The sequence below is a fragment of the Calypte anna genome, chromosome 2, assembly GCF_003957555.1.
Source record: "Calypte anna isolate BGI_N300 chromosome 2, bCalAnn1_v1.p, whole genome shotgun sequence".
Classification (NCBI taxonomy): domain Eukaryota; kingdom Metazoa; phylum Chordata; class Aves; order Apodiformes; family Trochilidae; genus Calypte; species Calypte anna.
The window spans coordinates 49,988,991-50,133,169 of NC_044245.1; the positions used below are offsets into that span (position 1 = coordinate 49,988,991).

A 144,179-nucleotide genomic window follows, 5' to 3' on the forward strand; every position below is an offset into this window, starting at 1 on the left:
AGCTGTTCGTGATTAAACAAGTGGCTTTAAAAAAAGTGTGAAACTGCCATGTACAGTACAGAACTTTTATCATCTCTACTGAAGAATCACTTTCATATATATGAAATATATATTAATCATATATTCTGTATTTTTAATTGGTAATGTAAAGCACTAATTTTCTAAGTCTCATAACAGAGAAAACTCCTTGTTTTCAGTTCCACTTGGTAAAATACTGCAATGATTTCAACATCAATGCTGTACTATTTTTAGTTATGTTGAAAACAACAAGAAAAAAAGCCTGTCTCTTTCATGTCAGGCTTATTTCTTCTGAACTATACCATTTCGGTTGCCACTTTCAAGGTGGAACAGTCTGCTTACAAAATACAAGCTTACTTGCACTTTGTATTTGGGAAAGAGCCTTCCTGGAAAAACAAGAATTTACAGCATGCATCTGGATTAAACTTTAATTTTCTGTAAATTAGAAACTTAATACTTTGGAATGACCAAGGGAGTAGAAGAAAAGTCTCCGAAACCTGGTTTCCTGGTCCTGGGATAGATTAATCAGGACAGATAAAACTTATAGCAAAAGAAGCAAAACACGACAAAAAACTCAACAACTTAATACCAGCATCCAACATGGCAATGAACTGCTGTTTTGCTTGCCCCATTCACAATACAACTTTCTACATGGTCAAACTCAGATCCTTCTTTTCAGTGCCTTTTATACGTGACTTTCCTATCGTCCTTACTCAAGAACCATCTCAAACATGGCACAAGTACAAATTATTTAATATGCATACTCTACAGAGAAGGAAATGCTAGATTAAAATGTCCCCTCAAAGCTATTACATAGCCTTCAGTAATACATTTCAGCTCCCTTTAAAACCAAAAAAGGTTACACATACAGAGTACTGTTAATCATATTAAGCCAGAGACCTAAATGGGGCAAGATGAGGTAGTAAACCCCATACTCCTCCCTACGTAACTTAATACCTGACTGTGCACTCCAGGATTATCACCTGTAATTCCCAGCCTGAAAGCCATCATGGAATTCTGAAATGCAGGGGGGTTTCGATGCAGAAGAGGTGGTAAGTGTGAAAACACAGTATTTCAAACATATGCCAAAGTAAACAGAAAAGGCATTCCAACTCATCATCTGCCAAAGGATGTGAGCTACCACACATCCTGCTTCAAGGAACAGCACACATACTGCTAGCCCAAACACTGGACAGCCATGGAAATGACTTTAAAAATAGAAATATATCTATAATAATTAGAGTGGTAGTACTTAATTTTCAGAAGCAAGCAAATAGCATTAGATGAAATTATTCTAGAACCTAAAGTTTAGAGTCAGGTCGGAGACAGTTTTGAGATCGTAATTCGCAAGGTATACACTTAAAACCACCACTTCATTTGCTAGTGGGGGTTTCTTCCACCATTTTCCAAGCAAGGCTTCCTCTGCAATACTTACTCCAAATTAGCACTACACACTACCAAAACCACCAAACATAAGCTAATGCACCAACAACTTTTAGAAACACAGAACCTCTGAGCTATCCTGTTTCAACTACACAACACCCATTACTTTGTTCATTCAGCCTCCCTTCCACGTGAAAAAAAAATCCAACCAATCACATCTGGTTAGAACTGTGGGTGAAGTATATGCTAGATGGCAGGTACTACAGGAAATGAGAAAGAGCACTTTAAAATTAATGTTTATGGGTGGGTGTAAGTATGCAGGGGTTATGCAATGAACACAGTATCTGCAAGACTGAGGTTGATTTTCCAAGTTTTCTTTTCTTAAACAAACATTTAATTTAGGAACACTGTAGCTGCAGCACTCTAGCTCAGAACCACTGATCCAGTCAGGGCAAAAAAATATTGGTATGTGTTAACTCTAGTATAGATAACTATACAGTAATAATAACTAAGCCAATTTAAACCTGCCTGTACTTGGAATTTGTACATATTTAGCTAAGTAGTTTAAAAATTAAAAAAAAAAAAAAAAAAATCACAACATTGTCTCAAGGCCCAACTTCTTGTTAGAGAAAACTTCTAATTATCTGAAGATACACTCTTAAAAAATCATAAAGGAAATGACAGCATTTACAGTTACCATCAGTTTACCAACTGATTTTTAGATGCAAATAGGAGAATGAGGTTTAAGTCACGTGTGAAAAGAAAGATTATATATATAGCAGAAATAGCAACTGATCTCTCTTTTACACCCTTAACTTTAAGATACCTGTATAAAGAATCTGCGTTCTGAAGTACGCTTGTACTCTTAAAATAGCATTTTAATAGAAGTTATTTTCAGCACCTATCATACTCAGGGGCCATAGAAATTTGATCGACAAGCTTTTGACACTGATCTAGTTTAAAAAAAAAACAACAAAAAAACAAAACAAAGAGCCAAGAAAAGTAACTCCTAAAACCACAAAGACTTAAACAAACAATGAATGTCAAAAACGTATCAAGCAAAAAAATACACTCTTAGTTTTATTATATACAGGAGACATTCTATTAAACACCTTTCTCCCTTCCCATGTTATTACTTTGACAGATTCTATCAAATAAAAATACTGAGTTAAGTTACTATTTAATTGTGAGTACAGAAAATCCAAATTCAATCAGAATTACTGATAATTTTTACTAAAGAAACTCCCCACTGTTTAACCCAGAACAATTTTTGGGATTCTGAGACAGTCATTCAATAATGAGAGGCATGTTGAGGAATCAATTTTCAACAGAAGAAAGATCTTCCAGGGAACTGAAATTGAGTGTTATACGACTGGTTAAAACCTCCTGCGCAACACAAAAACCTCTTATTCATTAAGGATTCTTTCTATAAGCCTAATTTAGCAAGATCACAGAATGAGTCAGAAAAGTAGTGTCTAAACACAAATACATCACAGTAGATTCTAGCGAGGGGAAGAATCAGCAATCAACAGAAGTTTTAGATTTGTTTCTTTCACAGCAGTTAAGCTCTCAGCAGAGAATTACTCAAAACAATAACTAAATCCACATTCAAACACCGCTTGACAGATCTCAATGTACCAGTGACGAAGATTAAGTTGTTGACTGCTTTCCTTCTTTCTCTAAAAGGCAAAGAAACCCCTAGACACAAAGCTACCTTAATTTCCCCCTCGCAAAAAAAAAAAAAAAAAAAAAATCTCCACATCGGTAATTCTTTTCTTGAACTAAGTGAATACTAATAATATACCATACAAATGCAACCTCTGCTGCTGCAGGCTGCTGCAGTATGGAAGCAGTCACTCCCTTCGAACAGTTTTCTGGAACGAATTTTCAAATACACTGTTTTGTGTGACTGCCCTTTGTATTATTATCCGTATGTTTTTATAGTCTCTTTTTAATCGCCAAAAAGAAGTCAGGATTAAGCCTATTTTCCTCAGTGAATCAAAAAATATAAGCTTCTTATTAAGTTTCAAAACAACAGTTACAACTGTCATAAAAGTTTGCAGAACATCCGAGAGCAGAGGTCCCAGCACAGCCTCAAAAAATTATTTTGAAAGAGGAAAAAAAAGGAAATAGTAATTGCAGAGGTTGTTTAATTGCATATTTCAAATGGTATTATGAATAAACGTGTATCTGCTCCCAAACTCAGTGATTTCATTAGATCATAACACTAGCTATAACACTTAATTACTTTAGACAGAACCCCTGTCTTTATAGAAATTAATCTTGTGCTGAGTTTATTGAGACGGCAAAATTCCAGTTCCTAAAAATAAGTTAAACAGACCATTAAATAGTGTCTTCAGTGATACCACCTTTCACGAATTTACGCTTTGCTCTTGACCTTCTTAAACCATACCCGAGTAGCTATTCCCAACTTCCCTGAAAGCAATGATCCAGCCACTGTGAGCAGGGCTCTTGTTTATGTTGCAGAGTGCCTCAGGAAAGTCTCCACCAACTGTCCAGAAGTTACTGCAACGCCAGTCTTACCGACAAGATGAAGAAAAAGGCCTGACCAAGAACTCACCGGCTTACTGGGGTAGACTTTGGAAAGATGAGATTTTAGCTTGCCCACAGTCCAGTCCAGAAAGCAGTTAATCGTCTGGTCGGTGTATTTCTGGTTGGGGGCCTTGATGATGAGGGTCACCGGGTGATCCACGACGCTCTGATCCATGCTGCTGACAGGGGCAGCCGGCTCTGTCCCCTCGCTTCTCCCCGGCGAGACGAAGCTGCTCGAAGCTCTGGACGCTGCCGGGCGGGCGGGGGTGGGAGGGGGGATGGTTCAGCGGCCCGGGGCGAACTTCCTGAGGGAGCTGGGGGAGCCCATCCCCGTGCTGCCACTCACACCGTGAGCAGGGCGGCGGCGGCACCGGCTGAGGTCTGCCCGCCAAGAGGGAGCGGGGTGGGGGAGACGGGGGGAAACAAGCAGAGAGAGGGGCGGCTTAGCACGTCACACACCCGCACCCCCCTCCAGTTACCACAGCGACGGGGGCTCTGGCGGGGCCAACGGACCCACCCTCACCCCTCACCTTTTCCCCACCCTCATCCCAACCCCCACCCCTCCCGATGCACGCAAGAAGAGAGTAGGAAAGAGACGGGGCAAGTCGGTACCCGGAACGCGGCCGCCCGGGCTGGGGCCCTCCGCCCGCGGCACCGCCTCGACCTCCGGTCCCGCTGTCGTTTGCGTAAAATGGAGACCGGAAGCGCTGCGGCGTCCCGCCCCCCTCCGCGCCTGTACCCCCTGCGCCGCTAGGGGGCGCCCGCCCGCGGGACGGGCGGGCGGAAGGCGGAGCGGGGGGAGGGCGTGAGGGGAGGGCGAGAGGGAATGGCGGCGGCGATGCCGGCGGGGGATGTGCGAGGCCGGAGGGGTGCGTGGGTCCCTCAGGGGTGTGGGGGCTGTATCGGCCTTCTGCCGAGGGCGTGGTGAAGAAAGGGAGGGGAAATGTGTCTTGGCGTGGGGCTTTTCATCTTGGAGAAGGCGCGGAGGAGATCTTAAAGCCGCCGTCCTGTAGCTGAAGGGGGCCTAGAGGAAAGCTGAGGAGGGACGAGGTGTAATGGCTTTAAACTGGAGGAGGGTTCATTTAGATTAGATTTTACGGAGGAAATTCTTCACTATGAGGGTGCTGAGGCACTGAGCAGGCTGCCCTAGGAAGTTGTGGCTGCCCCCTCCCTGGAAGTGTTCAAGGCAAGGTTGGATGGGGCTGTGAGCAACCTGGTCTGGTGGGAGGTGTCCCTGCCCATGCAGGGGGGTTGGGACTAGAGGATCTTCGAGATCTCTTCCAATGCGAACTGTTTTATAATTCTGTGATACTTTGCAGCAGGGTAGAGTGTGGGGGAAACCAAGAAGCGGGCTGGTGGCAGTGGAAGTCGTTTGTCTCACCCATGCTCCAGGTCTCTGAGTGTAGACAGAGGCCGGTGTTAACAGGATGTGAGGTGTCCACTGACTTCTGTAGTCAAGAAAAAGTCTCAAGACTGGAAAGGTTAAATGCTTCTTAGGAAGGGAATTGAAACTTCATTACTTGTATGTCTCACCTCCGTTACCATCGTGTGTAAACATGTCAGTGTATTTATCATCAACATCCTTGTGAGGTCAGGAAATCCTACTTTATAACCAGAATAGGAAGAGATTTGCTGTATGTCACACAAGAGACCTGTCAAATCATAAAATAAGTTTCTAAATGTGGCAGGTTAGCATTGTAAACTTCTGATCATCTTACATGGTTCTCAGCTGCTGAGAAGAAAATTCTTTAAAAAGAAAAACTTTGACAGGTAAATGACAATAAGGGGAAAATTCAGTTTGTCATACTTCTGCTAAAGATCTCTGCAGTAAAAGTTGGCCTCAGCAACTCAATAAGAACAATAAGCTGCTTATGAAAAATATTTTAAATTGACTCTTTAGCCATGAAACAGTGTTTTCCATCTTGCTTCCTCCCATCTTCAAATGCATATAACTACAGATGGCACAGGAGTGTCGGACAGGTTTGATTTTTCAAGTAGAAACCATCCCTTCAATGCCAGAAACCGTAAGTTTCATTAAGCTCTGCAGTGTGAACAAGGAGTGAGGCATGGAGAAGTTTGCAAATAAAAGGAGGGCCCTAAGGAACTTCAGCTTCTGATGAGAAACATAAAAGGAAGAGTCTGAAGGGATATCATTAAGCACCTAGAACCTGTTTCATTTAAATAAAACCTGCATGCAGAGAACAGCTGATGTTAGAATTTGCAAAAGTAGAGAAAATAACTGCAGTTTTTGTGTTTATTGAATTCTAATTTTCCTCTACAATCCATTCCTTCATAAACCTCGTGATCAAGCTGGAGCATGGGACCTCTGTGTTTCTACAGCACCAGTTGTTCTTGAGATAGCTTATCAAATTGTTAATGTGGACAACTGGTACTTGACAACACCTTCAAATGTAGTATCTGACCTGCTCGTTATCAGTTTCCCAGTTTCCTCCCTTGTTACATATTATTTACACTTGAAATTCCAAGCATGCTGTCACTACCTGGGCTTGTAACATGGAATTGTCAGGAATTTCCAAGAATAGAAAAGAATTGCCAGGCACTAGGCAATTACTTGTACAGAGGGTGATGCTTCAAAGTGGCTCAGCTAGATGAGTGCTTGCAAGGATTAATGCACAAAAATCAAGGCAAATGTTAATTTTTAGGCTTTGCATTTAGGATGGTTGTGGTTTTATTGTTTGACAGTTTGACAGTCTACATACACATAGTATTTCTGTAAGACACTCATTAGCTGATTTGAAAAGCTCCAGATTTGGGATAACCAAGAAAACTCTGGAGTCACAACCTGAGAACACTAAGATCTCCTCTGCAGTCTCATTTTAGAAGCTGGATGTTGTGCCAGCTCTGTGAGCAGATCCTTGTGCTCTGCACAGGCCCTAAGGGGTCAGAATTACACTTCCAGCGAGCTCGTTTTAGGACTAAATTTGAAACCTGGTGAAAATATTTTTACATTAGTGTATGTTCCAGAAAACATTTTGTGAATATACATTGTGAAATACTGTAAAAGATCGCACCAAGATACTTCAACATGCAAGAAACTATGTCATTTAATTATGCTTGTCTGACTAGACATACCTTGACAAAGCCACATTAATCTTTTTGCATGCTCTTATTGTCTGTGACATCTCTGTAGTTCAGAGGAAAAATTATGGAAAATTATCTTTAAGAATGACAAAAGATTATTTTTTTAAATGAAGTAACTTATGCATTAAAATCTTATTCAAGAATGAGGGAACATCTTCTGACTCTTGAGGTATCTAAAACAGTTACCTGATTTGAGAGTTGAGGCTTCTTATACAGCCATGAGATTATCCAAAGGACAATCCAGAGCATATAAGATCCTACTTACATCTGTTCTTAATTATGTTAGGCACAGGAGATGTGTTGTATGATTAATCTATGACAATTTAAATTGGAATAGACCAAGGCCTTAGTTTATTGCCAGCCAAGTATCTTCTCCATATCTCCATTTCTAATGGTTTTGTTTGCTTTTTTGTTTTTTAGGATAGTGAGTATGTAGTCTAAAAACTCTGAACAACCTTTTTCTTTCATTTCTCTGCTCAAACCAGCAGGGCTCAGCCTAGGACTTGCAGTGCCAAGTAAAATCATAGCAGTTGCAAGCTGGGTTGAAACTAACAAATTCAGCTTTTCCTGCTATTTATACTAATGGTTGGGGTCATGTGAAATTACTGACCTGTATGTGGGATGACAACCAGAAAGAACTTGAGACTCTGTTTGCTCAGAAACATCAGTTTTTCTCCAAGACTTTTGTAAAACTCTGCCTTACCATGAAATGGTGACAAGGATTCCCACATTCCTTCTTCAGAAAAAACAGCTTTTAGAAAATCAGTACTTAACCCCTGCTGGGACTTTCTGTTCCATAGCAAAGAATTTACTTTCCATTTAATTATCTGGAAAACTTAATGTACAAGGAGGAAAGAGTGGGTTTGTGCTGTTTATGCTCCTTTTAGTTGTATACATGAAGCCAGAGAGGTTTATTCTTGAAGAAAACTAAGGGAAAGGTCATGTTCACATGGGTTTTTCTTGCTCTGGAAGTGTGTATCATCTCTTCTGTACCAGGAATTCAGCTGAATCCCAGCAGTACTATATGAATTTCCTTAATGGATTTCCATGAGCAGAAATTGTTCTGGAAGTCTTTTTGTTGACATATTAGCAACACTGGCAAACGGGTTTGACAACCTGTCTGTCATCAAGAGGTGTACAATTTGTCAGTCCTGCTTTTTCTGTAAGCAAATAAGCTGAAATGCATATAAATTTAAATATAATAATGGGCTTCTCAGTTGATTGTCAGGACTTAAATGCTGAAGATTTCAGTATTTCCAGTTGATTGTACCCCAGTGTTTGCACCCAGTGCCTCATTTCCATCAAACTTCACAAGGTGGAGCAGTCTGGGATATTACAGTATTGAAGGTTCAAGAACTGAGGGGCTTTTAACAGAGAGAGGAAGACCTTACAAAATTATCTACTGATAAGAACACTAATAAGCTTCTCCCTTCTAGCCACCAGAGAATTCAAATGGAGCAGGCTGAGTAGAAAATACAAAACTGGTCACTTTCACTTGCAAATCACCTGAATGGGAGGTGACAGTTTAAGGCCCCACTAGGCTGCAACAGGTAGCTGGCAGATGGAGTGCAACCTGGAGCTGGACTTCTCTTTCAAGACCAAATTGCCAGTTTCTAATGAGGCTGTGAGGACGCCTTTATTGGCAAAACCCGAAAACGCATTACTTGGCACAATGTTCCTAGCAGTGGTAGTCCAGTTGGTGACAGATGTGTAAGGAATAACTTCTTCAAGTGGTTCAATGAAAACTTAATTCCTCTGCAAGTAATTTTGCTCTGGTGACAGCTTCAAGACTGAAGGGGGGTAGCAGTTATCTGTGTTTCCTCTTGACACATGAGATGCTTCAAAAGAAACATCCAGGTAAGAGAATGTCTTATTATTTTGTTGTTTCAAGGAAAATCAAACAGTAAATATGCTGGTGAAACTGCTGAGGAGATAGAAAAGTTTTAGGTCATCAGTAGCTTTCTGGGGCAAAATTTAAATGGACCCTTCTTTATTTCGTAAAACCACAGTATAAGAAGAGTTATTCTGCTGTGTTACAGTCTTAGATCAGATCTCTGATTTGATCCCAGACATGGACTGTGGTTAGACAGAATGGCTTTTTGCTTGTAGATGTAGCATGGAGTTTTACTTGGCACGTGCATGTGTGTGCTATTAATTCTTCCCAAGCTGGAATTTGAACCTAATTTGAACCCTTTACTAATGTATTTGAACCCTGCCTGGATTCAAATTAGACCTATTTTTTCAATATTTTGTCATCTATTTTAAACATTATGAAAATTATCAAAACCATTGTGAAAATGTCAAAAAAATTGTTTTGATGTGGAATAGTAAAGAAACACAATTTCAAATATTTAATTTAAAACAAATTGCTTAAATGGCCATGAGGAATCTAGAAAAACAGGTACCATAATGATTTTTCATTTGAAGCTTAGGTTTTTGTAAAAGATACTATTTCCATTTAGCAAATTCCTTGTCTTTTAAAATTTCAAATAATTCTAAGATGCTGCCAAGAAAAATTAGAGACACATCAACAGTGCTACAAAAGAAGATCATTTCTGCAGGGCAGTGAATTGAAGAAAATCTACTCATATATTTGAGTTTTCACTTTCAAAAAGCCTTTGACCTTATTGCCCACAAGAGGGTAGTGGGGAGATGAGTGCTGTGATCCAGCTTCTGCTTTCATCCTCAGCATTCTTTATTCATGTGACGCCACATTAAGGGACCTAGCAGTCTGCCCACATGAGAGGAATTGCAGTCCTTACACAGACACTGATAGGGCAAAATATAATTAAGTGACAATGGGACCTGAAATACTATTCCTCACTCTAAACCTTTCCTTGTTTTCTGTTACTTGCTTGACATTCTTTTGAGGCTCTAAGCCCTTTGGGGCAGAGACCATTCTCTACAGTGCCTTGCTGAAGGCTGAGCAGCTACCTCGGAGCTGTATGCAATGAGGTAGGTGCATACCTGCATACCTGTCTGCAGAATTGGGGCTTATTTGTGCATTACATCCTGGCACAGTTTGTGGTGCCCAAAGTTGTGGGTCCCCTAAGAGTAAGTCCTAGAGGATCTCTCACTATTTGAGAACAAAGCAATATTTAATTAAACGAAGAGGCAACTTAGTTAAAAAACAATACAACCCTTTTTTGATTAGTTCTTTTTACAATAGCATTCGATTAGTCTGTTGAACTTAGTACCTCATGGTACTGTCAAGCCTCTGTGTGGGGGTAGTGTCAAAGTATATAGCTTATAGGGCAAACAGAGTAACCTTCTCCCCTCTAAGAACCATGGAAGTGCTGTATGGAAAGATGCCTGTTTCATTTTCTATAACATACAGGCTAAATTGAGCCTGTGTCATCCCACTCACCTCCAGGAAGCAGTGACATTGGAATCAGTGGCAATGTTAATTTTACTGTCATTGGAAAGATCACTCCTTCCTGTAGTCTTTTTTTTCTCTGTGTTCAGGATCAAAAACTTAGGAAAGCATACAAGCAACTTGATGGTAGCCAGAATTTTTCATGCTTAAGGGAGAAGTTCTTCTATAACCTGGTAGGTTGCTGATTTACATTACAAGGGCTCTGTCAGATATTTTAAAAGTGCTTTATCTTATCTTGAGTAAAGTTTGTGCCAGCATCTCTGATTTCAGCTCAGGACAACACAAGCAGAAATGTGGGTGCAGGCATCTCCTGGCACATACTCAGATAACTAGCACCTGTGCAGTAAGCATGACGTGCTCCAGATACCTCAGATTTATATTCGCTTGAAGTGAAGTTGATCTGTATATGTGTGCTGGCCATTTATCAGGACAGTCATCATTTGATCTGCACTATAGCAGATCCAGTCAAGTTCCTAGCTCTGCAGAAATCCCAGCCATGAGGCCAAAATCCCGTTCTTCTGTTTGAACAAATTTTGGGGGGACAAGAAAGGATATGCATGGAAAGAGTTAGGATATGTAAGTGAATACTGAGCTTTTTATTACACAAGGGATTGCTCTTCACTTGCCACTACAGTGCTGTTTGTCTCTGAGTGCCTCAGCTCCTGGGACACAGCCTGAGGAAATGGCAAGGGCAGAGCAAAGCAGCACTGCTTGTTCCAAGCCTTCTTCACCACTATCTGGGTATGGGCATAGCACTGCACCACTGCCTTCTTCCAGTGGCATCTGAGGCATGGGTGATAGAGTTAGGGGTTATGGGGCTATGGCAGAAGTGTTGGGGTGGGAATAGGGTAGGTGGAGCACAGTGATGAATATGCATGGAATTAGCAAATTCCTCCCTGCTTGCACCTCCAGCATAGCTATGGCCTCCTGGCAGTATCTGCCCCAGGGCTGCCCTCAGCATTTTGCTCTCCCCAGCTACCACACACTCTGTGTGTCTGTGCTGCACAGGTTGAAAACAGCCACATAGCCACATAATTCACAAATAGTTGGCAGAACATGCAAGTCCAAGAATGTGCCTTTCTGAAGAGGAAGAGGAAAAACTTTAAAAATGGACAGTCCTGTGATTATGAAATGTCTCATCTTTTCTCACCCTCTGCTTTATGGCTTTACATGTAAGGCTTATTATAAATTATAAAAGAAACTACTGAATTCTTGCTAAGTACTATCCATTCCATAGAAAAGAAACCATCACTCCTCAGACAAATTCATTTTTGGAGTTCCAATCCTACAGGTTTGCAAATGTCACTGCACATGACTGGAGGCTTACTGACTCTTAACTAAAAACTTAACACATGAACAGTCCCAGGAAACTCAGAGTGTCTGCTCATGCATAAATATTTACAGAAACAAAATGTAATTGTTCTGTAAATCCATCTATTTTGTGTATTTATATTTTGTTCTGTCTGAGCCATTGTCTTACATCTTTTGTGCTGACACTCATGAAGGTTGGAGTGAAAACAAGCTGGTTTATGTTTTGCTTTTAAATGATTTAAAATATGTTGTTTCCAAATGGTTCTAGATGGTTCTGTGTCTTTTAGATGTCATCCTGTCATCTGTAGTCTGGAAAATATAACCTCAGCCTGAAATGCTGTTCTTGTAACTATAAGATTTTGTAATAGCATGCTATTTATCTCTGTCACACTCTAATTTAAATAAAATTTTTACAAGTTCTTGAAGATCATAAGGAGAGTTCCACATCTCAGTTTAAACTCTCAAATGCTTGTTGCTCATACGCATGGAGCTTTACACTTTGTTCTGAGAATCTGTAGTAACATTTCATTTACAATAGCAAGATAAAATGAAATAATCTGGGAGTGGTATTTTCCCTGTAGTTCTTGAAGCCCTGGCTTTTGGTTGGTCTGAAAATTGCAAAGGGCGATTTCAGTCTATGGGTTATGTAACCCATAGGGTCTAAATATAGTTAAAATTTAATTCAGGCTATGCTGAATTGGGTGCAGGAGGAAGAAAGGCCCAATTTCCTCCTAGTGACACTTCAAAGAGAAGTCTTAGTTGTGTAAATCTGGATGCTCCAGTTCCAGCAAGGGTAGGAACCATACCTGTGTATGTAGGTCAGCCAGCTCCAGCAAGCAGCCTCCTGCCTGCAGAGTGTTCTGTGCTTTCATGACTGCCCTGCAGGTCACACAGCTCCTCCTAAATAAACCTGAGGAGGATCGTGGGGCCTCATCACCATCTGTGGAAACCATGTTGTGTCATGTGGCTCGTGCAGAGTCGGTTCTTCTGATCAGTCTGGATCCCCATGCTCATTTCTTTACAGTGTAGGACTGATTGTCTATTTGCACGTGGTCTGCTGCCTCACAGGCTTGGCTTTCCTAAGTGCCTTTTAGACTGCCCAGCCAGCTTCTTGTTCACCTGTTATACCAGGTATTTTTTTCACTTCGCTGACAAACACAGTTCCTGCTAAGTCCTACTTCATTTTCCTTCAAGAGTTACAAAAGCCTGTTAGTAAAAGAAAATTCTTGACATCCGCTCAGGATCTAGGTGTTACTAGAATGCAGATTGTCTTTAAAAGCAGTGTTTTATCCACTTTAAATTCATTTCCATTGTTGCATCTTTCATTCTAGTTCTATGAACTTCAAATGTTCTTCATTAGTTTTAATGAGAGTGTCTGGCATGACATAGACTTCCTGCAAGATTCCATGGTCTTAGAACACACAAGCCCTCAAGTTAATGTAACACACGGGGCTACATACATCAGGCTACATTTTCAAATGCCTGCATCATCACACAACCTAGTAACAGCTTCAAAACACAATTAAATATCCTGAAAAATTCCTGAGTAAAAGACTCCCGTCCCCTTATTTTGGTAGATTTCTTTGTCAACGTGTTGGGTGTCCAGGGTGTTTCTCTGACTTCTACAAAGTGATCAGTGTTCAGCAAACACCAAGGTGAAGAATGAAAAAGGGAACAGGATAGCCACAGACATCAGGGAACCTTGTCTAATTCTTCTGTGGAAGTGCATTCTCATCATGATTTCCTTTAAGTCCTACAGAGCAGTGGAGAAAATATATACACTTGAGAAAATATATGACTCAGGCCTAGGAGTGCTTATACACACAGCTACCTAACCAGTTGTCAAAGGTATGAGTAATAAAAAGAGTCAGCAAGTTAGTAATCGGCTATTAATTGTGTGCTTCAGTAATGAGCTTCTGCTGAAAACCAGTTTTCCACAGGCCACAATTTTAGGATAGAAATAGAGCGTGAGTTCGACAAGCACATAATCGTGCTGTGGTTAACCTTGTCAGTCAGTAGGTGGCTGTCTTGCTTCTAACCATCTTGAGGGAAGGAAATTGCATTTTCCTGGCCCCAGAAAGAGAGGCTTTCCCCAGGGATGCAAGAAGCCGCTGGCAGTGCATGCAGACCTTTGCACTTGGCTGTTCTGAAACAGTTCAATTTGCGCACAATATTGTGACTCTATTTATTTTTATGTAATTGTTAGCTTGTTTCACTGAATCTTTTTTATGCTTTTCTTAAGCAGTCTATCTGTTGCTGTTTTATACAACTTAGCAGAAGTAATTATCACCTGCTTTTGACACCATTTTAATTTCTCAGCAACACGTTGTGAAGTCACAAATAAGCCACTATGGAAGAACTGGGGTATTTCAGCTGTTTAGAAGTAGGCTGTGAGTTTCTTCAGCTGTGTTGTGGACTTAAATCTTGTCCATATTCATAGCCAATGTCCTTGTTCCTTCTCGTTCTCACCTGGTGGCCTGGCAATTGTATATGTGAGTAGTTTCCTGTCAGTTTAAAACTTGCCAACATTCACATCACCAAAAAAAATAACAGTTGCTTCATGGATTAGCCCCAGCAATGAGAATGAATAAGCACAGAGGTCGAGCTACCCTTCCAAAAAAACAGTCACACCAAATTGGAATTGCAGGACATTGCCAGGGCATCAGGGGGAAGCTCACAGTGTAAGGCTTCTTCTATTTTGCAGATTAGAAACAACATTTCAGTTACCCAGAAAATCTATTAAAGAGTTTTCTCATGCATTAAATGGCCACACAAAACCTTCTTCCCCTCTGCCATAAAAACACAAGGCAGCATGATGCCAGAAGAGCTCAGTGGTGGAGGAATTTGCAGAGGCACAAGGAAACTGTATTGGCTGCAATGGAAAGAAATGAAAAAAGTGACAAATTTATTCTTTGGCAGTTGGGGGCAAGTACATGAAAAGAAGCAGCAGATTTTAAAAGCTCAGGAAAAAAATAGTGAACACTTTCAGACACTGGTAGATTTATATTCAAAAGTTGTTGGTATTATCTTGAGTTCTTGGAGCGCTGTCACGGCACAAGGAAAGCACTCTGGAGAGAGAGAGGATACACAGCTCTCTGAAAGGACTGGGGATGCTTTTATGGTTTTCAATAGCTCACAGAGCAGTGGAGCTGCCAAATGTCATGGATTTCACTCAGGCTAGCGAGGACCTTCTCACGCCGGCCTGGCTTTCAGCTGGGTTCTCCTAAGGCTAGTGGGGGGACGATGTGGCAGGCTTTGGGCTTGCAGTTCTGTCTTGCGGCTGCTGGGGGCCCCCGCGGCTCTTCCCGGGGCACGGAATCGTGCTTTGCCTCTAGCTGGATTGTGCCCCGAAGCAGCAGACCGGATTCCAGGCCAAGGGAACCAGGATGAAGGTTCCCAAGCTGACATGTCTGTAGGCACTTGTGGCAGGAACCTCTCCAACATTTTGCTCCACTGGTAAAGCAGCTTCTACCTGTGAAAAACCCAAGAGGCAGAGCATCCACCCATCAATGTCTTACCCATCCAGCATCCTTCTGCCACTGAAATAATTTGGATCTGATGTCTCCTTGTTTCCCTTACTCATAGTACTGTCAGCCTTGGCAACCATCTCTCCCCACCAATCAATCCCCTTTCTGCTTCCCAGCAGCATCCATCCAATAGTTCTCTCCAGCACTGCACCACCCCACACCCCTTCTCTGCTGTGGCACACAGTAATGTGTGTTGCTCCCTACTCTGAAAATTGTTTGCAAGGGTGTGAAACTGCACCCAGGGAGAGGGGCTTCTTTGGGAAGTGCTGTTTCACTCCCAGTCTGGACTAATATAATGAGGAGAGTAATAATAACAAAAGCAAACAGGAGTAACTGAGGCACATGAAGAGTTTGAGCTCAGGAAAAGTGCCTACAGCCAAGAAATCATTGCATAGCATGTGAAAATAAATGACTAAGGTCTGGAACAACATAGGATTTATATTGCTATAGGTTTCATACTAGATGGCAAAAACCTGCAAACCAATTGAAATATCAGGGGAATTCACCTAGAAAATGCTGCCTCACAAGACTATGAGAACATGGAACGTTAAAAATTCACACTTGATGAGAGGTCAAGAGAGATATTTAACCTTTCTTGGACTGTACACATGTGAACAACTTGTTCTAGATGGTTACAAGCTTTAAAGAAATCTGAACCATTTCACTGTTTAAAATACTCTGTGACTTCCATGTGGATTTATATGATGCCACTTATATAATGACCTAGATTCTAAAAACAGTTGGGAAGCAGACGTCTGGAAACCTGCTGTGAATATTAACATTTTCCATAAAAAGATTGAGTATAAACTTGCAGTTTAATTTCATTGAGGAAAGACGAAAATGCTTTTAGGAGTTCCCAGTTACACAATTAGGATAGTCTTGTTTGGGAGATGACCATGAAGTGACAACACAGCCATCCTTTCCCAGACAGATTCCTGTCTTGAAAAGGGTGCTCAGGTAAGCACAGGTCTCAAGTCATTACAATCTAATAACCATAGAGTTGTCTGTATGCCATATCTCAATATGCTTATTAATAAATGGGTGTAAAAGTGTCACAAAATTCTGCCACTACTGCCTGAGTTATCACAGTGACTGACAAATGAAGCAGCAAAGAGAATGGATTACTTTGCCAAGATGAAGCACTCAAAATAAAATAATAGACATGTGATGATCAGAATGAAGCCGTTTAGAGGAAGGCTTCCTCTCTCCTCAGGTTAACAGGCTTCAGGCTGCAGGTTTGTCTTCCTGGCTATATTCTCTGGAATTCACTCAACCATCTAAAGCATGGACTATGTGAAGTGGCATTTCTAGAGTTCAGCAGGCAGGCTGCCAAAAGAATCTCCTCTACTCTTATTCTAACATTAATTTCTATGAGTTGGAGAAACAAAACTAGACAGTCATATAAAAGAAAATCACTAGCAGAATATATATGGAAAAAGAAACGAAACAAACAAACAAACAAACCCCCAAAACCCAAACAACAAAAAAACCAAACAAAAAATAACAAAAAAACAAACACAAAAGGAAACTGAAATGTCTCCTTTTATATTTTAAATAGGAAAAATATCCCAGAGCCTCATAGGCTCAGGGATCCAAAGGTCTAAAATCTAAAGTTTACTACTTGTAAGCATTAAAAAAATAAATAATTGGGGTGGGGGGTGGTTGGTAGAAATTGGCAAAAATATGCAAAATCAAGTTAAAAGGTAATTAGGGAGATAAAACTGAATTCCAAAAAAATATTCTGGCTGACAACAAAGGGACAAATATTTTTTGTGGAAACTGACCAAAAATAACTACAAATTGGTTCATGGAAGCATAATTGGCTTGATTGTCACAGTTATTTAAAGGAGAGTTTTGAGATTATGAAATTAGTTGTGTGATAACATTGAAAAGCCTCATTAAATAAAACAGGCATTTCTGCAGGCTCCTAATGAGAATTTTCCTAGGAAAAAAATTGATTAGAGTTAAGTATGGAAAACCTCTTTTCACAGATTTTGGAGACATGGAACCAGAGGAAAGTAGGATTAACTGCCTCCACTCTTCTCCCACCATTTCATTGAAACCTTAGAGAATCAGGGTGTCTTTATAAAATCAATGCTCATTCTAATCCCCTGCAAGTGTCTCTATCCCTGCTACACAAACTAAGATGACTCCAGCCACAACAGTGATGCCTTGATAAATATCAATCTAGATCATCTTTCACCTGGACAAATAAAGACCAGAAAAGGTAACATACTATAAAAGCATGTTATCCATTTTAGGAGATGTCAAGGAATAATCTGTGTTACAGTAGTAATACTGAATGAAGTCAAGGCTAATCTTAAAGTGATTATTGTGCAGAATTATACCCTAGAAGACATGCGTGCTTTGAATCAGAACGTGCCAGATGCTTGTTCAAATGAAGCTTTGCAAAAATGTCTAGTGCAAGAAACTTTACAGCTTTAGCATCTCAGGTGAATATGTTTTGAACTACCACCCTTAAATTATTTGGTGGCTGCTCTTGCCACTCTTCACATTTCCTGGCTGCAGTCCTTTTAACACAGGATGATGTTCCTTGAGTCTGTTTTAAATATCAGCATCAGAGGGGATTTCTTCCTGGTTTATACTAGCCCCATGGCAGAATACACTGGTTTTGGATGAGGCAATCAAACATCAAGAGCATTTGAGTGGCAACTGGAAGGACCAGGTAGAAACCTCTGGCAAAGGAAGGTTTGCAGATGGGGACACAGAGAGCCTGAACAGAAGGCAAGCAAAGGCTAGGGATGGACAGAAGACCAATGCTGCCAGACCTGATACTGTACCATGACCTGAGTAATATCCAGTCATTTTCACTTAATTAATTAATTAATTAAGATCACTTAATTAATTATTTAATTTCATGTCTCACAATGGCAACACAGATTTTTTTGACAAAGCCTCACATTCTTAACTGCGCTTTTGCAGTGAAGAATTTAAAACTCACAGAAGCCAAGATGGTACTTTTGGAAGTAGAATGGGTTTTGTACTTTATTTTTTTTAGCTGAAGATGGAACTTAACTTTTGTTAGTGTATATTCTCGTTTCCAAAATCGACTAGTTCTTGCCTATCATACATTCCAGCTTTATTTAAAAACAACTCAAGTGGTAAAAACATATAGCCACTTAACCATCTCATAGCTTGCAACGTTGTCCTCCCAACAATTTATAGTTCATGCCCTCCACATACATTACAAGAGTCAATCCCCAGAAGTTAAACGAACCACATCCTCTGTGAACGCACCAGCCCCCAGCCATCTGCAGAAGGCCTGAGAAAACAGCCAGCAGTATAACCCAGGAGGTCAAAAAACTGATTCTTTCAGACCTGCACTATTTTGGGGTTGGAGATAAAAGCCAGGATGTGAGCTTTCTGAGGCTGTTGTTTCACTATCTATGGCTGCACATTCATAAACTTTCTAAAGACAACCCAGGGCTATGTAAAAGTCTTCAGCTTTTCACACTTATTTGATATTTCCTAATTACAATTCCCCTCAGTGACAGACCAATTGAAACTCCTATGATCCCTGTTGTAGTTGTTTTGCAGGCTTCCTTTATCTGCAAAAACATTTCCTGTTCTGCTTTCTCATCCTCCCCCAGTGTCCTATAATGGCTTCCTATCATCTTTTTTTTACCATTTCTTTCACTTGTGTCCAAATGTTTTTTCATTGGTGACAGCTCTGTCTGTGATATTTCTTGCTTTAGAAATACGTCACAGCTTCTCCCCAGCTGAAGGGGTATTCTGTGTGCTACAAAACCCTTTGTATAAGATGCATACTGCAATTTTTAAAGATTCCTGACTGCATCTTGATTTGACCTGAGCTCAGGCACATCTAGTTCATTGCATTGTTTTGTGATGGCACCACTCTCTTCTGCATACTCATGACATGAAGAGGGTTATTTTTGCAAAATAAATCCTCTCAAAAGTAAAATTAAATTCTTGTTATCACTAGTTGTTTTTAAAAAAAAAAAAAAAAAAAAAAACCAAAATAAACCAAAACTACTATGCTAGTATTCTATCTCTGTTGCAGGAGCCCTTCCACATGTACAAATTCTACATCCTATCCTTTTGTAATCTATTCATGCAATTGATTTTTGTGGCTGGGTAGGTATGTTTCATAGAACACCCTAGCTGTGCTTCAGATACTCTTTATACTTTACCACTGTAATGGCTTACTATGAAGCTTGCAATCTGACTGACAAAGTTGGAGACCACACAGCAAAAACCAAGGGAATGACTGAGGCTGTATAACTCCAGGATGGAGGGTTAATTCATTAAAGTCAAGTCACAGTCAAGCCAAAAAAGACAAATATTAAAGAGGATCTTAAATCTTTGTTAAGAGGAATAAGAGGCAGGGCATACTGAGGGAAATCTGGGAAACAGGGATGAGTGTCTTTTGTCTATCTTCACCCTTGCTGTTGTGCTCACACTCAAAAAACTTGCCCCCAGTGACTGCTTCATCCATTCACCTCTGCTCTCCTTCCCTACTGGATTTAAATCATATTAGTCACTTTTACAGCCTTTGCTTCTTATTGTCTTCCTTTCTAGCCAGAAAGTTTATGAATATTCCCCAGCCCTCTGGCCCTGTCCTCCTCACCAGCTCCTCCAGCCTCTTGTGTTTTTCATGCCTTCCACTTCACAACGATGTGCAGTGAGCACATGTAGCTGACAGTCATCTAAACCTCACCTACACAGTGGCCCAAGGGATTATCCCTCTAACACGTAAGGGGGCTGTGGGCTCTCCATGCTTTTCATTGCAAAAATGGACAAGCCTGGGCTTTTTCCCTTCCCTGGAGGCCTTTGATGAAATACTCTTTTGCAGCATGTAACTGCTTTCTTCTCTGCAATGGTGAGGGACTCCATCCCATTTACCTGCAGGCACTTCTATTGGTGGGTCTCAGTTCCCAAGTAAGAGTGCTCATCATTAACTCTTATGCATTCCCATCATAATTGGCATTATTTTGTATGGTCAGCAAATAAAAGACACCATTTTCTGCATAGCTTTCCTGAAACAAGGGCCAGTTTTACCTCAGATGGAAGAGAAGATAGGACATGGCTCCTTTTTAGTATGCTGCATCTCACTTAAGAGGAAGAGGATGTAAACATGGCTTTACCCAGCTCTGAGGATTTTGATGTGTTGCATCATCCTCAGCTGGAATGTCTCTCCTGTAGCTCTTGTCTTGGGAGGAATTATTGGTTACAATATAGTTAAAGTAGCAGACAACATCCCATTGCTTCTGTTGAATGAAGGCTTAGAATAGAACTATTTCAGTTGGAAAGAACCTACAGTGATCATCTGTTCCAACTACCTGAACAATTCAGGGCTGACCAATACCCATTAAAAGCATCATCCAAATGCCTCTTAAACATTGACAAGCATGGGGCATTGACCATCTCTCCAGAAAACCCACTGCTGAGCTTCTTCCCCAGCTTTTGTGCCTTCCTCAGGATTCATTTAAGTACTTTAATATACTTTTAAAGCCATGGGCCCCAGAATCACACACAATACTCAAGGGGGAGGGCTGCACCAAGGATAAATACAGCAGGATAATCACCTCTTTGAACCAGCTGGTTTGATGCCCCCCAGGATGTGTTTTGCCCTTTTGGCTGCCAGGTCACACTGCTGACTCCTGGTGAGCCTCTTGTCACCCAGCACACCAAGAGCCCTTTCCTTAGGGCTGCTCTCCAGCCATTTCTCTCCCAGTTTATACTTATGTCCAGAATTACTCTATCTTAGGTGAAGAATAAAGTATTTCATCTTGTTCAATTTCATGCCATAAATCAAATCACAATGCTCTGATCTGTGTGGATCCTTCTGCAAGGACTTAAGAGAGTCAACAGCACCTCCTGGTTTGCTACCATCAGTGGACTTACTAATGGTGCATTCAACTGCATCCAGATCATAGATAAATATATTAATAAAACTGACTCTAGAACTTAACCCTGAGGAACACCACAGGTGTTACACCTGTAATCAAACAGATATAGCCCCATTCACTGCAACCCTTTGAGCACTGCCATTCAGCCAGTTAAAACCTGAGTGAACAAAATGTTGCTTGCAATCTATTGTTTTTAAAAAAGCAAGCAATGGCCTTCTGCATTTTTCTTTGCCAGATGAATTTCTGTAGCAGATGTGTGTTCTTCACACTCAGTTTCCTCAACTGATCTAAATTTCATTTGAACCCTGACGATTACATCATCCCCTCTCTAAAGTGTCCTTGGAGTGGTAGGGAGGGAAATACAGTCATTAATGGGGTTGAACCCTATCCTGTGGAAAGCTGAAAAGAGAAAGATCATTGTTCTGGTTTAAAGCAGCTACTGAATGTGGAGTCACATGTTCTTACATGTTCCCATTTGCCTTTCCAGCCCAAGGGATGCATAACTCCATGGTGGACTGGTTGACACTTCTGAACAGTTTTCCAGTCAGTTTAAAAGACAAAGCATTACCTTCTTTCCTCTGAGGAGCAAAGAGTCACAGGGATGAATACCACAGCCCCAAGAAGCTGTTGGATTAAGAGTGAGGAGTCTGAGATGGCTTCATGCATGCTCTGACACTGATCAGAATTAAGTATTACCTGAATGCTGATATTCTTCATACTCTGTCATTTATAAACTCTCCTTAGCAACTGATGGGAAGAGGGGAAAGTCGTGATTTCCTTAAAGTGCTGTACCATCTGTCAGCTCTACTCATCTTTTCTTTAAACTTATTTTGAGTAAGCTTCTTTTTGCCTTCTGGCATTCATTATTCCCAGGCTTGGCTATAGTTGGATGGTTGTAATGTTCAGTACAGGTTATAAAATACATGTTAAAAATTTAACTGTTCCTTTTCAAAAATCTGAGGTATCTCATCAGTTGACATCCCATTGACACAAATATTGACAACTGGCTTTCCAGGAGGAGATGTGAAGCATGGAAAGTAACAAATATGGCCCTTGAAGATATTTCTGCAGGGAGTGCAGATAGTTTTTTCTTTAGAATGACGCCACTGATCCCAGATAGCTTCTGTGGAAAAGCAGCCAGATCTTAAGTTTATTTGTGTCATAAGCTGCTGATAAATTTCACAGACTTTTACCAGAGATAAGAGGGTCATATTGCACAATGGCCATAAACCATGCTAAGAAAGGCTTGGATTCCTGTGAAAGGTGTGCATTACTCAACCCAGATTTCTCAGATTTTTCCTGAACTCATAAATACCACGATTATATAATGTGATAAATATTATTATTTTCTATTTAAATGTAATTCTTTTACTGAGTAATACCTGGGTTATGTCTGTGGAAAGAAATTAGGCAGCTTTTTACATCCTGTGCCCGTTCTATTAATTTTACTTTTGCACATACTTTTTTTTTTTTTGCTTTTTAATTTTCTTTTTGCTGTCAGTAGGACTTTATTTTAGGGGGCTAATTTTTGGACTTCCCCTCTGCAGTCTCTCTCTTCAACAGAGCACTAACACCCAAGAGGTTAAAATGACAAAAAACACACATCCTCATACAATCAGGATGCTAAACCCAGCTGAGCAAAGCAAAGCAGAGTGCAGATGCAAGACAGAAATAAAGCACGCAGCAAACTCAGAAGGGAAAGAATAAAGAAGTCAGTATGGCAAGCAGTGAGAAACTAAACAAACACATTCAAAACACAGCCCACGAGGGAAGCAGACACGCACCAAATACAATGAGAAAGGAAAAGGCAGGCTCAGGCCATCCCCACTCATTGGCAACACATCAAGAGAGTCAGCAAAAAGAAATTGCACGAGTTTCTCTAATAAGAAAGGCTTGATTTTTCAGAAGCACTTTTGAGGTGGTGGAATTTTCTTCCCATGAAGCAGCAGATTGCTTTGTAAAAGCCAATCTCTCAAAAAAGTCCAGGTGAATACCGGAATGTGATTTAGTGTTTTGTCTTCTGGGGAAATGTGTACCCCCACTAACTGAGGGTAATTGGAAAGAAGGTGTTATAAGCTATCCATGGAACTTCAAACTTTATCTTTTTCATTGTGTCGTGTGCTGGCTGTAAAGAAGCAAGAACTTAACATTGGGGCAGGAAAGCTCTAGCAGGAGACATCAAGAACAGCTGATACATAACTCCCAGTAACATCCCAGGATGGTTTACACGCTAATGGAATGAAACCTGTATTTACACACATATGTATGTATGCCATGCAGACAGAGGTAAGAGGCAGAAAGACTGGAGAAACTTCCCACTTAAACACTCTGTGCTTATGTTCACATGTGTTAGACCTCTGTCCCAAGCCCACCCACACCGAGTCCTTTTTGTCCATATTTTACTCTTGAAAAATCTGACAAAGAGCTCTGGCATGTGGGGAAAAGCTAGTGGTTTGCTAAAGCTTTTAGGGCTTTTGTCTGCTTTTTTAATCCTTTGTTAAATGTGCTCACTTCCCAGAATACATACTTTTTTATGTTTCACAAATTGAAATAAAAATAAATAGCTAAAAGAGCTTGCTGACATTTAAATTACTTATGTGTTGTATTAATTCTGCTAGGAAACATAGATTTTTTATTTTTTTTTTTCAGAGAGCAGCTGAGGCTCAGGGCTTAAAAGAAAAAAAAAAAAAGCAGAAATAAGAGATCAGGGAGCTGCATTCCCTGACAGCAGCCCAGCACCTATTACTAGAGCTTATCACACAGACTCATCAGTGACATATTCTGAGCTCAGGAGGCTCTCTCATATATCACATAGATGGAACTAACAAAATATAAAAAGATGTGACGTTTTAAAGGATAATGAATACGTAGATATGTGCTGTGCTTTGTCCCATATTCCAGAAATTAACAGTTTACCCAGAATCGGGAACTGAAAAAACTTTACACAACTTTCATTCTTCTTCCATATTTTTCATAGCCAGAATAACTTCCTGACCAAACAACACAGGTCACCAGTATAGCCAAAAGCTGAATTTCAGATGGTTGGGAAAAAAAATTCAGTGGTTGTAATATTATCAAGAGAATCAGAGACTTGCACTTCCTTGAAGCAAATGCTGTCTAGAGCCAGCTCTCACAGCACTTGAACCAGGGGCACTGATGATGTAAATGAGGCAAAGCTAAATGAAGTTCAAGTGCAGACCTATTTGCTGAGGGGTGGAAAGGTTTAAGCACAACAAATGCCTCAGCTTGGCAACATAAGTTTTGAAAAGACTCAAACAGAAAGGGGCAATTACTGCCTTATGTTCCAGTTCTAATCTTAAATTATAGGATAGTTTCCTAATGAGGGGGAACATTTCTGGAGGCAGCTGTGGTGGATGGAAGGGAACACTGCTGTAATTACAGATCGTTGCACATCAGTGACAGACATTCCCAAACTCCAAGGGGAAACACCTTCATAATGTTTGTTTTTGCAGAACGAAATAATATTCTCAATTTGCAATGGAATGGAAACATTCAAGTATGTGAGCCTTTAAACTGGATTGCAGCCCTACTTAGTGCATGTTAAGAGCTAGACTAAATTGGCAGAGGCAAGCTAGTGTCCTGGGATCCTACCTCAGACCTAGGGCACACAGTAATGATGGTCAGCTAACGAAATGCAAGATACAGAAGAGGAGACTGGGGGAGAGAAATCAAATAAAGAAAGCAAGGACAAAAGTTTTAGGCAGAACATCTGATACAGCAACGTCAAAACAAACTTTTTTCCTTCTTTCGAGATTCCTGTTAGCATCAAGGGTGTTGAATATTTCATACATTTTCTTATTATACAGAGCATTTTACTGGAAAAACTGAGAAAATTATTCTTGATTTAACAGGGGGGTTTGACTTTGTGAGCTATACACTCAGAGACAGTGGTTTACAGCATATGGTCTATAGACTCCTGGGGTTCTATGGACAACTTCCAAGGGTTTCAAAAGAGGTAACTAATAGAAAAACTGTTGTCTTGTCCCTATCCAAGGGTCTGCATCTCTTGCACAAGCTTTATAGGGATCTACAAGTGAAGAAAACTCAAAACCACTGCTTTAAACTATTACTATTACATGAAAAGAAATGAATGGTGTTTTTCCAGTAAGAACTTTCTTGGATGACTCAGGTCCTAGTAGTGTGATATGTAATCATATTTTCAGAGTAGCTCTGTTTCATCCAGTAGACAGAAAAAGAGATGATCATGTAATGTGTTCAGTGATGTGTTCTTCTGGTTGTTTAATGGGGCTTCATTTTTTGTGCTGTATGCTTTTATTTTGCTCTGAATGATTGTTTGTTCCACAAGGTACATATTGACATTTAATGTTATAAAATCTGAGTATTTCACAAATATTAATGTTTTTTTTAGATGAAACTCTGAGGCTGAGTGGATAAAGAATGGGGAAAAGATAAATTAACGCTGGCATCCAATTTGAGATACTAAAACTCGATCCTTCTAAGTACTTGAGGTGTTTGGGGTTTTCTTATAGACACAAAATATGACCCCCATTAACATTAGTTATAGCTCTGAACTCAGCACCATATGCAAAGTTTGGTATGCAAGGAGTTCTGCAGCAAGTGGGAAAGAGTCCAAGGCAGCATTTAACCCCCAGAGGCCATTTATCCACACCACATCTTGCCCTCAGCTTTAAGTGCCATACTTCTGATTGAGACAGTCCTCATCTCCACTCCTGAAACTTCCCACCCAGTCCTAATCTTCTTGCTCAGTAAATCTGGGCCCTAGTAAATCCAAGATAAGTGGACTGCAGACAACAGCCCCATGCACAGCTCATTGCCCAGACTACTCCTGGTGCCCTCTCCTTGGCTCTACATCCCTGTCCCTGCTGCTTTTCCCCTTTTCTCCCATGCCACCTCATGTGGGTTCATATCTAGGCTCTGCTCATGGGTGCTTCCCAGGTCACCCAGATGTGATGCTCCCTTCCCAGCTTCTTCCTTGCAGTTCAGTTCATCGCCAGCATTCTCCTCAGTCTCTGCTGCTGGTTTAAACCTCTTTGCCCTTCCTCCCCCAGGACTGCTTTTCACTGCTCTGAGGCTGGAAACCAGACTGTTTCCCCTGCTCATTAAGCCTGACCTGCCACAGAGGCTCCTAACAACTGTCAGGGGAGAAAAAATAATCTGGATTGGAATGGGGTGTGCTCAAGGCAGCAGAATCATTGTGGAGGTTAGCTCCTAAAATCCTAAAGGTTTCAGCTGCATGAGCTGCAGGCTTTCCTAGGCCACTCTCTGCCTGGAGATAACCATGTCCCAATTTGCTGAAGGAGTGGGATAGAGCCCTTTCAGAAAGATCCCTTTGAACCTCCTCCCCTGTCACCTCCTGGCCGCGAAGGCCAAGTCCCCACTCTGAACCCCTTTGACCTGACCAAGAAGCTCACCTCACTTTTCTCCTGTCTCTGGAAAGTACCACCCTGCGTACATACCTCTACCTCATGCAGCCAGACGTCTCTGAATGGCTCCATTCTAGGAGCTGAAGCCAAAGTTATAACCAGCTGGGAACAGAGCTTTGTAATGAGATGTGCAGACAGCTCTAATAGTAGCTCCAGCCTCACCTACAACAACTGATTTCATTTTGAGAGATCTATACCAAAACTGTTTTGGTCAAGCCTACAGTAAACAGGCCTTTGTTTTATCCTTCTCCTCCCCATGTTAATTGAGACAGATAAAGCTTGTAATCTGGGAACCAGATAGTTAGGAGAGGAATTGCAGCCACACCAACACCTGGCTTTCATCTGACTTCTCTTTGCTCTTTGATCTCTTTAGCTGGCTAATTAAGAAGCTTGAATCAGCACACTGCTGAAATAGGTTGTGCCTTTTTCTGTACCTGTGACCCTCCAAAAGAGCATCCAGTGTGCCTACATTCAGTAAGGAACGTATCACTTGTGACTCTTTCAGCTCTGTACATTTAGGTGACCGTATAAATGTGTGCTGTGTTCTGCTCTGGACCCTCCTCTTTCTGCATTTCCTGTTTTAAGATGGATTGAAGGGGAAAAAATATAAGCCTTGACATCACATTTTGCAAAGGAAGTAAATGCACTCCTCCCTGGAGCCTAAATGAATGGCCTTTTAAGGTGACTGCTCAATTAAATTCCTGAATGATGAAATCAACAGGCATGAGAAGGTTCTTACTTCCGAAAAAGAAAAAAGCTGCAGAAAAAAATAATCAAACCACCACCAAAAAAACCACCAGTAGTGTGACTGCAGGGCTGGGAGATGAATAGGAGCTGTTTACACTCACTCAATAAAGATACTTTACTCAGCTTTGGTAGTAATGCAGCTTCACAGGCTAAAGGGAAACAAGGATATACATATTCTGAGCCTGCTAAGCTTCTCTAATGTAAGACATGTGCATTTAGTTGAAGTCTTGAAATACCTCACTAAGAAGAAAGATGGTTGAAACCCCATGAACATCTTTCTGTTTATCATACTTTACATATTTCTGACATAGTTTAAGCAGTACTGTATGCAGCTGACATTGGTCTTTATATAGATACAATATGTCTGTAAGAGATGCAGCTAAAACCCAGTTTCTGTGAGGACCTGAAATACCCTTAAGACGGAGTAAAAATAATCTCATTAGGGGAATGGGGCACGTCTGGACATTCTCAGGATAGAAGCTCTACCTGAGCACAGCCTGTTGCTCTGCCCTTGCAAGGGGAAATCACAGTGAATCAAACCTCCACGAAACACAGAAATGAAAACAAATGAAACAATCTCCCTCTAAAAAAAGAGCCAGAGACCTCCATGTAAGACATAAATTCCCTAGAGCTCAGGGTGTCCCTAGTGGTTGATTAACACTACCTAAGCACTTTTCTATCTTTTTTTCACAGGGATAATACAGAAAAGATGTGAACACAGTGGACGTGAAATCTAGTTCCAGGTGTTTTCCTCCCCTTATACTGCTGCCCCAGTGTAACTCCAAAACCTGGCTTTCTACCTGATTTTCCTCCATGACATCATCTGTTGCTGGGACTTCCCTTGTGTCTGGGTTGTCAATAGCAATATGAGCTGTAGGGCAGGAGATGTAGATAGGCATTGTTTTGTTTTTTTCTTTATTACTACATCAACCAGACTTGCTTTAAGGTTAGGTCACATAGTGATAAAACACTGATGTTTTATCTTAACTGTTCTCAGGGCTGCTACAGGCAATGGTGTTACACCAGAGACAACTGAATGTTAGGGGACAGTGGCTACTTCAGGCAAGCCTACAGCTGCAGGAAGGAAAGGAATGTGACACCTCTGTAGGACTACAGTTTTAAGATAAATGAAGCAGAAAGCTGTGATTTTCCTTTTTGGAACGTGACTCTTACTATCACAGATTTACAGGTGGTAAATTAATAACTTGGGACAGTTCAAATGGGGAATGAAGAGGGAGCTGACTGATGGCTTGAAGACCCTCCATAGGTTTGTCACTTCAGTGGACTGGAAGGATGTTAGGGCCAGATGATCACAACAGGCAGGGGAACACTGCAGTTAAAGCTACTGTGTCATAATCTGGAGCTAACCCTAAACTGGATTTTTCAGCAGAGGATGTGACAGCACTACACTCTTTTCTCTTATTCTGTCTTTTTTTGCTGTCTACCTACTAACAGTCTGAGTTCTGGACCCTTCGTATTTTATCCATAGCAACCATAACACTTCCCTCAGATTTGCTAAAAAGAAAGTCTTTAATTTAGAAAAAGGAAGATGGATCTCCGATATTCTACTTCTGAGCTTGACTGAAATTTAGAAGTAAGCATTTTTGTTAGCATCAGGGCTTCCTGATGGCCCTTCCCATCTTAGAGTCTCCAAATTCTGGCTTAGCAACCCATGACCTTTGCTAGCAATCACTGGGAAAGCGCTGAAGAAAAATTGTTGAGTGATGACTCACTCTAGCACAGTTTGATTCCTTTATCATTTTCTAATGCTGCTGATGGGAAGATATTTTCTATTGTGAAAGGGTTGTTTTCCTGTCCCATAGGAACAAAGATCCATAAGGATTTCCTGAGGAGTGACTTCTCACAATGTGTGAGATTTCTCTTAGCTCCCGGCAGGCTACTTTAATTACCCATCACCCAGTTACTTACCACCTTCCTCTTGCCTTTTCAACACCTACTTTGATGCAGAGGGCTTCTCATAGGACACAGGCACTGGGAAACAGGGTGTGACTAATGAAAAGCCTTCATAAATCAGAAGTGGAGGAGGAAACCCATAGGACAAGGCTGCAGGAATCAGGGGCCATGTGTGGATGGTGGTGTAGGGGACTCCACGTGAAAAGGAGCAACACTGGGTTCAGTCTCAGCTCTGCTGGCCTTCAGTGTGAACTCCAGCTTGAAACAACCACAGCCAATGACAAGTGTCACAGCAAAGGACTTCTTCCTTCTGCCATCAGAAGCCACACTCAGTGTTTCTTAAGCAAGCAAAGGCACAACAGCAGTCAAGGTTTATCTGCTTGGGCAGAAGGCCCAAAGCCACTACATTCTTCTCCTTTTATTTACAGCCTTTGGCGAGGCCTCCTCTCTGATGCTCACAGATTGTAATGTTTCACTGTGAGCACAGCTGGCTGGTTTGGGCTGCTTACAGGCAGGGCTGCACCTGTTAGACTAGATGCTAAGGGAAAAATACGTCCTGACAGACACAGGGATATTGTCTAATCAGTGATGGATTGCAGGGCCAAAAGAGTTTTTTAAGACTATCCTCAGTGACCTCCTGTATTGACCATCCATTGAGTCCTGGTTGGGTGACAGAAAGTCTTTTAAGATGATACAAAACCTCTAGAAATTATTCTGATGTGATGGTGAGTATAGATAAATATGTGTGTGTGCCTTTAGGTTGGAGGGGTGAAAGAGATGCCAGTCACACTACATAACTTGCTATTGTCCCTTTTTCTGCTCCCAGGAGGCTGGGAGAAGCAGCTGTATTGCAGGGATGCCAACCAGCAGCAAAATACAGCAATTGTTTTATGAGTTTAATGCTCTTTATCTCCTAATTTATTTACCACAGGCATGTGTAATGCCCAATGAAAGCCAGTTTGATGAGGAGAAAAACATCCTTCCATCGCTAATGTGTTATTTCTGATTAAATAAATGTGTTATGTTTTAGAAAGTTAAAGCTTTTTAAAGAAAAAAACACAACAAAACCAAACAAAAAACCCAAACAAAACAACTGAACATCTGAGAATGAAGAGCGAACTGCCTCCTTAACTCATGCTGAGAGAAGACAGCAGCAGGTAATGGAAAGCAGGTCAGCCAAGACTCATCTTCTTTCTCTAATTACCTGCCCCAGCAAGGATGGGGACCTGATTGCTCTGAGACCATATGGTCCCTGCCCCAAAGACCCACAGGATGAAGTGTGAGTGGTCACCTTGTGTAACCGTGTCTGAAGGAGCTCAATCTGATCTCCATGCAAATGCAAGAAAGCTGCTGGCTTGGTATTTGCTAGCTCAGGTCATGCTATCTCCTTTGTGTATACACGCAGATATCTGTAATGCCTGGGACCCCCCAGTGAACCCTGCCAGCCTCTGGAATTAATTGCAGGATACAGGCCTGCTATGGAGCAGATAAGAGGGATCTAGAAAAGTGATGGAGGCCAGACAACATTAGATAAATAGTGGTGAGAAAGCCTGCACTAATGGCACTAATGTAGCTGTGTTTCCTGAAAAGAGAGCAAGGAATCCCTGCTGTAGACATACTTCTTGCTGGTCAAATAGCATTCTGAATTCCTCAACAATCAGGCAGGAAGTGGTAAAAATCCATCAGACAAAATGACTAATATGTGGGTTTGTTCCCAATATCAAAAATACATTATCAATCATAACTATTATAGACAACATTTTGCGGTCAATCAGATTTATTTTTTACAGCCATACTGAATTGGTCAGTGATGTAGAGTGAATGGAATTTCTGTACACAAAAATGTATTTTAAGAACTTTGTTTCAGTCCAGATCAGTACTTTACCTCATAGGTGCATTATTCATAAGCAGTCACTGCTCTTTCAAAAATTTGCACAAGTAGATATTATGTTTTAGTGTTTTCCCAGTCAAGTAATCAGAAAGAAAAGAAGAATTATAATAACCATGGGTTTTGTGCTGCCTGTAAACAGATAGAGTTTTTATCACAACCTGACAGAAAACAAACACGGTAATTTCTGATTTAAGCTTGTCACCTTGTGTGATTAAGTTTCCTGCATGGCTGAAGTCAAAGTGTTGACTCTATATTTTAACAGGTCTTGTACCTCTCTTGCTTTGGTTGGCTTTTCTGAGAACATCCTACCAAGGTTTCCTGTCATAGCCATTTTAGACAAGCTCTGTCTTTTCTCTGATGAGTGGAAGTTGTTAAGACCCAGCTGATGATGCTGCCTAAATTCAGTCATCAGAATACCACTGCCATTCCTTCCAGCTCCTTTGCTTGTAGATAAAGAGGAAGGAGGATGCTAGCTTAATAACTTCTCCCCATTGTGCCCCAGAGGTTAGGAACCTTGCCATATACAGATGTTATCAAAAATTGAATCATTTTATAAATAAACTGTGAATTAACAACAGTCTGGATAAATGTATGCTTTGGTTCAAGACTGATGTAGTCCATTCTTTGAGAACATTCTCTAAATAAACTGAATGTTTTCATTTTGTACTTTGTTATGATTTATCACATTGTGGTTTATTTAAGTCTTTCAATGCTCTCTCTTCCATGTGCTGAACTTTAGCTATGGAATTAAAATGCCCTTGACTGCACAGTCTTCTCTCTATGTTCAAAGGAGAAGCCATGTAGCCATCGCAATGGATTAAGAAGTCCTACATTAAAAACCTGTGTCACTTTTGCAACTGTGTGCATTTATGCAATGAGACATCAGTAGCTAATGGGTCCATCTACGACATTAAGTTGAATGGACACTTTTTCATAAGTGTAGTCATTAGGAATATTCTGAAAAAGGCTTCTTTGCTAATTCTAGCCCAAGAAAATCGAATACTGTTCTCTCACAAAAATTGTTCTGCAAGTATTCAGCCATCTAATTTCATTGCATGCCATAACAAAAAATAGGGACTTGTTTATTCATTGGAAGTTACATGCACACACACACTAGATCTTTTTATTGAAGACTGGTAAATGCTGCTTTAGCCTGCCTTCTGTCCAAGGCATAGGCTCAAGCTAAGAACCTTTCCACAGGATTACTTCTCCATTTATCCGCAATGTACAGCCTAATAGATCTATAGGCATAAAAATTTAATTATCTCAAACTATTTAATAGAGAACTCCAACAGCCACCTTTGCTCTCTGGAATCAGACACAACAGAGTCTGATCCACCCATCTGCAGGGATAGGGTTTCTTTTGAAGAACATCTACCAGAACACCAGGATCAAACCCTCAAATGCATAGAAACCTAATTTTTTGAGAACCACGGTTTTCCAGAAAAGAACATTGATGGTGTTGAGGTAATAAACACCTTCTGCTGTTATCAAACATTCCAATTTCCATTCAAGTATTTAGTTATGACTTAAACCATTTATTTGTATTTAGTTATGATTCATATAACTCTATTCTGCTGCCAAGCGAATTCCATTACCATGGGGATATTTGCAGACATTTTAAACAGTTGAGACAAATATAATAAACTTGAAAAACATCAAGAAATAAATATATTTAAAATGGGAGATTGCTGGCTTACTAATTGGAATGAAAAAACTGAATTTTTGAACCAACGAGTCAACACAACAGTAACTGCTTGAGCCCTGTAATAATATGCTAGGGGGTAGAACAATACTATGATTCTTTTTGCAATAAAAGCAGTCAAAACAGTTTTTAAAGAAGGATAATCTAGACAAATGTTTGCTTCCTACACAACTGAACCCTCTTTCAGTAACTTTCAATTCTTCAGCTAAATATTTCCAAAAAATAGTAACACACATCAACAAGTCTATAACTGAGTGTCATGTCTAATAGACTGTTTCTGTCACAGTGTCTTTGGTGAAGATGAATAATATCTAAAAACAGGCATGGGCATTGCAAATACTCATGGATTCATGAGACATGAAGTCCTCCAACTAGGCATTCCATGTATTAAAAACGTTTTTATTTATTGTATTATATAACAGAGGTGTTCCTCTGTAGAGCACAAAGTTAACTGTCAGATAGTGCTGTCAATGTATAACCAAAGAGTACATGCTTCACAGCTTCACATATATTCAACCACTGGTTTTAACCACAGTTTTTACAGAACATTGAGCATTACATTAGATGAGGAAGAAAAAAAAAAAAAAAAAAGGATGTTGTCCCAGACTGCTAGTTAGTCCAAGAAGGACACTTAATGACCTCGTGATCCAGAAGTGGGGGAAAAAATGTTGTTTCATAAAACATGTCTATGGTATTACGCAAATAATCTTCACCCTAATTTTTCTACACCAACACAGATTATGTATTTTGCTTTAAAATGTATACACTGAAAGAAGTCACCCTGAAGCCTGGCTCTGTAACAAGCACGTAATTCCTTCCAAAACTCTCTAATGCTCTAGCTTTCTGTTATTATAACAATACAAGAACTTTCCTTATCTGGAAGACCAAGGATATGTCTTGGGTTATGCTAATGGATCTACTTTGAAACAAGCTCTTGAAATATTTTTGGCTTATATAGTGGATTCATCATCAAAAAGACCATTATCTTCCATTATGAATCCCAAATGTCTACATAACAGATTCTTTCAGAACTGTGCTTTATTTCTAGTATTGTGCAGTCATCATAGCAAAATCATTAAGTACTCTTCTCCTCATGTAAAGAGAAGTTCAGCATGATGCAATACAGAATACAAATATGAAAGAGTTGCAGCACTTTCCTCGATCTATGCTTCAGTTTTTAATTTTTTTCTATGCTATGCACTTATAATTTAACTAACGCTTTTTGGGTGTTTCTGTATCATTATATTACCATTTTAGGTCTTTGTGGTTTTCTTAGAAAACACAGTTTTGAGAAGTCTTTGATAACAGACAGATTTTACTGTAGAAGATTTTATAACCTTTAAAACCAATTGCAAAATCCCCTCTGTCATCAGTGGCAGTAGGCTTCAGTCAGATCATGAGACAAATACAGACACCAAACTTACACATAGCTTAAGAAAAAAATCAGTTTGCTTTTTACTCCTTGATAAGTGTTTAACATCACCTTTTGTTGCAAGGGATGAGTAGCTCCATTTGGATTAACTGGAGCTACATACATAGGTGTGTTCAGTTTAATGCCTGCCACTAGATAAACTATCACCAAAGCCCCAGATAAACCATCCTCCAGGAAAAGCAGGAGATGAGCCAAGCAGTGAATGATACAGATTGTATTCATTGATTCTAGCCCAAAGGGTCAATCAACTTCAACATCAAAAGCACATTGCATACCCATAATTGAGAAGTGCAATTGAATATCTGAAAAGTGACTTTCATGAAGCACAGGGTGGATGTTCTGGTGCCCAGGCACCAATTATTATTTATACGAAGCTGCTGATCAGGAAACCAGGAAGGATGGGCAAGTTACATGTGCATGTATGATAGATTAGATAGGTGTGGAGGTTCAAGTCCTTCTCGCTGTTAAGTGCTGCACTCCTGATGGTCATGATAAGCAATTAATTTTGCTTAATCAATTCATTTAAGTGCCAGGTGCAGCTTCAAAGGGTGGATCTGAAACCCAGTCACATGCAGATCAGAAGAGCAAGTGTGGACTCAGAACCTGCCTACTCAGAGGGAACAGGGTCCAGGCTGGTCTGCCTTGAGGTATGAGGGGAGAGACTTGACTCTTTGGGATGAATCTGGAGAGGACTCCAGTTTATGCAGAGTCCAGTAACTGTATCAGAAACTCATTTTAAAAGGTAAAGGAAACAGAACAAAGTGACAAAGTGATTAAAATGCCAGTAAGTAGCATAATCTGCAACACTTCGCTTCAGTGGTTCAGCATTTATACCCAAGCTCTTCGGGAGGCAGAGTGTAACCTCAGGTCTGATGCCAAATACCAGGTGTACTGTCACTTTACTGCCTGCAAGGACAAAGCTGATGCAGTGTTCCTTGGGTGATGTGCATGTCCTTTAATTAAAAGTGGACAGCTAGAAAATACAAAGCTGGGCTGCTGGGACCACAGTGGCACAGGGTTACAGTACTTCCTTCCTATCAGAACCCATCATTTACTTTGCTTTTGTAGAAACTATGTTCTGATATGAGTAAAGAGAATAAAGAACTGACTACTGTATTTACAGAATTCACCTGTTTTCATTCTGTTATATTTTAGCATTATGTCTTCTATAATAATTTCTGGAATTAAAAAAAAAATCCTGTATTGCATTGAAATTTAAAGTTCATCAACTAATTTTAATAAAAAAATATTTTTCTTTTAGAGGTCATAACTACGTTCTTAAATAAAATATATATATTTAAAAAAAGTAATAAGATGCCACATTGCATTACATGTCTGAGTGGGGTTTTTCCTAATGTGATATGTGAAGTTTGACAGCAGTACCTTATGCTATGCTAGGAAGGACTTGCTAATGTAAATAAGCAGTAAGCCCAACTCTCCAAAGGCCTTGCTCTCACAGTGGTGGCAGTATGAGGAGACCCTTTTATGCCCACCAGGCTCAGCTCAGACACAATAGCTCATCAGTACATGTTTGGCTGCAGCACTGGGTATTAATGATTACACATCTGGCTATATAGAAAGCCTCTTAAGGCCTTACCAAGACCTGCCCTACCCCAGTGGGGTTTACTTATTAACAAATAAACAAACGGAGAGCTGGAACTCCAGGCCACAGGCTGCACAGAGTCAGCTTCCTCCTGGTCACCTGAGCAGCCGCTGCTGGTGCCTGCAAGCAGAGGGGCAGAAGGGTGAGAGGAGCCTTTCCTTAAGGCTCCAAGTGTCTGCCGTAGGAAATACATCTTGCTACCTGTCAGCTCACCAGCTCCCATCTGTGAATGTTGCACAAATGATGTATTATCAGATGGTGCTTTTTTTTTTCAAATTGCTTAACATTGCTGGAAACCTGCTCCGTTTCCCAAGCCACAAGTCCTTCACAAGGATCAAAGTGGTGGCAAGTACTGGATAAACTTCCATGAAGGTTGTATCTCACCTCACTTAAGGAAGTATTTGGTATTGGTACATGACTAAGGGTCAGGCTGCCTTCCTCCTTCTACTGATCTATGTTCCCTGCTACACAACTGTAACTGCACAAAGCAACCATTTTCTACCTTAAACAATAAGTGCATGTGTGTGCCTCTCACAAGGATCACATCATTGGGTCGTAATCTATCAAAGCCTCTTTCTTTAGATAATTGAAGTAATGGATGTATACCAGGATGATACAGTAAACACACTACAAAACAAGAGATGCTGTATTTTCCCCATAGCAATTGTTCAATAGAAGCCTGCCTTCACAACTTTTACAGCATTTTACAAACCTTTTGCTGAAGAATAAAGCTCTTAATATTGCAGAGCATTTTCTTAATTAGCAAAAGAAGAGACTTTAAAGGGGGCTCAGAGGTGTACATTTTATGTTGTTTCATTTGCATATTCATAGGATAACGTTGTAGGTGGCAGCCAAAGACAACAGTTGTGATGGCAGTGATGATAGTTAGGGCAGTTGGTTACTGTGCTGCTTGTGAGTTTGCAAGGGTTTTCTCTTTCCTGACAGCCCTCCCCTGAATACAGAAAAGTGCCACAAAACCAGGACTGATTCTGGCAACCTGTATTCAGCGAGGTGGTCCTACTGACTCACTATGTCTCAAAACAGAAATGGGTTGATGGACAAGACATCAGGGCCCAAATAAATGGGACACCAGATGCCTCTGCTATTGTTAGCATTTGTATTGCCATTGTGTTGGGCTGCTTCTTGTGCTAGCAAACAAAGCAAAATGGCAGCATTGACAAAAAGACCATCCAACGTAAAGGGCAGATGTCAAAGAGGCAACAAAGTCCAAGGACGGGAAACATTTCTGAGCAGCATGACAAGCAGTGGTCAAAGAGAGGTCAAGGTTCTGGTAGGCATTGCTGCAAAGCTGAGCTGTACAGCTGGGTTGGAAGGAGGGTGACACGCTTGTTGTGCACCTTGGAGCATGGGTTTTGCAAGAGCTAGATTGTTCACAGGAGTGGGAGTTTAGGATTTCATCCAGTTGGTTGCTTTGGCAAGGGACTGCGAGGTATGCAAAGATCTGTTACACTGGCACTGCAGCTCAAAAGGATGCTGCATACACCCGACTGGATCAGCAAGCACAATTTGCTCTGGAGATGCACCACGTGCCCTACAAACCCAGGAGGGATTGGAGTTGCCATGCAAGAGCAAGTCAACAAAGTACAAGCACAGTGACTCCACCACATCCCATGCTGGAGCTAATGCTTTGTGCAAATTCATCTAGTGAGTCATGTCTGCTTGCATTAAAAAAATAATAATTAAAAAAAAATAAAATAGTCTTCGTATGTCTCACCAGCAAGAAGACATTGAAACTGGCTAGGCTGGTTGGGAACCAACCTGGCAGCAACCCTAGTTAGCAGATTTTGTAAATAAGATGAGTGGGTTTTGTTTCTGTATTTGAAAAAAAAGAACACAGATGGGTTCTGAGTTATGACAGGTAGCACTCTACGTTTGAGTTTGCAAAGCTTTTTATTAACTTCACAAAAAGCAGTCAGAAGATTGTATCAAAAGAATCAAATAAAACAGAATCTTAAGTCTTGAAATTTACTTGCTGAATTCAGTTTTTTGAAGTTTAGTGACAGATTTAGTAGTCTTTTCCTTTTGAAGGAAGAACAGCAGATTGCTACAGGAATGGAAAAGTTTGAATTTATTATATTGTACCCAGAACACACTATTCTTCAAACCTCAGGGACCCATTTGCATTTGCTTTATTTCTTCTCAAAATGAACACGATTTTGCAGAATCTTCCTAACCCTGTAAATTACTGTATGAAAAGAGAAAATCCCCCCTGCTATTCACAATACAGAAAAATGGGACATTAACCTCACATAAAACCCACTGGCTTGTATCTTGCTTCCTCATTACTCCTTTGCCAGTTTTGCAGTACATTTCAAAGGTGAAAGCTCTCTTTGTTTTTCCAGTGATCAATCCACAAAGTAAAGTCTGACTTAAAAGAACGTAAAAAGCATCATTTCCTTTTTGAAGATACCCCCATCAGTTACATACTGTTTTCTAAACACTGCAGATTTGAAGACCAAGATTAATGTTTTTGAGCAATCTGAAGCCCTTACTACATGAGACAAACCAAGTATAATTCTTATTGTTTGATTTCCCACAATGTATTTTTATGGGAGATCTGCAGGGACCATATTTTGTTTTGTTAATAACTACTGTGGTGTAAAATGTCTCTTTTTGGTATTCAGATGACCACGAAAGCAATGCAGCTGTATCTCATTGCCATGGACATTACCACCTAAACCAACCAGAATGAAAAAAAAAAAAAAGGGTTATTTCTTACCTCATCCATTGTGAAAGACACAGATTTATGAGATAACATTTGGCATTTCTGTGACCAATGATAATAAAAAGCTCTTTCCCTTGGGCATCCAAGAGCCACAGTATATTGTAACACTTCCAGTATTTAAACAGTGCTGAAGCACATTGTGCAAGGCTGAATACCTTCCTGGAAAGATGATGGGTTTTCCTTGTTGTACAAAGTATTTGTTTATCAAATGCACCCAAAAAAGAAAAGTTGGACATTAGACAAGAAGGAATTGGATAGAAACTGGTAAGATCCAAGGACAAGCTTAGAGTCTTCATTGTTGATCCTGTCTGCCTTGCTACAGCAACCTACAGAATACTGCATTATTGAAAATTTCCCTTTTGCTGGTGAAATGTAAAAATGCTATTTTCATCCTTCTAGAACCAGGCCATGCTTTTAAAACATAATCTTAATAACGGCAGAAGCAAATTACATCACAGGCACAATAAATGTATATATTTTTCCCTCTTGCCAGGTACCTTTCCCTTCTTGAGTAGTCTACTGTGCCTTGTGTGGAAGGCAAGGAATGAACCATACTTAGAAATCATTAACACAAAATAAAGAATATTGAGTTTCAAATCACACATCATAAATACAGGTCTCCAGTATTTCAGCTTGGGCATAAAGTATTCTGGAGTTTAAAAGGCTCCAAAGATACCTATCCCAAACATAAGAAGGAAATACAACACTAAGAGCTGTACTTGAGTGGAAAAAGTAATTTTTCTGCCTCTCTCGGAGCCCATCCTTTTCCAGCATCACTTCTTTACTGCCATGGGCATTTAACCCGACTCACAGCAGCTTTTCAGAGGAGCCAGAAGAGCTTCTTGGGGCCCAGCCCAAGCAGGATGGATTGTCAAGTGTCATTCCCAGGGTGTACCAGCACCCCTTTGGTCTCCTCAGATTGTACCCGGTGCCTGCCAACACTCGTGTTCAAACTGTGTTTATTTTGTTTGTTTGTTTGTCTTTTTAAAAAAAAAAAAGTCCCGTTTCCTTTGAGGCACTTGGGAACCACGTTACAGCTTGCCAGGCTTCAGGCCCATCGGCTGCTATGATGGCCGGGACACAACCGCCTCGGCACTGCCTTCTCCCCTCCATCGCAGCGCCAGCCTGCTCGGTAGAGCCCCCCCCGGCCTCCGAAAGCCCCCGACGTCCTGCGGGGAGAAGGGCCCCGTCACCGCGCCCGGCAGGGGCGCTCCGGCCGGCGCCTTGTCCGCTGGGGCCCGCAGCAGCGGCGGGAAGCGGCTCCGCGGCTGCCTGGGCGGTGTCTCCCGGGGTGAGGCGGTGGTTATGAATGGGACCCAAACGCCTCAGTCGTGGGCGGGCACTCCGGGGAGAGAGCCCGGCGCCAACCCACTGCGGCGAGATCCCCCTCAGCCGGGCGGAGGGGCTGCGGGAAGGCGTAGCGGGGAAGCAGAGAGGGAAGGGCGGCTGACCGCCAGCCGCAGGGCGCTCCCCGGGGATAACGGCGGCTGGCGGGCACTCGCCCCAGCATCTCGCCGCTGTCCCGGAGAGACGGCCCCGGGACTGCCGCTTGGCCCCCGCTCCCGGGTCTCCCCCTTTTCTGCCGGCGCCAACTGCGTGAGCGGACGCCCGTAGGCAGCGTAAGGCGCCGTAGCGCTCATTGGGCTCCGCAAGGCGCGTACGCACTAGCGACGCTCCGAGAATAGCCTCGGAGAAAGGAGGGGGCGCCTTAGCTGCCTCGCCCAACCCGTCAAAGTCAGCGGCCATCTTTGTTCCGGGCAACATCCCGCGGCCGCCGTGGAGGCTTGGCGCTTCGGAGAGTGCCCGCTTCCAAAATGGCCGCCGAGCGGTCCCTTTTTTCTCTGACACGGAGCGGGAGGAAATAACAGTCAGCTCCTGGGCCGGGAGGGCGGGGGTAGAGACGTGGGGACCGCGGCGAGTCCCACGCCGAGCTGAGGGGCCGAGCCGGAAGCCGCCGCTGCGTGCTCGGGGAGGCGGGCAAGGAGAGAACGTGTGAGGAGCGGGGCGGAGGTAGCGAGGGAGAAGAAGGAGGAGGAGGAGCAGGAGCAGGCGCAGGCGGCTGCGGCGGGAGGGAGCGAGGCGAAGAGGAGCTGTGCCTGAGCCGCTAAGTCCGTCCGTGCGACCGGCAGCCGAACAGAGCGCGCGTAGGCGCTGTGCGGAAGGGCCGCGGCCCCTCGGCGGAATCGGCGTAAGGGGCGTTGGAGAATCGCCGCCGGGTTGGCTGGCGGGAGACGCGCGGGAGGAGGGGGCGGCCCGCTCGGAGCCGCCGCGGCTGAGGGAGCCCAGCCCGCCGGAGTCCTGCGTCTGTAGCGAGCGGCAGCGACGGCACCGCCGCCGGCCAGCGCCATGGGTGAGTCTCCAACCCGGGGCGGAGGGGTGCTGTGACAGTCCGAGGCGGGAGCCCGCGGCCGCGGGGTCTCCATGATGGGTGGGCTGGGACGGCAGCCCGGGAGGAGCGGGAGGGGGGGGAGGGCAGCGGGCGCCGCCGAGGCTCCCATCCCAGCGGCGGGGACTGGCTGCCGGGTGGCCGCAGCAGCGGCCCCGCCGCGGGGCCCCCAGTCCCTCTGGCCATCCCCCCGCCTTCCTCGTCTTCAGATGCGGCTCCAGGCCCCCTCACCCCCGCCTCCCCCCCCCCTTCCCTCCGACCCCCTCCCCGCAGTGACTTCCTGCCTCGCCGAAATTGTATAATGCCTGCGCGGAGCTGGGGAGCCAGGCGGCGAAAAATGCCGGAGATATTTCTTCTCCCTCGCTTTCTCCCCTTCCCCCCACCCTTTCCCTCCCCATCTTCATCCCTCCTCCCCTTTTCTCCTTTTGCGCCCAAATTTGGGAGGGAGGAATTTGCTGCAGGAATTAAAGCAGCCTTCAAATATGCGGGAGAGGAGAGCGGGTGGGACTGAAATCACGGCGCCGAGGGGAGGAGGAGGAAGGGGGCCTGTGCGCGGGTGGGTGCCTGTGTGGCAGCGGGAAAGGGCCGAGGGCACCAACCACGCCGTGCCCGTCCCCCCGCCTCTGTAGCTTCTTAGGTGTTGTGGGTTTTTTGGGTGTTTGGGGTTTTTTTTTCGTGGGTGTTTTTTTTTTTTTTTAGGTTGTCCTTAGGGCTTTATGCAGCTGGAGGTTGGTGGCCGCCTCCGTGGGGCGCCCGGTCCGCACCCGCCCGAGCTGTCCCGGCCGCCTCCTGCCCCTGCATCAGCGGCTGCGGGCCCGGGGCCTGTCGTTTTTAAAAGAAAACGAAAAAAAATATTGGGAAGAAATAAAAAAAAAAAATTACGATTTACGAGCAGCTCCTCCCCCGAAATCTGTAGGGGATCTGTGTGATCCCCTCGCTTAGCCGACCGGTCCTGCAGATGAAATGAAAGGATGGGTTAAGGCGTTCAGGAGGGTGGCTGTGAAGAGGCGCGATTACATACGAAAATTTGAATGAGCAGCTTAAGAAAAAGCAACTAAACTTACGAATTGTTGACTTCACGCTTAGCCAGTTATGTACCAGTGCAATTCTGTGAAAGACAACGTTCAAGAATCTTCTGCATGCAGTTTGTCTGCCGCCTCCTGCAGATGAGAAATCGGTGAACAGGAGACTGTCGGAAGTACCCACTGACTGGATATTTTTTCTTGGCCATAAAAATTCAGTTCTGACTGAAAGAGGCTTTGTGGGTATATTCCGTGAAAAAAAATGCTTCCATATATAGGAATACATAAGATCTATATTAATATTTGGACCAAAAATGTCAGCTTGTATGAAGATGTAGGCTCAGATCCCTTGAAAGTTAGATGGGTCACTGCTGTGTATCTCAGCTGAAAGGTAGACCATATCTTCTTATGGAAGATTTATTTGTAGTAGTAGCTTTTTCAGTGCTAAGTGATATCTTAATTTCTGACTAGAACCTTCACTGAGGTAGCGAAGTAATTATTGTAGAGTATTTATTGTTGATAATCCTGTCTACCTATGTTTTAAAGTTCTTGCTTGTTGAAGCATTAGGAAGCTGGGGAAGATGTATTTTTGTGTAGTGTTTAATATCTTTCACTGGATACCTGTTTAGTTTCTAATGTTTGCATCTTGTTTGCTCTGTAAAATTACTAGAATCTTTGGCTGGTGGCTTATGGATGTAAGATCATTGATTCACCTTGGCCTTAGATAACTTTTTTGTTGTTGGTGGTGGGTTTTTTTAGCTGACACATGAATAACAAAACACAATAAATATAAATTTTACTTGGGAGAGCAGGTTTCCAGAAGTCACTGCTTTAAAGGTCAATTACTGTCTTGTCTGTGTTGCAACCTGAATTGCAATGTGAAAACATCACCTGTTTTGTCTTTGCTACTATGGAAGAAGGGTTGGTACTTGCTCATTCTGAAATTGAAGCAAATGCAACCAGAACTCTTATGTATCAATTGCATATCAGTCTGTGTGCTGATAAAAGCTCACAACATTTCCTTCAGTTTACCCACAAGGACAAGTGAAAATGGTGTTTCATATGTATATGCAGTGGGACAAACAAATGTGTGTTTGTATATATAGGGATAAAAACTTGATTGTTTATCTCATGCAGAAATAAATGATCAGATTTGTCTTCTTTGTAAGCTAAAATACAATAGATTTTACTTTATTTCGACATGGAAATGTCTAAACATGCACAGTGGAACTGCACTTTCTTTAACTGTCTGGCAACTTAGTGGTATTTTTCATTATTCTCTTCCATGGGTCAGGCTCATAATTCTTGTATTTTAATTTCTTCAGTTCTAGTAGCAGCCAGTGCTTCTGTGGTGGTGTTTTTAATACCATCTTAAAATGCCGATTAAGACAATAAATAGTTATAAAATACAATGGCTACGGATTCAAAACCTCACTTTGTGTTTCAAGTCAGTGAAGGAGAATTTGCCTCGAAGAAGGTGTAGAAGAGAGGTTTCTACTCAGAACTGTAGGATGACAGATTTTTAGCTTTAATTTACTGCCAGACTATTCACTTAACCTGTCTAGACCAGAGATATGTATGTATGAATGATGTTCTGTTTTCTGTAAGTTGGTGCTCTAGCTCCTGAAATAAGCTAGTTAATTGCAAATGTGTTCTCTGTAATTAGGGTGGCATTTAGTCACCATTTAAGTAGTTTAGTTAAGTCTCGTTTAAATTTGCAATTCAAATGTGGGGTAGCATTAAGCTGTAGGCAGTCACAAACTATTCCCTAGGAGGGTTTGAATGACTTGGAACTGATGTTTATAGAAAAGATGTCTTGCAGAGGTGGGGATGATGGCATAGGTGAGGTCAGAACATTTCTCAATTGCGAAGACCAGAAACTGGGTGCACAGAAACCAATGACTTCCTCTTCACCTTGCCCGAGAGTAAGTTTCATGTATCTCAGGCGTGAGTCGAATTGGACTTTTTTCCATCCTTGGTTTAATGATAGCATTGTGATAACACCTGTAATGTCATTAGGTGGCACTTTCCTGTTTGTGTTGCTTTGGTTTAGGTGTTTAGTTTTGGTTTTTTTCCCCTGCCAGAAAGGAACCAAATCAATATCTACTTACATAACTTGTAGTTGTGCCTTCTGCATTAGCTTAATGCAGCTGCCCTGCAAAACCAGGTATTTGCTGCATTGCACAGGTGTGGCTGTGAAGCCACTGTAAGTTATGACATCCTTTGTGTTACATCAAAAATGAAAAAGTAACCAATAGGCTCAGGGGCACTTCAGAAGACAGTATGTATCCACTTTCTGACAAAGTTTGAGCTGGAGGTATGTAAAGCACATGCCTGATTAAACCTTGCTCTGATGTACAACCTGGACTTCTTCCCACAAACCCCACTTAATCTTACTCCTGCCTTTTGCACATCACTGCTGCTCCGTGCCTCTGAATGTGCCCTACAGAAACCCCCCCAGTCACACTCTGACCTCGCTGTGCTGCCCAGTAACCCTGCTTAGCGCCACTGGTGGCCAGGCTGCTCTTCAGCAGCTCTAGCTCTCTTTCTTGTTCTCAGTTGTCCCCTTGGGTGGCCTTTTCTTACGCCAGATTTCTATAATTTAATGCAATGATAGTCTAGGATGCATTTGCAAATAATTTTGGAAGCAGCATTACAGAACAATAACGCTATGGGTGTTACATTCAGAAGAAGTTAAGCAACTAAAATAGAGCTGAATTACTTCTTAGTAGCACAGAAGATGTAGATTTTTCTTTTGTCAACATTGAAAATCACATCTCGGGATGTGAGGTTTCTGTTGGGTATTTTATTTTACTGTCCTCTTTCACACTTAACAGTTGTGCTATTTTTGTTTGGTTGAGGTTTTTAACCTGAACAGTGAAGATTTTAGGGCTTATAAGGAGCAGGAGGACTGATTAAAACATAAGGGGGATTTCTGCCTCCTTTGACCCACTGTATCTTTAGGGAGGTCAGAATTATGATACATCATCAAGTTTTGGTGTTAGCATTTTTAAAATGGAGCTTTTTAAATGGAAAACTTGCATCACACTCAAAAAAGATGCAAGACCTAAAGAAAGAAAGAAACAAACAAACACAGTAATTCTCTTTAGACTTGTCTTTCATTTTACCACATAAAAGACCAAAGTAGTGGTCTTAGAAGCGTGCTCTCTCAAAGGAGTGAGTATTGCATATTAAGCTTTTTCAAGTTCTTTGGAGTAAAGCTTGCCAGGAACAATGACCAGAAAAAGAAAAATTGAAACTAAGTAGTTAACACATGCTCTTTAATGTTGTTGATGACTGTCGAGCTACAGAGTAGCAGTTTATCAAACTCCAATCAAAATAGTCTTATTATATGCAGAAATCCGTGTCATTTAGTTACTGTTAACTGTATATTGTCCTATTATATTGTAAAAGCTGTATATTATATTGTAACAACGATGTTTTTATACTATTACAAAGAGACGTTTCAGGAAGTCTGGAGAAGTCATAGATGGCAGAATTTCTGGTGTGACATCTGTCTGAAAAAGCACTGTAGAGCATTGCAGTTGATGCTGAAAAAAATACAAGATGGCAAGAATGTTGGTAAGGGTGCCAGTGGTTGTCACTGCATTATGGACAGACAGATTATTAGAATAATAATGTGTGAAATATTGCCTCTTTTTAAATCTCCTAAAGAAAATGACCATTCAAGTAGTGATGCTAGTTGAACTTAAATAAAATAAAATTTGACCTCATGAGGTGGTCAAAATTGCCAAGAATGCTTAAGTTAATGTTAATATAAAGCTTTAATACAACCTTTTCCAGTGCTGGCAGGTTGGAGTGTTTTAATCTTACTTCCTACGAACTCTGAAAACTATAAATAAGTTCTAGTGTATGCACAGCAGTATTTTCAAACTGTGTCTGTTTTCTGCTTTCCTTCTCATTCTTTCTTAAGAACCTTGTAATGGAATTTCATAGCTTGTTCTGGTGTAACTGGACTTCAGATGAAAAATTCTGTCTTGATTGTGTGTTTTTTCTCTTCTCCTTTTTGTTACCTCTAGTGTTCATATGCTGATATGTTTAGATGAGCTTGCTGATGTAATGGAATGTTAACCTTAGGATAGAGTTATTTTCAAGTGGATATGTGAGCTCCTTTGGCTTGTCCTCTAGCTGTACACCGATTGAATCCAAGGAAATGTAGAAGGATCTGAGAAGCAGCCTGTGCTCTACCCATGATGTTGCAGTTCCTGGGTGACTGTAGGCCAGCTGCTTGAAAGGAGACAATTCTGCTCTCCCCACCCTTGCAGCAGTGCCCCTTTGACCTGGTAGTGAGTCAGTTCATGGAGCTCATCTCTCAGGAACTGCCTGGTATTTCTTCATCAGGATTATTTTTCTTTCTATCAGTTGAGCTCCCAGAACCTTTCATACAATGGGATCATGAAAGTGTTGGCATGAAAAAAAGAACTATGCAAGTGATGGAACTGCAACTGACCATTTTGGCAGTAGATGGGTACACACAGTTGGTTTAGTGCCATGTGTGACATGGCACTGCTGCAGAGAGAAGAGTGCTTGGTTTTCTATTCCCACCCTAACACTGGATCTTAATGTAGGGTGAAAGTTGAGGTGGTGTGCCCAAGGCAGGGAGAGACGTGGTAGTTGATCTGGTTGTACAACATTGTTTATTTCCACCAGTGGTTAAGATAGGGCAAAAGGAAAACCCTATCCTGTCGGAGGAATGGATGCTGGTGGCTAAGAAAGTAGTATTCTCCTCTCGGTGCTGAGGTGGTGGTCACTCAACTGAGGATAAACAAAAGTGGGCCAAGTTTAATGGCTCTCTTTTCAGCTGCTATAATTTACTCCTTGAGCGCAGAATAGGTGAGGTGACTTGCTTTTTTAAATATGCTGTTGCATCATTACTTAAGACATCTTTGGTCTCACCAAATCCTACCTGTGAAGGTATCTTAAGTAAGCTGAGGTAATGGTTTTGGCTGACTAGCCAAAAACAAAACAGCTGAGAGGCATTAAATATGATTTTTCTGAAAGCTTTCTGACAGCAGATAATTTTCTGGGTGTTTATTCTTACCAATACTCACTGTAGCTTTTTAAAACAGGAATGCGAAACTTCAAATATATTACTCAGTCTGGGTTCCAGATTCTTTATTAAATATAATGAAATAGTTTTAAGTTTGGGACAATGAAAATTTCTGAAGTAGAATGAGGCCAAGAAACCCTTCTTATTTCTTTCTCTGACCCTGGCTTCTGGAAGCAAATGCTTCCTAGTTGTAGTTAGTAAAGCTATACTAATAAAACCAATAGATTCAAGATTAAATTAGTTTCCTACTGGGAGGCTTTGCCAGATGGTGTGAAATCAAGGTCTGAGTAATCTCTTGGTGATGGGTAAATGGGAGCCATCCTGTTGCTGTCTCCTGTGTTTTGTATTTATTCAGCGCTTGCTTGGTTGAGGGAAAGCTCAGAGTCTTCGAACTGCTGCAGTATTTGCTGCTGAAGCTCAAAGTCATCTCCTGCTTTTCAGCAGTGCCAAGTATTGACCATGAGTGCTCAGATTTGCAATTCTGTGGGCATCTGCAAACCTGTGAGTTTCTAGAGCAGTGGAAGCAACCTGCAGTTTTTAAGTGACAGGCTGAAGCAACGAGGAAAAAAGAGACTGGGGCAAAAACTAAAGGATGTGGTTGTTCAGTCCTTTTTCAGATGTTGTGAAGTAGTGGGTTGTGAATAAAAAGAACCTCCTTTTTAATCAGTTAAAGAAAAAAATGCCTTAATGTTACTAGTTTAAAACAATACTGAAGACCTCCTGAAGGAGAAGGTAAGGTTAATGACCTCCCATCCTATAAAAATCTTCCAGGGAAGCTGGGAATTTCAGTAGGGAGATTTTCCTTACCAACAGTTTCAAATTTAACTGGCAAGTTCTTGTGCTTGTTAGTGTTTGTTCCTTTTTAGGTGTTTAACGGGGGATTTGCAAAAGGTCTTTTGAATTTGTAGGGTTCTGAATCCTTAAACAGTTGAAATTTTCAGCACGAGTTCAAAATTACATCAGTACTCAGTGTTTTATGCAGACCAAATGAAGTTATTTGTGTGTTCATGCCTAAATAATGAAAGAACATGGACATCATTTTGGGGAAGACTTTGAGAGGGATTAAGACACAGCTTCTTCAAAGAAATGTCCAATGGATGGCCTCTAACCTGGCTGCTGAATGGATTTCTTTTGGCCCTGACTCTGTCTCTGGCAATATGCCTGCAAGGCAGCCAGTGTCCTCTTAGGTAATGGTGACTTACTTCCAGTATGTCCAAGTCTTTGTCACCATGGGGAGTAAAAATTATTCTGGGCTTCTTCTTCTTTTGAACCAGTTGTGAATCTTGGCCATTAAGTACTCTGGTGTGGCAACTGGGTATGGAGAGAATTTAACTCTGACTCTAAAATTTAGCATGGCTAATCACGTGGGATAGCTGCTCTGCTGTGTTAGACCATGTAACACATGCTCTTCACATGGTTACTAATGCCAAAACCAAATGTAGTTGGGAAGTTGAGAAAGCAGCAGATTTGGTGCTGGATTAGTTCACTATCCAACTGTGGCTTCTGTCTTTGCAGCCTTTAGTTTTGTCATCCACAGCAATTAGGCTGCTGGTGGTCTAGATGCTCTCCAATGGGTTGCCTTCCTCTTTGAAAAACTTATGCAGTAAATGCCAAGTTAAAAATTAATTCCTTGATATGGAATAAATGAAATGAAAATATAAGTTTTTTGGCTGCCAACTTATACTACAGATGAGTGGTAATTGTACCAATTATGTATTTTAATAATCTTAATAGTAAACCTGGATGATAAATGTTATCAGTGTGGACCATTCTTTTGTATCAGTTGCTGTTGCAATCGCAGGGAAACAATCTTAAGTTTTACTTACTATCTTCCTTAGGCAGTAATTGTAGCAGGAACTATCTATCCATGGTATCTCTCTAGCTAAAAATAAAGACAATTGAAAACAATGCAGCCAGCCAGCTGTATGTCAAAACATCTAACACATGGAGAAGTTTTTTTTGTTTTTTTTTTTCTTTTTTTAAAATCTTATTGGTCTCCTTAGAGTTCTTTATAATATTAGTACAGAACTCCTCAGACTGTGCATATAGTTAAAAAGTAAAATCCTCTAAGTGTTACTAATTTAATAGTATCTTTAAGGACCTCTCTGGTAGTTTGATGAACCTTGTAGCAGAAGTATTGGAACATTAAAAACCCCATGAAAATTCACTTTACAATTAAAGTCTTACCTTCTAGTGTCATTATATATGTCAAGGAATTAATTATCCAGTTATTTCTAATGAAAGATGAACTATTACTATTATAGCTGTCCAAATGCATGGCTGGGCTGAATGTTTTGTAGAGTCATCATGGGTAGAATTTCTTTTAATACTGTGTACTGTATTTATACAGGCCTGGTTTGGTAATTTGACAGAGTTTTTGTCTCCTGTGTTCCCTGCATTTATAATTAGTTTTGTTTTTGTAAGTAATTGACTTAATTTTCCTGTAGTTGTCTGCTTTCTTGCACCACTTTGGGCCACAGCAAGAACTGCAGCACTGGCTCTGTTCTCTGTAGATGCTGTGGTCTGTGCAGTTTGCTCAGACATGTCCTTGTGTGCTGTACGCTGGCTCTGAGGGCTGGCAGATATTTTTTAGCAGGCAAGTTAAGGCTTCTGGTGTGCCTGCCACATCGCCTTTGTTTTCCTTGGGTTTTCTGCTTTCCTTTTGAACATGCTTACTGTAGCTGAGCAGATGGTCTATGCTGTCTTCTCTTTCTGATCTTATACTGTGCAGAATCCTTCTTGTTGAATCCTTTTGCTCTTAGACATCAGATGTGTTTCAGCACTGTTAATAAACCAGATGATGGTGTCTGGCACAGGAAAAGAGAGAGTCCAAAGCTCACTCTTCACCTACACTGACTCATGGATTCACAGTGAGATTTTGAGGAACAGTTGAATTTAAAGTGCATCTGAAGTTACTGATTATTGACTTAATCAGCTTGCTTCTAGACACTGAAAGAGATCCTTATTTCTTATTCATGGTACACATCAAAACTATTCTCTGATTTTGGCTCCTTTTTGAGGATAGTTTTATTTTTTTATAATGTAAGCAAGATCCTAGGTTCACACTTGAAAGCCAGATTGTCTTATTATCAAAGAAGGCTTTTAATAGGTACTGCTGCCTATATATATGGTGCCTTTTTGAGGGAATAAAAGAGCTGATTTCCTTTCCATCAGTACTAGGCTGCAACCAAGCAGATTATAGGAGATGTTATTTACCTGACACATGTTTTTGTTTTACTTTTTATAATGAAGCATGTTTGGAGATGCTAAGCATAAGCTTAACATTACAGCTAGAGCTGATGAGTTTCCCCCTTTTGTATTGTTACTTCCTTGCTTTTGAGATTTTTTTGCTTTGTTTTGTTTTTGTATTTTCTTTCCTTAAATCTGTATTGCATATATCTCAGTCTATTATTAACAGGCTCTCAGGGCTTGTAGAAGCATTGCTTCACTAAATACTGCTACCTGAAGATTCTGATTTAATGATGTGGTAATGAGAACTGTCAGTTGCAAGGTAGGGAATGTGGAGTAGCTGTGTTTTATGTATCACTTCCATATTGAAAGCTGGAAGAGACTTTTTTAAGGTGTAGAAATTTTTTAGGGATTTTGAAGATGCTGGTAAGGTAAATCTCTAGGCCTTCTTGCAGGTTTCAAAGGCTTCTAGATACTGATGTGGAGACTTAAATCAACTATAGCACTTTTAGAAGAAAATAAAGTTACCATGTCAGGCATATTGGAGAAAATGAAAGAAAATTACTGTTTAATAGACTAGTCCTTCTGTGTGAGGCTAGAAACTCTCAATAGATGGTAGGAAATTGAATAAAAATTACAGGGGCTAAAGAGTATGCAGTAATTAGATGTAAGTTCTTAAAAGATGGTTTTATTGAAATAATTGTTAGAGCAGGTGCAAATTCTTATTTTTTGGCAGCTCCAAACTAAACTGTGTATTAAAAGAAAATCGCCCAGTGTCTAGATATCTTACAAGAACAAATTAACTCCATAGGAAATGTAAATTGTAGGAGAAATTCTATGTACAGAATGTGCTCCCTGTTCCAAATGTGTGAAATAAGTTAAAAATTATCACCTTTTATTTTCATTGTTGGTGACAAGTAATGCTGCTATTACATATCTAATGCAATGGATATCTATATGCTTTCAAAGACTGTTCTGTGTTCCTTATAGTTGTGGCCAGATTTTGAAAGTTTTGAAAGTTATCTGTGATGCAGCTGGAGATTTTTAAAATAATGGATGCTAGAAGGATATTAAGGAAAAATATATCGCGTTTCTTTCTTTTAGAATAAGTTTGATTGAGAAGCTCCAAAACCAGCTTGGGCTGGAAAGAACCTCCAGTATCACACAGGTTTTTTTTTTTTTGTTTGTTTTTGTTTGGTTTGTTTTTTTGTTTTTGTTTTTCCTGTCCAGCTATTTTCATTAATACTTGCTGATAATTTGGCTAAGTCATAAATCCTTGAAGAGTTTTCACAGCAACATTTAACAGGAAGTTGGTTACTGCCAGTGCACAGCAGCTGCACTTGCGTATAGAGCTGTCAAGTTCCATGTCGTAGAGGTAAAAAATGGCTTTAGCTCACCTTGAATTTGTATCTACTCTTGATAAGAGGGTTAAGGTAAGCTATTTTGTAAGGCAGTGGACTTTGTCATCTTTTGGCCCAGCCAGTATTAGTGGAAGAATGAAGTTTTGTTTCTTGACACAGCACAGAATAAAGCAGATGTGTAAATTGTGGTGGCCGGGCAATAACAAAGTTGGTAAACAGACTCGGTAGAACCAAGGAAAAAAGGTTTTTTGATTGTAAGCATTTTTCCTAAAAACCGCTTGGGAAGCCACTGACAGTGCCTCCTTCCTCTCTTTTTGTTCAGTTGTGTAGTTACAGCAGCTTGCTGCTGGCTATTAATCCATACGTTCAGATGATGGATCTAAAAATGTCATCTCTGCAGCAGCTTTATGTGGGCTTTGGCATTTAGCTTGGGGGAGACCTAAATTAAAGTAACATTGAGTGAATGGAGTGGATGCATCAAAAGTCAGCTGAGGCCAAATTTGTAATTATTTGTATGGCTTGCCTGCATTTGCACTCAGAGCAGAGAGGATGGTCAACTACAAGGACTTTAAAATGTTAGACTTAAAACACAGTGTAGATCAATGTAAAGTGATCTCTATGCAGACTGCTCTCATGCTGTGTGCTCGGCTTTAAGCTGGCCTTGTGCATGTGTACAGTTCACAGTATCATCAGCTCAAGTACTCAGAAGTAGTCAAAAAACCCAAGTTGCATCTTGCAAATCAGTAAGATAGGAACAGAAAACAAGATACTACATAACTGGACTGGGGATCTGTAACTGTTTTGCTTTTTGGATACTGTATGTGGCTCTCATGCTGCTCTGTCTGGAAGACTATAGAGCTAGAAAAGTGTTAAGGAAGAGCAGCAGAGCTGACCAGAGACATGAAATGACTTTTTTTTCTGTGAAGTATGCTAGAGTATTAAGGTTGTTGTCCAATGCAGATAGTGCTGTGTAGCATTTAAGCTAATAGGTGGTGATTCTGAAATTATAAAGTCCTTACTTTAACACTGTACTGGTAATTGGAGGGAGTCCTTGGTAGAGGGGCTTTTGTGGATGCTCTGTTTGTGTTATGCTAAAAAGATGGTGCAAAGGCATGAAAGATGAATCAATCAAATGCTATGGAAGTGGAAAAATTCCTGCATCTTAGCAAATGCCTTTTTTTGGTGGCTACAGAAGTGTTATTCTGCGGTCAGTTTACACAGTTGTATGTGCTACCTTAGATACATGTTTTTGCAGGCTTTCCTTCCTGTAGAAGGCAAGAACTTTGGTCTCATCCATATGGCTGTTGCAGTATGATGATTTTAAAACTGAGCTGTTTAATGTAATAATGTTTCCAGCTAGGGAACCAGGCCCTACTCTGTACTTGGTGAACTCCTGTAGAAGTCATTTGTGCTTGATATCTCTGCCTTGCTTCAAAGTTGGAAGTAGCAATGTGCAACATGATGAGCAATAGTAATATGAGGTGCTTACGATGATTGATACCGAAACATTTGAGCATTCATACTGCTGCAGGATTTTCAGTATTAATTGTACTAATAGTAGTTCCAGCCTATACAGCTTTCTAGAGTTCAATTGCATATGCATCTGTTCTCCCAAAGCAATGTAGGATGTGTTGTAGCCTCTCTGAAGGGCACAGAGAGGGACTGAGACTGGAACTGATTGGCAGTGCTTTGTTTTTTTTGTCCTCGCAGACAAGTGCAGCAGTGAAGTACCCAGTGTGCTCAATTGTTATGGCTCTGGACACTGACAGAATGGGATGGGCACTGTAAAAATAGAAGGCTCGTATCCCGTTAGGTAGTAAAAGAAAAGGGGACTTCAGTGCCACTTTGTACTGTAGTCTCCATCATAGTGTAAGTTTTTTAAAAATAGGCTCCAAGCCTCTGGAAGGATGGGATGGACGTAAAAAATTGGATGTTAGGGCTCAGAAGGCATTACTGACTGCTACCTTAGAACTTTGTATTGAGATTTTTTTTTTCATTATTTTGGTATTAATTGCAGTATTTAAGCCCAGGAAGATGCTCAGAAATTTCAAAGGTTGTTTTGACCATGTTGGACAACTAGCATATGTTTCTTGTCATCCACAGAGCTGGGTGATGCTGAGCACTCAACATGTTCTGTTTCACTTGTTCTTTATTTTCTGAATGTTCAACAAAGATGGTTATGCCCAGATTTACATCAGTGGTCTAATGTTTACTGTTGCAGCTGAAGTGAATTGATGTTGTTCACTGGATGCATAAAGTAATACAGACACACAAACTCCTGAGAGACACTTACAGTGGTGATGACCTTGATCTGTGCACCTTCTCCATTCCATAATGAAAATATTGTGCACTAGCATACTGAAACGAGATTACGTGTTCTGGTGAGCACCTCTGAAGAAAATAAATGCCCTTGAACCTGTTACAGGTTCAGGTAGTATATGATAAAGCAAAAAGCATGCTGAATAACAAGAATAAAAAAAATTATTGCATATAACTACTAGTATTGATCATTAGATATCATGGAGGTCCTGAAATTAAGCTGTCACATGTTTAAAACAAGCTATATTAAGGCTACTTGAAGCACTGTACACTAAGCATACTCGATTAAGTAGTTTTGGTCAAATGTAAGTAACTTTTTCTTTCTTTTTATTTCTCTCCTTACACCACCCCTGTTTCTCATTCTGGATTGCTGCTGCACCTATGTGGACCCGTTGCTGCAATGGTTCAAAATCATCGTTTTACTGGACTACTCTTGGATGTATTACATCTATATCTTCAACACTGGAAATGATGGAAATGTGTTGTTTACAAAGTAGCTGTAAGTATTACTTTGATTAAGATGTATTACAGCTATTCTGGAAATAGAAGAAGGATTAGGGTTTTAGTAGGTGAACTGAAACCGAGCTTAATCAGCAGCTGGTTGAAAATCAGAAAGGGATAAAAGTTAAGAGAAAGCTATTGTAAGGATAAGAAACATGAGATCTCACTTGGCACAGTGATCAATACAGTGGAAGACAATGTGTCAACAAAAACAGTCATGTTACTTCTTCTAAAAGTTTATTTCAGTCTGTTTTAGAATTAGCATACTCTGGACAAATGCAATGTTTTAAAAATCTGTGTAAAAAATCTGTTTTGAAAGCTTCAATTTTTATTTTTATACCAGGAATCTGAATCTGGCATCAGACTTAAAAATAAATGCTTATGTTAAATACAGCACTAATGCTAAGTGCGACACTTCATGCTTCTTTCTGCTAGTAAAATTTATATTTCATTATTTAAAATTGTGGATGTAAATGATATAGACACACATAACAGAGCAAACAATCTGAAACTTGCCATGTATTCTTGTTTAGCATTTCATACTCAGTATTCCTAAAGTTCTTAGTAGTAAAGCTGTCCTGAATGTTGAGCTATATGTGAAAGGGAAGGGAAGATAAATAAAATTATTTTAAAGTAAGAATTGCATATAAACCCATTCTCCAAGCAAAAGTACTACCTGGATGGAATGAAGAGGTGAACTGTTTCTGATAAGCATGACATACATTAAAAAGTATGTATTAGGCATTAAAAGGTAGGAAGAATTGTAAGTATATCCTTAATACTTATTAAGGAGATGGGTTGTTTAGGAGCTATTTAATATATTTAAGAGCACCCACCTGTATGCCATGAAATGCCTCTGAAGCATTTGCTTCTCTTCAGGGTTTTAGAATGTATTCATGAGGGTTTAGATTGTATTCATCATATGTAGTTTAGCAATAGATGGGAAAAGTAAAAGTCTTTGGATTTTTTAATTCAAATTTGAATTGAACTGGCTAATTTCTTTTTAATCTTCTGAAACCTTTCAGATCAGATTATTGCTGCACCTAAGTCTGAACTGAAACAAAAAGCATGTTAAAAAAAGAGAGCTTCTCAATGACATATGGCTAAAATTCCTACATTTAGAGAAATAATAGCATTTGTTGCATTGTATGTGTTTGAAACTGAAGCCATTAACACACATCTCTGGTTATCCTTAGGTATTCTTCTCTTACTCTGTAGGAGTTAATGAGTTGAGAGACACTGCTTTTGATTAAACTGGAAAGAGAACTGATACAGTCTATTACCGCAAATGAGAGCTGATTATAATTTGCAGTAGAATTAAATCTATCTTTTCAAAGTAATCCTGCTAAGTTTAGACTTTTCAGGTTTATTTAAATTTGATGATGGCACCAGTATAATATGTCTCCGTGGTGATGTAGCATTTCTTGAACATAAGGGTTTGTTTGGTAAATGGAAAATTAAGTTCTGTCATTGGTCTATCCATTGACTAGGGCTGTCGGATTCCAAAGAAGCTGTTTCTTCTGGTATTCAGGGCTTTAAAAGGGATGGTGGGTTTTTTTTGATCTTTGCAACAAATGTTTGCTTTAATTTAAAAAAAAAATCATATTTTTAAAAAAACTCTAGGAATTATTCCTATAATAACTTTAGTCTGTTGATTCTGTGTATAGAAAAACATCCAAAGCCACATATGAAATGTATATAAACTGTGATCTATCACAAGAAGTTCTAAGGCAATAAATAGCGCCTATAGGAGAACAGATTTTTCTGTCATCCAAAATTCTCATTTTTTCATAGTGGGTTGTAGCTTGAGTAACTTCAAAGTACAGAGCAACTGAAGCTTTGCCTTTCTGAAACGTTTGTTGTGATGCATATTGCATTAGCATAGGGTTAAATGTGGATTTGCCATGGAGGAACTTAAAAAAGCCTCTAGTTGTGAAAGCCAAGAGAAGAGGGAGTCAGCTTTGTCCTTATAATGTCAGGTCAGTGCCACCAGGACTCTCAGGAGCAAAGGAGAGCTATGCTTGTACCACTTGCTGTGTTTTAAATTGGCATGAGAACAAATCAGTTGTATTGTAATCTGCTTGCACTTGTACACTCTGGTGCTTGCACAGTCATAATGTGGAAATCGTACTTGTTCAAAATACTGCTAGCATAGCTAACTTTCTGAGCCAGGCTTTTTGGGGATCCAGCCAAAAAAAATGAGATCTTCCTATTTATTGTTGCAGCTCATTGCAATGCCTTTGTAGATGGCTTAGGGTGTTGACAGTTTGGTAGATATCACCTTTCTGCAAATCTGAAAATGAAGTGAACAATAAAATAATTAAAAAAAAAAAATAAAACAAACCACAAAAAAACCCACACAAAGTGAGAAGTCACAGATTTGTATTTTAACTTTTTTTCTCCCCGTGTCTCTCTTGCCTTAGCAACAGAAGAACCTTGAAGGATATGTGGGGTTTGCAAACCTTCCAAACCAAGTTTACCGAAAGTCAGTGAAGAGAGGATTTGAGTTCACACTCATGGTAGTAGGTAAGTTTCTTTTTTCATTTTAAGTGGTGATCACTGGAGGTATATTGATTTAGTTTTTAAAACCTACGACAGGGATGGCAGTATTTTTTTGTGAATTTATGAGAAAATACAGATCATCTTCTACACTGTTAAATCAAGAGTGTTTAAAAAGAATGCGTTGCCTGGTGTGCAGGTGGATAAGGAGGAGAATAAGGAATGAGAATTGTGTAATTCATAGAGTTTGAGAAAAAAGTTTGAATTTTCATTTGAACAAAAAATTGAACAGTTGTGAGTATGAAGTGGCAAACAGGCATCCAGAAGTAAAGCTGAAATCTTCCCTTGCATGTAACCAGGCAGTGGGATCCTCTATGCCCTGCGGTTCTATGGCACAAAACTTTGTTGCAAAATTTTAGGTTTATTTTAAATCTTTCTAGTTCATATGGTTGCAAAGAAAACTAAATGTAAACAATGCACTCACTAGGGACTACAGAGAATGAGAAAACCTAGTTAGTATGGATGAGTAATGCCATGCAAAACATTCATTTAGGCTTTGTTGATGGACCCAAATTCCCACCTGTCCTGCTAGGACATACAAGTCCCCCATTTTTTCCCCCTCTTTCCAGTATTTGTATGATATTACACCATTAAAATTGGCTACATTTATGTGTAGCTGATACATATATACTGAAGAGGTGACTCAGAGTTAACATGCTAATAGTTGAAATAATAAGTATTACTGTTTTAAGTGTTTTGTAATAGCTGTTTCTTTTTTGGTGTCTGCCTTTTATCTCTTGTAATTTGGATAGCTTGATAGTCTTCTGGTTTGTCATCAGTACAGTGGATATCTTTTGCAGTCATGTGTGTGTAGCATGCTACATAATAGTATTGACAGTTAGGAATCAAGGTCAGATTAGTGAAAACTCATTGCAGAGCTCTTATAATTTTCATTTGATTATGAAATGAGTTAGAATTTCAAAATACAAGAGTTCCCTTTTTCTTTTGGAACTTTATTACAGGTTCCTTTGCAATCTAGCATCCAAGTACCTAATTAATTATTTGGTACAGAACTATTTGGTCTTGAAGAAAATTTGGTTTTTTACTATCTACAGGAAAAAGGGGAGGGGAAAGGGAGAAAAATATCTTCATAAGGTATTATTCCAGAGTAGGGTATAATTTGTACCTCCAAATTTCATTATTGCAAAGCAAGTCATCAAAAGCACAAGTAGTAGATGTAGTGTTGTATTAGAACTGGAGAAAGTGTGTAAAATTGCTGTTATTACATTTGCCTGTAGTACAGCATCATGCATATGCATTTGAAAATCTTGTTACTAGTTTAACTCTTCGTGGGTTTGTACTTACTACTGAGATTTGTGTGTGAATTTGTGTTGTTGTTTGAAAGTCTACTGGGGGAATTCGTAGTAGTTTTGTAACTTATAAATGTATCTAATTTTCTCCTTCCAACCTCCAAGCATAGAAATCAGATATTTGAAAGTGAATGTTTGAACCAAATTGTGGCTGATGGTTTAGTACTCAACATCTGGGGAGGGGTTGGAAAAAGAAATAATTTTGTTCTGGGATTTGTGTGCTCTGAAAGAATGCATCTGTTTTAAACACAGAGGTGAAATAGTTTGTGTATTATTAATAATGTTTGTTGGTAAACATTGTAATATGCAATTAGATTCTTAGAATTATAATCTTTTGCTGTGTTCATCCTTTGCAGCAGTGTACTCTGAGTTGGTTTGAGGTCTTAAGCTTATCTCATGATGCTGTTCTGCAGCTACTTAAAAATCTTAGAATTTAGTGCTAATCTGTATATATATATATATATATGGTCAGTGATTGCTGAATAGGAGTACTGTTAGATTACCTCAAGGAGATGGCATAGAAATATTTGCTTGCTCTTTCTACTACCAAGAACCACACATGCATGGCTGCCTTTTCCTCTGTATTGCACAATTACTCATCTGCTGGCTATGTTCTATTTATAGGTTTTTCAGTGTCAGTGTGTTACCTGTTAGTTCTGAAATGACAAATGAGAAAGCCAATACTTGTAGTGGCCAAATTTACAGGGAAGAAAGTAAATTATGTTTGGGAAGTGCAGTCTTTCTTTTTGGGTGTTTCTAAGCCTTGATATTGCAGCTAATGCATTCTCCAGTTGTCCATTTAGTCTGGAATTTTCAGTTAAACGTGATAGATGTGCTTAGTGTGACACCTGGCTTCTTTGTCTTTAACTGTGTAGAATTCAAGTCAAATGAGCAGTGTTTTGGAGGGGCGTGCCAACGTGGTTGTACAGTCGTACTGACTGTTGCAGAAATAAATCAGTTTTCAGCTTAACCATGTAAAATATTTGCTACTGAGGAAGTAGTAAGCACAGCATCCGACAGATATGATATTGTTTCCAGTAAGAATTTTTGGAGGAAAATCAGCCTTTCAATCTTCATCCTGTGCATGAAGCGTGAATGTACTCCATAAAATGCACATATCCCAGGCTGCCAAGTTCCTGTCATTGCACTGGAGGGGATGTGGCTCTCTCTAGCCGTGTGTGGTGAAACCGCCTTGCATCTTGCACTTTGAATGCACCAGTGGAGCTGGAAAGAGGGGTTTGAAATTTGGTTGTGCATAAGGTTTCGTGGTGGTTGAATAATGGAGAGCAGGGTTCGTTGGAGCAGGTTCAGGACACAGATGCCTCCTTGTCTGAGCTGACCCAGGCTGACTGAGGGCTCTGCTTTGGAGGTGGCTTCATTTCATCCATGTGGGCTGTGCTTTCCCCTGCAACTTGCTCTTTGAATCAGAACTTCCTAAGATTACTTTATTTGAGCCTTGTAATGCTAACAAAGCCCCATCTTTATGAAATAGAGTTGCTAATTGCTGGGTGTTCTGGTGTTTACATTAAATGTAACTAGAAGGTGAAGTGTTTATGAACTACACGCATACACATATGAAAACTTGATGTTAAATTATCCTGTTCATTACTAATGGTTTAAGAGTTATTGTAAAGTTAAGCTTATTAGGAGTTGGGGTTAGTCTGTAATAGTTAGCCATAAATAAATATTTAAGTGTTTCTATCTCATTTACTGTTGTTTCTTAATATTCATACTTAGTCATTAATTAGCTCGTAATTAATGAGTCTATTAGTACTCATTTCTGTTGTCTCTTAATTGTAAGCTTCCTTTGGTGCCTTTTCTAAATTTTTCTTATTTTCTGAAATAGTCCTGTGTTTTTCTTATTCGTGAGTTGTCAGTGGACATGAATTTCCCTTTAAAATCTTCGTAAGACAATGATTTTCGTATTGGTCAGTCTAAAAGGCAATAAGTAGTTTAAATCTGCCTACTTCTGAAATGTCTTGGTTCTGTAGAATAAAAACTAACAAGCACTGCCACTGAGGATAAGACATAAATGAAGCAGAAATATATGTTAAACTGAATTTAATACTTGGTGCTTTCAAAAGAAGACATCAAAATAGTTGTTTAAATCAAGAGTTCTACATCTGAAGTATTAAAGTTCACCAGTGGAAAAAATGTCAAATTTGCCTCAGTAGCCTGCTTCTTTCAAAATCTTGTGTAACCTCTTCAAGTATCCGTTGTTGAAACACTTGAGAACCCTACATAAATATTTGGTTTGTTTGACATCCAAAGCGTAGTCTCTGTATTTCTCTGCCATGTAGGCTTTTTGGAGGAAAGCACGTGCTTATGTCTTATGCTTAAGAGAGAAAACTTCCAGAAGTAAGACTACCATGGTTAGTAGCTCACAGTTAAAGAAAATCTTACCTGTGAATATAATTACACTTGCTTTATTGGAGTGTGTTTTTGTTTTAGTGTACTGTGGTGTGGAACAGTTGCTTTTCAGTATGTCTTTTTTCTAAGCACTGAATAAGGAAATCTTGTACTGAAGTTACTCTGGTAATGTGATTTGAAGCAAAAATTATGACCTAAGTAAGAGGCAAAGTCATAATTTAAAAAAATATCTTAAAGACTATATATGATTAATAAAAATTATTTGGGGTAGCTTTTTGTAGAGCTATATACTTTAACTTGTTAAGGCTTCATGAGCCTTGTTAGAGGTTGGACTCTTAATTGTATGTTTTGTTTTGTTTGTATTTTAAATCTGATTTGCAAAAACAGAACACTTACCATGAAGTGACTTTCCAGAAGACCTTTCTACACATTTCCTATTTCTTGAACAACTGTTTGGTAGTTTCCACTGAGAAAGCTGTTTGGAAGCCTTTCTTATAGTAAATTGTCTGTTTTGTTTTCTAATTGTCACTTAAGCCTTGTAGATCACTGGTAGATTACAACTTGAAGGAAAATACCATGCAGTATTGTTACAGTGTTTCACTTGTGATTATATGCAGAAACATGGCTTTTTGGTACAGACTCAAAGAAAAGGGCTGTATTTTGCCAGACTGGAAGTTATATTAAGGAAAAAGCGTACTGGTTTTAAAACAGCGTTCACTGAAGAAAACTTGGACTGGTTTAATTCTTATATCCTCTAGTGATGGATCATGTGCTGATTGGAATTACCCCTTTTTTGTTTGTTCATCTCTGGAGCAGTTAATTTATCAAACCAAGTAGTGGTACCAAGAGCCTCAGGTGCTCACATCTAGTTGTTCTTTGCTAGTTCCCTCTCCCACTTTTAAAGCCAGGAAAAAAAATGATTTAAGCACATGGCAGGATAGGAAGAATAAGTAAAAATTTAGTACCATTTAGTAGAAACCATTTTGAGGTGCTCCCTGTTCTTGTTGACCTGCTGTGATTTTAACTCCTTTCTCTTAATTGAGGTTTCTGTAGTGTCCCTACCACCACGGTGTCAGAGTGTGGCCTTTGGTGTGACTTTCACAGCTGGCTGCTTAGGATCAGGGAAGCATCATTGCTAAGTATTTGTTGCCTAACTTTGCCATTACTTTAGAAACCTCTAAGCTCTACTACTTTACAAATACAGCTTAAAATAAACCATGCTTTCTTTTAAAAGTACTGGGGGGAAAAAAAAAAAAAGTTGTGACCTTTTCAGGTTTTGTTTTTTTTTTCTTTTCCTTTCTCTGGGTGATATTGTTGCATTTTTAGTTATGGAGCTTTTCCTTGTGGATAGTCAGGGGTGTTCTCTGACACACATGTTAGAAAGAAAAAGCATATTATGGAGAACTAGCAAAGCCTTTTTTATTTGTTGTTTCCTATCTCTTTTTCTCCTGGAACTTCAGAATACTTCAATTCTGTAATTATCCTCTGAAAGCTGTCACCTGTTCATGCCATCACCTTGGCTGCAGCACGTTTTGAGCTCCTTGAGTGGCAGCTGACTGTCTGGCACTGCTGCTACAGTGGGCTGTGGCCAGGTTAGACAGCACTCTTTCCCTTCCTAGGGAGCTCTTTCTTCAAGAAAAGTAGTAGTCTGGGTTCAACTGATTTGTGTGGCTCCCTTAGGAAACTAGGGAGCCACATAACTAAGTTATTTTTTTTTTATAAAATATTTTAGATTGCAGTTACTCTCTTGAGAGGACTGAGCTTTCAGTGAAGTACAGAAATAAGATCAGTTCTTTGAAGAATTTTGTAACCTTAAAAATAATTTACTGTGTTTCTGGTATTGGCTCTGTGGATGTGTTCAGCTATGATGACTACAGAATTTTTAAATTGATAGCTTAATACTTACATGCACTTGATGGGAATGCCAAAATGTGTTGGATACAAGAGAACTGGCAGAGATAAAAATGAAAAACAGAAAACTGGTGGAATTCAGAATGGAGCCAGAGTGTTCTTAGAGGTGACATGTTCCTCTAGAGTGATCTCTGTTCACAGAGTAGTGCCTCACCTATATCACTCGTTTTTGTGGGAAGAAGTTTATAAAAGATTTTTGAGAAGACAGAATAGATGAGCTCTGAAGATCTTTCTATGGAAAAGAAGTGAGTATTTTCAAGCCATGACCAGTCAGTAATCTTAACAGTGAGTTTAGTGGCCTGCAGTGCATCACTTTCCACTGAGTTACTTTCAGGTGAAAGCTTGAAGTACAGATTCATGTGACTACTTGATTTCAATTAGAAAATCTTTACATATGTCTTCTGTTGGCTGTTTGGGTAGGTTCTGGTGTTTCCTACCCCTTCCATTTTTGGTCATACAGTGAAATGCAGTTTGTTCTTGCCTCTGTGGTATATTCCTGTGCCTTTTTTTCTAGTGTTGGGGAACTAAACTTGCAAAAAAGTCTGAAACCTGATGGAGGAAGAGAAGTTTTTTGTAGTGTATTATTGTTGAAATTTGGTATTTCAACAATTTAATGTTAAGACTTCCCTTAGTCTTTTAATCTAATCTAGAAACTGGTTCTTCAAATATTCCCAGAAGTTGCTCATAGCATAGTGTTTTTTAATCACTCAGTCTGAAAACCAACATTTTTTTTTTTTAATTTTCTTTTTTGCTAAGATAATTTTAAATGTTTCCCTCACTGGGCAGTGTATTAGATTTACATTGAAAAATGCTTAAAGACTCTAGTGGCCAGAACTGAAGCTGGTATTTAAAGTGATACCTTGTCAGTTCTCAATTTTTCCTTTGCAACTACAACACTTACTGGAATTGTAGTGCTTGCTGGACAGCTTTTAAAAGATCCTTTGGGGTTTTATTCTTTCAGATTGTTTACATGCAAAGCTTCTTGAGTAGATTATGTCAAAGCCAACTTCAGCATGGTGTCTCTTACTGGATGCTTGCTGTCAGATCCTGATTTCTTACCACTAACCTTAAGTACTAAGTTTTATTAAAATAGTTGCATTGAAAAACCAAGGAAAGATTCTCTAGAGCTTCAGTGGTTGTATTTAAATTAAATGGAACTGTTTCTTATATGGCAGTATTTTTAGTAAAGCCTAAATTCCCTTAAAATTTTATTTCCTGGTGAAGGTTTTTGAGGTAAGAGACTTCTGCTTAAGCTTGTGTATGTAAAACTATAACTTGTCAGAAATCTGGCTGTAACTTAATTGGCTTTTAGTTCTTTAAACAAGTGGTAATACTCTTATAAACTTTTCCTATTGTCTTTTTTTAAAATTTTTGTCAGTCTCATAACAGCATGAATTCTTACTTCTGTCTGTATTTAAAATAGGTCTCTAAAAGATGAATTCAGAGAATTTAATGAGAACCATTTGATGAGACACTGTGTTTTGCATTGTGTAGGTATCATCATCACTGTATTTTTGTTTTTCTTTTAAACTTTGGGGAGTTTTTCAGTACTTCCTTACAGAATTTATCCTGTCATGGTATTAGCTGACTTCAGGCCAGTTGTAAATTTTGCAATGTTTTTAACTATGTAAATATTTTTGCTATAGGTGTTTTTTCTTATCCTAGCTTATCAGTTTTTAATTTTCTTTCTAAATAAAAATGTCTTTGCTAATTTTGCACATCTGAATACATGTGTACATGTACACAAACTCAGTTATTCAGTTACTATTTCTTGTATTATTCTATGATTGTTTGCGGTAGTGAGATCCACATTTGAATCTGATCCTTGTTCCTGGTGGTGGCAGGTTGCAATTTACCTAAAATGAACGCATGTAGTTGATTTGTTTGTTTTTTGTTTATACTAGAATAATCAATCACTGCATGGTGTTCTGGTTGTATTTTTATAAGTGCCCAGACAATGGTGTTTAATATAATTCATGAACTTAAGCCCATCTTAGAGAAGGTATGTAACCAAAGGATACATGTTGCTTCTCAAATTGGTTATCAGGTGGCCAACACTTGCTTTGATTCTGCCTTCCACAGGTTGCCTTCAGCTGTCGAGGTGCATTGGTAGGGTGTGAGCAAAATGTTCCACATCTGGTAAGCAGCGACCTCTGAGCAGTCAGACCACTGCCAGTGCCACTTCTTTAGCCTGGCACAATCAAGTGCTGGTTTACTGCAGAACTGTTTTTGAGACCATCTTTGCTCCAAACTGAGAGCAAGGGTCAAAGTTGAAGTAGATTAAATATGCTGTATCAGTTGAGAACAGCTTTGTTTTTTCCTGTTGGTTTAAGGTGTCCTGCTCGCTAACAAGAAATGCTGACAGCTTCATGAATGAATAAGTTAATATGGTAGCCAAAGTGATATTGTTGGATGGAGTATTTGTGGTCTAAACTTCCAGCTCTAGTAAAGCCACAGTTGACCCATTTAATATGACTGTTATGATTCAGTATGCATGTTGTCCCTCTGTCTGTCAGTTCAGATCTTCCATTTGAAATTTCCATTTGAGATTGTTAAATTTTATTCCTTTTTTCCAGTGTTGTTCTGGATGTACTGTGGCTGTTGTACACAACTGTTTCATTTTCGGCTTAGTATGTTTTTCTGTTGACCATTTGAGCACATTTACTGACAAATCAGAGTTTATACCATACTCTGCCTTTTATTTGAATTTCTTTTATGAAAGAGAATAAGCATCTTTTAAGAATCTTTTTTGCATTTCTATTCTGATGGTAGGTTTTTTTTCCCCTAGTCATTTACTATAATAATGAAGAATACTTAGAATTATTCATGGTTGGAAGTGGGAAAGGCTGCTTCAGCTGGCTGTTTCATCACTTTAGTTTTTCTGGTTGAGTTCTTGTCAGCTTTTGTTTCCATCCTCATGTGTCATTGCAGGTAGTTTTATGTTCTTGGTATGAGTAACAACTGTAAGAACTCTTACATTCCTTCCTGAAATGGTTCTGAATTTCTCTCAGTGTTGGTATAAGCTGCTGTATTAAGTGTATTATACCATTCAGTGTAGTTCCTTCCCTCTGTTAAGCTTGAAGTGAAAACTTTTTGTAGGGTCCTGACTTCCTTATTTCACAAGCAGTTCTGGCTTTTTATCACTGAAATTCTGACTTCTGACTTTAATCCAGAGATCCGGAGATTATGCTGACATTTTATTAGCAAAACAAGTGTGCCAAGTCTAATGCATACTGCATCCTTCTGATATGAGACTTCTGCATGAGACTTCAGCTGTGAAGGCTAAAGGAGTGTTTTTCATGGGGCAGATGATACTCCAGAAGGGAAGAAATGATCTGTGAAGAAATGATCTGAAGGAATTGAACTCTTGGCCTTCTGCAGCATGGGAAGCAATGCAGTGAAAGGAAGGACATGAATAAATGCCATCCTGATAAGAGCAGCAAGTGTCAGTTCTATCAGCATTTGGTTGTAATATTTTACTGGTTGGGGTGCATGAAGTGGTGCTGCTTTCTACATCAGGTGACCCCTTACTTATTTAAAAGGAATGTGAAGCATCCCTAGGTGACATCTCTAACTGCAAACAGCAATGCTTTTTAAGATAGCAGTTTTGCTGTCTAAAGTCATTAGATGTTAATTTTCTAATTTATGGGCTAATTTCTCTAGTGCAAAGTGAGTTAAATGGGTCCATTTCTCTAGTGCAAAGTGAGTTAAAAGCTGGTAATCCAGTGACCTGAAAGCAGTTGTTGGATGTCTGTGGAGCACTTTGCAGTTCAGGGTGACACTGAGCTTTGCTATCCGTCATCTGTTGTCATTTAAGACTTGTATTTTTTGACCTTAAATGATACTTGCCAGTGATGTAATGAAATCTTAAGTTCAGCCATGAAGGAAATGCTTGTTATGAAGGCTCTAGTTGTTGCTGGCCATACCAGTAGTTTACTAATAGGATTTGAACTATTGAATCAAATTTAGTTGGGTTTGTATTACTTTGGAGTAACCTGATTTTTATTACAAATTAAGTAATTCTGAAGTTGTTTTATTCAGATCTTTCACCTGTGATACAATAAAAGAGCTAGTTGAGCTTTCATCTGTATAAGTTATCTCCTCAAACCCTATGATGTCAGGATGTAAAACATTTACTTTGTATCTATGGTAAACTGATCCATTAATTTGTTTCACAGCTGCGCAGTTTCTCTGATGAGGAGACACAGTTAAAGTTTCTGTCCCACACTGCAGAGTTAAGAGAGCTGTAGGTTTTTGAGAGTCAGTAACTGTTTGTCTTGAAAGACAGCAATTCTTCTTTACCATCTGTTCTTCCTTGGTTTAAGGTATGAGAAAGTTTACTGCCAGTTTCTTTTTACTTCACTGTTTTCTTTATTATCTATTCACATCTACCACTGGTGAAGAGACTTCGGTTTGTTTTCTTTTTCTTGCCCCCTGGAAAATGCTTTACATGACAAATGGCACAATCTGTCAGAGAGGCCTTTGAGCAATTAATGGAATACCCTGAATTAAAAATTCACTCAATAGGATAACAAAGTCTAGTGTTTGGAAACTAAATCTTTGTACTTCCATTCTGAGGAAATATGCATTGTGTTGCTGAAAGAAGGTTCTTGCTTTGTGCATTTTTTGTCCTTTCATCAGCTGTTTAACTTGAACTGTTTAATAGTGAAGTAATTCTAGGATCAAGCAATTATAGTAGCTGAATGTAAAGAAGTTGAGACATGGATGATCAGGCTAAATTTAAGGCTTAAGTTCTCCTTGAATTGGAGTATTTGGCTTGAATTATCACAGCTATTTCAGTCTATACAATAAGAAAAATGATGTAATTTTTAAATACACTGTTAAATTGAAGTTTCCAAATTTTTATTTTATTGTGAATATATCTGCTTTGATCAATTTCTTTCAAATGACAGGCATTCAGATAACAAAATAAAACTGACTTGGGGGAGGTATTTTATGAACTTTGAAGGTACTTGGGCTCTTACATTTTCTACTGAAAAAACAGCTTCTGCTTTAGGTAACAACAAAAGGATTTATCCTACAACTAATTGCAAAACATTTTTATTTATCTTTCTAGTTACAGAGTAGTTGAGTCCTAGAAGTTCAAAACATCAACTGTACTGAATAATCGACAAACTTCTAGGCAGTATAAATCTTGTCCCTCAGTTTTGGCAGTCTTCTGAAGTTTTCTATCTGTGCTTTTGTTTTTTATTTTGTTTGTTTGCTTTTTTTCTCTGAGTTGCTATAGATTTTCATCTGTTTGTTTTCCCTTAATTGATAATAACAAATTTTTAGAAGTAATTTGCTTTTGGGGCACAATGTAGAATGCTGTAATTGTATTTTCTAATGCCTATTAAATTGTGTTGAGGGGCTGACTGAGGCAAGCAAGGATACAGATGGCAGAGTAAGTAGAAAATAGAGGAAACCAGGAGGATCAGCACAGTGACAGTAGGTGAAATCATGGCATGTTACTAATTTGAAGAAAACAGGTATCCTTCAGTTGTGTGCCTCCTGCAGTTATCTGTGCCCTTTTAAAAGGCTTCGGAATAGCCTTGCTGCTGGTAAGTGTTAAGCAGCCATTTCTTGCTCAGAGTTTGTGACTAGCTGAAGTCAGTGCCTTTGGATTTTCAGAATTAATTTTGCATTGAACAGCACCAGGGCCTGACTGTTGATTATGGCTGTTTTCATATTTGCTGCTTGTAACTTTCCACAAGCACATGTTGTTAAGAAGTCAAAATAAAGATCTCTATCAACTAGCACCATGAACGTTGGGAGAGAAATGGTATTTCAAGAAAATATCACTACTTGCATGCCTTTTTAACAGAATGGTTCAGATTGGATGAAATCTCTCAAAGTTGTCCTGCCCATCCCATGTTTGAAACACTTCATTGTGCTTTTTATTGGACATCTGCTTTTGTCCTCTGTCAGGAGAAGGCTTTTGCATTAGATGTAAAATAAGCTAGGTTTCATTTTGAAGTCACAATTGATGGCAGTTAATGAGCATTTCAGGAAGGTGCTGTTATAGAGCACTTGGTCAGATCAAAGATTTTAAGTTCTGTACATAGCCTGTATTGAAACATCTTACTGAATTCTTTAAAAATGTTAGTGAGCAACTGTCTGACTGTATGTTCATGCTAAAAGAGCAGTTGTTTCAGGCTAGCTTTTTAAAATTTTCCTTGCACTTGGGGTCATGCTTGACTTTACATCTTTCTCAAAGGTCTTTTGTATGTTATGTTTGTTTGGCTACGTAGTATCTGGGGAAGCAGTGTGGGTTTTAAGTGAAGGAAAAAGCAAAATCCTGAGTTTGTGCACATTTTTCTATCTGTTATTTCAGTGTTGTACATTATTGTTAGGAAAACCAAGGGTCAAATCCAGCAGGACTATCCTGCTGATGTTCACTGCGCAGTCATATTTTACTACTGTAGGTATGGGGGAGCATATTTGGTCCAACACACGTACACATCTCACTCAATGAATGGTGTGAACAGTGCTGTGCTGTCCCTTGAGTTCTTGAGCTTCTGATGAAACGCAGGCTCTACAGCATGGTTATTGAAATTACTTGGCCAGAGCTTCTGTCAAATGCGTTTGTGATAACTGCATAGTTCAAGCATTTCTAGAGCTGGACAACATTATAATCTAGAGATCTTTAGAGGGTTGACATGCTGTGTAGGAGTCTTAACCATTCATCTTTCTCATTTCACATTTTAGTGGTTTCTTTTTGCCTCAAAAAATTACCAAAATGCTTCTATACCATTTCAGCCAGGTGCAGAGTACAGGAATATGGAAGTAGTTGTTGATAGTTTGAAAGGACTGAAATCTTTGTGTACCTAAAACCCTTCAGAATTTTTCTCTGGCTAAATTTGTGTCCTTGATATGCTTTGCAGTTATTTATTAGGTGAAGTTAGGATATTTTCAGTTTCTCATTAACCAGACACTGTGAATTTTTATTAAAAAGTGTTGTTTTGTTTTTTTTTTAACAAAAGTTGAAGTAAGTTGGATGCCTCAGATGCAGATGAGCATTTGATTCAATTTTATATAATGACAGTTCTTACTTGAATGGCACTAATTTGTATATACAGAGTATGAAGATGTTTGTATTTATTTTCAAAAAAATTGCTAAAGACCATACAGCTATTGAGTAAACCTATAGCTGATTATTTTATACATTTAGCATTTAAAAATTGATACACTATTGTATGATATTTTGTGCCATTGGAAAGCTGCACAAGAAAGGCTTCCCTGCTATTACTAAGAAAGATGAGCTGATGGCAGATGCAGAATAATTTTTTCTATTTATTCAAATAAGGTTGTGATTGTCAGCACTGTGCATTTAACAGTTCCCTTAATTTTCTGGTTAAGCTGCATCTGTCAATTAAGAAAATAAAATTTATTTTAGCTTTATGTTGAATATTAGTACTGTTTAATTGAATAGTTTATTAAACTGAAAAAACCCCAAAACAATTTTTAAAAAGCCTAACAACCATACTTTGCTAAAGACGATGTGTTCTTGTTTACATATTAAAGAGATTTAAATTAGATACCACTTTGTAAGGTTATATTATCCTTCACTTGCTGAATGCAAAAATAATGCTAAAGGTAGGATCTTCATTCTTAGGTAAATCTTTACTGGCTGCATGTTGTGGTTTTAGGGAGGCATTTCACTTCTTTTTGCTGTTCATATTAGTGTTGTATGGAGTGCTCTCTTTTGAGAAGCCACCTTCTCTTCACAGTTAAGTGGTTAAAGGAGTAATTTGCGTTTTCGTCCATATTCTTGTCTCTGATATTTTAATTCTCCAACAACCTTCCCAATCTCATTAATAATAAAGTGGTGGGCTTTTTTTCTTGGTGTTTTCTTGCAGGTTTTTAATAAGGAGGAGAAAACTGCTTGGTAATTACCCAGACACTGGGAGCTAGACCTTGGGAGGTATACTAGAAGGGTTAATGCTTCCTAGAAAAAGCATCATCTCTCAAAAGCAGGTTGTTTTCTTCAGGTGGAAACACAGTTCTAACACCACCCTTTGTCAATGTACTTAAGATGAAGCTTGAGGCTGGCTCTGACTGGGTGAGAACTTAAGAGCCTCTAGCACTTTTAACTTCACAGGAAAGATAAAAGATTGGCTTTGGCACAACTAGATACATTGCAGACTGTAGTATCTTTTGAAGAGGTGGGTGTGCATGCCAAATTTTGATAGGCAGTAATTGCTGTGTATTTAATCTCCTGAGCATTTTCCCCCATAAAGTATATATCTTTTTAATCTTCTCATTTTTTCACATTTATGGTGCATATACTAGCACTGACAGTATTGTCTGAGTGACATGAACCTACAGTCTCTGTTTAGTGTGTAAGATTCCTTCTGCCTCTTTTGGCTTTTTAGATAAGGCTGCTTCATAGGTCATGTTTACATACAGAGCAAAAGGATAAAAAATACCCCAAACACCAAACTGGGTTTTCTTGTTACAGTGAGAAGCTTTTAAATGAGGTGTCTTAAAAAAACACAAACAAATGACAAAACAAAACAGAAATCACAAAACAAACCCAGGAGAAATAAGGAACTGAGGAAATTTATTTCCCAACTAAGATAACAAAAAAACCCTTTCTTTGTTTCTGTAGTTGACCCACGTATGTTTTTATTTATTAATTTATGTATTTTAGTTAAATTGTGCCTTGATTATATTTATGCTTTCAAGAATGGATGATCAAGGGCCATATCTCATATGCCTTTCTACTTGTTTTCTTCAAGCTGCTTTGTCATAGCAGTACTATTGAATATATTTAGTATCCTTTCATGTCCAGCCATTTGTAGAGATCTTGTTTCTGATGCTTCTGGCTTCAGCTTTTTTGTTGATGTATTTTGGACCATTTCTGGAAGGGTTTTTATTACTTACTTTTCAAAGACATCTTTAGCTCTTTCCACATATTCGAACTAAAGTGACTGCATATGTCAAAACATGTGTTTCTTCAGAATTACCACCTTCTAGAAGCAGCAAAAGCTGTGGTTCTTGAAGCTATTATGGGAGAAAGTGAGAATTTGGTATGCTGGGTGTGAAGGTGGGAAAGTACTGAAAGGGAAAATGGAGAAAAAAAAAACACCAAAGGAAGCTTCTTTTATTGCTGCTTAGTATTGAGATGTAAATTATAATTTGAAAAAAAAAATTTGTATAACTGAATTGCCAAGGTCAAAAAGGTGGAAAAACGTGACTGGGACAGGTATTCCTGCTGTGTCCTGCCCTCCTGGCTTGGGCCCCATGACTGAGATTTAGCACTGGGTGCTGCTGAAGTGGGAACTGCATAGCTGGCTGTTGAGAAGGCAAGCAGAGAGCTATGGTTCATGGAGAAGTTTCCTTGGTCAGATCTGCTAACAAAGGTGAATTGATACCCCACCACCCACTCTTACCTCAGACCTGCTGAATACCACAGCTTTTTGAGATTTGGAGGTGAGTGAAGTCCTTGCAAATGAAGATAAGTCACATTGGAATCCTGCAGTTGGGAGAGGTCAATGCAGGTTGCAGCATTTCCCTCAAGGGTCAGCAGAAATGAGTTGTCACGGAACTCAGTTTGTTACAAAGTAGGTGGGTCAGAGTAGGCTTCTTATCAGGCTGGCTGAGTTGGGTTTGTACCCTGCCTGGGACATTGTCGGGGACATTGTGCAGAGACACTGCTCAGAAAGAATGCGGTTGCTGATGTTCAGTTTACACTTTTGGAATGCATCTGAGTATTGTATCATGGGGTCTTTTTATAAGCATGTGTTCCTCATGCCTCTTTCATCGAAAGCTTTTTTTCCTGGTTTTGTTACATGTGAGCTCACTGGGTGTTTCCTCTTGAAGGCTTAAATGTGTTTTGGTGCTGCCCTTTCTGTTGTCAGAGTGTCATTTGGTAATCCTCTGGGTAACTTACGTGATTCATGTCTAGCAAAGATGAGCATTTTGTTGAAGGTTAAGTGCAGAATTGGTTCTAGCATGGGTGTGGTGGTCCATTTGTTCATGGTCTCAGTCATGCTATGGATGAATCTGTTTACTACTTCAATTCCAAAGAGTTTTCCTGGTTTTTTCCTTGTAGCTTGTTGAGAAGCTGGGTTAGTTTACTGGCTTCAAAGAAGGGCATTTGGCATAGCATTTCAGTCTGAAGTCTCCATCTCCAACTATAGATCCAAAACAGCAGAATATACTAATTTTTCTTTCTGATTCCAGTATGGCTGCAAAGAATACAAAAGAATACACAGATTCCTATTCCTAGGTTCTTTGTCATCTTCAGCTATTTTCAGGTGTTTAATTTCACTCAAGCTAGCTATAATGACCTTCACTATAGGAATGTGGATTTCATATTTTTTCTTAAACAAAACCTGGCTGTAGAAATTATGGTTCTGTGGGTTTTGCTGTTTTTTAAACACTCTTGCAAAGTAGCAAAGAAGACTTTGAATGCTCTCTCTAAAAACCAAGTTTCCAATTAAGTATAAGTTTTGCTAAAAGGCAGTCAAATTTTATCATTTTTATTTGTGTTTGTAAGTTGTATAATGCTGTTTTTGAGGGGTGGCACAAGATTTTTGTTTTTTTTTTTCCACTATCATGTCTGTATTCCCTGTTATATTTGAGCTTATGCATAGTGACTATGACTTGTCATAGTTATATGTCATTGTCATAGCCTGTCGAAACTACTCTAGCTTGCCTTTCAGAACAGGCTGCTTATATGTCCATTCTGAGGCTGCTAATTAGTAGTTAGCCTTGGTCATAAGCCAAAACTAAACACTTGATTGTGTATGGTATGACCAAGATGAATTAGTAGAGTTTTCTGTTTTGTTACATGCCTGTTTTTCTTGACACTGTTTGTTTAAGGGTATGAGTTGTAGTGGTGGTTTAATGTTGATCCTTCTCAGGTGAATGCATTTAAGTTCTAAAATAGTGTTTTATCTATTGCTTTGGGTCCAGCAGTGAGTGAAAAAGGTAAGGACAGTGTTAAAGGAGAAGTGCTATAGGGTCTTTTCGTTTTGTTTTCCATAAATACCAATCTATTTAGTATATAAATAAATCTATAAAGCTACTGTGCAAAAAGGTTCTCATATATGATGGCTTTTATGAAATCATGTGAGATCTTGTGCGTAACAATACATTCCAGGTAGGAGTATGTTTTCTTCATGCTGTGCCATCCCTCATTTTCAGTGGACATTTTCTGCAAGGAGAGAGATTGCATTAAGTTTCCTTTCCTGTGATCCAGTGCTGCTAAATTAATTTTCTTGCAGTGCGTTTGCATATACTTGCCAAAATAATGCTCAAAATAGCCTAGCCATATTGTGCAGTTTGTTGCTGCGTGAGTCAATGGACTAATGTTTGAATGGTAGATAAAATTTATTCAGTGGCTTATGAAATCTCAGAGTAGGAGTATAGTTGAAACAAATCACATGGTTATACATCGGCTGTTTCAGGTTTAGTTTTTTGGGTGCAATTTCTGAGTAGAAGGTTGAGAGAACTAATTTCTAGTCCCTCTTTAGTAGTGGAGACAGCTGGTTGCTCCCAGTAATTATATTCCACCTCCGAGGCACCAGCATTATTATAATTTTCATCTTCGGCTCTGGAAGGGGGAGCATCTTCAGTATTTTGTGTGAATCCTGCTGCCTCGGTGGTCAAAACCACCACCATGTTTTGGTGGGGTTGGCAAAAGTGGCTCTTGACTCAGTGGGGACTGATGTAGGTGGCCTGGGGGGATGAGGACTGGAAAGTAAGTACTGCTCTGTTGTAGAGGAAACAATGCTGCTGCACTTGAAAGGAAAAGGAGTAAACAAACCAACAGCAAGTCTCTTTGTTAAGGAAGCTGGAGTCCAAAAGCATTAGTACAGATGTATAAGAAATATAATATAAGGAAAAAACTGTTTTGGGTGTGTTCCTCTCTTGATTGAATAAAAGCTTACTTCCTCACTCCCTGGGTGTGGGAAGACAGACCCTTAAGTTTTGAGGAATAAGGGGAGAAGGGAGGTTTGTTTCCTTTCTGGATTGATATAAATTATACCCCTATAATTATGTAGTTTATCCAGGAAAAAGCTTTTAGACGACTAAGGCCTGCAGTGATCATGCAAAAGATCCCCTTGAGGCAGAGGTTATTCTTTGTTCAGATTTTAAAATTAGGGCTTCTATAGCCTAACTCCGGATTGTGCATAAAGTATCAGTGCTGATTTTTGTTCCCCATACCTTTTGTCTGGCACCAGAAGGCTTGCTGCTCTTTCCTAAGGGTGGAACACACAGTGATCATGCTGCCCCATGTCAGATCCCTTTTACTCCACCACCTCCCTAGATCCCATTGGGACCTCTTGGATTTGAAAAGGTGCTGAAGACTAGAATTGTCATGTAATTAGATACTGGTTTTGCAAAATTTTTTTAGGATTAATGAAGTTTCTCTCCCTGGGATACATCATAAATAAGATTTTTCTATTCTACAGTTGGTGTTAGTTAGCTGATTAGTTAGCACATGTATTACTAGTTAGCAAGTCTCACTTGTGTTTCTGGTCTGGTGAAGCAGTGCTAGGTAGCTGCATCTACAAGGGAGTTTTAGCTCTGATCCTAATTTTATTTTTCAAGCGAATCTCCCAGTTGTTCTCATTTGCCGGGCTTTCATTCACATCATAGGGCAGTCTGGCAGCATATGAACTTGATTTCTTTCAGAAAAAATACTACCTCAGTATTTTAAGTCAGATGATTCTGTCCATTTGCTAATTAGCACTCATTTTGTCTCCCTTGAGACTTATATTGAAGATGTTTTTCAGGAAGACAGAGGCAAGAAACTTGAAAGAGGAACCTGTGCTAACTGCCTGGAAGGAAGTCCTGGCCACTTGTGTCAAAAAAACCAAGCTTGGTTCTTCCAGTTATGGAACAACTTATACCATAATAATACATAGCATTTATAAACACTTTTCTAAGTATGTATTTGCAATTAAGTCCATACTGGCTTTCTACAAAGACAGTTTTCCTGAGTGTAGCTGTTGTTCTAGTAAAACTGTAAACATGGCCTTAGGTGTAGTCAGGTCTTAGTTCCTGAAGTACCATTTTCTATGCAAATTCTGCAGTATTTAGCTTTCCTTGTATGTAGGAAGTAGTTCATGTTTTCTGTGAAGTGATGCAGATTTCCTCAAAAGGAGAAGAAGCAAGGTGCCTAGTAGCAAGTTTTAGAAGTCTGGGGGTTTTTGTGTGTTGAAACTCTGAGAATCCATAAAAGCATATGATGTATTTAATGTACAGGACATAAGCTGTAACTTAAACATTTCAAAGTAAATTGAATTAGCCAGAGTAGCTCTGCCTGCCCTTTACCAAAGGATTGCTTTAGCAACTCTTGCAGACTTGTCAGTGGTTAAAGCTTCAAGCTTGTTCACCTTCATTCCAGAACTGTCAAGGTGTTTAATGTAGACAGGTAGCACTTGAAGATCTGCAGTAGGCTTGCTCTCTTTGCTTTTCCTAATGAGGAAATTAGTAGATAGTTCTGTTTCCTCTTTGATGGATGGTGGCTTTTTAATGACTTTTCCCCCCCCTCTGTTTGTTCCTGTTGTTATATCTGAAGATGGTTGGTTTAGCGTGTAGAAGCATGCAGGAACATGGCCATGGTATGTCTGCAGTAGACTTGAGAAGCTTCCAAGTGTCTGCTGAGTAAATGCCAGTGGTTGTAATGATCTTTAAATTGGGAAATTGCTCCTAACAGCAAAAAGTATCTTTAAAATCTGGTTAGTAATCAAGATATGATGAATTTGGGGTTTTTTTGTGGTCCTGTATAAATGTTGTGAAATCAATGTAGTTTCAAGCAAATCTGATCTGATTTAAAATAATTAATGCTAAATAGCATCTTGTATCTGCCGTCAGAGGCACTACAGCTGAAAATTACCTTTATATTTCTTCCTATGCTGCAGGCATTACTGTTGCCTGATCACTTTAAAGTTCTTAATTCAGCTCTTTATGAGGTATTTGTATTTAAACAAATAAAATATAATTTAAAAAATAATCTTTGAGACAGGAAGAAACCGTCCAAGTTAGTTTATTTGGTCTCCCTCTGTCATGGTGACTAGCCCTTCTAATCATTGCAATGAAGCCTCTCAACTTAAACAGTGCCCCTTCCCACACCTCAAAGTCAAACCAGTCACCCTAAAAAAACTCAACGTCAGCAAATGCTTTTTTCTGGAATACCTTCAGTATTAGGACTCTAAGGAGTGGCTGATTGAAATATTTTATCTTTAAAGAAGTGTTTCAACTTAAATCTTTATTCAATACACATTGAATTACTCCTTTCAGAATCATAGGTAGGTATGCTTTTTGGAATAATTTTGAGCCATAAATGTTAATTTCTATGTCAAGTCTTTCAGGATTGTTTTAGTAGCAGAAAAACACAGCTCATGTTTGTTGTGAGGAGAGGGGAAGCCCATAAATCTGAGAAGACACAAGAGTATGCATCTAATTTCTTTATTTGCAAGGGGCTAGAAGCAGGGGGATGCTCCTTTACCAGTAATTATGAAGTTAGCTAGTAGAGAAGGAATTTTTTTTTTAACTTGTATGTATAACTCAGATTAAAAAGTACTGTCCTGATAGATTTGATGATGTTGCATCTCTGAGGGCGTGAAGGATGTTGTGAAGTGTAACTGGTGGAAAAAGTAGCAAGTTACATCCAAATATGTGTAGGTCCATTGGTCATTTCAGTACCTGAATCTTCTTTGAAGCTTGTAATTCAAATTACTCATTAGAAATGAGTGGGAAGAAGGGGAAAAAAGCCCAAAACCTTCATGGAAATTTGGCAGGCAAGATGATGTTCTGGAGGGATGGTAGTGACAATGTTGATCTTTATTTTACAGTATAGATGAGTTTATATCAAACTGTAAAAAGCAATTAGCCTGAAATACATACTGTGAAGAGGAAGCTTGTTGCAGTTGATTATGGTGAGTTTATTTTTGGAAGGAATATTTTTGGGAGAGCAGTGAGCTTATTGATGTATACTGTAACACAGCTTAGCACAGCAGAGATTTTTACTGAAGTCTGAATCTTGCCTGAAACCATTTTCCACAGCTTTCTAATTGATTTTTGGTAGGAGTATTTCACTCCAGCATAATTGGATGCTGGAGCGGCTAGTACTGCTCTCCCAGTATGATGCTTGTTTTAGGACTCTTGTCCTTGCTTTCTCTCTGCTTAGTCTGCGTGGCTTAAGTGCTTTACTATTGAGAAGTTTTGTTGAGAAGCAGTGTAGATTTGGGCTGCCTGAAAACAGCTGCTATTTTTAGACATAACTAGCAGTTGATTTTTCAGTTTTATTCGAACTTTCTTGTACTTTTTGAAGACTTTCCAAGTTTCTCTTTTTCCCAGTTTCCTCATCCCAACTGTTGGTTTTCTGTTTTTACCCTCTGATATGTATTAATGTTTGGGTCACCTTACAGGGCATCATAACTACTGAATCTGCTGGCTGCATCCTTTTCATTCCCTGTCTTTTAGGCTGCTTCATTTAGGCCTTCATTTTCATGATCATGACTGTTTGCTTTTAAAAAATAAAGTTCCTAATAACACTGTGGATACTGAAGTACAAAAACTTGTTCTGTTATTTTCATCATCATAAGTCTGAACAACAACTGATGTTGTTGAAACTGTCAAAGTTCCCCACACCCTCCCTCCTTTACAAGGATATTGTGCTACGCAATGACCTATTTTAGCCATAGCATTTGGAAACAGATAGGAAGAATCCAGATTTGCATTTTCTCTTTAAAAAAAAAATTAAAATCAATGCAAATTCCTCGGCAGTTTCTGCCTTGGGCAGGACTCTGTTTTGCAGTTCTTTACCTCATCTGGCTGCATTTTTTTTTCTTTTCAGATCAATACCAGTGGATGTCTTTGTCTCTTTTTCCACTGACCATGCTGATGTGGCAAACTGTCTTTTTCTAGTCCTTCGATCATTTTAATGGCTGTTGTAATGTGACCAGCATGAAGTTACCACTGGAAAATAACTGGAGCTGCTGTCTCCCAAGATGCTGGTTCCTCTGAGTGATTTCCCATTGGAACATGGCAGGGATGATTAGCATCACAGATGTTAATGGGTAAAACACTGTACAGAAAACCACTTTTATAATGTGGCAATGAAGTCAGTATTAGACTTATTTCAGGCTTTGGGTTGTCCAATTTTATTTTATTTTTTTTTCTTAGCTTTTTGGTAGTTACACATCTTTAAAAACTATGAAATTGAAATTAATGTTTTCATTTATCTATTGTCTAATTTTCAAATGCTTTTCCCAAACTAGGTTATAGTGACTTTTTAGAAGAATGAGACTTGTGTACTTCTTGTTGGGGCAGAGGGGAGTCCAACCAAAAAAACTTAAAGGGTTTTCTTGCTTAATGAAAAACAGAATAAACTGAAGGGGCAAAAATTAAACTCTGCATTCCATATGTGGTCAGCCTCTTTTTGACTACCTTTTCTGTAAAGCTTTTTTAAGCTGGTTTTCCATTTTTTACAGATGATGGAATTCTCTTTTTACCCTATTACCTAGTATAGTGGGAAACCTGGGCAACCTTTTGGATGTGATTGGATGGGAAAGTCTGGTTGTTGTAGAAGGGTGTCAGTTGCCTAAATAAGTATACTGAAAAAAAATGACAATTTTTAAGTACTTGAAGAAGCATACTGGCCTCAGTGGAATTTAGGAAGTGTCATTCTGTTTTAATTAGGAAAAACTGTGATCCAACAACAGCAGCTGTTTCTCTAGGCTGAAGTTCAGATTTTAACCTGGCCTAAATCTGTGCTGCTGCTGGAAGGACAAATAGTGCTTGACCCAAATTTGATTAGTATGTGAAACTACCTGAAGTTTGAGGGCTGCAAAGAAGGTTAGTCCATTTGTAGCAAAGCAAAAGAAAAATATTGTCAACACAAAAAAGGGGTGGCATGGTGGCTGTTTTTTGTTTTTGGTTTTGTTTTTTTGTTTGCTTGCTTGGTTGGTTTTGTTTTGGTGGAAGTACCCTTTGATATAACAGTGATGAGGTATTATGCAGTGCAGAGCAGAAACCAATTAACTGACCACTCAGTGCCTGCTAAGAAAGAGAAGGCAATGCCAGATTTTTACAAACTTAGCAATTTAGTAATTTTTTTTCCCACTGCATTTGATTTAAGAATTTAAGAAACAAACCATAATTCTTATAATATTTTCTATTCTTTTTGCCTAAATTCATTGTGTATCATCCTCACTCGCTTTCTTTAAATGACAAGCCTGTGACTTGGCTCAGTCTGTGTCCTTGGCTCGGCACTGTGTCCTCCCTAGCTGGGAGGAATTCCAGAAGGAGTCCTGGTCCACCTCCCATGTCTGTCCTTCACACTCGTATGCTGCAAAACATAGAAAGCACACAAAACAGGTCTTAGAATATCACCTTATCATCAGACCTATCCCTTTTTCTTTCAGCTTGGTAAACGTGTGCTTCTGTTGTTGGTGACAAAAGCGTCTCAGCTTTCCACTAATTACCAGAAATCTAAATAGTGGTGGTATCAAGTTAGAAGCAATGGTTTAGGATTAAGCAAAACAGTCCTTCTCACTATATTAAAAAGGGTGTAGTTTTGATGAGCAAGCTTATTCCAACCCACCTCAGGACTTGTTAGAAGTAAAATACTGCCACTACAGTGGAAGGTGTCTTATGGAAACAAAACCGTGTAACTGCCCCCAAGTACCTGAGGTATCAAATGTGTGTATTTTGCTAAGGTGACAGCAGCATTTCCAGCAGAGAACATTTCTGCCATATTTTTGCTCCATATTTAACTAATGCTAGACCAAATATTGAAGGGCAGATTTAGCTCAAATTGCAAATATCATTGCTCTAACTTTCCATTTCTTACTGCCCCAAAACCAATATCATTGGAGTAAGTTTTTAAAATTCTGTCAATCTATCTGTATCTTGCTACTTGCACCAATTATGTGTCTTGCCCTAACATAGTTTACCTTCTGCCGCCTGCAGTACCAAGTGCTTCCAAAGACATTGAGGTGAGAAGGCTTCAAGAGGCAACGTATAAGGTATTAAAAAGAAATGTTGACTAGTACTAGAAATCTACTATGTTCAGTCCTCTGACAGATTTATGTGGATTGGTAGACTATCACACCTTCAGTATATTGAGACCACTCAACACTTCCAGAGATTTTTATTGTGATGCAGCATTGAGTAAGTCAATCGAGGTGCTCTTTGTAGAGTTATATAGAGACTCATGAGTGTCAATGTAAATAAAAATAATGTTCTTTTTTGTCCATTTGAAATTTTCTGTGATATTCATGACTTAGATTTATCAGTTGGGTGTTTTTCTGAGTAACATCCTGACTAATGTTCTTTACCTTTCTCTCCTTTTGCTCAAGCTGATCTGTAATACTTCTGGTTCTTAAGTAGAAAGTGAAAAATGCAAACTGTGGTGTATTTAAGGTCTTGAAACCTGTATCTGAACCAATGTTTTATTCACAAAGGCTAAGTAAACTCAATCTTTATTTTCTAATCAGGGTTTAGATAGCTGTGTGGGTTTTATTTCTGTTCAAGTAATGAGATATCCTACTGTGACTAATTAATCTGTGATCTGTTGATTAATATACCTTTCATTTGTGGGTCAGCAGGTGTTAGAAATTATGTACAGGAAATGCTGAAGGATTAGTTATCAGTATTAATGTACAGTTGATGAGTTTCAAGTTCCTCTCATCCTTTAATTTTTTAATTTTTTTTTTCAATTGTATAAATGGGTAATTTGTCATAGTGTAGGTCTCCAGGAGAGTAAGCCCATCTCTTCAGCTTTCTCTGGACAGATAACTTTTCCTGAACAAGAAGTGATGGTTTCAGATGTATGTTTTCTTAGCCTTAAAAAGAGCATCCTCCTTTAGCATCTTCCACAACCGTTTTTGTTCCTCTTAATTTTAAGCAAAGTTGTTCGTTTTGTTTTGTATTTCTTCTCTTATCAAGGCTCTTTATTTTGGCTTCTTACAAGGCTGTGAAAAGTCAGAGTGTGTGGGATTTAATGGTAGTAGAGTTGTGTTCCTGGAGGTCTGCAGCTTCTGTCATTTCCAGTTGCATCTGTTAACCCAGTTATTTTGTGGATAGCTTGTGTATTCAGATTTTCCATGTAGGTCAGTTTTGACAACTTCTTGTTGCTTGTAATGTCTTTGCAACTGCATTGCAGTGTGACTACAGCTTGATCAGACATAGGAGTTGTCCTTTAACTAACACAGAAAACAAAGTGAGGTAAGCTTTGGCAAGCCTGGGCTGCAGCTGCTAATAGCATACGTCTAATTTCATGCAAGCTTGCATTCTGAAACCCAGGTTGTCACATTTCAGCTGCTGTTGGTACTAGATATGGGTGGACTTACGCTGTAGGGTGGTTTTTGTTTGTTTGGTGGGGTGGTTTTTATCTGTTGTCATGCAGAAGAACCAAAAATGAAGAGAAACTACAGGATGGATCTTTCATTTTACTAGATTGGAATGGTTGATTTTATTTTATGTGGTTTTTTTTTAGTAAATGCTAATAACTGCCTTCCTTTGCCTCACATTTAATTAAGAAATTGGCTACTTTGCAGACATCCTGCAAAGCCTATATATGCAATTAGACCAAATGTGACTTTATGAATTGCCACAAGTTCTTTTACTTGCTGGTGGTTTTCTTGCAAAGAAGAGGTCTAATTATAAATGCAGATTTTTACATATATCCTGCCCTCTTTTTTGAAAACCTGTAGTTTTTATTAACCTTATTTATCTGGTGTCTTTTTACTCCTCATTTTCCCACCCCCAAGCCTCTTACTGCCCTGGCTTGCTGGATTGCTTCTTGCCTCACCATCCCAAATTATGAATTCTAGCGCAAGGGATGGGTTGGGAGTAGGGCACCATTTATTTTGGCAGCAGTCAAGTTGTAGAAAGCTAGAACTGCCTCGCTTTTGAGGGAAAATATTACTTGAAAAATGCTGTCTTGAAATTGCTACAGCAGTCTTCTGAAGTACTTTTCTTCCCTGCTTTTTAATGGCTTTTCTGCATTATTTAAATGGCATCTGTGACAAGAATGATATACCAAGACCATGTCACTTAAATTTTAAATTTTGCTTCAGGAAAGTCGATTAAATTGTCTTATTGTATCTTGAATGCTGCAGTTTTATTGCTGCTGATGCAGTTGCTGATAGGCAGCAGTGAATCTATCACTGGTAGGTTCCTCTGTTTTGCTAGGATCAGCTTTGTGGTTCTTCTGTAAATGCTGATAAAATGCAAAGTTGAACTTCTTGCAAGATTTCACAACACTGTCCTACGTGTGTATAGATGGGAGCAGTTGTGTAGCACAGTGCTGCTCCCACCCTTCTTCCTGGTGGGGTTGACTTGGATATTCTTATTTTTATTCCGTATTTTGTAGAATGTTGAAGGCAGGAACTAGCCTTTAGGAAGGCTTCTAAAATCGGACTTAAAATTAAAAACATCTCGTGGTCTCTGTTTTTGTGGTCATCTGTAATGACATGGCAAAGCATCTTCCCCCTTGGCGAGAGGACTGTTCCATCATTCTGTTTGGTTGTAGTCCAGGCTCTTTGATTACTCATGTAGCTTCCCTTCTGTGTAAAACCAAAAAAATTGTGTTGCAGTTACATCACACTCCATGCACAGTTGCATAAAGCTGCAGGTGCTGAAGTGCACATAAAATGTGAATTTTATAAGAATGAAAGACAAAATGCATCATTTTTTCTGTCCTCTGACAAGCTTTTTACCCCACTTTGAGTCACCAGCATCAAACTGATGGTATTATATTTTAAGCAAAAGCTGTCACAATAACTAGAATTTATAAAATTGAAAAAAAATGGGTCACTTGCTAAAAATAAAACATGCTTTGATGTAAACATTCAGTATATCTACGTTGTGGAGAAGTACAGCATTTTTCTGTTGATCTTGATCTCTTTTTAGTAACTCAGGGCTATCGAATGCAATAAAAATCACTTCTCTCACATCAGAGAAGAAATGTTGGATATCTTCCTTCTGATAAAGCAACAAAGTAATTGCAGCTTGGTTTTGACATTGGATCAAGTAACTTTGAATACAGTCTTCTTTAGAAAAAACAGTGCAAGTTGTAGAAAACCTCTTTACATGGGGAAATACTGTGTTGATGGACTGGATTGTCTCTAATACACTACAGGCCCCACAGGGACAACTTCACTTCTTTTACCCACTGGAGTTGTTAGCAGTTATTGCACCTTCTGAGTCTGTAGTTTGTACTGTTCTCAGTTAAGAGAAATGGCAGTGGAGACCTGGATCACCTGAGGCAATTGAGCAATTTAGCACAAGTCTGGGTGTACAATGTTGTGATCACCAAAAGTGTTTTCTTTGCAGGTGGCTTGGTTCCTTGTCAGTCTTGCACTCCCACCTTGAGCTTGTTCGAGTTGCTCGAGTTCTTATGTAGAGATAGCACACGTGGTAGCACTCCCAGTGCTGTCCCAGGCCATGAGCATGCAATAATGTCTGATGGGTAGATAGCCAAGTAATTGTTAGTGAAGAATAGAAAAGCTGGTGATTTCTACAACAGTAATTGGTTTTTGTTTTATAATGAAGAGGTATGAAATAAAGCATGCAGAGAATGTACTGAGAATGCTAATTCTGATTAGTCATCTTGATCACTTGTTTAATGAACTCTTACAAGGGGATTGTAAATCAAAGGATCATAGAATGGGTTGAGTTGGAAAGGGCCTCAAAGTTCATCTAGTTCTAGCTTCATTGTAGTAGTTATAATGTATTGAAACTTGTGACTTAGCTGTGAGTAGACTCTAATTGATTACAGGTTGATATTTCTAGTTCATTTATCAGGGAGTGATCTGGAAATGAAAGATTTATGTAGCTTGAATGAGATCAACTTGAATTCCTTATTCATATTATTTTTCATCTCTAAAGCACTACTTTCCTTCCATTCCTATGGGTTATTCTTCATGGTTCCATTTTTTTTAATTGTTACTTTTCTGTAATTATTTAATATTATTCTGGAGACTGTTTATCATGGTTTGCAAAACATTCCTGTATTTCCTGGTGGTCTCCTGCCCCTTCCCCCTTCCCCAAAAAAGGTGTTTGAAATATATGAGAAGCTGTATGTGTTTTGGTGGTTTTTTTCTCCCTTCTCATGCTGTATAATCTGAATATAGTATAGGTTTTATTAATACTATAAGAAATTCGGCTACCCAAGGTTTGTTTCAAATGATGTGCCATGGGCCAACTGTATAATGACACTTATTGGCAATAGGAAATTTTTAACTTGGGTGTAAGAAAAGCTGCAATATTTATGCAGCCATTTAGAAATTCATAGACTTGAGAAGAGCTGGAACTTTTGCTAGTCTTGTAAGGGCTCACAAAAGGTCCTTTGCAAGACTGACAGGAGTGTGTTAGTAAGAGTACATGCTTATTTCTACCAAGAGGAATGGCTATCTCCATGTATTTCCATGTGATTATATAGGAAAAATAGCTTGAAAATGCTGAAATTTTGAAACTCTAATGTGTTGACAAACAATAGATAACAAAATAATGAATAAAAGGAACCCATATTTGCTCAGAAGAACTTGAAGCTTGTATGAAACATTTAGCAGGAGACTGGGTAAGGTAAAAGCAGAAGCTGCATACCTAAAATAATGAAACTCTTTGGGATTACCAAGCAAAGTCAATGGTTTGGTTTTGGTGGGTTTGTTTTGTTTAGGTTTTTTTGTTGGTTTTTTTGTTTGTTTGTTTATATTTTTTGAAATGTTTCATGCTTAAAACAGAAACCCGGGATATTTCTAAAAATCACCTGAAATTAGGCAGCTTGATGTTAGTGCATCGTAATGCATTGAGGGATTGGAATGATGCTTCTGTTCTGTTGTATCCTTATGCTTATTCACATAGTGGTGAAAGGGCAACATCTCACTAGAAATGCTTTGCTGAAAGGGATTTTATTTGCAGTGTGGTGTTGTGGGGGTTTTTTTGTTTGGTTGGTTGGTTTAGTTTGTTTTCTTCATGTTAAGTTCCACTGGTTTTTGCTGTTCTCTTGTGTTTAATTTTTCATATTCACGGCATCCTTGGAAGCTGTTTTCCCAGCCTTTCCAGAAGAGAATTCTTTTGGGTGAATTTGGGCTGAGCACTGGTCAGGTTTTTGTTTGTGTTTGGCTTTGGTTTCGTGTTTTGTATTCTTCCCATATTTATAGCTAAAATGAGGATATTTCAGTGTTTGCAAAAAGGCTTCTAGAATTGTTCAAATACACTGGTTTCTTAATTCTTCTTCCCCTGTAGTCAGCAGAGAAATTACTGTTTGATTATAGTGGAAGCAGCATGACTCTGGAATGTTCCAATTACAGTTTTTACCTACCTTTTCAGTGCAGGGTTTTGTTGTTTTGGTTTTTTTTTTTTTTTAGTTTATATAACCATTTACTACCATCTCAGGTGTTGACTGTTACATGGTCAAATGCACAGCGGTGTCCATGGTTGGTGTTTTGCTGGCAAACTCTTACATGTAATGCCTCAATTTCTGGTAGCAGTTAAGCAGTCTAAAATGTTATCTATACTGGGTGATTAAGGTAAGCATTGGTGGGGATATCTAGGAGGCTGGTCAGCTTGGGGAACAAGGTGGTGCATACATATCCTTTGCATACTTGTCTTTTCATTAGTTTCAGCTCAAAACTGCCTTCCTGTTCTTTCTACAGCCTGTGCCACAGCTGTAGAAACTATCTAGAGTGAGCTGCTGGTTTTCCATCAGATTATTTCAACGCTGAAAATTTGATTTCCATATGTTGTATTTCAGTGGTAACTTGACAAGCACTGTGATTTCTGAGAAGTCGATCTGAATGTTTTCCACTTTAAATTCTGTAGCATGTTAAGACCAGCAATAACCCTAATGGAAGGGAGAAGAGAACCCTTTTTGTATATTGAAGTAGAATCCGATACATAAATGTTTCTTCAAAGGTTCTTTAGAGAGCCTTTTGCAGGATTATGGTCAACTAAAAAGTGATGGTAACTGAAAATACAGGGATTCTGTATTGCGAAATTGAAGCCCTCCTTTTGAGAGGTTCAGCAGGATGGTTAAAAGACACTCTTCAGCTCAGCTGGAATGGTACCTGCATCTTGAGCAAAATTGTGAGGTGGGAGAACGCTGAGCTTCAAACTAGCAACGCTTTGCAGCAGCTTTTCTGCATTAAAGACTTGGTAGGGAAGCCTCTCAGCTGCAGCCGACCCTGCCTTGAAAGGTCTTGCAACTGCAGAGTGAAAGACCTTGTGTCCCTCACAACCAGGCACTTTTAGGCATCGTATTGATTGCATAGTTTTGAAATGTCTAATGCCTCTGACTGCAGAAAAAGGCAAAATCTGCAGTGGCAGTGATGCAATCCTTGTCAGCAAGCCCATCCTCCAGGCTGACACAGAGCAGTAGTGTTGTTGGGGCTCGTGTTCCCAGTACTGCTATCTTGGGGTTTTAACTCGAGTATCTCCTTGTTCCTTGGCTGCTGTGGTCCCGTCTTCTGGCTGTAGCCAGGGCCTGCCTGAGGCCCGGGTTAGCTCATCTGTCGGACAGGGTGGGGTTTGAAGAAGGAGCACTGCTAATAACACAGCCAGGCTGCCAAAGCTCTGGTTGCAATGTTTCATCAGCTGCTAATCCGTTTACAGTATAGCTAATCAGATTGCTCCCTTCAGCACTGCAGAGGCTTTGTGCTACACCGTTGTAATCGAGAGGGCTGCTGTGTATAAGCTAGTTTGTGTCTGAAATCGAGACAGCTATTAGAGTGGAGACGAGATCTTCTCCACTGAGGTTTGTAGCTGCTCCCTGTTTTCTAGCTCTTGATTACTTGCATTAACCCAGGATGTGGATCTCGGACAAGTTCTGAAGCGTTCCGACTCTAGCGTTTAAACCAACCATTATTTGTCAGGGATGGAGAGATTAGCAGATAAGGTTTTTTTCCTTTCGAAGTGTGGGGGTGGTGCAGCTCATTTTCCTCCCTCGATAGTATGTGGTTTGCACCCAAATTTACCAGCTCAAGTGCAAATTTCTGTGTGCCTGTTTCTGCTTAGGTCAATATACTAACAACACTGCATATGAAAATTCCAACAGGAAGTATCACTTTTATATACTTTTTCCTTTAGTTGTCATGCGGATTGCTGTGTTGAAGTAGTCTCTTTACAACAGAAAACTAAGCAAAAAACTTGTGTTTTTAGATACAGTTTTAAGTAGTTTAGCTGAAATTCTTGCTTCTGTGTCGGTAGAGCTGTAAATTTGAGGGGTAATTTTTGCTGTGTGTAACTGCATTTGCTTGGATTGTTATGGCAGGAGTGTCTCCAGATTCTTTAGCAAGGCTGACTTCTGGTTGCTCATGAACAAATTGGGAAAACAAACAAACAAAAAACCCAACAAAAAAAGACAACAAAAACAAAAAAACCAAACAAAAAAAGAATAAAAATACCCAAACCCAAACAAAATGCGATCCTTTTCCTTGCGCCAACAACAAAATTGCCAGGCAAACCACATAGTTTTGGAACTTCATTTTAGCTTTTGTGGTGTTAGGAATTAGACCAAAATAATCTTTCTTACCCAGCCACCCCCCTTTTTTTTATTTTTATTTTTTTTTAATTTTCATTTTCTTAGTTTTTATCCTCTCTGAAAAGAAGGGCTTGAAATAAAGGAGATAGGATAGTTCAGTCTGCTTTGGCATCATGATGGGAAGTAATACTAGGAAGAAAACCTGTTCATAAGCTTTAATTTGGAGCAATAGCATCTTTGTGTGTTGTGATAGGAGCAGTGGAGAAGTGCTTCATGCATTAAGTACTTAATGTCATCAGAAAATGGAATGTCTGTAGAATCCAACAGTGACAGTTGGATTTGCAAGGTTTTCCTTGAAATTGGAAAAGATGAGATTCTTAAATCCTTAAGAATGCAGTGTATGTTTTCAGGTAGTACCTTTCAAGAGTGTTTGACATATAGATGTAAAAGTTTATACTCATTGTTATACTCCTGTTTTTACTGAAACTCTTCTGCTTTTCTTACAGGTGAATCTGGATTGGGAAAATCAACATTAATCAACTCATTATTCTTAACAGAATTGTATTCCCCAGAGTATCCAGGTCCTTCACACAGAATTAAAAAGACTGTACAGGTATGCCTGTGGTAAAAAATTGCAGCTTGAACAATGTAACTTGCTATTAAGTAATGTAAGGGGGTACAGTGGTCATATAAGCAACTTATTTCAAATAAGCATAGCTGTGATGTGAACCACTAAGAAATTCAGTGTACAAAACTTAAAGGTTCTGAAACTTGTAGCCTGTGGAAGTGCAGAAGCCCTGAAGTGCTTCCTGTGCTGCCTGAACTTTAGAAGCCTCATATTGGTGAAGTCCTGTTCAGAAATGGAATGTTTTATTATCAATTAGAATTCTGGGTTATATCTGTAGAAATATGTACATGTCCACTAAACCACTTGACTGTTTTAAAGATGGGCTTTTAGAAAGTATGTATTAAAGGATTTGATGTAAATGTAAGAACCTAATGTGTAAAAGTATCCAATAATCTGCAGCCTGTATCCTTTGTGATACGCTTTTTACTGGGTGTGAAGATTAACCTGCCTGACTCTAAGGACTAGATTTACATAGCAAAAGATGATGTTCTTGAAGGTGCATGAAACAACTGAAATGTTTAGTCAAATGCTGGAAAACAGAACTTGATCCATTTATTTTGTGTAATAATTTGCTAGGTTGTTTGTACTTTCTCTCAAGAAAAGGATCATTCTTTTTGTATTATAAAAAATTTATTTTAAAGCTCCCTAATACTAATAAATAAATAATGTTATGGGTAGCTTAGAAAAGCATCACATTTCAGTGGAATATTTTTTGCCTCCACAGCTGAGCAGCTGAATAAAGATGCATGAGCTCTTTTCATCTCTCTTGATGTGTGTCAGACACTTGTTAGGTTTTTGGTGAAGATAGTTTGTGGTAATCTGACTTGGTACAGATGAGGTTGGGGCGTGCTCACCATTGCTGCCGTGGTTCAGCAGAAGAGTTCCTCCAGCTGCAAAGTGACAGTCTGGGGCAACCTCAGCTGTGGCTGAAGTTACAATTACAGAGGTGTCAAAGTGATTAAACCTTGTGTTGAGTTAGGAGGGTGCAAAACAGAAGCCATGAAATGTGTGCTTTTATAAATTGTTATTCAGTGGAATATAAAGGCTGTGGTCCAATGCTGTGATTCACTGACTTTGTTTCATTGGGGTTTTGATTACTTTTTGTTTAGGGGTTGGGGTAGGTTTTTTTAATCCAGTCTTAGAACACTGAATAATTACCATGGGGACAAGAAAAAAATAGTTATGCTCATACTAAGAAGGTTAAGTGACATTGCTTCAGTTGGCTCAACATCACAGTTGAATACTAATAGAAAATGCATTCTTAACATATTATAAATATTTTAATTTGGAAGAAGGCTTTTGAACATCCTAAGTTATATTGAGTGCACCCTCAGCATGCTTGCTGATACCAGGCTGTGTGGTATGGTTGATATGCTGAAGGGAAGGGGTGCCATCCAGAGGGACCTTGACAGGCTTGAGAGGTGAGCCCACGTCAACCTCATGAAGTTCCACAAGGCCGAGTGTACCTGGATTGGGGCAATCCCACGTACAGGGATTAGGTGGAGAATGGGTTGAGAACAACCCCAAGGAGAAGAACTTGGGGGTGTTTGTCAATGCAAAGCAAAACATGAGCCAGCAACATGCAATTGCATCCCAGAAAGCCAAGCATACCTTCAGCTGCATCAAAAAAAGCGTGGCTTCTTTTGGTTGAGGTAGGTGATTCTCTCCCTGTACTCTGCTCTTGTGAGGCCCCACCCGGAGCACAGTGTCCAGTTCTGGAGTTCCCAACACAGAAAGGACATGGAGGTCTTGGAGCGTGTCCAGAGAAAGGCCACGAAGATGATCAGAGGGCTGGAACACCTCTCCTATGAAGCCAGGCTGAGAGAGCTGGGGCTGTTCAGCCTAGAGAAGTCTTCATAAGAAACCTTTTATCAGCCTTTCAGTACCTGAAGGGGCCTACAGGAAAGGGACTTTTTACAAGGGCATGTAGTGATAGGACAGGGGATAATGGTCAGATTAGATTTAGGGTAGACATTAGGAAGAAATTCTCTAGTGTGAGGGTGGTGAGACACTGCAGCAGGTTTCCCAGGGAAATTGTGGATGCCTCTTCTCTGTAAGTGTTTAGGGCCAGGTTGGATGGGGCTTTGAGCAAACTGATCTAGTGGGAGGTGTCTCTGCCCATGTAGAGGGGTTGGAACTAGGTGATTTTAAGGTTCAACTCTAACCACTTCATGACTCTGTGATTAACAATATATTTATTTCTGTGCTTTGGTAATGTCTAAGTTACTTAATCAGCTTAATGTAAAACCATTAGGCATGTTAGTAGGGGTGTTAGACCATTGTTTTGTTAGAATGGTTGAATTTATAGATATATTTCAAGAAGATGTTAAGTGGGTTGAAAAAGGTGTTCAAATAGTTAAAGTATAATACTATTATTAATGAAATAATTAGTGGATGTTGTAAAACTAAGTAAAAGAGTGACTTCAGTTTTTATTGAAAGAGTGTAGTTTCATTGCTGTTGATTACATATTGGTTTAGTTGAAGCTAAACAAATTTAGGTTATGTTAATTGAATTAGAGTTTAAATAACATAATGGTGGGTTAGATTCCCTGTAATTGGAGGACTGTTGTTTTAAAATTGGGAAAAATTATGGGAAGAAGTTGCACACAGACTCACTGAACAAGGCATCTTTCAGCTTACTATCTTCCAACCTGGATAAAGGTGAACCAGTGTTAGAAAAATGAAACTAAAACTGTGTGTATGTAGCTTCTGAAATCTGAGTTAAGTACTTCATTTATTAGGTGATGAAATTTAGATGATATGTTTGTCCTGACCTTTTGAGTTGTTTGGAGGTGGTTTGACTTCTATTAATTTAGTAGTTTAAGAGAGCTCCCAAAACTTTTGAAGAAGCTTCTTTTTTTTTTTCCCCATGTAAAGCTGGAGGTGAGGGGGAAGTGGGAGCTTGGACAGAGCCCTGGATGAAGAGCTATTGCATTTTTTTCCTACTTCCACACTGTGGGCTAAAGCCTGAGTAGGGATGAGAGACAGCCAAAACTATTTTCAGTAGTGAATTGGGTGTCTATCATAACTTATCAAATAATGTAAGTGGAGTTAAATACATTTAAAGACCACCTTCTCCTTTAGAAACTGTTGCTTACTGTAATAATTTTGTTTGTTAGTTTGTTTTGTTTCAGTATACCTGTAGTTTATCATTGCTTTGCTTTCAGTCACACCTTGAGATGAATGGAAAATCAGGAAGTTTAAAGAGGAAACTGAATATTTCAGTATTGTCTAAATAAGGATAAAATTAAACATTGAAAATGGTGTGTACTAGCAAGTATGTGTAGAATGTGGAGGTGATTCCCTTCAAATATTAAACCAAAGAGTTAACAGTGGGAGCTGCTGTTTGGATCCATGGGGTTTGTAGTCTCGCTAGTGTAAACCTTTGAGTTGAGGATGTCAATAGTTTTGAAAGGTTAGGGTTGAGACACAATGTCAGAGCATCATAAAATCTTGATGGTAATAATTGTCTGTTTTTATATAGTGGGGATAACTTAGTGATCAGAAATTGTATAAGAAAATCTTGCATAGATAAATACAATTTGAGATTTGGGCTTGAAAATAATTGCAGGCTCTAAAGTCATTTTGTGGCCAGGTCCTTTGTATTAATTTCACAGAAAACATGGAAAAACAGTTACTAGTAAGAGACTTGCTGTCAGATTAATTCAAAAGAAGCTTCTTCAGAAATCATGGGATATAAAATATTCTTTCTCTAATCATTATTTGACTATCTTAAATGGAGTATGGTAAAGGCTGGTTTAATCCACGAGAAGTAGAAAAGCTGCAACAAGCATCAAATCATGAATACTGTGTAGTAATTGCTAAGGAGACCCGTGAGACCCGGTTGATTGGAGTGCATGGGAAAATGGCTGTTTGGAGGAGACTTCTATTAAAAAGCTTTAAATTCCAGGACTTGAACTAATGTTTTCCATAAATCCTCTGGGAATACTTGTAAATCAGATGATAGGATGCAGTTGGATGCTTAACTATGAGTGACACTAGTTTACAGTAATTTTTCTGGATCTTTTCCAGATATTTCTGCTCTCTGTGTCTTTGACCATGTATGGACACAGCCATTTAGGTTAGAAAAAATTCAGCTTTACAGGGGCTTTATGGCATTTTATTCACCTAGTGTCTCTTACTGTCTCTTTACCTCTTAAAATATATAATGGATATGGCCTGATTGTTCACAACATGGATATAGGACATGTAACTTTATCAACTGATATTTCTTGTTCTGTAGGTTTTTTAAAACCCTGCTCTGATAGCAAGATATCTACATGAATTTATGAAAAGTAAGAATAAACTTAAACCCTCATCACCCAGTAAGCACTGTCTGCAGAGCTTCAGTTAGTGCAGGACATTTGACAGAGGGTGGTGGCTGCATGAATTCAGCCACATTGACATTTTAAAAGCGTACACAATCAGGAAAAATATTTGGCATGGCATTTCTGAGGATCTCCTGACCTTCCTTTTCCTTTGTTATAAACACCTATTCAAGATAATGTTTTATTAATTGCTTCTTTTGTAAAAGCATTCCACTGAGAGTGCTTTGATAATCTAATGGTTCTTGATGGGGATTTTTGTGCTGGAGAAAAAAGGTGATACCATGTAGCATTTGGCAAGAGTAAGATGTCAAAATTACCACCTCTAGTGTTCTGAAAGTGTCACGGGTTTCTTCTATTTGCTGAGCTTGGGTATAGGAGGGCTCCGTGTTTATATACACAAGATACCAAAAAGAATGCAAGGAATCACAAGTTAATCTCCTGTGTGATAAAACTTGCGAGTAGTAAACTCTTGGCTGAGTTGTCTGTGTGGCTGGGGATTATTCTCTTGAGTTTTGGCACAGATTGTGTGCAGTAAAATTTTTCCCCAGAACTCCTGGGGGAGGGAGTGAGGGGAGGGAAATACAGAGTGCAATTAAAACATATTTTTTTAAAGCAGTGTCTGTGTTCCTAGGTTCTCATGGCTTTGGACTGGACACTTTCAGACAAACTGGTTTTATACAGTTAATTTTCTTTAAAAATCAACCCAAAAAACCCAACCTTGCAGTAAGACCTACTCAAGGAAGGGATTGAACTGGATGGACTGCAAGTCCACTCCAACCTTGGTGGTTCTGTGACTAGCATCCAGGTAGCCCAGTGTCGGGGACTCTTATTTTATGAATTTGCCTTAGCAGTATCTTTGTCTTTTTTGTTGGATGAAGAACCAGTTTGTGATGATTGCGTGCTGTAGACAGCTGTAGTGTAGCTGAGTTAATTTTGAGATCTAGCAGTGAAAGGAATTGATCTGGCTTAGATTGGATCCCTAATGATGCATAGATAAAAATAGCATCCTGCATACTCAGAGGTTAATTACGGAGCTTTCTTTGCAGTTAGTTACTGTTTTCTATGCTTCTATATATTCGTTCTTTAAGTGTAATCAGCGTCTTGTTTGTGTAAGAGGTGTTTAGTTTGACTTTCTGCAGAGTGTTAATTTATCCTGTAGATTCACATTGCATCACATGACAAGTGATTGCTAAGTGTTTACAATCATGGTCAGGTGTGGCTGAGAGGATCTGTTTCACCCATATAACTAGGGATGTGCAAGCATTTAAGTAGCATTGATATGATCTCTCGAATCAAGAGACCATACAGGTAGGATTTATTATCCAGATTTCTACTCTCTCTGAAAGTTCATTACAGAATGTTCTCCTGGGTGTTCCCCTAGTTATTCAACTTTCTTTTTTCTCCCCAGTTAGGGTCCAGGTGGCTTAAGAAGTGTGATCAACAAGGTGTCATCAGTGTGTGCCAGCTTGCATGTAGCTCCAAATAAATGGCTCACAGAGTTGGTTTCTTGAATACATACCTAGAAAACATCATCACTCGTGACTTAATAGGAATGGCCTTAATATCAGGGGAAAATCTGTGATGAAATGTGTGAGGAATTGGAAAGAGATCAAACTGACTGACTACAGCAGTGGTGTACAGCACGTTCTCAGGCAGATACGCCTGACATTTGCACTATTGGTAATTACTGAGGTATTAGGAGAGAGCAAGGTAGCATCCTGCTTGCTGTTCAGTCTAGATTTTCTGTCACGGCGTGCTTACTCTGCCTGACATGCTGACGGAGCTGTGCTGCAGATGGGTGGTCACAACTCAAGGCACACGTTCCCACACCCAGATCTTGCATCACGCCTTCTGCTGATGCAGTTGCCTTCTGAGCCAGGTTTCCGTCAATGACCTGAGCTAACAGGAACCAATCCATTATGGTCACGTGAAGTCTAGCTCAGCAGATTGCAGCTGGGTTGTATTACCTTCCAATATCAGTCTCTTTGTAACAGGAAACCATTGCTTTCTATGATTTCTAAGCATTATACTCGATGCAGAATAAATGCATTCTTAAAAATACATTAACAGGACTAGAAATGTAGAGTCTTAAGGTGCAAGGGGGGGAGGATTAGTTTGGGAAAGTGTCCAGAGTTCACAATTTCATTAAGTATAATGTCTGGTTTATAAGAATGTCTGGATAGATCAGAATTTTTATTTTGAATACTGGCATTAATATCATTGGTTACAGTTTTTCACATTTCCATGGTTGTTTAAATATTAAGATGAGTTCTTTTATCACTAAGTTATGACTCCTTTTTTTTATTTTAAAAATATTATCAAATTACTTACATTTAATAAGCAAAACACGGACCAGGAATCCTTCTAAAAGTTAGCAGTTCTTTTTCAGACTTCTTACCAATCAAATGCTTTTCCCAGTGTTTAAGACAGTTGACTAAACTGCTAAAAATTTAATCTTAACCTTATTTGTTTTACAGGTTGAACAGTCAAAAGTTTTAATCAAAGAGGGTGGTGTTCAGTTACTACTTACAATAGTAGACACACCAGGATTTGGAGATGCTGTGGATAATAGTAATTGGTAAGGCATTCTTTGGATGTTCCCCCACAGTAATTCTGAATTGTGTTGTGTGTGTGAGACAAAACACCCTGTGCCATTTTTTAATGCAGTCTTTGCTCTTCAGTTAAAGTAATAGCACTTTTAAACATTTCATCTAGCTGACAACTTTACTGTAGTTGCAAGTGCCCTTATAAATTGATGGATTGATATCAGCTTTTCTCTTCGAAGTCAGTAGAACTTTTGGCCCTTCATATGCCAGTGTGCTGAATCAGTTTCTGTGCTGTCAAAAGATGTGACCAGTAGGGTGTATCCCTTTGGCTACTGTTTTTACAATGAAGATAATTGTGTTTGGAAAGGTTTTCCCAGCTAACTTGTAGATTGTCTTTTTGGAGCTATGTAACTTGGTTGTTAAGGAGCTGATTACTTAAAATGTTTCTTAAAAGCAAAGCCATGGGGAAATAATGTACATCTATTTCTTAGCAAAGACAGACTTTTTTTACATGCATGATATAACTTACAGGTTTTTATTCATGTAACCTCTGCAGTTGGCAGCCTGTTATTGACTACATTGACAGTAAATTTGAGGACTACCTGAATGCAGAATCTCGAGTGAACAGACGTCAGATGCCAGATAACAGAGTGCAGTGTTGTTTATACTTCATTGCTCCTTCAGGACATGGGTTTGTATTAATGCATTTTGTTTCCTTTCTCTGTCTTTTATCTCAGATAAACATGCACATTTGGAATTCTTAGTTATGTAGAGTTGCAAATAGGATTTTCTTAATGGCTGGCAGACCATGCTTAATTTCAAAGATAACCTTATTTTGGCTTGTCAAACATCAGCAAGCCAGACAAGTAGTAACTTAGAACACCAAAAAACATGATTGCACTTTAATTATGTAACAAGAAAAAATAGTATTAGAACAATTAAAAATGCCCAGGTGTTTACAAGCACCAGGTCTATTTGTGATATATATGTTTTTGTTCACATTAGAAGGAGAAAATGGTTTACCCTTCAAGCAACAGGATTTTTCCTTTCCACTTTTCCTCCGTACCTTTGATTTACCATTTTCCATTTGATTGATGGTAAATTGAAGACAGGAAGTTTTATGTATCCTTGTAAGCATGCTCTAATTTGCCTGAGATGCAATAATTTATCTAATTCCAATATAGGCATTCTGGATTTTTTTTCAATTATTATGCAACCTTCAGTTTTCAACTTGATCAGACTTCTATCTAGTGGCAGAGAGAGAGAACTGCATTTTCAGGGAGTATCAGATGCAGATTGACTATATTTGAAGTTGTTAGTTTAGCAGTTTATCATTGTTTTGTACATGATCTAACTTGTCAGAGAATCTTAAATTACACCTCCAAAACTAGAAGGAAGAGAATGTAAGTAGCCTATTTTGTTCTGTGAGTCAAAAGTAGTAAAACATGTGGAAGGGAGTAACGAAGGGATTCTGAGGAGAATTCCTCAAGCAGTGAAAAATTCGAGCTACTACATTCATCATCTGTAGCTAGCATTGTAGTGGTTCTAGTAATTTTGAGCTAGACAGAGACTTCTCAAATATGGAAAGAAATTAAGGGGTGGAGAAGAGCTTTTCTTATGTAGACTTGCCCTAACGAAACTTTATTTTTTTTTTTGTTCATTGTTCAGCGTGCATGTTTGTAATGTCTGTTTTGCTCAATATACATGACAATTTTAAATTCGAACACTTGAATTCTTGGCTGTTTAACTAGTGTGTGAAATCAAAGTGCATTTAAACAAAGGGAAAATGATGTATTAGTCACTTTTTTCCAACCAACTCAGATTCTTTTAAAAAAAAATTCTTCCCTCTACCACCAAGATCTGCTTTTTTCTGTTAAAACTTTCTAAAGCAGTTGGAGGTACAAATTGTTTTTAAGGAAAAACAGAGGTTATGCTTCAAATAAATTAAGTTCACTAAATTTGAATACCAAATGAATCTGGTTTTAGTGTTCCTAATCCTAGTTTCTTTTCTGGAGAAATAATCTTGTTAAATTCTTTAAGTGAATCCTTTAAGCCTGACTAAACTTGATATAATACTGAAGCATTAATGCATCAAAACTTCTGTGTAGCTTTACTTTGGCAAGCATGAAATGCTGGCCCACATCAGGGGTTCTTTATGTACCCGTGTAGTGGGATTTTTAGTTCTTATGACATAAACTTTTCCTAATTTTGTTGTTAATACACAGTGATTAACAGATATTTCTTCATTTGTATACAGACTTAATGGTCTTCAGCAAACTAATGTAGTAAAAAAAGTGATCTCACAGCACTCTCTCAGGAAGAAGTGTACCAATGAACAGAACGAGATTCACAAGAGTCAGGCTTCAAATGGGACTGTCTTCCAGCTAATGATATGAGCTTTACCTTCATCAGAAAGTTCTTATCAGTTGTTTAAACAACTATCACTTCAGTTAGCAGAAGTCTCATGACTGCTGGTGACATAAACTTAGGACTTCCTCCTCTGGGATTATACAGTACTAGGGAAATTACTGTAGCAATTACAGGTAGCCTTTTGAGTTTAATTCATACATCAATCACTCATAAGTAAGGATTTTCAGAGTAGATGTCAGGACAAATCTTGTATCATTTGTACATTCTTGCTTAATTAATATAAATTGCAAAGCTCTAATGCTGTCTTTCAGACTTAAGCCTTTGGATATAGAGTTTATGAAGCGCCTGCATGAAAAAGTGAATATAATTCCACTTATTGCCAAAGCAGACACACTTACACCTGAGGAATGCCAACAGTTTAAAAAACAGGTGAGTTGGAAGACTCGTATTTAGACCATGGGATAATTTAGTGAGTTGTTGAGATTTAACTTCTTATATGCAAAGTTTGAACCCTGAAGCAATGACTCAACACAGCAAAGCTAAGTAATTTATATCTCTAGATTTAATTATATTTCTTGGTGAAATAATACTGTTTCTATCCTCAGGGGAAGAGGTTTCAAGTATAGCATGATTCTTGGCAAGGGAAATAATTCACTGCTGAGATAAAAATCACTATGGGAAGAAGGGAGCTTTCAAGATTTAGGTGCATAACAGATATGTGTTTGGTTTGTTTTGTTTTTTTAAAAAAAGGTATTTAACAGTATCACAGTATTACTGATTATATTGTGGTATTCACTATTGGATTAATGCACTGCAATAAAGATACTTCACAGGTATTAGATTAAAATCAGTATACCTGGTATTCAGTCTTGGACTGTGGTAATGCATTTTAAAGGTAATGAGATAATTCTAACATTGATACAACTTACAGAATCTCTTTGTATATGTTGAGAAAATTTGATACTAATGTCTCCGTATGGTTTATGTTTTGTGTCAATTACATGATCAGAGTAGAACATTTAGGCTTTGCTGTATTATATGAGGAGGATAAGGAGGACCCAGAGCAGGACAAGACATGAGGTTTGGATTTTTTTGAACTGTGTCCAGTCCTAGTTTAGAAGAACACAAGTTCTGAAAAGAAGTTGGCATTAAGAGATGCTTTGTGCAAGGTTCTTGATTCAAGACTAAAAAGAAGAAACTTGAGCAAGTTGTTACAGACCTGAAGTCTGTTTTGGTTGCATTTCATGGTTTGATTTTTCTTTTTTTCCATAAAGAAGGAAAAACAGTAGAATTCAGAATACTTCTTAATATATAATCAGCTTTACCAATAATTTGATGTTAAATAAGGGGGACTTCTGCAAGTCAAACTTCAAAAATAAGTCCTTGCATGAAGTGGAAATTTTGGTTCTTAGAAGGCAAACCTATGAACCAGAAATACTCCCTAGGGCCCTGCAGCGTAGCTGCCAGTTACGTGATCTAATAGTTTTCCGTTCTAAAATTCTGGAAAACTGATCAACTTACTTGTAAAACTAACCTGCAGACAAATCGGGCACCAAAGTGGTACAGTCTCAGTTTTGATGACACTGTCGGCTATTCTTACGTGCTCATTAGCACTTGCAAATAGTTTTCAATACAACTAACCAGTAGAGTCAGTCTGTCAGTCACAAGCTCTATTAAAATAGGCAGGTGATCCTGCTCCAAGCAACTACTGCTCAGATGAGCTAGCAACAGAAAAGGAGTGACAGCAAGAGCTGTTGTGGGAGTTCAGAAAGCTGAAGTACGTCTGCAGTTAGCTAGTCCAGGGTTGTTTTTTTTTTTTTTAATGTACTCAATTGCTAGACTAGTCTGAGATTTGAAGCTGTATCGTGTTAGTTTTTGCCATGCAAGTAGAGTTCCCAGTAGAGTAAATCTCCCAGTTTAGAAAGCAGACACTTTTGCTGCCTTGCACTGATGGATAGCATTCTGTTAACGCTGTGGCTCTAGAGCTGATCCTGTCTTCTGCTGGCTAAGGACAGCTGGTTGTGCTCATAATCCATTGGGGTCACCTTATGATGTTAAACAAGTGCAAGTTTTATGCTGTAACTTTAGTCACCTTAGTATGAAGGCATCTTAGAAATAAACAAGAGGAGGGAGAATCAAATTGCAGCAAGACATAGACTGAGTTATTGCAAAGAATGAATTTCTGAAACTAACAACATTTTTTGTTTTAGATAATGAAAGAAATTCAAGAACACAAAATTAAAATATATGAATTTCCAGAAACAGATGATGAAGAAGAAAATAAGATTGTTAAAAAGATTAAGGTAAATAATTTTTAAAAAAAAACTGTTTACTTGAGGGGAGGCTAGAGTGAAAAGCTTTGTGGAAGAACCCACCAAAATACACAGAAGTTAATCAGATATAAAGCTGTTTTAAGGGTTACTGTTCTCATTAGAGGCATTGAATGACACTCAGATGACTCTTAAGTTCTTTGACTAGAGCACATGCTCCTTGATAAATTCTTCAAAGATCACTTTTATTCCATTCCTATTTGACTTCTCTCCACTGACCACACTGTTTGTTTGTGAGCTTCACAGGAGGCAAGGGTTGTCTTTCAGACTTAGATGTGCAGTGGCAGAAAATGTGGGCATTACAGTTAATAGCTGTCTGACTAATTGATACACTAAAACCTTAATGCAGATGAATGACTAGAGAAAATCAAAAGGGCTGCCAGACTTTTGAAAGGCTTTTTCTTTGTTTACTCTTTTTGAGGGGTTTGTTCTTCCATTACTTTGTATGCTGCTTGAGCCCTGCTTCTGTTTGTTCAGTAGCTTTAGCAGCTTGTAAGAGTTTTTACACAGTTTTTGTTAATGTGAGGGTGACCTTTGATAGAATAGAAATTGCACAAATGGAAGATGTTCCGGAACTAAGCCTAAAGGAGAAGAGCAGAATAAAAGCAAGTTTCAAAAGTCCAAAATACTTTAAACTTTAAGTACTGTTCCTTTCAGCTACTGGAGGCTGCTCTTGGCTCCTTCTGCTTGTTACACTGTAGGGATTTTTGGTTTAGTGGAAAACAAGAACATGAAGTAGTTCTTTGGCAAACCCTTTGAAAACTGGATACAAGATCCAGTCCAAGTAAGTCCTTGTAGCCAGTGGGAATATGAATTGATAAATAATTCTGTGCACTTGATTAAACAGGAAATGGTTTGCCTGTTGCTTAGCCTACTTAGTAAAAGTAATGTCTGTTTCTTTACTAGATTTACAGAATAGAACAGTGAAAGGAATTTCAAAGGAGTGTGTGTATATATGTGTCATTAAACCAGGCAGAGGTCAATAAACATAACTATTCATTAACTCTGGATAAGCTGCATAGCAGTGTTTATAGCACCAAACTAGCTTACATCAAATATAAACTCGGGCATGCTTTCAGTATCTTTTGGCAGTATAAATTTTGATTTTTAAAGTAGCACTTTATCTTCTAGGACCGTTTACCTCTTGCTGTGGTAGGTAGTAATACGATCATTGAAGTCAATGGAAAGAGAGTTAGAGGAAGGCAGTACCCATGGGGTGTTGCAGAAGGTAAGGCTTTCTCATTATTTTTATCCCTTTAAAACTTACTAGACATTGGTCTCTATTTAAAATGTTTTAAATGCTTAACTTGAATGTGTTTTGGTCTGGAGATCTGTTGAATATACTTGTTATTCTGACAATCTTCAAATAAGATAAAGGTTCAGCAATATGTAACCTTGCAAGCAGAAGTCTCACTGAGGAACTGTAAAACCTGTGGTAACATACTGCAGTTGAAAATGAAGTTTAAAATACAACTGTTTGCTAGCATTCCTTTTTATTTAAAAAAACCCCAAACACTATTTCTTTAATTTTTATTTGTTACTTACATTTGTAAGTGTTGATTTGATCAGCTTCACTAGCATAAATTAAATCTAAAAGTTTTAGGAAAAGCATGAATTTTTTCCCAAAAGATCTGAATATCAGTTGCTGGGGAACAGGAAGGTACCTGGTAATTACTGAATACTTTTGATAGTTCTTTGTTTTGTTTTTAAATTAATTTTAAAATAACTTCCCACTTTTATAGACACTTGAAGATAACTGCATGCTCTCCTGGCTTGTGCTTTAATGCTGTTCACTGATTTCAGGTGACACATGAAAAATAAGGCTTGCACCATGTCCATATAGGGTTCACTTTTTCCTTGTAGTGTGCATGTATTGAATGAAGAGAAGATTTATTTTTTTTCCCCTTGCTATTTCTGCCTTCCAAGGGCAGTGGACTACAAATCTGATACAGTGTAAAATAGACCAAAAAAATACCCTAACCACCAAGCAGACCATGAACCAATACTTAAAAGGGAAATGCTGTAGCACTTTGAAGTGCCTGTCTGGCAGGAAATGAGGTTTGGCAGAAAGTAAAAACCGGCTGCACCAGAGAGGATCAAGCTTTATTTTAAGGCTCTTCTGTTAACATTTGGAAATGTATAAAATGGCGCTGCTTTTCTTTACTTTGAAATAAACTCCATAAATGTTTCACATTCAGGTGATTGTACAACTTCTTGAAGGGAAGATTGTACAACTTCTTAAAAGGAACCTCTTTAAGTGGCTTTGAGTCTATCATCTACAGGCAGAATGCTTGGAGATTATGCTTTTTGGGGAGTCGAATCTGGCTTTGTGTATTATCTGAGGGGAGCTCAGCAGTTTGTATATAAAACCACGGAATAAAAATATTCAGAGCTCAGATGTAAGATGAACACGTGAAGAGACTTTGTGCTTAATCTTTTTGGTAGGATTGATTCACTGAACTTAGTTGGGTTATTTTAATTTCTTCATACTGTTTTTCTTCCTCCTTCCAATGAAAATGTCCATTGTTGCTTCAGGGTCATACTGAAAACCTGCCTTGTGCATTGCTTCTGTGTGCTCCAGAAGCTTTGTGTCTTGCCTTCTCTGCACACCAGAGTGTTCTGGTGTGTGTGTTTTTCCCCAGTGCCATTTCGTGAGCTATCAGGGATATATCAGTCACAGCATCAGCCTCTGGATGATGGGCATAGCTGCAATAGCTGGCATGTAGTGACAGCTGCCAGCCTTCTCTTTTAGACTGTAGGCAGCTGTATCCAGTTAAGCATCTGACATTCCTTTGCTTAGTTAATAACCAAAACTACATCAAAATTAAGACTTCTCATTTTGTGGGCAGGGATATAGGTTGCATGGTGTTTGCCTTCTGAAGGTGTTGGATATAACAGGATCTAGACTGATGTCTTCAGTTAGTGTCTTGGGGATCTTTGGATGTTGTCTGATCCTTAGTTTCACTACTATGCTGGCAGGGCTTCCAAGGGATGAGAAAGTTAGTTAAGCTGGCAAAATTGTGTTTCTGTTGCAGTAGCTTATTCTGCTGTCCTGACTGGGAGCAGAGCTTGGCAGAATGGCTTAGGGAAGCACAGGACCTTTGCTGGCAAGATCCATTGGATAGAGTCACATTGCTAATGCTCTCCTACGACTAATGCATATGATGTTTGAGTGAGGAAGGGCTGGATGTAATCTGATGTTTGGGCATGGGAGATGGGTGACATCTAAAAGCCCGACCACTGTGTAAGGCTCACATTTTGGTTGGTATCTCCAACAAATATTTACCTCTTTCTGCAGTTGAAAATGGTGAACACTGTGACTTCACAATTCTGAGGAACATGTTGATAAGGTAAGTACCATACAGGTAACATTAAGTTCTCTGAAACACTGGGAAGTCATAAGTTGGAGGAAAACTGATTTGATCTGAAGACTGCCTAATAATCCCTGTATTTTTAATAGTTAACATTATATTATGCTTCATAAATATTTGTTTAACCACATATTTAGCAAGCAGAGGTGGTGGTAATGATTTTTTTAATGGTTCTCTTTAATTTCGGATTACTTGTTCTTACGAATTTGTTAGAAACCAGAGGAACCCAAGTTGTCTGTTGGTGCTGATGAGTACTTAATTGTAGGCATTTTTTTAAATTTTCAGTGCTGTGGCTGTCTAGAGGCAGTCTCTGCTTTTTTGTGTTAGGCACAGAGTCCTCACAGTGACCTCTCCTATTAACCACTGTTAGTTTGATTTTTAAGTTTTGTTTTTTTCAAACTGATAATAGAAAATTAGGAGGGGAAACTAACGCTTTTATCTTCGTCTTGAAGTTTACATTCAGCTTTTTGCAGACTTTAAAGCCAGAAAATTTTGGCTTGCTTGTTGTTTCTTGCCTGGCATGCTTTGGCACAGTTACTGCAGCAGTAAAGCACAGTTTCATGTCTGTTCTCCAAATGCATGTAAGTTTATCCACAGATTGGTCCTGTTAGTTAATATTTGGTATACTGCAAACTTGAAGTGATTCAGTTCAAAATAATCTGGTATTTTGGTAACTTTGCTGTCTTTACAGCTCTAATTTAAAGGGAAGAATGACAGCATTGTAGGGAATGGGACATAATGGAGAGATATAATTTAATTAAGTCAACCTGCAAAAATGAACATGGAACTGATTTTTCAGGTAGTATTTTGTATTTGTGTGCTAAGCTGATAAATTACACTTATTGACAGAACTCATATGCAGGACCTGAAGGATGTCACTAACAATGTACATTATGAGAACTACAGAAGCAGAAAACTGGCAGCTGTTACATACAATGGTGTTGACAACAACAAAAATAAAGGGCAGCTAACAAAGTAAGTTCTTCCTAAGGTTGTACTGGAGTTTTATCTTTTTTCTCTGTGGGTTTTTTGGGGGGGTTGTTTTTGTTGGTTGGATTTGTGTATGTATAGCGGGACTTTTGATTTGGAGTGCTGGTGTTTTTATACTTCCAGTCAGTTGCCTCTTCACTGTGTTACAGTCACTTCTCATGTACTCTTAGTATTTGTTTTTTCTATTTCAGTAATGTTTACAGTAGCTGAACTGAACATTCTGAATGTTCAGAAGAGAATCACTACTTTTTCTGTTTGTTACGTTTTATTATACTGGTACTTACTTCCAAGGTATTGTGCATTAGTATTTGTTTTGGTTTGTATATGGTTTATGGGATTATTGGTTATTCTGGTGTGAATGCTCAATACTCCAGTGTCAGGGATCTTTTTTTGAGAAGAATGGGTTTATTTTTGTTTAGATATTTTGAAAATCCAGGCCCACTATTATAATCTTTGAAATGCTGCCCTGTCTACTTCTGTCATTGCTTATCATGGCAGGGAAATGACTGTGAAGGAGAGATGCAGTGCAGGGGGTTTGTATTTTGATGTTGCTGTTCTTTTTAACCCTAATATGTCATTTTAATTACCTCTGACAGCAAGTTGTCTGCCAGCCTGATGAAGGCACTGGAAGATTTAAAAGTAGGCTCCACTGTATTATGCATTGTGAAATGCTGTTTGAGAACAGCTGCACTCTTAAATTTAAGTATTTTTCCTGGTCTGCATGTATCAACAATAGTTAGGAAGTTATTAATAATTAGTGATACTCTTACTTTTGGTGCTATATTTAAATACAATTTTTGCAACCAAAATATAGAGTGCTATTTTGTTCAGCTAATGATATATCAAATTGCAACTGTTCTTCATCATAAAAGGTCTGTGAAGTTAGATGGAAGTCCCATCCATATAGCTACAGAGCTATTTTTCATTAAAGGGTTATCTGTTCTACACTATCTTAATGCTTCAGAAGTGTCTGTGAGGGAAGGATTTAAGTGGATATGATGTAGTTTGATGTAGTGTGAGCCTACATGAGACTTCATTGCTCAGCATTGACAGAAAATGGAATAGTATGTCAATTATATCAACTCTCCAGAACTGTGCTTAGGTTTGTTTTGAGGTCAAATGTTGAGAAGAAGTCTTTAAGTATGTGTATCCATAACACAGTAGCTACTCATTCTGTCTCGTTTCTTGCTATTATGTTATCCCTGACTCTTACCTCAAGGCTTCTGAATGCATATGACAAGTGTGGTAGAAATATTTCTCAAGCTGAGACTTGTCTTCATAACAATGTTAATGGTAGGGAGGGAGGGGTTTTGAGAACTGAAATTACCAAGTGAGTTAGTCACTGTGGTAAAGTTGAGGAGGAGGGCATGTAAGGTAATTTGCACATTTGAGAAAAAAAACCAGTGCAGGTGAACACATCAGAGAAGAAGAGGTGCTTGAGCACAAGAACCTGGATCTTTGCTGAGGTGATAGGGTATTAGTAGCAGTGTAGAATTGAAAATCCTGCATTTTCTCCATGACTTCTAACTTGATATTACTAGACCTATTACTATTATTTGCTATTACTATACTAAAAGTGAAACCTTTTCAGTGCCATTTAGTATATTAGAGGAAGTTGATTTTGGTGGCTTGTGGGGTTTTTTTGTTTTGGTTTGGGTTTTTTTTTGGGTTTGTTTGTGTTTTTTTGTTTTGTTTTGTTTTTGTTGTTGTTGTTTTGTTTTTTAATACCATTTTTATCTCTTCCCAATTCTTTCTGTGTTTTCCTTAGATTTAGAAAAAAAAAGTCTTAATTTTAGTGGTAGCACTTTCACTGCTTTTTGTTTTGTGCTTAGAATTGTGTTGGTCTGCACCTACAGACTTTGTCTGTTACCTAATTCAAGTAAGGGTTGGTTATTTGCGTTCTTTATTGTAAAATATAAGTGGAGTTTTAAATTTTTCTTTCTAATTTCCCATATTGAGACATAATGATGCATTTTTGTATAAATGTGTATACCAGAAGATTTCAGAACTGTCCATAACCCCCCAGTCAGTTGCTGATGGCATTGCTGAGATTTCCTTTTCAGCTAGGATTTATGCTTCTTTATTTCAAGAGGAGAAATAGATTATCACCATTTGTCTGATTCAGCCATCTTGAAAGATGGCAAAATCTCTAAGCTGTAAGAAGTAATTTGAACCTCTCCTCAGAGTTTGTTCCTCCAAGCATAGGGTGACTAGGTAAATAAATAAAATTCTTGAATGCATATATGGGTTACGAAGCAGCTGATGCTATTCTTGTCTTGTTACCTTCCTCAGTATGTTGAGTTCCAAGGATTTTTTTTTTTAAGCTTTATTGTGTGTTTTTGGCTTAAACATGTTTTCATAGTTGAAGATACATAGAATTTTTGTAGAAACCAAACATCTTCCTGGAAATGAATCGAAGGAGAGAATAACATATATTAACAGTTTATTTGTGCATCTCCTTAGGAATTTTGTTCTTGCCTGCTTGCCTTTCAAAAGAAGTTCCTGTGTCTCAAAATGGAGCAATATTTAAGTTGTCCTGTGGAAATCTGATTCTTACATGAGAGGCAGATCCCCTATCTCTATATGAGCATGGAAATGTGCTCAGATGCTACCTAGTGGTCTCATAAACATCCTGTTAAACACAGATAAAGCTTCAGCCTCTGGAGAACTCCTAAACTGCTGTTCTTTTCTCATCTGGCAGGGTTACATGTAAGAGGAGATTGACATGCAGTGGTTCTTGTACTTTTCCAAAAGTATCTCCTGCTGGCAGCTGTTGGAGACTGATTGACCTTTGTACCTTTCAGACAGCTGTATTTTTATGATTTTAGCAGATCTTTGTTCTTCATGCCTCTAACATACTTTGAAAGAAGCATGTGCTACAAGTTTTAGTAACACTGTGCAGAAGAATTGAAGCAATTTCTTTTGTCCATTTGATTAATTTTCTTTCTGATTTGTCTCCTCTGATTTGGTGAAATTATGGCAGTTCTGTGAGTAACTCTCATCAACCTAAGAGCAATCCAAAGCATGTGTTTTCCATGATTTTGTAGCTTTTTTTTTTTTGTGTTTTAGGTTTAGTGTCTGATTTCTTCAAATTTTCAACATCTCATCCATTAAAAAAATAAAGCACCAAGGGTAATCCTCACACATATGGATAACTTGTCTTTTCAAACTGTGATTATTGTAATTTCACATGTGTACTACATGACATATGCAAGTTTGGCATTTGCTCTGAAACTTAATTTTTTTTAATTTGAGAAATCTCTTCAGTTTGTTTTATGAAGCTGATATCTTTAGTGACTTTAAATCTTATTTTATTGAAAGTCATATTGTACACTGTCAAGATGAGCCTTTTCCATCTACTGCTCTGTTCAGTAACTTGTCACACAGGGTAACAAAATACACAATCCATAGGTCCTTCTAACTGCTTAGCTTAGAACATTTCTAACTCCTTTTGCCTCTGTTCTTAGCGAATTCTGTGAAGTGGTTCTAATGTTATTAAGCCCATCTTACTGTAAGGTGAGACTTAATATCTTGTTTTCAGACTTTTCCCCCCTCCTGTGTTGTTACTGGTGAGGTGCTAACACAGGGATGTTGGGGTTGAGCATCCCTCTCTGGGGAGGTGACATTGCAGCCTCCTTCAGACCCGAAGGCAGCCGCCGGTGAGACCTCTGCTGGCCACTCAAGTCGAGTGCTCTTTTTGTAGCACGGGAACATTCGTGGATTTCCAATGTAATGGCATTTACTAGGTGACAATTTTTAAATGAACAGATAAGCTTTGATATAGCATTGCTTTCCAAAAACTTGTTTGGAGAAACTGGTTTCATGTCACTAAAATACTTAAAATTGCTTTAAAAGCGTGCATATTCTAGGGAAACTACTCCTGAAATTGGTTGCACATCAAATCTGCATTAATATTTACATGGTACAGTGATTTACTAACTGAATTTGAAGTAAATATAACGAGCTTTAACTAACAGTCTTTCCTTTTACTGTGAAAAATTTGCTTTTGGGGGAGCACATAATTAGCTTTAGGAATCTATTAATAATGAGTTTACTTTTTTAATTACTGCTTTTTGGTTTTGTGGTTTTATTTAAGCATGCTAAGCTAAGCCTCTGTATTTTTTGTTTTTTAGATTTGACACAGTTGAAGGCATGTAAGTGGTCATTTAAATTTTTCAAAAAAACGTAAAGACAAAAATTCTTTAAATACAAAAGGGTTTCACTGTTTAATGTTTCAAATTTAAAACGATTTCCTGTTATCCAGATTGGTTTTTTTCCCTAGATTTTTTTTTCTTTCTTTGCTTTTTTATTTTATTTTATTCTATTTTTTATTCTAAAGTTACGCCAATGTAAACTTCGGGAAGTTATAAATACTTTCAGTGACAAATCTCTTGTAAAACCCCATCCTCTTTAGAATCTATTTAGCTAAGCCTCAAGGCAAATTAGTTCAGATCTCAACTATGAGTCGAAGTGAATAAATAACAAAATTCCCCCAGTTTCTATCTATAGCTCCATCATGTTTATATAGATGCTTATAAAGAATTACTGGAATTTTTACCTTTATCTCTGTAAACTTATAACTCTTCATTGGATTGGGGTGTTAGTTATCTCAGTCTTTTCTGAACATGGTTTTATTTTACTCCTGGCTCGAAGAGGTTCCACTTTGCACCTATCTAGAATAATTTTTGCAGATTACCTTAAAGGTCTATTAACATATTTCCTGTTAAATGAGTTAAGTGTTTTAGGTTTTTGTGTAGTGCTTTGGGCTTTTTTTCTTTCACCTCTTTGTTTGTTTATTTGTTTTGGGTTTTTTCTTGTTCAAGCCCCTTGCATAGCTTTATACAGAAAGATTAAGTGTGTTTACCCACATCACCTACTTAAGATGTAACAAAACCAGTTGTGACCTATGTTGTAAAGTTCTCAGCTGTAGGTGCTCGCTTGTTAGTCTATAAACATTTCTGTGCAGATTTATTACTTTGTGAAATACAGCTCACATCATGCACACATCAGAGTATTACTTGGTCAATAGAAGCAATGTTTGCTCCCCTTCCAAGTCTGTCAAACTGCAGCGGTGATTCCTCAGTATTCAGATCAGTTTCTGAGGTTTATTTTTGAAGAGCAGATACATTTGAGAACTTTACACTTCTAAAAGGTAACAACAAGAAAATGGTCTTGTTTTAACAGCTGTTTAGCTTCCACAGGTACTGCTACTCACCTCTCCTTTCATTTTCTCCTTTTTTTGTGTATTATTGTACTTCACCTGTGTATAACCAAACTTTTTCCTTGACAAGGCATTTGGCCTTTTGAATGGCTCAAGTAAACATTAGACTGAGGATCAGTTTCAGTTCCACATGACAGACAGCATTTTACTCAGCAATTGAAGCTTTGCAACAATTTCAAATTCAGGGTTTTTTTTTTTTTGTTTGTTTTTTGGTTTGTTTTTTTTTTTTTTAGAAGAATTGTCATTTTCTTCCTCCTTGTGACTCCAAATTGTCACCTTTAAGGCACACTTTAAAATACTGGTATTTGAAGAAAAAATTAATATGAATGAGTTTACATGACATATTAGTTTCACTAAATGAGCAGCTGTTGAAAATGGGCAAGCAGTAAGGATAAAATGAGCCATTATTAGTCTAAGCAAATCTTAACAGTATTTGATATAAACCCTTTATTTTAGTGGCAAATTCTGAAGAAGAACAGATGTTAATTATGTTTCACTCTTGACTGAAAGTCAATTAGTTCTCCTTATAGAATGCTTAATGTACATGAATTAAGTCAGAACATAGTTTTTGTTGGATTACAGGGTTTTTTTAGAATTGGAGGGAAAAAAAAATCTATAGCACTTAGGTTTGCCACCTCTACAGTTTGCTGGTCTGAGTGGCTTTCTCATACATGACAGTAGATGTTCTCTGAACATATTCAGTTCTTCATTTTTACCAACACAGTAGCTGAAACTTTGTCATTTTTGAGTCACACGTACTCAGAACTGAAACAAGGGGCCAGTGATTTTGTTTTGATTGCTCTTTGTTTAACAGCAGAAAAATCTGACAAGACTGTATGTAGCAATCATCACTGGATCAAAATAATCCTGTTTTATTTGGTATTCTATTTGAAACTTGCTATTTAAAACTTCTGTTACTGTAACATGGGTAGCAGGCCTGCCCAACTTTAATAGTTTGGTAAAATCAAGAAAATTAATTACCATAAAATGCATAGAAAAATTAAAACTATTATAAATTTTTTTAGACAGTATGTTTATTAATAGCTTTCTAAAGGGAAAACTTAGAACTAACACTTTCATTGAAGACCGATGTGCAGTTACCCCAACTTTTGGGGGTTGTTTGGTTGGTTTGTTTTTAGGGTGGGTTTTGTTTTGTTTTGTTTTTTTGCAAAGTTGCTATTTCTTCAAAAGTATGACCACTACAATCAACACAATGCTTAGGCTCATTTTGGACAGTGAAGACTTAGGAAATGGGAGTTTTATCTGCAACACTTATTTTTTTGTTAATATATTCAGTAATTTTTGTATGTATTTGAATGGAGAGAAAAATATGTCCGAAGATCACTTGGAAGATTTTTGTTGTTGTTGTTGTAACTTTGATTTCCTCCCTTCCCCTGACCAGGTTCTTCTAAAGATAGAAAGTCAAGAGTTTCTATTAACCTAAATATAATGTAAATCAAATGGGAGGGGGAGGGGAAGGATACTGTGTGAAATGTCTTTTTGAGAAAAACTGAACTAAACAGTTAATATATAGCAATGTAAATTGAATTTAAGCTAGCAGTGCATTTTTTTTTATTTTTATTTTTATTTTTTTTACAGATGCTCTAATCTAACATACAAGAAAAAAGTTCTTAATAGCTAACTACTTCTTCTGGATTTATGGCAGGAGCCCCTTGGCACAGATGGAAGAGGAAAGGAGGGAGCATGTAGCCAAAATGAAAAAAATGGAAATGGAAATGGAGCAAGTGTTTGAGATGAAAGTCAAAGAAAAAGTTCAGAAACTGAAGGACTCTGAAGCTGAGGTAATCAAAATGTCTTAAACCCCAATATGCTTGAGGCTGAACAAGCGCAGAGATGGTTCTTTTTGCCAAAGCTTTGCAACAAAGCCTCTGTCTAGGAACTGATTTGATAGATTGATAAATTTTGTTAGATTTCATGTGCAAAGACACAGTTATTCTTTCTCAGCTTGTTACCAATACTGAAATGGTACAAGACCGAACATAAAATGTAATTTTCATGTTCACATAAGTTCTTTTTACTTTCACATTCATAGTATGTTGAAATAGTCCTTAACTTTCTGCTCTTCTGTTTCTTCCTCTTCTTTGGAATGTTTGATGCCTGCTTTCTTCCATATGCTTGAAAATGTTCGTGAGACTTTCATGATTTACCCAAGCAAATGCAGTAATTTGCTTTATATTTTAAAAAATCATTTTAGGCACTTGATGTGATGTCTGCAAGAAATCATCTAAATGAGAATTACTAGACTTAGAAAGAGTCAGAGATGCTTTGTTTTCATTTTTTTGGTGTCTTCTCTAATTTCTGTCATCTCGAGGTGGAGTCCTGGGCTTCAGTCAGCTCTTGAAGTGATATTAAGAGACTGTTAAAAAGGTTATATTTAATAAAAAGTTATATAACTTATACAAGTTTTAAGTTTTGAGAAGCCAGATTCACACAAGAAGGCCTAACAGAAATTCAAAACTATCAAAGGCCCTAAAGAAAGTTTTGCTCCAAATTTGAGGGATAATGAGGGAACTTGGAAGGCTAGTTGAAATGCTTGGCAGCTTATTTATTTTAAGAGCCAAGGCTTACTGGATCAGAGAAAAAGAATGTATCAATCTGGATACCTTTTTTTTTCTTTTTATTTTGGGGAAATGAATAGATAAGGATATAAATGGTAGGATACCCCAGTCAGCATGAAGATTTTGAATCTAGATGTCTCATCTGACTCATGTTGTTTAATTAATTGCTAGAGTTATCTTTCATTTTTCTTTTTGTCTTGAATCTTTTTTGAACCCATTTATGCTCTGTCCTCAATTTACTCTGTGTTACATGTAAAACAAATGAACAAAAATCTTGTGCTACCTCACAATTTTTTGACTGAGTGCATCCTGTGATACAATTTTTTAAGTGTTCCTGCAATTTATTCTTTTTTTTTCACCATTCACAATTTTGTAAACTTCTGTTGTATTTCTCCTAGTACAGTCAATAGACAGCAGTGAGTATAAAGCATAAAAAAAAAAAAAAATCTATAAAAATCAATCTTTTGAAAGGTTTGGGTAAGACCAGGACCTGCAAGAGAGTAAGGGGGGAGTTTTATGTAACTGAGTTTTAAAATGTGCACCACCACACAAATGGAATCAGTTTTCTTGACTGTCTCCATTCTCTCATCCAACACATTTGATTGTCAGTCTCTCCCATCAGCTTGTAGGTGGGGCTTCTGCTGCTTTCTGACAGGGTAGACATTTAACTTCAATAATGCTATGAGTAATTCATTTAGTTAGTGAATAAACTAATCCACTTAAAAAAAAAATCAAGGTTTGGAGGTTTCTCCACACACAAAGTCAAAGGGGCTGCTAGTTTATGCATTACTGGTACTCAAATCTTTGCAGTTTGCTACTTAACCTTTGCATCAAATATCAAAGTATTCTTGAATTTCCTGTTGTTTGCCATACTTAGCTGCTTACAGCTCCTATTTGGAACTCTGAGAGTGTTTGAGGTGTTCTCACTTAACTCTGAAATGAGGCTATGGGATTAATACCCTTTTTGGTTTTGTTATTGGCAATACCCATAATCTTAGCTATTAATTTGAGTTACTTTCTGTAATTATATAAATAAATCTTATTATATACTACATATTTTTAACATACATGACTGTATGCAGTATAGTTGCTGGTATCTCTTGTTGCTGTGTTTTCTGTTCTTACTGACCATCCGTAACTTTCTGTAGCTGCAGCGACGCCACGAGCAAATGAAAAAGAATCTGGAGGCACAACACAAAGAATTAGAGGAAAAGCGTCGCCAGTTTGAGGATGAGAAAGCAAACTGGGAGGCTCAGCAACGTATTTTGGAACAACAGAATTCTTCGAGGTAAATTGGAGCCTTGTCCTGCAGTTCATAGCAAATGTCCTGAAGCTTTGTGCTAAAAGGCAGTTTCTGTGGTAGTAATGGTTGGTGGTGTTTGACTGTGAGGAAAATGTCACTTAAAAGCCAAGAAAAATCTTGAACTGCTTTTAGTTATAAATGGGTGTATGTTAGAAGTATTGGGAAGATTATTAGCTTCTAAAGTAGATTTTAATCCATAAACCCAGTGCCTCCATACATAACTAGAGCTATCTAAGAAATGTGTTTGTGTTTGAAAGCTAGATGGCATCTGACTTCTGAGGGATGAAGAGTTGAAACTTTGAGAATGAAAGTATTTGATTCTCTTAATCAATGAAAGGGGAAATCTAGTGATAAAATGCATAGCTTGACTTTCACGTACAAGTACTGCATATGCACTAAATTTTCATACATTGTATTGCAACCACTGAGGCTTTAAAAACACTTAGTTTAAAAATGTACATTATAAAGTGGTTTGTTTTGTTTTGTTTAAGTAGGAGCATGTAATCATTATTTAACCAACTCTTTTTTTTTTTTCCGTACCGTTTTAGAACCTTGGAAAAGAATAAGAAGAAAGGGAAGATATTTTAAAAGCATCATTTTGACCACCAGTTATGTATTAGTTGCCAATATACCAGCCTGGACATCAGTGTTTGTTGGATCCGTTTGACCAATTTTGCACCAGTTGTATCCATAGTAATGGATTTCACAGCATGACAAATTTTTGTTAATTTTGATGGAGAATGAGATGCCTTGAATTGTCTAGGGTGTTGTGTACTTGGAAAAATAACAGCTCTAAGTACCTTTTTTCCTCTCTCTCTCTTTCTCTCTCTCTCTTTTTTTTTTTTTTTTTAACAGATGTCATTTTAATGGAAAAGAAAACACTTTACTGTTGTACAATCATGTTCTGGTGGTTGACGGTTTACAGGTAATTAAAAAAAAAAAATGCAAGGACTCTAGACGGTTTTTAGTGAGGATAAATTGCCATAATATGATGCAAACAATGCTTCTCTATTATTATGATAAAAGAATTCCATTCAGTGCAGCATATACAATAATGTAATTTAGTCTAACACAGTTGACCCTATTTTTGACACTTCCATTGTTTAAAAGTACACATGGAAAAACAAAAGTTGTAGGCTTACAGAGCACCTAAGCTTTTTATAACAACCCTTTTATGTTTTGGATTCTTTAAATATATGCTATTCTCATTTAGTAACTTCTTTAGCCAGAAGGATCTCATTACTGCTTCATTTTTTGTAATAACATTTAATTTAGATATTTTTCCATATATTGGCCCTCCTAAATAGAATATAGCTTCTTTCATATGGTAGGAACCAGTGAGTAAAACTTTCCTTTAACTCCCTTTTTACATTTTATGGTAAGTAGCAGGAAAATGCATTTATAGGTCATTTCTAGGCAAAATTGTGGAGTTAACTACCAACCTGTTTCTACCTGTGTGCAGTCTTTCTTTATTTTACTAGAAATGGGAATATGGCCTCAAGGAAAACGTCACCATTTCGCATTTAGCTGTATTCATATACTGCATTTCTGTATTTTTGTTTGTATTGTAAAAAGTCACATAATAAACAATGTTGTGATGTAACGTGCTGCTGTGTCACAAGTTGTAAAGGAATTGAACAGCCCAGTATTTCTCTAGGAAACGTCTGAACTTTTTCTTTTCCATCTGGACTTAAAATCATAGCATCAAACAATCATAGAATTGGCTGGGTTGGAAGGGACCTCAGAGATCAACAAGTCCAACCCTTGAACCTCCGTTGCAGTTACCAGACCATGGCACTGAGTGCCACATCCAGTCTCTTTTTAAATATCTCCAGGGATTGACCCGTGTCTTTTGATTTGCCCGAGGGATTTGTTTAAGGTAGAGAAAATACCGATGCCTTGTGGCACTGTTAGAAAATCCGGTTCCAGTGACTGGGTTCCGAATTGGCAAAGCAAGGCTCTGTCTTGCCCAGAAGAGGGCACCAAATGCCTGCACACTCTGTGCCGTGTCCCGCTGCCTCTGCTTTCCCCAGTCACGCCTTCTATAAGCTTGCAATCTGCTGATGTTGGGGTGTAGCAATGCTTTTCCCCCCTCCCCCCTCTTTGTTTTTAGTTCATTGTGTCAGTTCGAGTAAATGCAATAGCCGGGAACTTGCTATTTAAAATGCAGCCTGCAAGTTGCTAAAAGATTAATGGGGACTTTTTATGTCTGCCTATGGAACAATTAATAATGCATCTCATTTTTTCCAGATGTCCCTTCTGTTACCCCTGCTATCACTCTGTGTCTGCTCATTTTTCTTTTACGTGACTTATGCTTATCAGAAAGAGCATTTATTCTACTTTCTGAAGAAAATCAAGACATTTTCAGTAGTATGTATAAGGGCTTTGTTGTAACTCATTAAAAATATACTGCCTGTCTCTCATCAGAAAAGACACTAATTGTCAGTATGCAGACATAGCTTTTCCTCTCAAACATTTTTCCTCTCAAAGAATTACAAAATCTGATCTTTTCATACATCAAGGAGGATGTACACTGCCTGCATCTGCCCCTCATCCCCTCAGGTTTCAGTTTAGTTCATTAAATTGAGTGATTTGAAGAACAGGAAAGAGTTACTATGTAAGACAAAAGCTGCAGATTCTGAATTGCATTTAGAACTCCTCAAAGCTCAGAATACACTGTCTGTGAATATGGTAGTGCTTTAGCATTCCCATTTGCTCCAAAATAAAGATAAAGAAGCTTTTTTTTTTATCATGCTTGTCTTTCTCCCCACTCCTGTTCTCTGTCCTCACACACACTTGGGATAATCAAGCTAGTATAAGCTCTTCCTAGATATTTTTTATGAGAGCACATAGGTATTATATAGCATAGCATTTGTATGGGAATCAATATTTAGAGCATCAAGAAATCAAACAATCAGAGTTCTATTCTGAAATGGAGCATTGTCCTTTTGGGAAGACTTCTATCACCTCTTTGTTTCTTGGGTGCTCTGGCTTTTTATGGAAAGTTTGGGTTGCACTGGTAGAGTATGAATTTGCCAAGAATTAGAATTCCTTTTCAGACTTTCCTGCACTTAGTGGTGGCTTTTTTTAATTAAGCAAAAATAAATTGATAATAGGAGACATGAACCTGTGCAGTTCGCCATATAGTAGCCATGTAGCAAAAAAAAGTACAAGCTAAAGAAGTACAATGATAGAGCCCAGGATTTTTTTTTTCTTTCCACTGAGTAAATAATAATTTAAATGTGCTATTTCTCTAAAGCCAAAACTCATTTTATTTGCTAACAAATGGCACTTGAATTTCCCTGTGTTTGTGTCGCAGCTCAGTAGTATGTGCAGCAGAGGTTTTGTGGTGTGGATGCTGGTTGATCAGAAACCTGTTGTACCCAGTTATCACTGGGCAGTGCTCCCAAGTGGTGTGCCAGGAAACATCACCTGCTCTACAGAGACACAAAATCAGAGGTTCTGAACATGTACTGCACTCACATTTCTGTAACAGCTGCTGTTAGAATAATGCGCTCATCTTCAGGCAGACATGAGTCTGTACATTTTGCTGTCATGTTTTAGAATGAAGGTCTCAATTCAGCTTGGAGTGTGTTTAGTTAAAGAGGTAGTGAGGAAGGGACAATAATCCTCATCCTGACACACACGGTGCTGCAAACAGCTCTGCTGAAGGACCAACCACACCAGCCCAGACATATATATGGGGATGTAGGTGTATTTACCTCTGTATAGAGACAGATACGAAAATGCATCCATATATTTTCATATATGAAAAAATTATTAGACTGCAAACTTTGGGCTTTCTTCTGCTATAAAATACATGCCCATAGTGTGTTGCTTCTCTGGCTGAATGTGATTCAGGTTCAGCCTCTTCAGCCTCTAGATGCTAAAGTTGCTGCTTTCAGCATGAAATGCAAGGTGCCAAGTTTTGATGGAGCTGTGGTGTAGTTCTCTTAAGTCTTCACTGTGTTTTTTTCATTCAGTAGTCAGTGACCAGCTGATGCTCTTTCTGACTCCTCAAAAGGCCTCACGTTGGACCTCTGAGTTCAGGTGACCTGGCATCACCAGAGTACCCCTGGTGGTCAGGTTCCCCAAGCAATATCAATTTGGCCCCAAGGGAGTGAGGCAGCAGCCTACATTTCTCCTTCGTAATTTCTAGACTAGAAGAGATTCTTAATTGAGGATTGTTTTTCCTTTCACTGATTCAAGAACACCCTCAGTCTGATTTCAATGGAAATAGCTTAAAATAGTGATGCTTTAAAAAATATTGAACTTTAAAAAAAGTTTTCAATACAAAAATGTAGAAATCAAGAATGAGGCTCGATTGGTTTGGAAAGATGGGCTTGGTGACCAACCATCCTGACAGCTTGCCCCAACACCAGGATCCATGTCACTCCTCCTGAAATGAGCTGCTCTACCAACCCCTTTAGGAATGAAGCAGTCAAAACTGCACTGTGGTGTGGTTTTGCCCACCCTTGCCTTCCTGTTGCCACATGTTGTTACTTTTTTCAGCTGCTCATCTGTTGCTCTTGGCAGCTTCCCTTGCTTCTGACTAGTCACAAATTTTCATCTTCAGAAGTGTGTGTTGTATCCTGGCAAAAATGTCAGAGGTTGTCTGCTAATGCCAGGAAAAAAGCACTGTTCCCATCCTCTTGGTTTGTTGATAAAGGTTATTGGTTGCCTTTGGCTGTGGACAGCAGTGAGGCACCGCAGTAGATGGATCTTTCCCTTCCTGTGGTCCCCAGGATATTCACCTCTGAGATTAGAGTTTGATCTTTTCATTCGGGTGTTCCCAGCTGCCCGGGTGAGCAGGAGGAGATGCAGGAGGGCATCTTGCAACAATGAGTGGGAGCCCAGAAGCTGCACTGGGAGACCTGAAAGCAGACTGGGATGGCAGGCACTGCTGCTGCCTGTGGAAATAATCCCTCTGTGCTCTATCCTGTTTTCTTCTAATGAGCTTTTAGAAGTGGGTGACTGAGGAGGGAACAGATTTTTGAGCAATATCATGAGAAAAAACTGCTGACCAACATAGGAAAATGGGTAAAAACATTTATTTATTTGCATTGCTAGGAACACAGCTCTGGTTTTCTTTCTGCAATCCATCACCTCTGTGCTGTCATCTGGAGAGGTCTCTGAGGTAGCCAAGACGCTTACTTTGTGCAGCCAGAGCAATTTTTTAGTGAAAGCGATCATGTCTCAACTTGCCCTGGGACAGATAGACCATGTAAGCCAAATTAAAACTTGTGGGTTTGCTTTATTACAAGAATATTATTCTTCTGGGTTCTCTGATTTCTGGTGGGGACCAGTCTGCTAGCAAGAGTCTTCACGGAAGTCAATGAAATGCAAAAAACAGCCATGTTGCAATGACCAAGATGGATTTCTACAGCATATTGAGTTTCCTGAGGGGCAAGAGGCATCTCTTCTGCTCTCAAGAGCTTCTGATTTAGACACCTCAACAATAATTGGCTCCTGTCCTTTGGGAGCTGTTGGATCACTTCTCGTCAGGCTTGACTTATCCATATGGTTCTCACAAGGCAAGTGTGATGGTGAAGTTTTGAAATTTTTGCTGATTTGAACTTCACTTATTCCCGAGGACTTGTTACAATTTAGAAACAGTTTGATACTGCCACCTTCTTCCCAGCAGAAGCAGCCCTGGGCTGTGGGTTTAGCAAAAAGATTCACTGGAGCAGTATGAGAATATCAGTGCATCACTGGTTCCTCGCTAAGTGGAAAGCTCCACTTTCTATCTGCCAAGTCTGAGAATATTGCTGACAGCCTTCAGGCTTTCACGGGGTCCACAAAGGTTTCTGAGAACTTGGGGGAAGTCACCCAAATTGTAGTTTTCTTCAGTTTTCAAAAAACACAAATTCTGACCTCTCCGAAGAAGGAGAACTACCTCTCTTACAGGGGGTGAAGGCAGGTGTATGAGTCTTGGTAAAATTGATGAAATGGGTTTGCCAGCTTTGGTGGCAAATTGTCCTTCCCACTCTGCTGCTGCTTTGGTGGTTGGAAACCCCACATGGAGCAGATTCAACTCTCAGAATCTAACCAAAAAAAAACCCAAAACAAAACAAACATCAAAAACAAAAAAAAGAAGCAGCAGGGTAATTTCATCCTGTCCAGAGGCCTTACAGCCTCAAAGGAATCAGCATGATTCCTTTGCATCTCCATTTCCCCCAGGACTCTACACCAAACTCTGCATTCCTCCCCTGACCTCCTGGATGGATGGAGTGCAGCCATCAAGTCCTGTCCCTTCCCAGCCCCAGTGCAGCTCTGGCTGCTCAGCCCTGTCCCCAGCTCTGTCCTGCTGTCCTTTCCCCAGCATCACAACTCTGTTTGCAGCCAAGACTCTCCTCCAGATGGTAGCAATTAATAGATCTTTCCCCAGAGGCATTTCACCAGGGGGAACAGCAATCCGATGTTGCTGCTTCATCAGCTCTGCAAGAGCAACCCCAGCTGGTTTTGCTTCACTTCTCTCCAAGTGCCAAGCCACTTGCTCACAGAAATCTGGGTCTTTTTCTTTCAGCCTCTACAAAGCCTGTAAACTCCAACCCTCAGAACTACAACCTGACTCTTTGAACTGCAGATAAGGGCAGTGGTTCAGCACCTCTTCCTCATGTGTTGAGGATATGCACTTTAAAAATAAAAGCCTGTAGTCTCTTGAATTTGCTTTTTGGGTGCCCAAGGCTTGGCCACCTTGGCCCCTCATCGTCCCTGATGAGTTGCACCTTGCGTTAAGACGCACCAGGGAGCTGAGTACCTACCCGGGCTCTCCCGAAGGATTTGCAGGATTTTGCTGGAAGCCCACCTGATTTGCAAACCCAATTAGAGCAAAGAAACTGCGGAGAAGGGAATGTTTCATGGTCCGTGGTGCTTGCCAGCAGCATGGTGGAAGAGGAGCTGCTGACAGCTCCCAAACCCCAGCTGTGAGTGCCTACAAGGTGCAGCACCGCCCCTCTCCACCACCCACCTCCCCTCCTAATTTACTAGGCTACGAAGCAGTTCGATACCCAGAAACGACCCAAACCCAGGAAAAAATGCTGTATTTAAACAGCAGGTGGCAGCATCCTCTGCCTCACAAAATCCCACTTAGGGGGTTGAGAATTAGGGGCTTATTTTCCCTTCTCTGGGATCAGGAGAAGCTCTAGGCTCTGTTTGCAGCCTCTGCCTTTCTTAGGAGCACCTTGCCAGCGCCTCCAAGAAACCAGCAAAGAAGAAACATAGGGAAGTACTTTGAATTTAGAGCTACAGTTCCTGTTTAGAGAAGCTGGTTTATTCTCCCAATGTCTTTCAGTTCTGTCTGGCACTCCCAGATTTGAAATCAGCTGCTTATGGCAAAGAAGATGAGCTGCTGTGATGAATGGTGCAAAATGTACATGGTGGTGTTGAACTCCAAAAAAATGGAGAAAAATATACTGTAAAAAATATGTCTTCTAAATTAATCTTTTCTGAGGTATTGGTGGATAGGCCAGAGGTAAGGTTATATTGTTTTCAATGCAGAACTAATAAAATAAAGGAAATTATTATTGAGAATGAAGCAGCCAGAAAATAGTCAGATCACAAGAATTTGGTACAACAGAAGATCATCTCTATTGCTGTGTAGAGAGTAAATGCCAGCCCAGAAATTCCTGGAAATTGTGGAAGAGACACATGTGACACTGATTTAAAAGCTACTAAAATATTTCTGTCTTTAAAGACAGATGGTAGATGCCTGAAAGCCTGGGGGATTTCATTTGATGTGGCTGAGGAGGCCAGTTTGTTAAGTCAAGAAATGATTGTAAGTAGTGGATTTCATTACAGACATCAGCAATGGGCGTGCTTCCACTTTCTGTTTCCTCTTTTGCTCTTGTCACAGTCATCATTCTGGAATGTGCTTTATATTACTCTTTGATCAGTTTTCCATTAACCTCAAACTCTTCCTCTTAAAATCTATTTTTACCATCAGTGTTGTTTTTCCTAAATACCATGTTCATGTGTCTTCCGATCTTTCCAGCTACAAAGACAATCCCCATCCACTATGGAAATGGGGTTGCATGGAGAAAACACGCAAACAAACAGTCCCATTTACTTGGAAATTCAATGTTCCCTGACCAGAAAAGTTGTGAGCTCGACACCTGCTCCTTCCTACTTGATGATTTCAGTTCCTCTTCCAAGTGCTCTTCTGCTATGCAGAATTTGTCCTGCATAGCCCTGGATGGATGTGGTTGTTCCATTTGGTCTGGAGGAGCTGGATCAAGTCTGAGCTTCAGACAGAGAATGTGACCCATGCACACCCTCCTGAGCAGCTGGGCTCTACGTGTACCCAAGGGCTGGGAGAGGGCTGTTTGCTATCTTTGCAAAACCACTGTCTGTCACCTAAGAAAGGTCATGGAGATGATGGGAGGTCCCAGTGACTGGAGAAGGGCAAATGTCACACCTGGCTTCAACAAAAGGTTAAAGGATCCTTATGCAATTCAGGGAGGGCAAGTGCTGCAGGTGGGAAGGATAAAGTCCTGAAGGTGATACTGGGGAGGGACTGGCTGGGTAGTAGTTCTCCTGGAAAGGCCTGGGGTGGTGGGATGGGGGCTGAGCATGAGCTCCCAGTGTGCTCTGGCAGTAATGGAGACCAGCAGCATCCTACCTATATGGGCAGGAGCATGGCCTGTAGGTCAAGGGAAGGGGTTATCTGCCTCCACTTGGCACTCATTAGACCAAGTGCAAATACTACATCCCCCTCAGTGCCCAGCAGATGTCAATGAACTGCAGCAAGTTCAGGGCAGGCTCTGGGGTGGCTGTACTGATGCCCAGGAGGCTGCACAGGCTCCATCCCTGCAGTATTCTCAGACCCTCCTGCATAAAGCCCTGAGCACCCTGACCTGAGCTTTGAGCAGGAGGTTAGGCCAGGGACATCCCCCCCACAGTCCCTTCCCACCTGGATTATTCTGTGTCCCTCAGGTAAACTGTGGCAGTGGTGAAGAGAAACCATGAGCTAAACTTGTCTGTAACCCACAGCCACGTGGAGCAGCCCAGGCTGGTGAGAGCATTGCAAGAAGGGACCACCTGAAGTGTTGCTGCACTTAAAAAAAAAAATTAAAAACCAAATAAAATATAATTGCAGTCATCTTAATAAAGGCGTCTTGTGACTCAGAAGTAAGGATTTTTAATGCTTCTACAACCCTAATCAAGACTGATGTCCTGTATGTCTCTATTTATGTAAGCTTATGTACAGATACTGTGTGTTTATATAAGGGATATGAAAAGCTGGCCCTGGTGAACAGGGATGTCCCTCAGCAGCCGGTGTCCCCGCTGGCCATGGCCTCGTCCTGTGAGCGAGCCAAGTTTCCTGAGCTCTTGGGTAGCTCTCAGCCTTTTCCTATAATTGCTTTATTACCAGCTATTTCTCTCAGTTTCCTGAGGAAGGTTTTCTCCCCTTCAGCACTGCCATTCCTCCCACGCCACCAGCATGCCTCACAAGTGACCGAGCCAGCAGCCACCCCCAGGGAGGGCAATGACCTCTGGGGAGGCCATGGCTGTGCTTTGAGTATGGGATGGATGACTGCAGGCTCCCTGCTCCTCTCCACGTCCCGGGACAACTTCTGAGCCCCCCAGCTGCAGGGAGAGCACAGATGTTCATAGTCACCAGGGTCCACCAGCAGCATCTCAGGGTGTTTACACCACAGCATCTGAGCGGTGCTTCTGCCTAATCCCCATGCAGAGGCAGCCACGTTGCCAGATGTTGCAGCTCCACTGACCTAATTCAGGATCTCACAGCTGCTGCCTGACACCTCTGTCATCTCCCAGCATCCTGGAGCAGCAGCTGCCTGAGGCAAGAGCACCCACCTTGGCCTAGGGCCCCTGCAGGATACCTTGTCCCCCAGCACTGCTGTGCTAGTTGTCTGCACAGGGTAGTGATGCCCAAATTTGCAGCTGGCTGCATCCTGCCTGCTCTGCCAGTGATGCTCCAGGCCTGGCTGAGGACAGGCACACAACTTGGTTTCCAGCAGACTAAGCTGATTTGCTGCACACTCTGAAGGGATGGCTTGCTGGGCTTTAATCAGGGGCTGCTTTGCCAGGGAAGGGATATTTGTCAGGGATCTTAACTCCCAGCTTGTTCCAGCCAACTGCTTCTCCTTGATGTCTTAAAAATAGAGATATAACTATGAATATATCCTGAAGGCTGAGGAGCTCTTCTGTCTGCAGAAAAAAACCCCAAACCACATCACTGCCCACACAACAAGCACCATCCTTCCCATCAAGGCCTTGCCAGTGTTTAGCTTTGTTCGAAGGAGAGTCAAGAGGTTGTGTCCTTTTCCTCAGATGCCCATCACAAAGTTTTCCAAAGAAGAGCTGGGCTCATTGAAATCCCAGATTTCACACACCTTGAACTTATTCTGATGCCTCCCAGAAAAGTTAATGGGTTATGCAGAGCCCACCAAGGAACAGGTTGGAAGGTGGACTGTCATACTTGGGCTACGTAAAGATGGCAAACAGTTGATGAATAAAATGCCCATAAAGCTCTATCTGCCTTCTCTGCCTGAACTGTATCCAGGATCACAGCTCAGGCTCCAAGTGCCACCAGGGATGGGGTGGTGTGAGGTAATGGGGTGGAGCTTTCACTGACACTAAAGGGGCAGAAGTGCCAGTGATTTTAAGGTTGCTCCAGGCCTTCAGATATCTCCTCTGACTCTGAGGTGAACCAATGCATGGAAATTATATCTCTGTCACATGCAAAAATCACCTGTTACATGAAAAACTAAAGGTTCTGCTTGCTCTTGGCTCCCACCCTACTGCAATTTATTTCATTTTCTCAGGAGGAATGGAGTGACCTATTGTCTTGACCCCATCCCAGTCTCAATCATGTCTCTTCTGCCTATGTGGGGAGTCAGCTGAAAGTATTTTTTCCTTCTGTACTAAGTCAGGGTACTGCTGTTACATGTCTTACCTACTGTAAGGGGTCTGCTGGGGAGAGCAGTGGCTCCCAACTCCACAGGGAACTTCTCTGGACCCAGCCTGGAACGTGGGACACTTCTGCTTCAATTGCTTCCCGTTCTGTTTCACCTGACAGGTTACTTCAGACCAGGTTCTTCAGGTCCAGAAATGCCATTGGACAAAAATGTTTGGTGTGATTTTCCTCAAAGGCTTGGCCAAAGTGGGTCATGGAATATCAGTGGAAGATGTAGCAGGCTCCAGATGTGCCCACTTGCCTCTTCAAGATGCTGAAAACCCTGTGTGCCCTTGGATATTGATGCTGGTGTGTCAGGGATGCCAGCAGAGATTTCTCTGCATGAAAACCAACATAGACAGGGGAAATGCTTGTGAGGGTCCCAGTGGGTGCTGGGGGGGACCGGCCCCCCAGCAACCCCCTCAAGTTGTGCTTTTCTTTGTCACCCATGGGAGGGCAGTGGCATGGGACTGGGGAGGCTGGATTTGAGGTGCTGAGCACTGCTGCAAGTCCATTTATCTGTCCCTCGCTCCCTGTTTTTTGGCCAGCACTGTGTCTGGTTGGGCCCCCAAGAGCCCAGTTCTGTGGGAAGGGGCTGAGGCATGTCCAAGGAAAGGCTCTGCAAGGCAGAAAAACTGTGTCCAGCCTTCACATACTGTTTATTTAAGAAAACAAACAAACAACCCTCCCCCATGATTTTTCATTATTTGTTTTCAATCTATATCTGCTGTCCCTCCTAATCTTTTCTCCTGTTGTTTACAGACACACTTGGGGGGAATTTTAAGCACCCAGCTGTGGGTCCAACCCCACAAACGAAACCCTGAGGGGAAAGGCACTGGCTCCCTGCGTATCAGGAGCTGGAAATCATCAATCCTGCCTGCTGGCCCTGGCTACCTTTCCCAGCCCATTGCAGACCCCAGTGACCAGCTGAAGCTGTAGAGCCACCAGCTATCCTGCTATCCTGCTTGGAAACCCAGGGAGGAAAGTAAAAATACCTCAGTCACACGTTTGCAAGATTCCCGGATGGAAGATGCTAAAAACAGCGTGAGGGCTTTGGACAGGTCGGGTTTCTTGGCAGTGCTGTCAGGTATTTAGTCTTCCTCCTGGCTTTGCACTGAAATGGAGGTGTGGGGATAGGGCTGTGGGGAAAAGCAGCACTGCCCTGGGGCTGTGTGCTGGGACCTGTGTAGGGAAATGGGCCTCATTCCAGATTTCTTCCTGCCAGGAAATCTGTGTGGCCAAAGAGCACGCCCTGGAATCATGAAGCTAGCTGGGAGCACCACTGGTCTAGAACACCAATGCTTTATATGAGAAAGAATGTTTTAATCATCAGAAATGGGTCCGAACAGCATTGTTCCACACATACGACCAAAGCACAATTCCAAGAAAATAATACAATGGGGGAAAAGCAGCTTTTCTTCCTTTGTGGAGTGGTGAAGGGTTAGGGAGTCCCTGGTGGTGCTCTGCACCTTCCTGAAGCAGCACATGAGTTTGGTACCCCCCTAGAAAATTGGGCCCCCCCCCCAGGAAATGTCTGGGGCTGAGGGGAAGCTTGCCCTATCCCAGAGGGAAGATGCTCAGCATCCACAGAAGCTGTGCATCTCCAGATGTTTAGAGAAACATCTCCTGTTTCTCTAAAACAGGGGAAAATTAAGTTTGCTTACTCCCATTGCAGACAAACTCAGAGTAAAAAGTTTGGAAAAGTCTTTTGCATAGGAAACCAGGAGAGCTGTGGGATTTCTTTCCTGTTGCATAAATAGCCTTTTGTAAACCACGAGCTTCATCCGTATTTGTTTCTGCTGCCACTGCTTTCTAACAATGCTAAAATTAAGATGGCAGGAGAAGGAAAGCCAGCCTCCAAAATAAATGTTAGGGGAGAGCAGGCAGAAAGACTTGTATGATGCAACCCTGATGAGATGCAGGATCTGTTGCAGGTGGTCTGGCTGCCCTGCAGCCCCCATCCCCACCTGCAGCTCCTTGGCTCCCCCTGCACCCCTGCCCCAGGGGCTGGTGGGATCCTGGCTGTGGGCAGGACCTTTAGGCAGCTGCCTTTGGCCAGGATTAGATGTGATGGGCAGTAGGATGAGTTCCTTAAGTAGAGCAGAAAGCCAGCAGTAGCCTTGGCTTTGCTTAACCCCAGTTTCCTGCAAATGCTTCCTCTGGCTGCTTGGAGCCTTGCAGTGGCCGTGTTCCTCCCCAGGGTAAGTGAAAAAGGATTTGGTAGGTACCAGGCCAAATATGTGCTGAAACAGCTGGGCTGTGCTGAGATCTGAGAGGCTGGGTGGTTGGCAAAAGGTATTGTCTCTCACCAGTGCTGCCATAACCAGTAGTGGCTGCTGAACCCCTGCCAGTGATGCTGGTGCATATTCTGTGACTGCTTCTCCAGGCCCAACAGGGAGCATGGAGCAATGAGAAGCATGGGGAGGCTGATGTATTAGTAATCAGCTTCTTGTTAACTCCTGGAATAGGAGCCTGGCCCCTTCCCCAGATGGGGAAGGCAGCAGGGCTGCAGCCAAGGAATCAACACAATGAACGCCGTGTCCTTGGCAGCTGTAGATTTTCAGTTATTACCTTAAGGAGGCATCAGGCTATGAAAAAGGAAGTCCAGTCACCAGATAACCATCAGAAGAAGCAAGACATAGCTTGGGTCTCCTGCTTCAGAGTTGAGTGCCATAGCTGCTCTCTATGGCTGACCCTGACCCACCAGGCATGCAGCTCCAGTTTTGTGAGCTGGTGGTGCAGTGGACACTGCTGCAGGATGATGCTCCAAGTGAGTCTCTGCTCTCCTGCCTCCACCACCCCCTCAGGAGACAAGCTGGCTGCTCCTCATTCAGGGAAAAAATCTCTTCTCTCAGGTGACGTGGCTGAGATACCCAAAAATATGGTCAGGGGGGTGACAGCACCCTGACCTCTCCTTGTGCTTGAGGTCTCTCGGCAGTGCTCGCCCATGTTGTCTTGGCTAAAGTGCAAGGATGGGGGAAGCCAAATAACTTTAAACATATCAATCTACATGCCCTGCAATGTCAGCTCCCTGCTGTCTAGAAACAGCTGCTGCGGAAAGCCATCCAGCCCAGGGAGCCACTCTCACAGCACAGGCATGAGCCAGGCGGATGGGAAATCACAGGAAGGAATAGTAAGTTAGGAACCAGCACCCTTCCCATTTAATTTTAGCAGCAGCCAGTGGTGTTTACGGGAACTTTTTCTTCTTCTTTCTCTGTGTTCCTGTTGACTTCCTTCTCGGTGATATTATGGCTTTGGTCAGAGTGACCTGCAGGCAGATGAAGAGCAGTGAACAAGCCCTTGTCTTGCCACGGGGAGGAGGGGGACAAGGGGCTATGGCATGGTTCCTGATATGGGGTCCTTCAGTCTTTTAGGTGCCGATGCTTAACCCGAAGGGCTTAATCCCCAGTGAGGCTGATCACAACTTTTCTCAAATCAAACCTTGCTAAGAGTTCAAATCATTCCTCTAAAATTAAAAATGTCCATCCCCACCTGCCCACAAGAGGCAGAGATCCAAAGCAAGCATTGGCTGCCAGAGTTGCTCATGTGATGGCCCTCAGTCACTGGTGGAAGCAGGTGATGCTCGGTGAGGATGCTCTCTTTGAGTGCAAGTGGAAAAGCAATCAGAGTTTGCTGATGTGTCAGTGAAGAGAAACAAGACATCCAGGTGCCTCGAGTTGCCGAAGAGTGGGTGTGAGTCCACCTGTGCCTGATTAGGACAGGCCCCCTATTACCAGGGGGCCAATAAAGGTGGGACACACACCCACAGAGAGAAGCTCCCTCTGGTGTGAGGCAATGCAGAGGCCAGCAGCTCGTCAAGCCTCAGGAGCAAGAAAGGCTCTTCCTGCTACATGTCAGGCCCTCTGGAAGGCTATCATGCTGCTCCAGACCTTGCATCTTCATCACCATTTAACACCACAGCCTGTTTAATTGGAGCCTTGCTCAGCAGCAGGAAAGGGAAGACGTTCCCAAACTTTGTCCAACACCTTTCCCAAGAAAGAAACCCCATTCCATCCCCCCCCTCCCTGGGACCAGGGTGCTCCCCAGCTGCTTTCTGGCTCAGGCCATTCCTTTCCAGCACCTTTCTGAGGTGGTAACTGTGAATTCCCTCCAATCCCCAGAAGCTGCCAGCTCTATGGTCAGATTTTCTTGGGAGCTGAAGGCCACTTCTCAGGTAAGGGAGAGAGTGGGAGGTTGTTTTAGTATTGTGGCAAGTTTCCAGCCTGCTCAGCATGCTGTTGTACTCAGGAGAGGTATTTTGCAGGTCAGTCATGGTGCAGTGAGTGGAGATGGGGGGGAAAAAAAGGTTTTAGACCAAAAATGTTGTTTATCGCATTTATTCCTTATAGACTAAGCCCTACAATTTTAGATGCTTGTATTTTAAATGCTTCTGTGTGAAAGATTTGTGATCTAAGATGTTGTTATAGAGTTCCTCGTGCAGCACGGTTTGCCTCTGAAATACACCTGGGGTTGTTATCCCTGCAATGGAAATGAAAACACAAGTTGATTATGGGGCTTGGTGGTAAAATAAAGAAGTGAGGCCTGAGGTTTTAAATCCCCTCACTCCAGGGCAGTTGGCACAAAGCTCCATACCTGGCTCATTGGGAGCAAAAAGGTTTTTCTGGGCAGTCCTCAGGAGGGAGGGCTGGAGGGTGTGATGGAATGCTTTGTGGCTGACCAGGAAACCATTTCAGACAGATGTCAAGAGTAACAATTTTCTGCTTGTAAGAGAAGCTGAAAATAATTGCTCAGAAAGCAGCCTTTGGGAATGGATAGGAGGTTTCTTCATGCACCAAACCACCTGCAGGAACACAGTGTGGCTGGAGGAGTGTTTGAAGAGGGTTTGGCAGTGCTTCCAAGCAAGGGGTGTGTGAGAAGCTGCATACCTAGATGCATATTTCTGTGTGTATGAACTTGGGAAGACACTGATTGATCTGCTCTGATGACCCAGCCTAGCTGGTTCATGTGGCTCTGCAAACTTCTTCTGCCTGGCCCTCCTCTGTGTGCTTTTATTTCTCCCCCCACTGCAGTGAACCAGTAATAGAACACCTTCCAGCATAGTGGTTTGAATGGAAAAGGGTGGATGAGGCTTCCCAGATGGGATTTTGGGGTGAAAGTCATCTGCACCCGTGCTTTTGTCTGTGCTCCTTGTCTCTCATCTCTGGACAGATTGTATGGGTAAGACATGGTGGTGTCTTCATGCCATGAATTACACAACATTTCTGTAAATCACAGGATATTCCTGCAGCGTTCAGGTCAAAAGATCTTCTTACCAGGTTGAGCTTTTGAAGACAAGGAGTCGTGTTGATGTTGATGGTCATATCCTCTCTGCTACTAATGTTTATATTGACTAGGCTTGTGGGCAGCTCCTAGACATGGGGCTTGGGTGATGGTTTTAAGCTGCTTTTGGAATAACAACAACTACCAGGTGCTTCTAGTATTACGCAGAGTGGAAAAAAAACAAAAACAAAAAAACCCAACCCTCTTGCTCAGGCTTTGAGGAGAGAAAAAGGAGCTGCAGTATGTTGTTTATACAAACATTGCAATGAGAAAACTCACCACTGGAGTGGGCAATGCTTGTGTGCCTCCCTTGGTCACTGGAGGACAAGGACACAAGAGTTGTATTGGTGGGAGATGCTGGACAGATTATTCCATTTCCATTAAGCTGCTTGGGATCATCATGTGGGAAGCTGCTAGTGATTTGAGGACAAGGGACTTCAAAAGCCCCTATGCTGAAGTGTGTCATCTCCTGGCCAAATGGGTGATGAAACCAGTTGTCCCTGAGCAGGCTCGGGGAGTCTGTGATCAAACATTGCCTCACCCACGTGCTCAGTGGGCCTTTGCTGTCCCTCTCCCTGCAAAAGGTGCAGAGTTCCAGATGACCTCACACCTTTACTTGGGAGCTACAATAGCAAAACAACCTCCCTCCCAAAATAGTCTTGTCTGGGCAAGAACCAGGGTCTTTCCTCATCTGCCCCACATGCCAGCTCCTGGCATCTTCCCACCTTTCTCTCAAGTGAGCTGTGCAGACTTGTTTTTTTGGAAAACACTGGTGTGTTGTAATTTTTTTGGCAGGGAGGACAAGCTCTTTATAGTCGTCTGAACTTTGCGTTTGTTTAAGCAACTTACAGCCCTGTCCCTCCCAGGGGTCATTTGTCCAAACCTGAACATCTGCAGGGTTGGTGAACCCCCATCCGTCTCTCACCTCCACCTGGGTATTGCTCACCCACTGGAGATGTCAGATGAACTCAGCTTCACCCTGTTTGCTTAATGAGTTAATGAGGCAGTGAAGCCCATTCCTCTCCTGACTTCTGGGACTGACCTTTAAAACAAAGGCCATCCTCCCTGGCCTGCCTGTCCCCTGGGTGCAGGGGACATCTCTGCCTGCCCTGTGACAGGGCGGCAAATGGAGAACCTGGCCTTGTGATCCCAGGGAGGGACAAGGTTTCAGGATACCCTGTCCTCAGAGGCCCTGTTACAATTGTTTGTATTCCAAACAAAGTTGCTCTGGAGATGGCGGCAGCACTGATGGGAGCTTGCAAGTGGGACAGGCTTGTGCCAGAGCTGGGACTGGGGCATCTTTCTACCTGTTCCCAGTTCAAGGCTGATCTCCTCTGTGTCTTGTCACCCTCCTTGTCTCACACAAAACCCTAAAAGATCTAGAGGAAATATCTTTTATCCCATCCTCCAGGCCAGAAATAATAACTATGCCAAGTATGTAGGGATACTCGGAGTGGTGTTTTTCTAAGACTTGGGGTGAGGGATCAGGTGAAAAATCTGTGAAATTGCAACAGCATTAACTAGCACATGAGTATTCACTAATTATATGTACATAAAGAATTGCTAATATTATTGAGCACTGTTACCACCTCCTTAGAGGTCAGGCAGCTTAGGAACAGTGAAGTGTCCGGTGTCACCCCAAAAAGAAGTAGCCTTAAATCAGCAGCATCTCTCTCAGAGCAGGGAGGCAAGGCTCCTGTTTGTTTAGGGTTTGTAACTAGGGAAGCCCTGATGATAATGACTTCTGGTCTTAAAATAAAATGGGAACCACCTGAGGCTAGAAGGCTGTGCCTGGTGGTGACTGCCACAGCTGTAATAGTGCACTTCTGCTCACTGCCTGGCCAGAGACAAGTTTGTAGGGTTGGGAGTCCCTATATACCCCAGTCCCACTGCAGAGCCTGATTTGGGTGCTACATGCTGTGGCTGAGAGGTGAAAGACTGGCTGCCATGAGCATTGCTGGGCTGCCTGGGGATGATTTGCATGCCAAGGGGACACTGGGCTTCCAAAAGATACCTTCAGTGTGGCTCTTGACAGCCACTGCAGGGAAATTAAATATTCTCAGATGCTTTCACACGTATAAATATGTGCACACATCTTTATGCCCTGCCTGCTGCTACAGCAGCCTGGGCTGTGTGAAACATGGAGTCAGGCCTCTTGCTTTCTGCTGGGGCAAGCCCAAATTTCTGCTTTCTGACACTGCTCTGCTGTTTGGCAACAGAGGGATGCAAAACCTGGGGTGCAGGGCAGGGAAGACATGAACCCAAAGGCTGTAAAACTCTCCAGGGTGGCTGACACTCTTTGTTCACAGTTCATCTCCTTTTGGGTTCATGAAGCAGCTCTGTGGCAGTATCTCTGCAGGTGCCTCTTCGGGGCTCTGTGCTGTAACTGCAAGTCTTACACTGGAGGCTGTGTTTTTATACTGTATTTTTGTACCACTTTTGAGAAGTATTGGTAAAGAGTTTGCATTTATATATATCTATAAATTATGCCCCATGTGTTTTTAGGCTGCCCACATGGAGTGGCACAAAAGCAAGAGGCACAACTTCATCACAGGTATGCTAAAAGATGGTGGAATCTGCAGGGGCCCTTTTGCTCTCTGGAAGTGCCTCGACATGCCTGTGATGGGTAAGGAGGAATTTGGGAGGTGTTGCTGGCTCTTGCAGCATGGTCATGACTGCATGAGAAGGGCATATTGTTCTCCATGCCACTGGTGGCAGGGTCAGAGCCTCCAGTCTGACTCAGGCCTGTGGAAATATCCCAAACTACAGGCCGGGCAGGAGCTCAGACTGTGCTGTATCTTGCTGGGGCAATACGGAAACAACCTGAGCACTTCATTAAAACCCTGAAAAAGTCCCGTATTTTTCTTCTAGCGAAACCAAAAACCTAACATGCAGAGTGCAATCTCAGCCTGGCATGTTGCTCTGATATGTTTGCAAGCCCTGAACTAGCATGAGAGCCCCACTACCCTGGAGCATCTCTCCATGCAGGCAAGGGGCCCAGCCAGGCAACCTTTCACCTGTGGCAGCACTTTGCCAACCTTTGCCCATCCTCTGTACCACAGACACCTACCTGCAGTACCTCTCTCCAGACTGCTAGACCTCCTTTCTGCCGCAAACAAGAACCTGTGGCTATGCCAACAAAAGCATGCACTGCTCTTGCACATGGTAAACTTGGGTTTCTGTTCCTGTCTTGACGGGGCTGGTGACTCATGATCCAGCTTTGAAAACTGTGGATGGATTAGGAGCAATGGGCTAGCTGTTCTCACCTGTCCTTTGTTACTTCAGTTGCCACATTATTGTCCAATGTGAGGTATTCCTTCTATTCTCTCCAGTCCTAAGTCCTACAGAGCCCTGTGCCTGCATCTTCCTGCCTTGGCTTTGCCTTGACAAATCTCGCTTACTCTTCTCATATCCATTTGTTGACTCTTTCACAGCACAATCTGGATCATTCTAGGTCAAAGCTCCAGTTTGGAAGCTCCCAGAAACCTTTCTAGGAAAAGGGAGAGGATACACCCTCCCACCTCTATCCCCAGTCAGGAACACACAGGTGCAGCACCCTGCAGGCAGTCCTGGCAGGGGCATGGGGTGGCTTACAGGGTGATGTGCTGGGGAGGCTCTCTGGGAGGTTAAGGCTGGTTTTCCTTGTGCAGGATTTACTAGCAAGAACCACTAAGATTTTTCTGCTGGGCAAATTGCTACTTTTGCTCCCACCTGCCCCTCTCACTACCTCCTCTGGAGCAGTGGTAGTGAGACAAGCTGCTTTCTAGTCTGTCAACTTTCCTAGGTGTAATTGTAGGACAAAACCAAGTGATGATGGTAACTGGGAAGAGGAATCACACATTGCTCATGAAGAGGGGCTGCTATACTTGCTTGAGTAAAGAACCTGGCTGCATGGTTTGCTACTTCAGAAGAGCAGGAAAGGGAATGATTTGCCAAAGTGCTGCTTCAGAGAGGTAAAACATGATTCAAAGGGAAGGGGAAAAAAGCAAACAAATGCAGTGTTGCACCTAGGGGCCTGGTGCATCAGCAAAACCTAACCCACACTATCTCTCTCTCTCCAGCATCAAATCCTCCTGGTGTTTGGGTATGTTTCCTATTCATGTCTGAGGCAAGAAGCATAGAGATCACTGCTCAGGGTCATCATTGGGGCCCACAGGGAATGTTCGTCCTATGTAGTGAAATGAGGCAATCAGGTGTTGCTAATTATGAGGTGGGAGGCATGAGCTTGTGTTAAGCCCACCTGTGCCCAATTAGGGCTGACCCCAGCTGCGCATGAGCAGGATTGGGGGGGGCAATAAAAGGGGAGCTTCCGAGTGCATGCCCAGCTCATTCTCAAGCAGCCAGAGGAGGAGGTTACCTGAGTCTGGAGCAGAAGCACTGAATGAGGCTACCCGAGTCTGAAGGCAGCAAGATTGGAGCACTGTTTGTGCACCTTGGCAAGAACACCTGCTTGACTTCGAAGCGCCGTGCCCCAAGAAAGGTTTTGTCTGCTACATTCCCACCTCACAGGTACCCGTGCTTGAGGTCCCATGTAGTGAATGGAGAACTGATAATCTTATGATAATCTGGGAGGCTGTTGACCCTGGTCTGAAGTAGAGTCAGTGCATGTGGTGAACAAGCTCCTCAGGAGATAACTGTGCCATTTGGTGACTGGCAGAGCATTATTTAGCACCTGCGCAGGGAAAGTTTAGCTCTGCAGAAGATGGCATGTGGCTGACATAACCAAAAGCCCAGGGACAGCCGGGTTTGAAAAGCTGAGCTGCTGGCTCTGCCTGCAGGAGTGTTTTCTCCAGAGTGCAGCTGGCAGAGCTCAAACAGCTTATGCTTCCCAAAGAACTAGATCAGAAGCAGAGAGATACTGAATCTGGAAACATGATATGGGGGAGTAAAGGCCCTTCTGAGCTCAAAGCAAGAGAAGCCACATGCCTGTGTTACTGCAAGGTTTAGGGGGGTTGTGTTTCATTAGTCCTTATATCATAAACCATGTGCTACCCTGCCTGAGCAGTAAGTCATGAAGGCACTAGTCTCTTGCAGAGCAGACTTACCTATATTATCACAGCTACTATGATTATCCTCCACAGTTACTATCTATAGGTAGTTCTGCAGCAGTAGAGCTTGGAGATGCTGTGAGAGAGGAGACCACATTTCACAGCTGGGAAAGTCGAAGCAGGCAGGAAGGCTGGTGCTCAAGGATCACCAAACTCATCTCTCCCACATCTCCATCCTCTGCTCTGCCTGATGGGCCCCACTGCTGGCTGCCACTCTAAAGCAAGACCAGCTGTTGCCTGCCAAGGGAGGAGAAGAGTGGGGCAATGTACTCCTATTTCTTAATTAACATAATTGTCTGAGTTTCTTTGCTGGCACTGAAATGTATTCTTCACATAGCTATGCTCTCTGCAATGCAAAATGGTTGCTGAAGCTATTTTTGAATGTGTTTTCCCAACTGGTTTTAATTTTGCTGTGCATCTGCTCCTTGACGGGTCTTGCCGGGTAGCCATGAGTGAAGAATGGAGGAAGAAAAGGGGAAATGTTGCAGTTTTCCATTGAGGCAGCTGTCTGAAGGGTCTCAAAACATTAGTCTCCCCCTGAAACTTTGATCTATTTGCAGTGCTTGTGCTGAGCGTTGTTTTAAATCACATCTCTCTTTAGAAAGTAAAAGGCCAAGCTGTGGTGGCTAGCAGAGCTGGCTGGCAGCAGACATGGTGCAAACCACCCTCCAGAGCCCCCCCTCAACTTCTCTTGCTTTCTCCTTGCTCTTCTCCATCAGCTGTTGCATGGGAGAGGGAGGGAGGGAGGGGTAGGGGCAGAATTGAATGGAATTGGATTTAAACTTATCTCCTTGTCATATCCCACCTAGTGGGCAACCCAGGGAGATTCAGACTGGACTCATTCACAGAGAGAGGCAGAGGTACAGGTAGATCCAGTCCTCCTCTCAAACCTGGGAGCAAGTTTATAAAGCTTGTCAAACCCACACCACACTACACTCTCAAAGCAATGGATTGCAACTAGCAGAACTTTGCAAAATGGTACTTTCAAAGCAACGGGTTACAACTAGCAAAACTTAGCCAAATTCTCCCCTCAAAACAACAAAATTTAGCAATATTAGAAATTATGTTGAGCTTATGTGCCAAGAATAAGGTGAGAGAGAGAAAAAAAGAAATGAAGAAAGAGGGGATAGAATGGATGTCATCACCCTTGGATTCAGCAATGACATTGGCACGATACTGTGGTCCTTGGATGGTGGGTGTTCCCACCCAGGGTTTCAAATCTGCCTTTTATGCTACCTGGTCCCTACTCTCCTGGATGAGACTCAGCCTACTTTTGCTCAGACTCAGTGTTGGGTTTGAGAACATTCTGGAAATGAGTTGGTGAGGTATGGGGGTCCATTTGACCCCCCCCACCCCTCCTCCAACCTGACTGACAAGAAATAACCCTTGTTTTCACACATGTGTGTTGTCCTTCTGCAGGAAATGGTCTTTTGCAAGGTGGCACTCTGCCACCACAAGGCTCCTCCTGTTCCTTATCAAGTGAGGACAGTGTCCTCTTCATCAGGGTGGCTACCAAATGAGGGGCTCCCCTTGCAAGGACAGTGTCCTGCTTATCAGGGTGGGGGGGGGCTCACCTTGAGAGAACGTGGTCCAGATGGCTTAGTGAATGAGGATCCCCCCTCCTGAGCACGATGTGCAGTTTGTCAGGGTGGCTTTTTTGAGACAATTATTAATTTCAGGACTCTCCACACCTTGCTCACAGCGACTCTGCAATGCAACCACTTGCTCTCAAAGAAAAGAGGAGCTATATGATGGAGGGCCTCTCTGTCCATGTGTGATCTGTCCCTGTGGGGTGGGAACTGGGCTCATGTCAGGCACGAGGTCCACTTTGCAAGGACCTTGAGCTGCTGCTTCTCATAGGGAAGATCAGCCCTAGGAGTGAGGCTGTGCTACCTCTTTCAGAGCAGAATGGCAAAACCCAGACAGGCCTTCTCCTTCCTTCTCTTCCCTTTTTTTTCCTCATGAGAGATTTCAATTTCTCAGGAGAAATGGTATAGGATATTTCTTCAGGGTAATGGCCCTGACATGTTTTATGGCTGGCAGATTGTGACACCTCCTATATATCAGCAAACCTACCTGTCTCGCATCCTTGATGAACATTCCCTAAGCAAATGGCTTCATACAGGCAAGGGGCATCTCTGGGTCCCCTCTGTAGCTGAAGGAGAAGTGTTCCTTCTGAATATGATTCCTGCTCAAAATCATGCTCTAATCTTTTTTCTCCTCACAAATTAAAATCTTTAATAATAATGACTAAAAATACTCTCTAACAGGAATGAATAAATTTTTGTCTTGATCTTCTAGGCTAAATTCAGCCTCTGTATATTCATGAGGTGGCCTTTAGTAATTCAGCAAAGCACTGGTGGGAAGCCATCACAGCAGAGGCTGTGGCACAGGGCCACTTGGTTCCTTCTCATATAGGGTGGCTGAGATGCTGATGCACAGATAAAACCATATGGCAAGAATGACAGAAGAAACTAGAGGTGGAGGTTGGTTGTGTGGCAGTAGGTAACACCTAAAATTGTGGAGTGTGGGAAATCTTTGGTTTTAGGCAGCAGTGATGATACCTAGAGGGAGAGAGCTGGACTCTTCTGTGCATTTCTGTCACTGTCTGGCATCTGATGAGGATGCTATTTCTTCACCCAGCCTGCATTGCCACCCAGGCTTAGACTTCAAATTTAATTCAGAGTGAGTTGGAAACCTATACAAAAAGCAGAGAGGCCCTTAGCATAACCTCCAGCTCCAGTGAGCTCAGAGATGGACTTTTTTCCCCTGCTCTGGCTTTTAGGGCTTTTTTGCATTCCCTGTGGGCAGAACATGAGCATGCTTGGGTTGCATTCTTCCCTTGTCTCTTTAGAGCTGTGCACAAAGTCTGGTTTGTTCCCTTAAGACAAAAGAACAAAGAAACTAAAGATCCTCATCCACAGAACATATACAGTGTCTGTCAAACTCAGCTTTTCTCTTGCTGGTATTTCCAGCACCAGGCTTGGGCTGGTTCAGGAGCCAAAATTCAGTGTAAGCTTTGGTGCCAGGGAACTCCAGAAGTTTAAATTCACACTGCCTCAGAGGGAAGGGAAAAATCCTAGCCCTCTGACTGCCACCCTGTGCAGACCTCCCTGTACTTGGGGTGTGAAGACAGGAGGGCAGCATGTTTCTAACCTCAAGGAAAGAGTCTGGAAAGCAGAAAGTGTTGGCTCCACTCTGATTGCACTGGAGTCAGGTGTAAAACTCCAGCCGACCTCCCTGGAAATGAGACTGGGACGATGCCTAGCAATGCAGAAGGGCCCCACCTCTGAGAAGGAATCTTCACTGAAGGCATCTCTGATCATCACAGAAAGTCATTCCAGTCTTAGAGTGGTGAGCAACATGTTTTGTTCACCGTCATGGGAGTGCTTGAGGCTGATGGGCTTATGCGCCCATCTCCATCCAGCCTGGTGAGTGCTCAGTCTCTGTATGGAGCTGCTGCAGAGGCCCTCACTGAGATCAAAATCTTCTCAATAAGCAGCAGGCTGTCACGACAATAGGTTGACTTGTGTTGCTGTTAAACATGCTTGCTTTCACTTGGAGAGCTGGCCTTCCATATGGCATTTATATTGCTAGCAAACCAACTCAACACAACTCCCTATGAGGAGAGGCTGAGGGAGCTGGGGGTGTTCAGCCTAGAGAAGAGGTGGCTCAGGGGAGACCTCATCACTCTCTACAACTACCTGAAAGGAGGGTGTACCCAGGTGGGGCTTGGTCTTTTTTCCCAGATGACTTTCAACAAGACAAGAGGGCATGGTCTTAAGTTGTGCCAGGGGAAGTTTAGGTTAAATATTAGAAATAATTTCTTTACGGAGAGGGTGATCAGGCATTGGAATGGGCTGCCCAGGGAAGTAGTGGATTCTCCGTCCCTGGAGATATTTAAAAAGAGACTGGATGTGGCACTCAGTGCCATGGTCTGGTAACCACAACAGTGGTTCAAGGGTTGGACTTGATGATTTCTGAGGTCCCTTCCAACCCAGCCAATTCTATGATTCTATGAACATCCAGAGCAGGAAGGGTGCGGGTTTCTGCCTCTTTGAAAGGAAAGGTGAGTTTCACTGGGCTTTATTTAATCAGGAATGATAACTATTCCTCTGCTGCTCCAGGGTCTGTTCCTCCCTGCCTTGGTCTTTTTTATTCAGCACAGTTTTAATCACCTTTTGTATCTTTTCTGTCTGTACCAGAAAGGCACCTCTGCAATAGGTAACGAGCAGGAGGACAAAAGGGAGGAGAGGAGGAGGAAGAGGGAGCAGTAGAAGCACAGATGCCTGCTCAGCATGCCCTTGGGTGGCTGGTTCTGCTGGAGAGGACCGGCTGGCAGGTAGTGTGGGGAGGCTGGCACCAGGATTGTCACACACTGCGCTGTGCCATAAGCCGGCAGGCAGGGAGCTGGGAGGATGGCAGGCATTCCAGCATGTCCCAGTTGACATCTGGTGCAGGGAAAGAGTGGGAAAGTAGGAGGAAAGAAGCCAGCCTGATTTCTCAGAGTTTGCTGCCAGCTTCTTCTTTGCCACCTTGCCAGCTTCCAGAGTGTTCAGAGTCGTGAGGCAGCCCATCCTTATCCTGAAAACATGAGATGTTTTTATACCATGAAAACATCCTAATCGCCTCAGCAAAAAAACCCTCAGTAGTAAATGTCTGGCTCTTTATGGTGTGGGGGGGTAAGGGCATGTTTTCGAGCACTTCTTTTCAAGAAGAAGGGCCAGAAGTTTAGGGTTGATGAGCAAGAGCTGATGCCCTCCCAGGGTGGTCCTGAGGACCTTGGTGCTGGGATGCTGCCTGTCATTTGGGAGGTGACACAGATTTTGGGCAGTATGTCTTGCATTGGTGTCTAGATTCTTTCACTTTTCCTTTGGATTTCACGGGTTTGGACAGTGCCCACCCAAAAGTCTGACTTAGTGAAACTCCAAAGTCATATGTACTTTTACGCCAAGCTGGAGGAGAGAAATGTGGCCTCACTCCTGCACTTGTAACACCAACACAAGTTCTGACCAGGTTGTGGGTTTTGAAACAAAATTTCTCTTTGATCTCAATGAAAGCTAAAGAGGATTGGGGATTTCATGTGTTTGGACCTACCTACTCTGCCATATTTGTTTCTAAGCAGTAAATGCTGTGCTTGGTCCACTGCTCCTGCTGCCACCTCCTCTTCGTCTTATGTTTTTAGCACCTGCCAGCTCAGCCAAAATATGTCAGCAGAAGTTCAAGTACGCTTCCTGACCCGTCAGCCCACTCAAAACATCCAAGCCATCCCAGCTGCCTTTCCTTGACCTTCACCCAGGGCTTACTGGAGCAGATAAATCTCCTTCCATTGATGACAGGGCATTTGTAATGCTACCTGACACCTGTGCAAACCTTAAAATTATTACCAAAAAAACTCAAAAATGTGCTGCCCACTAGGAGAAGAGGATTTTCTTGCTAATTCTGAGAACAGTCTGATATTACAACACCCTCCCTTTGGAAAAGGAATCAGTGCTAATATTGTGTCCCTGGTGCAGGGTTTTTACACAGTGTTTGTCATCACCCTTTCCCATTTCCTGCCATCAAGGACAGGACAAGATACTTCCAAGCCTCATGTGCAACCTGGGTCCCACCTGCACATAAAAAAATGTTGATGTCATTACTGTTATTCCATGGGGTTTGTTCCTCTTCACCTCCTTTAAAGGAAAGGATTTGCAGCTGGCTAGAAAATAAAAAAAAGGGGGGCAGCCTTATGTTCCTCATTGATTTCTGGGCTGAAATACTGAGAGCAAGATTTTGTTAAAGAGACCATGGTGTTTATAGTTGTTGGCTACAAAGTAAAAAACAAGACTATTTGGTCATTCATTAACCAGAAAGAATCAAACAAAACAGAAGGTCATTCATTCCAGAGGCAGTTTATGCTCACTGAGTTGAAGCAAAGTAATTTTCTAAGCAATTAGCCTCATACTTCACTCTCTTAGCTGTGATATGACAAGGAATATTTTTCTACAGCCTAGTTGATGGTAACTATTTTCCTTAAAAGCCCAGCTGATTTTTTGGGACTCTTGTTTTGTGAAGAAATGGCAGTTGAGTGAAATGTGTTTCCCCAAACACTTTTAACAATTTTAACTTCATTGGACACCATCACTAGAGGTGTTAAATTTGTTCATCAGTTTTAAGAATTGCTGCAGGCGTCTGAGCTTGTGGCACAATGAGTAATTCAGTTTGATGTGGTTGTACCCACCAGAGCTGTCAACCTCTGGGATGTGGGAAAAGATTTGGGGTTTGCTAATCTGTGTGTAAGTCTTGTACTGAATAAGGTCTCTGAGTGCCAAAGCATTTGAGTGTGTTCATTAACTCAAGTCCTGTTAGTCAAAATGCGTAAGGTTGCGTTTAATATCAAGGTGAGCTCCAAAAAACATTTATTTCTAAGAAATCTGATTAGAGGCCATTGGAAATCCAGGGTCCTTGTCTGTAGGGTGGCCACCACACTTTCAGGCCTTGTGGCTCTGGGACCACAAGCCTTGAAGAACATACAGTCCTCTTCATTTTGGTGTGACCACAGGCATCCTTGAAGATAAATGTGTGCTGAGGTGCTACATTGGATCAGGGCTGTGCTGAATCTTTCTCAGAAGAAAAAACACTTATTACTGATGATGTGTTGCTACCAAAGACCTGTTGCAGTAGTTTTTAAAGGGAAGATGCTTACACTGTGCAATGTGTGTTGCATGGAGCTCGTGGGTATAGCAAGTAAAACGTGAGTTCTTCCAGGCCAGACACCAGTGCTGATAGTGGCCTTGCCACAGCCAGTGTGGTGAATGTTGGTAGTATACTATCAGAGGCTTCTCATAGATCACACATTTGTCTTTTAAGAAGATTAAATGTGGGCAATACTTGAGGGAGGAAATCAGAGGAGAAAAGGTTGAATTGAGCACTTAGCAGCATTTCACTGCAATCTTTAATTGACCTGATTCTGAGAAATAAGTAGTATTTTAACTATTGCTTAGAAGATGGCAAAGATAGTGCTTCTGCCTGAGGGGTTTGCAGGATTCCTGCCTTTTCTTGCCTTTTCTTTTTCTTTTTTTTTTTTAATGGAGAAAAATTAACAAATAAGGCAGTCCCCAGCAATTCCTTGAAGTTGTACTGATACGAATGTACTGAAGATGAACACTGTGATCTCTTCCTGCCATTCATGCTGATGAGTCATCTAGGAATGGGCCAGCTCCTTGTCAGCTAACTCTGCACAGGCAGCCAGGTTACTGGTAACTGCTGGGAGCCATCCAGGGTGGGCTTAACCTGATGGCATGGGGAGGGGTGGTACCACAGGCAGTGAGATTTGGGCTCCTTGGGCTCCCCTCCTGCACAGCTTGGCTCTGACTGTGCATCCCTCCCCCCCCTCCCACTCACCTCCCAGACTTTGCTTTCCACCCTGCTACCTATGACCATCAAGTCACACATCCCTGTGTTCCCCCAAGCCCAGGAAACCCAAACCAGACACTGAAGGGGAAGGGTAGGTGAGATCCCTTCTGGGGAAGCAGGTCAGATTTATGAGTGTCAGTGCCTTGGCTCCCTGCGTGTGTCTGCCACGGTGAAGCCCACATATGGGCTGACATTTCCGAGCATCCTGTTTACACTGCAGGCCAGACAGTGGGAGAAGTATTTTTAAACAAAAATGCAGATTGCATTGTAATGACCCTGTGTTAAGGAAACAAACATTTTTGCCATGATGCAAAAGCAAACATTTGCTCAAGATTTAGGACTCCTCTCCCTTAAGCTGTCTGCAAGACATAAACTGACTTTTCCCCTCCTCTTTCACCAATTTTCTCATGGCAGCTTTGTGATACATCCAATGGAGAAATGTTTGCCATAGGTGACAGTTTCACATTTTTGCATTTTTTTCAGCATGCCAGGAATCTGATTGCTTAGCATTTCTTGTCTTGAAATGTCAGAATAATCTATCTGAACCAACTGACTGCTTCGTGCACTGTGAGCAATGACTGTATTTTGACAGTCTGTATTCTGAAAATAAATAAATAAAAGGCTAAAAATGACCCTGCTTGCTAAAAATACTGAAGACAGGAATAGAGACCTCACCACAATGTTTTGTAGACTCACGTGTGCTGTGAGTTTTATTATAGGATTAGAGCTGCCAAACTATGCCAAGGGCTGTGGCTGAGTTTCCATTATAAGCCTGCTCTTGGCTACTCCCCAAACCCACAAAAGGCTTCACAGATTCTGCAAAATACATAGGCAGCCTTTAGGATGAAGGTGTGAGTGTATGGGAGCTGCTTTGCTTTCCTTGGCTAAGTGTTGAAACAGGAGCTGCCTGGAACATCCTGGCTGTGGGGAGCTTTGCACCCTGGTGTGTGCCTGCCTGGTGGCCATTTGACTGCTGCTGGTCACCTCAGATGGAAAGGGCTGTTGTCCCTGTGATGGGGAAAAACTTGTCTGAAAATTGGTCTTTATCCTATCAAAGCTTTTTCTCCTACCTTTGTCCTCTGAATTCTGATGAAGAGGACTAGGAGGCAGGTGGGCCAAAAAGCCTTTTTGTAGAAGACAATTGGTATATATAGATTAAAAAAAAAAAAGAAAAAAACCCAAACAAACCCCACAAAAAATTACATAAACCCCCCTCAACCCATTGTTTCCTTTTCATGTGACAGAAAGTTGAAGTAAAAGTTGCAGGAAGGCTTCCAAGCAGGAATCCCTTCTGGGTACTGTATTGGGCTGACATTGCCTCATCATCCTTCCTGCTTTCCCTATTATTTTTAATGTGGTTTTCTTCTTCAACATGCAGAACACATAATTTTGCAAGAGCTTCATCTATAAAAAGCAACAAGTACACTGAAGCTGCCTCAGCTGGGAACAGCTCTGCCACTCCAAGTTAGCAGACTCCATTTGCAGAGTGCTCACCGGGATGGAAAGCAGCAGTACCTGAGGGGACTAACCCAGATAATTTGAACAGCACTGTCTCTTTTATTACCAGCAATGAAAAATAGCTACTGCAGGTGATTACTGCAAAGAGCCAAGTGGGCAGACAGCTGCCATCAGCCTTCCAAGTGCTAAAACTGCACAAAGAAGCCAGCTCATTCCCACTGCTTGCACCATCTTCTTTCCTGGTCAGGCGACATCTGCAATTCACAAGGGATTTGAAACACCTTGCAGCTGGCAGTAATGATAATAAGGCTAATAAATAGACTAGTCACTTGCA

At 40.4% G+C, this 144,179-nt stretch overlaps 2 protein-coding genes across 5 annotated transcripts in view; one reads left to right on the plus strand and one right to left on the minus strand.

The window, feature by feature from the left end:
• Nucleotides 1-4,631, minus strand: part of HERPUD2 (HERPUD family member 2) — a 21,931-nt gene extending 17,300 nt beyond the window's left edge. Inside the window, exons 1-2 of the mRNA XM_030445413.1 lie at nt 4,567-4,631; nt 3,983-4,335 (exon numbers count right to left, since the gene is read on the minus strand). Coding sequence (XP_030301273.1) covers nt 3,983-4,129 — 147 coding nt within the window. The 5' untranslated portion in view covers nt 4,130-4,335; nt 4,567-4,631. The remainder of the gene's footprint in view (nt 1-3,982; nt 4,336-4,566) is intronic.
• Nucleotides 4,632-40,521: 35,890 nt separating this feature from the next.
• Nucleotides 40,522-115,347, plus strand: SEPTIN7 (septin 7). Of its 4 annotated transcripts, none has more exons than XM_030444513.1 (15): nt 40,627-40,975; nt 50,631-50,635; nt 56,898-57,000; nt 88,581-88,687; nt 95,508-95,608; nt 96,133-96,267; nt 98,258-98,375; nt 100,157-100,249; nt 101,408-101,504; nt 103,575-103,626; nt 104,497-104,622; nt 108,771-108,791; nt 111,525-111,660; nt 113,586-113,725; nt 114,289-115,347. In XM_030444513.1, exons 1-15 carry the CDS (start codon nt 40,972-40,974, stop codon nt 114,326-114,328), a joined length of 1,278 nt encoding a protein of 425 aa, XP_030300373.1. In that variant the 5' UTR covers nt 40,627-40,971; the 3' UTR covers nt 114,329-115,347. The 4 variants fall into 4 exon arrangements, with proteins under 4 accessions (XP_030300376.1, XP_030300373.1, XP_030300375.1 ...); XM_030444514.1 differs by lacking the exon at nt 50,631-50,635 and adding an exon at nt 41,785-41,786 and having other exon boundaries at nt 40,885-40,975; nt 114,289-114,669; XM_030444516.1 differs by lacking the exons at nt 50,631-50,635; nt 108,771-108,791 and adding an exon at nt 41,785-41,786 and having other exon boundaries at nt 40,522-40,975; nt 114,289-114,669.
• Nucleotides 115,348-144,179: the final 28,832 nt, after the last annotated feature.

Bases quoted from the DNA above. Each gene is read 5' to 3' on its own strand.
- SEPTIN7 (XM_030444513.1), top strand. The intron at 95,609-96,132 runs GTAAGGCATTCT...TAACCTCTGCAG, and splicing joins GCTGTGGATAATAGTAATTG to TTGGCAGCCTGTTATTGACT. The intron at 108,792-111,524 runs GTAAGTGGTCAT...GATTTATGGCAG, and splicing joins TTTGACACAGTTGAAGGCAT to GAGCCCCTTGGCACAGATGG.